The sequence below is a fragment of the Furipterus horrens genome, unplaced genomic scaffold (assembly GCF_987537825.1).
Source record: "Furipterus horrens unplaced genomic scaffold, mFurHor1.1.pri manual_scaffold_2, whole genome shotgun sequence".
NCBI classification, from domain to species: domain Eukaryota; kingdom Metazoa; phylum Chordata; class Mammalia; order Chiroptera; family Furipteridae; genus Furipterus; species Furipterus horrens.
The window spans coordinates 31,720,250-31,829,405 of NW_028327172.1; the positions used below are offsets into that span (position 1 = coordinate 31,720,250).

The 109,156-nt window shown below is 41.8% G+C and overlaps 2 protein-coding genes and 1 pseudogene across 2 annotated transcripts; 1 reads left to right on the top strand and 2 right to left on the bottom strand.

Moving 5' to 3' along the window:
- Positions 1–2,719: 2,719 nt before the first annotated feature.
- On the top strand, positions 2,720–25,440 carry CSRP3 (cysteine and glycine rich protein 3). The gene is made up of 6 exons (XM_090263227.1): positions 2,720–2,802; positions 12,130–12,269; positions 20,306–20,474; positions 22,104–22,236; positions 23,343–23,436; positions 25,110–25,440. Exons 2-6 carry the CDS (start codon positions 12,158–12,160, stop codon positions 25,184–25,186), a joined length of 585 nt encoding a protein of 194 aa, XP_090119353.1. The 5' UTR covers positions 2,720–2,802; positions 12,130–12,157; the 3' UTR covers positions 25,187–25,440.
- Positions 25,441–30,708: 5,268 nt separating this feature from the next.
- Positions 30,709–74,502, bottom strand: ZDHHC13 (zDHHC palmitoyltransferase 13). The gene is made up of 17 exons (XM_090263239.1): positions 74,361–74,502; positions 62,409–62,554; positions 59,645–59,767; positions 58,292–58,369; positions 56,946–57,090; positions 55,261–55,325; positions 52,950–53,112; positions 52,456–52,581; positions 49,106–49,239; positions 45,988–46,090; positions 43,350–43,472; positions 42,413–42,475; positions 41,071–41,164; positions 40,078–40,161; positions 35,904–36,061; positions 33,514–33,611; positions 30,709–31,268 (listed from the first exon to the last, which is right to left on the bottom strand). Exons 1-17 carry the CDS (start codon positions 74,385–74,387, stop codon positions 31,130–31,132), a joined length of 1,869 nt encoding a protein of 622 aa, XP_090119365.1. The 5' UTR covers positions 74,388–74,502; the 3' UTR covers positions 30,709–31,129.
- On the bottom strand, positions 69,434–70,428 carry LOC150018084 (CD2 antigen cytoplasmic tail-binding protein 2 pseudogene; annotated as a pseudogene).
- Positions 74,503–109,156: the final 34,654 nt, after the last annotated feature.

The window sequence follows — 109,156 nt, forward strand, 5'->3', positions numbered from 1 at the left end:
AATATGGCCATTTGCAAGCCAAGGAGAAAGGCCTCAGAAAAAAACAACGCTGCTGACACCTTGATCTTAAACTTCTAGCCTCCAGAACTGTGAGAAAATAAGTTTTTGTCGTTTAAACCATCTAGTGTATGGTGTATGTTACAGCAGTTGTAGCAAACTAATAGAAAGAACTTTTCAATTATGTGAGAAATTTCATTGACAACAGACTCAATGAATTCATCAAGAACGCATTCTCATTCTCTCCCTCCCCCTTTTTTAAATCTCTCTCTCAGGAAACTTAAAGTGTAAGATACAAAACACATAGAAGGAACAGTAGTTGAATGAAGGCGAAAGCAGTTCAAATAGCCACTGATGCATAATAAACAAAATAACTTACAATGTGAAACTAAAATCCCTGATGATGTGCACACGGGGGGTGGTGGGCAGGTGTGTAATCCCAAGGTCAAGATAAAGGAAGAGGGCAACGTGATGATGGTGAACATGTGCTGAGGTTCTTGTAAGTTTCTCATACTATGGTATGGAAGAAACAGAATATAGCTACCAATTAAATCTAGATATCAGTAAAAATATATATTTATTGTAGCATTAGTTTTAAAGTAGAAGAAGAGAATCATTTCCAATTCATAAGAGAAAAACATGGCAGAATAAAAAGGCCAGAAAAGAAAAAAGAAACATTATAAAAATAGAACAAAATTAAATGAAAGGAATGATTCTATATATATCCAAAATCATAATAATGTGAATGCACTAAATCCCCTTTAAAAAGATGATTCAATTTAGTAAAACCCAAAATACTGCCAGTTATTAACTCTGGGAAGGAGAGTAGGATGGTGAGTGGAAACTTTTACACTTTATCCTAAACACATCCTTATTGTTTAGTCTTTTAAAATAAAAATACATTCCTACACTGTATAATTAGAAAACATTTTGTTAAGAGTCAGAGACATTATAGTCAAACCCAGATTTTCTGGCTCCAGAAATAATTCTACTATATACATTGCATCTCCCCTTAAGCAAGTCAGATCCCTTCTTTGGACTTTAATATCTGTATCTATAAAGTGAAAGTGGTGGGACACACTTATCACTTTTAAATTTTGTCCCAGAGAAGTAATTTGGAAGCCATTTTGGGGATTCAGGGAAAGGCTATGTGAATTGGACTATTAGACCACCTATTTATTTAAGGCAGGGAGCTCCCTCTTTTATCTGCTTTATATATTTATGTTCCATTTAATATTATCTATGGAAAAAATATTATCATTCTAAAAAAACATCCCACAAAATGTGAAATCTGCTATTCTAGGAGACTTCTAAAGTCCCTTATAACTTTAACATTCTAGAGTACTCACCATTTCCCTATTTCTACGATGAATAGATTTTTGCATGAAAACATAGACCAAGGATATTTCATAGATTGTGCTGTGTTCATATTTGTGAAATTAACACAAACCTTTTTCAGTGAAATATTCTATCACTCAACCAATTTGTGTGTGTAGAAGCAGGTAACTAAAGGGCTAATTTGGCTGATTTGAAGGCTGGATTTTATACACTCCTCAGTTAGGTACTACCTACACCTAACCTCAACATTCAGGTCAACGCCAGTGGAAAGTACCTTCACCTGAGAGACAAATGACCAGAATTTCTATCTGAAACCTGCCAATGTCTCATTGTTTGACCTTGAGCTTATTAGGTGCCTCAGTTACCTCAGCCATAGCATGAAGAATTAGTCTATTAAATCTCTGAACTTCCTGTCAGCTATCAAATTCCATAATGCATATGAGTCCTTGATGCTTGATCGAAGCCAGAACATGTGCCAACCGGGCAAAAAGAAATTAGACCTTCAAAGAAAAAGTGGTTTTACAGAGACTTATGAAGACTGGTCATAAATATGGCGCACTGTCATGTTACATTCTTAAGTAGAAAAAGCTGATGAGCAAAGTAACTCGAAACATTTGATCCCTGGCTGGTGTGGCTCAGTGGACTGATTGCCGGTCTGCAAACCAAAGAGTTGCTGGTTTGATTCTTAGTCAGGGCACATGCCTGGGTTGCAGGCCAGGTCGGTCCCCAGTTGCGGATGTACAAGAGGCTACTACATGTTGATGTTTCTCTCCCTCTCTCCCTCCCTTCCCCTCTCTCAAAAAATATATAAATAAAATCTCTTAAAATAACTTTTGAGAGAAAACTTTTTTGATAGCATGGTGGGCCATGGAGTGGCAGGAACTTGATGATCACTGACCTTTTTTCCCAAGCTTCTTTGAAGAGCTTATCTAAGTATCGTTTCAGACACCCATCACTCTTATTTTTAGCTCTGAGTTCTCTTCACGAGTGTACTCATCTGTGCCTTGGAGTTCAAGAGGGCTCCCAGATATGGCTCATGATTCATTTTCAGGAAACTTGCATTGATTTCCAGAAAGGTCAGGGGAGTAAGAGTCTGGAAAAAATTATTTTAGACATAAAATCCTTCTTTGCTCTTGTTTCTGTTCTAACCACTCGGTCAGAAATTTAGACTCTACAAGTTGATCCCTCGATGCCATAGGTGATTGGCAATTAAAACAGAGCCCAAAAGATATTGTTCTCCCAGGGCCCCACAGCTGGCATGGGGGGAACAAAGCTCAGGGCTTTGGTCACAGGCTATTTTCAGCCTCTGATAGCAGTTGTGTTACTCATGTCTCATTCCCCTTCTCCCTTCAGCCTCCCTCCTGCCCTTCCCTCTATGGGCCCAGGCTGGTGACGGCCCCCATATATTTAAAGAGGACGATAGCCCCCCCAATTCCTCAGTAGAGCTGACAGAGACCACACAGGCAGGTAAGTGGAGAAAAACAAGTGTCTGGACTGGGAGTGGGCTGCTGGTTTGGTGGCTGGTTGGGACTGTGAAAGGTCCCATAGAGTAAGAATGTGTTTCATGACCCAAGTACTAGCAACTACTCTGGGTCTGTGTGAGGAGACTCCAGTTATGCTGGACTCTGCTGTGGACCTAACAGTTGTTTAGAAAATTCCTAAAAGGGGCGATTAACATTTGGGGGCTTAAGAGAACCTCACAGACAGAGAAATGAGTAAGGTATTATTTTTCGTCTAACACCATTTTCCTGGTGGAATAATGTTTCCTATTGTTCTAGTCCAAAAACCTGAATTCTAGTCCTAGAACCACATAATGAATGAATGTGTGACTTTGAGATGTTCCTACCCTCAGGGTCTTGGTCTCCTCTGCAAGGATCAGTATGGATGTGGTGACATTTTTCTGAACTGTAAAGTACCATACAATTAGAAGGTGGTGTAATAGTTATAATACGGCAGAAGCTAGATTTCCAATGTCAAAATATAAGGAATTGTGCTACATCAAAGTAGGTGAATGACTGCGATTTTTGTATTTCACCATACCCTGTCTTGCATATAGGTAACAGTGACACTTGTGGGTTTAAAACAGATTTTATACCCCAAGGGTGTTTAGCAACAGGCTTGCTTTAAATTTTTTAAAATTAACTAAAAGAGTATCTGAAAAAGACACTGCTATGTTGAAAATACATTAAAAGCTTTATTTAGTAGGAGGACAATTCCTAGCCAGGGGTGAGAAGGTGATTCGATCAAGGATTTTTTCTTTTCTCTTCCCTTCCCTTCTTTTCCCTTCCCTTTCTTTCTTTCCCTTCCCTTTCCTTCCCTTCCCTTCCTTCCTTTTTCTTTTTTTCTTCCTTTTTTTCTTCCTTCCTTCCTTCCTTCCTTCCTTTCTCTTTCTTTCCTTCTTCCTTTCTTTCTTTCTAATTCCAGTGAATGACAGGCATGAGTGTGACTGACAATGAGAAGGGTTTCCAAGCAATGGTCGGCATGGAAGTGCTACCCAAACAACAAAGCTGCTGTCTCCAATTTCTGTTTCCATCCCTGAGCTGGGGCAGTGGCTCCCCTAGGAGGGAATGGTTGGTGAACCAGTTAGGAGAAGCCTTATCTCTCTGCAGTACTGTTCAGTGCTAGTTAATGAGCTTGTATTGACCATGTCTGGTGTCGGAACTGGGGAGGTAGAAGTAGCACTAATGCAGGGAAGGGTGGGCATGAACAGCAGGAAGGTAAGGAAATAGGGAGAGCCTGTGTCCTCAGCTTGCTTTTGGGGCTGAATCTCAGTGTTGGGTACATCCAATTCATCACAATGCATGTAAAACTGCTTTATGACCCAGAAAAAGGGAGAATTCTTCTGGCTTGTCTTTGGTTCCATTATGATCAACTCGGTTATTAACATGGGCCCTGGCTGTTGGCAGAGAGGACAGAACTTCGTTTCCTCTCCAGCTCAGGCAGACAGGTTTGGCTCACATGAATTAGAGGAAAGGGAGGCAGGTCAGAACATCACTCCTCTGAGTTTCCATTTTCTCAGCAGTAAAATTAAGGAAAGGCCATCTTTCTCAAAGGGATTTGTGAAAATCAAATGAGATAGGGTCTAGTAAAGTACTTTGCGAAGCTCAATAAAGCTACATACCTCTGTGAGGCCTTAAAGAAGAGGCACAGGGCCAGACCTGATGGGCCACAGGAGGACTTGCTGCTAAGTACGAGTTCGACGATAGAAGTCCAGAGGTTAGAGTAAGTGACAAGCTGACGAGGAGTTAGAAGATGATTGATTTGTTTTACAAATGGACCCAGACTAGGCATATAGTACACAGGAAATCCAACTCCGGAGGCAGGCAGATTTCCAGCTACAAGTGTACTGCTCAGATATCTGGGAATACTGCACCCAGGGTGGGGCTTCATGGCCAAAGGGAAATGTGATGCCTTCACTGAGAAAAAGTGCAGTTATTCACTGCCATGAAGAAGAGCAGGAAGGCAATGATTGTCTTCAGGGCCATGGAGGATGGAAGACTTTTCTGAGCCTCAAGAAAGTTCTCATCATGGGAAAAGGTTAATCATGATTTGTTGGTTGTTCATTGTCCTGTTTACTGTGAGTGGGGGACAATATTAGCTTATTTAACTGTCACAAAGAGTCCTGCAAGAAGTCATTCTTCAAAGAAGAAACACAAGTTTAAGGAAGCGAAGTGATTACTCAGGGTCACACAGCTAGAAAGTGGCAGAGCCAGTGCAACAGGGTCTTTAAAAACAAATGACAAAGGTCAAAACAGAACCAAGTGAGTTTCTGAGAGCAAACGTTGGCTATACTTCAGAGATAATTTCAGAAAAGATGTAATATGACCTGCATGCTACAGCCTAAGTGTAATGAGCAGGCATGTCTTCCATGTCTAAGTTTTAAAGGGATGCCAGCCAACACTTGGGTTTATTTCTGTGCTTGGAAGAAGTGACTTATGCTTCCCAGGCTTTGTGAAAGGGCCTCTTCAAGGGGAACTTTGTATATCTATCTGTTCAGAAGCTTAGGAGGAAGCTATTGACCTTGAGCATCCTACACATGGGAGCTGAAGGGCACTGTCTCCCTGGGCCACAGGGAGGGACTGTCCAGGTTCGCTGCTTCATTTCAAAGCACAGGTCACCAGAGAGGTCAGCGGGTATTAGGCACCAGAGCTGCCAAAGCAAGGAAGTGGCTGTCCCAGGGCACAGGCTTAGGACCTTGCCTGACATGCTGTCCCTGGCACAAGGCACCCTGGGCCCCCAAGGGGGCTGACTCTCTCCCCGGCTTGGCTGCACCTGTTCCTGGCTGGAGCACACTCTGAAGGCTGAGAAGCAGATTTGGTTCACAATTTGAACCAGAAGGGCCATGGAGCTGAAGCAAGAAGAAATTTGCTTGCTTTAAGAAAACAGATTTAAAAACTAGAGATATAATAATAATAATAATAATAATAATAATAATAATAATGCAACACAAATTATTAAACACCTGCTATGTATTAAGGACCTATACATAGCATCTTTGCTATTATTGTCTTATTTAACCTGAAAACAACCTTCTAAGACAAGGCTTCTCATTTTATCTTTACATGCATGAGGACCCTGGGCTCAGAGATTTTGAGGAACTCACTCAAGGTCCAACAGATAGTGTTTTTTTAAACTCTGGCTTGGTTCTTTCCAACACCTATGTTTTCTCACTGTGCAAAGTCATCTTCCTTACCTTGATTAGGAGAATAGAGAAAAAGCAGTGTTTGAGAGGGGATGCAATTGGACAGTATTTCAGCAAAGTGAGGCTCCAGCCACCGTTCAGATCCCTAAATCTGTCTCAGGGCTTGAAGGACCCTTGAAGGGGCTTTATTACGTTGCAACACTTGGACACCCATACCCAGTCTAGGTAAACTCCATAGTGAGAGAACATCTCTTCAGCCCCAAAGAAGCCCTTTCCATGTTTAAATAGTACTGACTCTTAGTCCTTTATTTTCCTGAATCGAACTTAGTCTCCCTGTAACTCCCACCCACGAGTACCCTGTCCCACTGAGAGACGATGGGTTGATCAGATCCCAATTCCCATCAGCTGGTGGGTGCTGAGCTTTGTCCCCTCTCCAGCATGTTGTTAACAGGGACATGGGATATAGAACCAGCTTAACCAGGGTTTGAATTGCAGCTCTGCCACTTACTAGCTGTGTGACCTCAGACAAGTCACTTAAGCTCTGAGTCGCAGTTTTATTTATCTGCAAGGTGAGGATAACAAAATTAGTTCTGCAGGACTGTACTAAAGATAGTTTATATTAAAGCCACTTATGCATAGTTAACAATAGGTAGTATTTAACATAAGAACACAGCTTTGGGGTCAGAGAGACCCCAGTTTTGATTAGCCATGTTACCTTGGGCAAGGTAATTTCCCTCAGACTGCATTTCCCCATCTCTAAGAAAATTTTACAGTATTACCTGCCTTGAAGGATTGCTGTGAAAATTAAATGAAATATGACACAATATCTGGGCCAAGGGCTGGTATCCAGACACACATTAGCTTCAATAATATTATTATATTAGTAATAATTATCACTTAGATTCCAGATATAAGTTTCTATGACCCAAAATCTTTGTATCAGCCAGTGTAGGCAATTTAACTCACTATAGGATGATCAGGCTACTAATAAGATGATTAAATGAACCAACACTGAATTCAAAATGGCATTTTCGCTGAGGTCTCTGCCTGGTTAGAACCTAAGGTTTCTACCCAGGTACTTTAATGGACAAAGAAGAAACTGAATCACTCAATGCCCATTTTATCCACCCACCCATGTTTCCCTACAGTATCACCTTTCAACTACATAGCTCATAGTTTAAAAATAAAAGAAACAAAGTGTTGGATTAGAAAGAATGTACCTAAGATACACAGCTGGATTTTCTTTTAAAAATTCTCATTGATGCATGACAACTCAGAGTTATTGCAGAACTAATGAGCACTTACATTTTATAATACTCTATAGTTTACAAAGTGGTTTGATGTATAGTTGTGCTGCTATAATCCTGCCGGCAATAGCGAAGGCTGAGGGGCCAATATGCCCATTTTAGGGAGGATATTGAAGTTCAGAGAGCTTGAAGAACTTTCCCAGATCATACAGCTTCAAAGAGACAAGACAGAACTAGGACTCTGGTTCACATTTCATCCAATGCTTTGTTCCCACCCCCACCCTCACCCCCTCCAGTAGCACACTGCCCAGTAGGATTTCTTCCACAGCATTATTCGTTAGGAAGTCTGTACAAGCCGTCTCTCACTGGAACCTGGGTGTCCAAAAATCTGGAGTCCACCGTCTCCCGAGCCGATGTAGCAGGGCCCTGCATTCTTTCTCATCCTCATAAATCTTAGCCTGTCCTCCATTTCAATCCTCAGTAACAACTTTGTGATAATACATCCATTTCCCAAACTGGCCCAGAAAATGTGATGGAGATTGTGACCTAGGGGACAAATGGGGCTGAGTGATAGCCCAGCTTATATTTGGTGTCCCACCTTCAATGATCCTCCCCAGTGCTAGGCAATGCTGGCAAAAAAAAAAAAAAAAGGCCCATCCCTTGGTATCTTGCCAGGGTAAACTCATATTGTGGGTCTGGCTAGGAGAGTGTTGAGACACAGGAATTTCAAAGCAATGTAGGAGACTAAAAAGGTTATGTATGTAAGCCAGGGCCTAAATGTGCTTTCAAATCATAGCGACTTACTGGGCAAATTGGTGCTGTTTGAATACCCTGGTATAAAAGAGGTAATGATGCCTTGCCTTTAAATAGCTTCTCAATAAAGTTGCCCTTACCTGTGGTTCTGTTTTCCATGGTTTCTATTAGGGGTACTCAACCTTGGTCCAAAACTATTCAATGGAAAATCCTAGAAGTAAACAATTTATAAGTTTTAAATTGCAGTGTTTTAACTAGTGCAATAAAATTGTGCAGCTCTGAGTAGTGTGACGAAATCTCACGTGGTCTCACCCATGATGTGAATCTCATATTCATGTGGTATATGCTGTCTGCCAGTTATCCACTTAGGAGCAGAGTTGGTTCTCAGATCAACTGTTGTGCTATCCCAGTGCTTGTGTTCAAATCACCCTTATTTTACATGATAATAGCCCCAAAGTGCAAGAGTAGTAGTACTGGCAAGTTAGATATGCCACAGAGAAGCCGTAAAGCACTTCCTTTAAGTGAAAAGGCATGGATGTATAGCCATACAATGCTTTCTTTAAGTGAAACTGTGTATATAGGGTTCACTACTATGCATGGTTCCAGGTATCCTCTAGGAGTCTTAGAACACATCCCCAGCAGATAAGTGGGGGGCAACTGTACTGCTTTAAATGTCATCGTATTTCCATGACTTTCACAATGGTCCTGTGAAGAAAGTGCAGTAGATAGTAGTATCATTACTTTTCACCCAAGTTCAAGGTCACAAGGTTAAGAGTAGAACCTGTGTCTTTCAATTCAGGATGCTTTACAATACCCTCTGCCTTTTGGCCTTTGAGCATTGGAAGAAAAATTCAAAGATGTTTTTCTGTGTTTGGCCTCCACAGCTACAATTCCATCTTTAGAAACGGAACAGAGCACCTGTTTAACAGAATGCTTACAGATTTCTATTTTGGATTTCAAATTTTATATATCTATAATATTTATGATCATTTAAAAAAACCTGTGCTAGGATATGTTACTTTGTGAAGAAGTTACTATCTATAACCTCATCCTCAGTTTGAAAAGTATCATGTGTAGGCAGCTGTTGAATACACACACACACACACACACACACAAGAGGCATATCTCTCTCCCATTAACTTGCAGGACATGCCAATGAAATCTCCACTGGAGATATGAAATGAGAAATTTGACCTAGGGTTGTTTTTATTGAAAATTTCCACATCATTAATTTCACAAGTGTCACTGTCACATTCCTAGATATATATTACATTTCTTCTCTATTTTATATAATGTTGAAACTCTGGATCAAAATGAACATAAGCAAAATTAGGTGATTCTACTCTTTTCCGGAGACTATATCTTTAATCAGAGAAAGATAGCTCCTAGAAAAGGGAGTTAGCTATGAAAATACTCCTAAATGCTTACTTATGCCTTGCCTTGTTTTAAAATGAGGAGTTTGATCAATCTTCCAAAAATTATAGTTGTCCCAATTTTCCCTCATTGCTCTTCACTGCCCCATCCACTCCCAACTCCTACAGTCACTTCCCACCCTGTTGTTCATATCCATGGGTCCTTTATGCTTGTTCCTTGATTAGACCTTTCCCTTTCTTTCCCCTGTTATCCTCCTCCTCGCTCCCTTCTGGCCGCTGTCAGTTTGTTTCTTATTTCGATGTCACTGGTTCTATTTTGCTCGTTTGTTTTTGTTCATTAGGCTCAGCTTATAGGTGAGATTATATGGTATTTGTCTTTCACTGCCTGGCTTATTTCACTTAGCATAGTACTCTCCAGGTCCATCCATGCTGTTTGTTGCGAAGGGTAAGAATTCCTCCTTTCTTTCAGCTGTGTATATTCCATTGTGTAACTGTGCCACAGTTTTTTGATCCGCTCATTTACTGATGGGCACTTAAGCTGTTTCCAGCACTTGGCTATTGTAAACAGTGCTACTATGAATAACATTGGGGAGCATATGTTCATTTGAATTGGTGTTTCAGAAATTTTAATGGAGTAAAAATAAATAAATAATTTAACCCCTTAGGGAATATTAAGATCTCTCTGACTTTCTCTACGCTCTTTTCTCTGCCTAAAGGGTTCTTCTCATTTTTCTCTATCTGGTGAACTCCCAGTCACCCTTCAAAACCCCTTTTGGATGTGCCACCTTTTGTGATCCTCCAACAACTCCCTGCTTTCATCTCCAATATAAATGTGGGTAGCCATTCCCTCCTTTGAGTTCGCATGCACTTCTCACAGGACTCTTCTCTGGTGCAGAGTATTCTGGTTCCTGGCTATCTTCCTTGGTAGAATGTGGGCTTCTCAATTCTAGAGGACACAAATCACTCATTTTTATGTTTTCCTGCCCTTGATCCCTCACCAGTACCTGGTGCAGTGCTTGACATATGATAGGCAATAAATGCATGGTGAATGAATGGATTAATGGCTGAATGAATGAATGAAGACTTGATCTCAAGGATCTCAACTCAAAATCAATCCATTACTCGTTCCTAATATAATAAACAACTTGACTGCAGAAATAAAAGCACTAGATGTTTCCTTTAAAAAAAGTTATTTTCTAAAATTTTACTGAATTAAAAGAGCCTGCTTCTATGAGAGGAAGAATAGGACGTTCCTGGCTAATCTCACACTGCTTTTGTAAATGGGAAAAGCTCATTGCAGAGACATTCAGAAAGGGATGTTCCCTTTGGTCCTAGTATCAGGTTCAGTGGTCTGTTCACTATTTACCTTCTGTTTCTTAGCAAAAGCTGTCTCTGTTGTGAGGTTGGGATACACAGTCCTGAGCAGTGATCAGGAGGGCTTAGTGGTAATCGCCAACTATTCTAAGAAGGTGAACAGCTTCCCAGAAGGGAAAGAGAAGGTCAGAAGCAGCCACTTGGAATGACCTGATAGTGCTTGGTGTCAATGACAAGATGACACACCAGACTCCTTAGAAACCAAATGATCCCAGTGAAAATTGAGCCCCCTGGGGCTGGTAGGATTGCAGAAATTTCACTGAGTATTGATGACATTTTAGTTTTGCTCTGGGGAAACTGAAAACTGGATTTAGACTTATACACAGACACAGAAAGAAAAAGTTTTTTTGATGCTCTTCCTTGTCTAGTATCTCTTGAACTTAACTCTCTAGTGAGGAGACAATGATGGGCCAGGGCTGTGGGCATCAGCAGCTCCTTGCAGCAGAATGTGCTCAAAGGGGTGGGGAGACACACAGCATCATCACCCGGCTCCTGTGATCACAACTGACACTACGAGCTCTGTCCAGTGCCTTCCTGCACATCACGTCACTTAGTCCTCTAAACAGCACTGGGAAGCAGCAAGGACAAGAATGACTCTTTGTAGTATAGCTGGGAAGGCAGAAGTAAGAGAAGCCACAGAGTTCACCCTGATGCACACAGCAAGTTGTGGGTAGGCCCCAAAGCAGAAGGCAGGTTTCCAGACCACTGATCTGGAGTAGAGCCACTATAGCTTATTGCCTGGGCAATGATATGTCTTAAAAATGAATTAATAAATAGAAGGAATAAATCTGAACTGGATATTTCATATACTATATATTTTTATCAGGAAGATTAGCTAAGGCTTTGCTACCTGAAGGGTGGTCCACTACTAGTAGCATTAGCATTGCCTGGAGTCTGTTAGAAATGCAAAATTTCCTGCCTCTCTCCGGATCAACCAAACCAGAATTCCCATATTATTAGCAAGATCAGAGGTGCATCAATAGCACTGAACTAAATAAGAATGTAAGACCATTTTAATAGGTTATTGCCACTCTGATGGAATAATTTTTAAACCCTTATATGAAAAAATAATAATACTTAATATTTGTATATAATTTTATATACACAAAATTAGCTCATTTATCCTTTTCAAGAACTCTGTGAGGTCCATAGGGGCAGGTGCTTTTGAAATTTAACAGAAGAGGAAACTGAGTACCCAAGTAGTAAAGTGACTTGCTCAGGGCCTTATGCAATGACTTGCAATTTGCACATAGTATTTGCTGAATGAATGAATGAATAAATGAATGAATGGATGACTGGCCAAACAAGCTGGGGCAGGATCCAAGTCTTCAGACCACTGCACTACCAGTAATTGGTTCACTTCTGAGGTTGCCTAAATTGCGGTATTTGCTTTATATCTTTTTAGACTTGACTTTGGTCAGAAAGTCTTCAAGATGCCAAACTGGGGTGGAGGAGCAAAATGTGGAGCCTGCGAAAAGACAGTCTACCACGCGGAAGAAATCCAGTGCAATGGAAGGAGTTTCCACAAGACCTGTTTCCATTGCAGTGAGTTGGGTGAACACCACGAAGGCCCCTTAGCATCTGGAGGGCATCTCAAAGTTCACAGTTAGCCACAGATGCCTCTCTGTCAGTGGTCCTCAGTGTATGGTTCCAGGACCAGCAGCATCAGCATCACCTGGGGATTGGTGGGTCCCACCGTAGCAAGTGAGGGTGCTCTCCTTGCCCAGCTCAGAGGCCATTTTCCTGAAGCTCAAAGTCAGAACGAGCTGGCCCACCACTGATCTCGGTGGTGAAAACTTTAACCTGGTGGCAACATTTACAAAGTGTGACTTGGCAGAGAAAGACAGCCATTACTTATCTGGAACCAGGATGGATTTGGCTCTCGTTGTCTTTCCCACTGGCCAGCTGTCACTGAAGTCAGCTGCAACTGTCTTTTTCCAAAGAAAGAACCTGTGTCAAACAGGGAGATACTGCCAGTTCTGTGTAGGAGTCAGAAAGTGAAGAGGTTCAGGGCCTGGGCACCAGTCACTTAACAAAAGGAATGTTTACCGTCACCTGGCAGATTCACAAATGTTAAAACTGGGGCCATTTTAAGACACTGTAGTTCACCTGGGAGTCTGGCTCTGCCCAACTCATGTGACTTCGGACAAGTTATTTCTCATCTTTGAGCTCAGGTTGCAAGCATCTGTAGTGGAGCCAGAATAGAACCTCTGTCTTCAGACTCCCAGTCTAGTCTCTTTGACATGAGTGCATTCTGGAGTTTCTTAGTAGCCAGCCCTGTTTTGGGAGAACAGTCTATTTTGGCCACTTGCCTTCTTTGCTTCCCTCCAGTAGATCTGGCTTAAGGGTTAGCTTTACTCAACACTTGGCAGAGCCCCTCCCCAGAGAGCCCTCCACCCCACCTCCATGCCTTAGCCTGGCGACCACAAGGCATCACACTGCCCCAAACGGTTTCAAACAGAACTTCAAGGGTTGAGCTCCATCTGTTAGGGCAGGAGGCACTCCATCCTTAAGCTGCCAGAAACAGTAACATTTTATCTGCTGCAGGCGTTTCCATTACCCCTCACCTCCCACAGCCAACATAAATATCATCAAAGAATAGGGGAAACACTGTTCTGAGTGATTGGGTTGGCAGATTTACTAATGCTTTGGGTTTTAATAATGGGTAATTGTTTCTAAGTCACTGGACATATCCATTAGATTCATTATTATTATTATGGTTATCCAGAAGTCATTGCTCAAGAGAGTTTATCCCATAACCCTCTGGCTTTTGTCCAAAAAGAGCTAGTGTTCTTTATGAAGAATGGGAGTGACGAATGTTGGCAAGAACACTGCAATTGGAGTAAAAATGACTAGGGTTTGAGTCTCTGTTCTGCCATAGACTGTGAGACCTTTGGCAGGTCATTTCTCCATCAAGCCTCCCTTTCCCTATTTATAAAATGGAGATAGTTACACCTGCCACACAGGTGGGTATAAGAAGAAAACTGATATTCTTGGTTTGGAAACCCAGCCTTCTAGGTCTTTATTCTCCTTTGATCAACTTTGATACCTGAGTGGGGGCAGAAAATGGTAGTGAAGCTCTCCATGGTTTAAGGGGCGTCTTGTCTTTCCCAGTCAGCAGGAAGATACCCCCTGTTCAATGGTGCCATGGCAGAAGGGGTTTGAGCATTAGGTGGTGCATTCCTTTAACCCTTCTATGTTTTCCTTAGAACTCGTAGGTGGGATGGGGACCTGAGCACTGTTAAGTTTCTAAAGTGGTAGACAGAAAGATCCTAGAGACGAGCACACTTTCTACATTATCATTGCAAGACTTGCCTCTCTATAGGTGGCCCTACAATTGCTGGAAGTGGGGTTCACAGAGACACAGTCTACCTAAGCCTGTCCCTGCCATGTTTGCCTAACTTCTAGACAAATCTTTACCTCCTTACCAGCACACCCAAAAGAAATATAATGCAAGCCACATATGCAAATTTAAATTTTCTAGTAACCATATTTTTTAAAGGTACAAAGAAATGTATGAAGTTAATTTAAAAACATTTTACTTAACCTAATATATAAAAGTTATAATTTTAATATGTAATCAATACACAAATTATTAACAAAACATTTTTATATTCCTATTTTGTTTGGATCAAGTGTTTGAAAATGGTGTGTGTTTTGTGAGCTTCATGTGGCAGGCAAGTGTTTACAGTATTGGGCAGCACAGCCCTACTGCGCCTGCGTATGGGAGCTGGTCAGAGCCTGGGAGTGGCTACGGGACTGGCCAGAGCATGACAGGGCATGAGCAGTCCTGAAGTGACAGGAATGAGCACTGGCATAGGATTCAAAGGCTCTGAGACCAGTCAGGCTCTGCAACTTATTGCTGTATAATCGTGGATGAGCCACTGGTCTTCATTCACACATGTATACGTTCATCCATTCATCCATCCATATATTCATTCGACAAATGTTTACAGAGGACTAATTTTGGGCCAGACTCCATGCTATGTTCTGGGGATATTAAGATAAAAATCTTTCCCTTAAGGAACTCAGAATCTAGAACATCAATACATATTTGAAAGATCGTTTTGAAGATTGGTAACTGAGAGCCACAAGAAGGGCAGAGATAGGTGTATACCTTGTATGTCTAAATATAAAGCATTTCCCCTCCTAAAATCATTCCTCATGAAAATGGTTTCCCTTGTTTTCAAGGCCTTATATACCCTGGCTGGTTTGGCTCAGTGGATTGAGCGTCAGCCTGCGAGCTAAGTGTCGCTGGTTCGATCTTCCAGTCAGGGCACATCAGAGAAGGAAAACTCTGACTCCAAAAAACCTCCGCTGCCTTGCGGCATACCTCTTCAGGGGAAAGGCTAAGGGAGTAAACCCTGACAGAAAATCCGGAGCCGGAGTCCCTAAGGCGGTTTGACGTTGTAGTCAACACCGGCAACTCCTGCGGCGCACCTGAAGCCAAGGTGTATTGACTCTGTCTTTCCCCTTGGATCCTTCAGCTGCGAAGAGAGGGGGGGTCTGCTGCATGGGCAACAGCTGGCCCTCCATATCACCCTGCCCAGGCTTTGTAGCTTCACTGGAGAGGACACTCCAGCGTCATCGCAAGATGTCGACTCAACACGGGAGGAGACAGATACCGGTTATAAGCTCATCCGATTGGCGAAGGAAACGAGCGCCAGGGGTCTCCTCTGACGGTGGGAGAGGTCATCGCACCTCACTGGACAGCTACCGCCCGCCTCAAGCTGGGCAGCCCCCAGCCAATTAGGTGCCGTCTCGCCATGGCTCGCCTGCCCCACTGGGTGCGTGGGGATCAGAGAGGCGTCTCTCGAAAAGTGGGCCACAAAACACTCGCACCAGGCAATTCCAAGCAAAAAACAAGAAAGAAGCCTCCAGCTCTTTGCCTCGCTAGCTGGAATATCAGGACCATGTGTCCCGGACTTACTGCAGACCTTCCGTGGATCAATGATGCCAGGAAAACCGCCGTCATCGACAGGGAACTGGCACGACTAAACATCGACATTGCGGCTCTACAGGAGACCCGGTTGGCCGACAACAGAACTATCAGAGAAACCAACTACACCTTCTACTGGCAAGGGAAGTCTGCGGACCAACCAAGACAGCACGATGTTGGGTTCGCTGTGAAGAACACGCTTGTTAACTCCATAGAGCCACCCACAGGAGGCACAGAGAGATTACTTACCCTCCGATTGTCAACAACTTTCGGCCCAGTCAGCATTCTTAGAGCGTACGCCCCAACCCTCTGCGCCACCACCGAAGAGAAAGAACAGTTCTACCATGCACTGGACGAAGCGTTATCCAAGATTCCCAGAAGTAACGCTCTTTATCTCCTTGGAGACTTCAACGCAAGAGTAGGAGCCGACCACATGGCCTGGCCCACCTGCCTTGGAAACTTTGGGAGAGGAAAGATCAATGAGAATGGTCAGGGACTGCTTGAGCTTTTGTGTCACCACGGCCTGTGCGTGACAAACACATTCTTCAAGTGCAAAGAGATCCACCAGGTGTCATGGAGGCACCCCCGCTCCCACCATTGGCACCAGCTTGACCTCGTCATCACCAGAAGAACAGATATTGGCAGCACCCTCCTCACCCGCAGCTACCACAGTGCAGACTGCGACACGGACCATGCCCTCGTGGTAAGCAAGGTGCGCATAATGCCGAAGAGGTTGCACCACTCCAAGATGAAGGGTCGCCCACGCATCAACACCAGTTGTGCCAGCAACCCAGTTAAGACCCAGCAATTCATCAACAGGATGGAAGATGCACTCGGCGAGGGAATGGCGGCAGATGACATTATCGAATCCAATTGGTCACGTCTCCGCGATGCCATATACAACTCCGCCATTATTGCTTATGGGAAGAAAGAGCGGAAGAACGCTGACTGGTACGAGGCTCACTGGGAAGAAATGGAACCCATGATCGAGGCTAAGAGGAAGGCCCTACTGGCTTACAAGGCCACGCCCACTCCCAGTACACTTCAAGCTCTACGGGCTGCCAGGAACAAAGTCCAGAAGACCGCCCGCCACTGTGCCAACACCTATTGGCTAAACCTGTGCAGAAGCATCCAGGAAGTCACCGATATAGGCAACGCACGAGGAATGTATGAGGGTATCAAGAAGGCAACAGGCCCAATCCCCTCCAAGATCGCCCCCCTTAAGTCCAAGACAGGTGAGGTCATCACTGACCAGGAACAGCAAATGTGGTGGTGGACCGAGCACTACCTCGAGCTGTACGCGATGAGGAACACCGTAACAGACACTGCTCTTAACGCCATCCCAGACCTACCAGTCATGGAGGAGCTAGACACCCCACCTACTGCGGCAGAGCTCGGCAAAGCCATCGACCGCCTCGCTTGCGGGAAAGCACCAGGAAGCGACGGAATCCCTCCAGAAATCCTAAAGAGCGGGAATCCAGTCCTGCTACAGCTGCTCCACCATCTACTCTGTCTCTGCTGGAAGGAGGGTTACATCCCCCAGGATATGAGAGACGCCAACATTATCACCATGTACAAGAACAAAGGAGACCGCAGCGACTGCAACAACTACCGGGGCATCTCTCTCCTCAGCGTCGTCGGCAAAGTATTCGCCCAGGTCGCTCTTGCCCGCCTGCAGACCCTTGCTTCCCGCGTCTACCCAGAGTCCCAGTGTGGCTTCAGAGCTGGCCGCTCAACAGTGGACATGATCTTCTCCCTACGCCAGCTGCAGGAGAAGTGTCACGAGCAGCATAAACCACTCTACCTCGCCTTTATCGACCTCACGAAGGCGTTTGATCTGGTCAGTCGAAGCGGACTCTTCAGCTTGCTACGGAAGATTGTCTGTCTACCACATCTGCTTGCTGTGGTCATGTCCTTTCACGACAACATGCACAGCACGGTGTCCTACAACGGCGCAACCTCTGAGGCCTTCCCAGTCAGCAGCGGAGTAAAGCAGGGCTGCGTCCTCGCACCTACGCTGTTCGGAATCTTCTTCTCCATGCTCCTCCAATACGCCTTTAAGGACTGCAGCGAGGGTGTCTTCATTCACACCAGATCCGATGGCAAGCTCTACAACCTGGCCCGTCTATGAGCCAAGACCAAAGTCAAAGAGGTGCTCATCCGTGAGATGCTCTTCGCCGATGATGCAGCCTTGACATCACACTCCGAAGAGGGACTCCAGCAGCTAGTCACTTGCCTTTCCCACGCATGCAAGGAGTTCGGACTAGCCATCAGCCTGACGAAGACAAACGTTATGGCTCAAGGCACGGGGACTCCCCCATGCATCACCATCGACGGATACACCCTGGAGGTTGTCAACGATTTCACTTACCTCGGGTCCACCATCTCGAGCTCTCTGTCAGTCGACTTGGAGGTCAACCGGAGAATCGCCAGGGCAGCCACAGTTATGGCCAAACTGAACCGGCGAGCGTGGAACAATTCCAGCCTCACTGAGAAAACCAGACTGCACATCTACCAAGCCTGCGTACTCAGCACTCTTCTCTATGGCAGCGAGACGTGGACCACCTACGCAAGGCACGAAAGGAAACTCAACAGCTTCCACATGAGGTGCCTGTGACGCGTCCTGCATGTCGCCTGGCAGGATAAGGTCCCCAACACCGAGGTGCTGAGGCGATCCAACATGAGCAGTTTGCATGCAGTTCTTAGTGAGAGACGCCTCAGGTGGCTCGGCCATGTCAAAAGAATGGATGCAGGCCGTATTCCCAAAGACCTCCTCTATGGCGAGCTAGCAGAAGGCCAGAGGATGACAGGGCGCCCAAAACTGCGGTTCAAAGACATCTGCAAAAAGGACATGACACAATGCTCCATCAATCTCAACACATGGGAAGTTCAAGCAGACGACCGCCTAGCCTGGAGGCTCGCGGTCAGACAAGGTACGTCACGCGCAGAGGCTGCACGCAACGAGGAGGCGGCCCAGAAAAGATCGAGGCGGAAGCAGCGTCAACAGCAGCAACAACAGCCATCTGCCTTCACCTGTAACAAGTGCGGCAGGGATTGTCACTCCCGAGTCGGACTGCACAGCCATTCTCGGCGGTGCAGATAGACTCTCAAGAAGCTACGCCATCGTCTCTCGAGACGGACGGCTGCCGACGACGACGATAGACCCCCATGTTATAAAATCTCTCAATTACTTTATTATTCACTTATTTTATAAAACTTTACAGAATTTTTAATCCCGGTAACACTGACCTGTTTCATGAACTTCCATATGCGTGTTTGCCCGGCCACACAGCCACCAACCTCAGGCCAGTCCTACCTCATAGGCAACCTTATCGTCTAAGCTCCCTCTCATATTCAATTACTTTATTTTTTTTTTTTTTTAGGAGAAAAGACCATTTGAGAAAGGCATATGAGCCTGAAACAAACTTATGCAATGCTGAATTGCTTATAGAGGTCACTTGATGGAACTGGTTAAAATAAAAAGGAAGAAAGCCAATAAATTGAATGCACATGTATTCTTATTCCCGGGGATATGACCTCACTATAATAAGCACTGAGCATCGCTGTGAATAAGCCTTGAAGGATTATTGTTACAAAGCAATTCAGCAAGTTATTAAGTTGTAGAAATCCTACCTATTTTATCATAGCTGCCCTGATATTATGTTAATAGGAACTTCTGGTTGAGATACAATTTCCAAGTGACAGCTTCCTACTCAGGTGCCAACAAGCTGTGACAAGTAGAGACAAACTGCTCTGGAGCTGGGCCAGCTGTCTCAACAAGACACTCTGGTGATGCTGAAGATACAGAGAAAGAATTTGGATACAATTGTTTCCTGAATTTGTGTGTGATTAAGAAAAAAAATAACATCTCCAAATCCATATATGATTTATATTATTAAGTTAAATACCATAAGTAGGGATTTGACACTTTCATTTACATCCTTAAAAGTGTTTCTTTCAAATTGGCAAAATAACTCTTTCTATAAATCTTCTCTTTGGAAAAATGGGGGCTTGTCTTATACACTTTACATTATGGGGGACACTTTACATTAGGTAACATACGGTGACAGGGGGGTTAGAGCCAATATAAGCCTAAGGGTCTCTGAGGCAGGTCACCCTCCTCACCACCTCCTGGCTTCCAGAACTGGATCAGGCTGTGTGGTAACTGTCTCCTTGAATAGCGCAGTGTTCTTCAAAGTCAGAGAAACTGCTCAATCTTGATTCTGATATGATTGAGAAACAAGTACATTCCTCTCCTGCCTCAGCCCCTTACCCTCTACTCACACACTTATTTCCCTGGTGTCATTTAGGGTGAGTCACTCAGGAATTCAGGCTCTTCTGATTCAGAGACAATATTTGTAGCTGGTCCAAGACCACATATCTGGTTCCAATTCCACCTCTTTCTAGTTGGGTACCACTGAACGCATTACTTGCCTTCTTTTGCCCCAGTTTCCTCATCTGTGGAATGAGGATGGCCTTGGAATCTACGACACAGGGCAGACAGAGGCACTGGTCAGGAATCAAAGTTGTGCTTGCCCAAGGGCCCCACTGCTGGGCCTCTAGACCCTGAGTATGGCATTGGAGGGGCAGGGAAGTAGAGAGGAATGTAACCCCAACCTCCTGACCTTCCTTTCTTCGGCAGTGGCCTGCAGGAAGGCTCTGGACAGCACCACGGTCGCAGCTCACGAGTCGGAGATCTATTGTAAGGTCTGCTATGGGCGCAAGTACGGCCCCAAGGGGATTGGGTTTGGACAAGGCGCTGGCTGCCTCAGCACGGACACAGGCGAACACCTGGGCCTCCAGTTCCAAGAGTGAGTTCCTGCCCCCGATTCTCCCAGCCCCGCACAGCCCCAGTTATCAGGACAGTTCATTCTGTTCCCATGGCAACATTTTCTGGAAGTGGAAGAATGGACTTTATTGTTGACCTGCCAACAATGGGAATATTCGGTCTGATCAAGTTTTAACAATGTGTCACCCCTCCAAAGTCTCTCTTTAAATTATCTGCCTTTCTTTTACACCATGGCCCTTGGTTTGCATGTCAGATGAAAGCTCAGAAAGTACAGATGTTCCATTGTCTGACCTTTGCAAAACTATGGAGTCTCATCTCTTCCCTTTGAGCTTTTCTGTGTAAATCACATAAATATGGCAGGGAAATAATGACCATTTGCTTTGTGCTTGTCACTAAAGGATTTCTTCCCTTGGCTTCTAAGATGACTAATGTAGGGGGGGACAGGGAGTGGTTCTGTGGGGATGGGCTGTGTGCCCCAACAGTAAACAATCAATAATAACTGTTCTGTGGGTCTCCCCAGCTACATGTTGCCAATACAGTGCCGAGGTTTCCTAGGGGAGTTGGGATAGCACACTGTACCTCCTACATTCAACAGGCTGTCCTACCAGTCTTGATCATGCTGACATCCAGCCCAGAACTGAGCACAGACTGACAGCCTCTCACCTACAGCTGCTGCCTGGCCAGCTGGGGTCCGGGCTCAGCGCTGCGGTGGGACTAGGCAGAAAGGCCCAACTGAGGCAGTGTCCCCGGGAGGGCCTGCCCCACAGAGCAGTTAGACCATCTGAAGAGTCATCTAGTCCCTCCCAGAGAGAGGAGCCCACAGTAGAGCTTGGAAAAGTGCAAGGATGTGTGATTAGTCATTTTAATTTTTCTTATTATTCAATCCCAGCTGGATCCTCTGTTTAAAGATGATACCAATCGCAGTCTCTGCCATGCAGTACCCAAAGCTCACTCTTCTACGTTAGGGCTCTTGTGATGCTCCACAAAGAGAGGCAGTTTGGAGACCTCGGTTTCATCCTGGCTCCACTGGTTACGAGCTGCCTACTGTGGGCAGTTGCTCCTCCCACCCTCACTTTCCCCCAACTAGCCCTGACTGCTTTAGAGGTTATGGTGGGGTTCAAGCAATAAATGGACAAGAAAACACTAAAAAATGTAGAAACACAGGGGTTGTTACTGTGCCTCTGTCTTGGACATTGCACATATGGGGACAAGGAATGCATCAGCTCTTTGGACTGTGATATGTTTAGTATCACTGTCAAGGTCCCATCTTGTCCTGTAATATTTTCACAACTTATTTTGGAAAGCAGGCCAGTGGCCTGCAACACAGTACAGGAAAACATAAACAGTCACATCAATGATAACAAGCATGACAATAACATAAGCTAACATACATGGAGCATTGGTGCTTTACAGTAGAAAGTAAAGGTTTAAACCTTTCTACATGCCAGGCAGGCACTGCTCTAAATGCTGTACTCATGTCAGCTCAATTAACCCTCTTAACAACTCTGGGAGGAAGGTACCATGATTAGCCCCACTTACCAGCTGAGGAGTCTGAGGCACAGAGAGGTTAAGTAACTTGCTTAAGGTCACACAGCTAGTACTGTCGGCCCAGGAGGTCTGTAGGTTTCATTCATTTGTCTATTTCCATCAGATCCCCAAAGCCAGCACGTTCAGCCTCCACCAGCAACCCTTCCAAGTTCTCTGCGAAGTTCGGAGAGTCCGAGAAGTGCCCTCGATGCGGCAAGTCAGTGTATGCTGCTGAGAAGGTGATGGGAGGTGGCAAGGTAAGGACTTCTACGTGAGCCAAATGGGAGCTTCTTATCTTTACTGGATCAGCTGGGAGGAGTGAGTGAGAGAAGTAGGAACTGGGGGCGGGAGCCAGACCCTTCATTCTCTCTAGCGCTGAGCCACCCATACTCACCCACTTTCCGGGGCTGTGTCCCTGGAAACTAGATCTGGTGAATTTGATGCAACAAGCATTAGCCCACTAGCTTAAGGCACCCAGTAAAAGCTCTGGAGATAAAGATGCACAAGGCTCCTGCCCATCAGAGTCCACAGTCCTTTCAGAAAAGTGTCAGTCCTGAGAGCCTTCCAGAAAAGTGTCACCACTACATAACTCAGTCTGCTGCTGGCATCACCACCGATGGATAGAGCAAACACCTCACAGCAGTAAGAAGCATCCTCACTCACCAATGTCGCGGCAATCGGGAGAGTCCTCAAATGTCTGTGACAGTCATGCGCGCTTGCTCTACAAGCTCCCGCTTCAGGCCTGATGCCAGGGCATTCCCCCAAGGATTTGCGCCTGATGAAAACACAAACCCTACTTACACCAAATGAGGGGCAGAGGGCCATGGAGAGTGGTGACTGACTTCAAATACCAGGGCAGTGACCACCCCAAAATACACGAGAACCCCTGGGCTGTGCCTGGTAGACAGGCAGATGTGCAGAAGGCAGGTGACCTTCTAGATGATCCAAGCCAGGCACTCTTTTCTACTGGAAATATAGAATTAAAATGAGGATAAGCTACCTGGATAATTGCCTTACTCACATTTTTTCTTCTTTAGCTTTATAGTCAGTATAAATGCTACCCAGTGTCCCAAGTCCAAGTTCCCCTCTCCAGTTTATTCCTTGGTCTTCTAGTCTGTTCTGAAGGAAAACATGGAAATCACATCAATGAGTTTATTTTTAGGGGTTCTGAGAATTGCTGGCCAAGTCCATAGTGCCTCATTTTCTTCAGCTCCCTGAGCAAGTTATTCTGAGGGCCGATTAGGCACATGAAGGTTAAGACAATGGCACTCCTTTTTATGCGGCGGGTCAGGGTCGTGACCCCAGAAGTGGAATATGCCCAGCCTGTCAGCTATGTAACTCTCCTGCCCTCTGTGCCCTGTAGCCTTGGCACAAGACCTGTTTTCGCTGCGCCATCTGTGGCAAGAGTCTAGAGTCCACGAATGTCACTGACAAAGATGGAGAACTTTATTGCAAAGGTGAGTGGTTCTGGAATTTCTCTGGAGGTGTTTTGCCTGAGGAGGGTCCTGAGGAGAAGTTGTGTCCCTGTGGAGAGGCCTGTGCCTGCCGGGAGGCACAGCTGCTCAGCCTGGGCATTGTTTGGGCTCTCAGGATGCGGAGCAAAGCATCCTGCCTGACCCAGCTCTGGTCTCCATCAGAGCAAGTGGGGGGACGATGTGGTTTGGGGCAGCTGGGTGCGTGTGGGGAGAGAAGATGAGGAAGTGGTGTTCTGCTTCTGCTTCTGCTTCTGGAAGAGACCACAGGCCTGGACATCAGCATTACACTGTCTTCTGAAAACCCAAAAGGCCTCTGTCCACCTGAGTGGCAGATAGGGGTGCCTAGGGAGGATGAACTCAGTCCGGCCTCTCTAGTTCAAGACATATCCGTCCTCCCTCCCTTCCTTCCTCCTCCCTCCTTCCATTGCTCTCTCTCTCTTCCCTTCCTGGCATTACTGTTGCTGATGTTGCACATCCCTTTACTAATAGAGATAAAACCGAGCAGTAGGTTTTCCTTCTGGTCCTCACAGCCCTGCCCCTAGCTGCCTCTGTGGTCCCTTTGTCTCATGGAGGTAGCAGAGCCTTAGCTCTTTCCCAATGCTACAAAAGAGAAGAGGCGATGCGTCCTCAACCTCAGAGCCTCTCCGAGGCCTATTGTTTCTCAGTGGGGTCCTCCCACCCTCTCACTCAATGATGGTGTCTCAAGATCTCCAAGTGGGTTGAGAGGAACCCTGGTTTGGGGTGGCAGGGGGCAGAGGGAGGACATGACTAACCAAGACTGTAGGTTGCGAAAACTTTTCCCATGAAGAGTGAGACACAGTGGTTGCCTCCTCCTGGCAGTAGAAGACACAAGAGTATCCTCAGCACCCAGAGGCCAGAAACGTCTACAATGTTGCTATAAGCAGCAGGAAGATCAACATGTAGACCAATAACTGCATTTCCAAGTGAAAAAAGGCTCTAGTAGCAGACGGTACACAACGGTACACAAGGCAGTAGCATACAGAGGCAAGTGATCAGCTTGGGGTGTTGGGGAAGACTTCTTAGAGGACAAGCTTCCTCTGGGCCTTGAAGGATGACTGTGGGTTCAGGAGGGGGCGTCCTGAAGAGTGAGTGCAAAGGCCCTGAAACCGAGACATTGTTCTATGTGCCTGGAGAGGCAGGAAGCAGTCGGGAATGAGGCTGGGCAGGCAATCAGGAGCCAGATTATGTCAATTCAAATGAGAAAGTGTCTGTGAACACAGTGAGGTGCAAAGAAGTATACAGTGGTGCCTTGATACTTGTCGTTAATTCACTCCGGAACTTGTGACGAGTACCAAACCATGAAGCATCTTCTATTGTGGGGCGGCGTTGTAACTCATACTAATTCTAGCAAGTGTGACAAGTCCCAAGCAAGCGCCGAGTGCTGAAAACTTTTTTCTTGTCAAAATGCGATGAGTTCAGGGTTTGACAAGTTTTGAAGCCGACAGGTACCAAGGTATGACTGTAAACTACTTTTATACTAAAATAAAGTGTCTGATTTACTTACAAATTTATCTTATAAATACATTTATCAAAAGGATGCTTCTCACAGATGAAAGGACTGTACCCAGACAGAAGGAACTGAAATAATGGTGCTAACCAACCCATTCTCTCTCCCCTCTCGTTTTCATTCACAGTTTGCTACGCCAAAAATTTTGGCCCCACAGGTATTGGGTTTGGAGGTCTTACACAACAAGCAGAAAAGAAAGAGTGAAAAGTGTACCAATTCTCAGATCTCTCATCAGTCTACAACATTTTCCAAGTGATCCTGCCCAGATGGACACCTGTCCCCAAACATGCTCTCGTCGGTAGCTGGACAGTATTTCTCTTCCAAAGTGATCATAGTCCTTACCCAAAGTTAGAAGAGACCTTCGGAAGAAAATTATTAAGAGTTTAATCTGTAACAAGTGTTTTATTATTCACGATACCTGGGATGGGAGAGGCAATAAATGCTTTGTTAGTACCTTGTATGTCTGAGTCTTTTCTTTCAGACACGGAAGTTTTCAAAAATAGAGAGGTAGTTTGAAAAACTAGCTGCAAAGAATATAATTTTTGGTGTCAACTGGGGAAAGAGAGGAGGAAGAAACAAAGGAAAGCAATCTTCCAGAACCTGTCAGCTGAGCAGACAGAAAAACCGGTGTCCCAGAGGAAACAAACAACATGATAGCTAATTTAAAAAGGAAAATCAAAACTAACAAAACTGCTGAAGAGTAGATCCTTTGGTCCTATCATAGGCTTTGCAACATTACACATTTTGTGAAAACTCAGAAAAGGCACTAAAGTGTGGTGATGACGTGTCATAAATGAGAGGAGGATGATTTTCTTTTATTCTGGAAAAATTCCCAAGGGTTTAGCAATTTTCTTAAAATTTCCCTTACATCAAATTGCCAGGCTGGCAAATGAAATGCATTCAATTAAGAATGTCTGTTTGCCTCCCCAGCAAATTCTCTACAACTCAAGTGCATGTGTATTTTCTCTGGCCCCCACTTTTTACCATCACAGCTTTTCTCCCACATGCAATTCTGAATTGTTTGAAGTAAATCAAACCAAATGAAAATGTATTGATAAAAATTATGAAACCTTCCATTAAACCATGGGCTTTTCTAGGCTCCAGGTCCCAAGCACGCTTTCTTTAAAACGAGCATTTATTCAGGGCTGCTTAGATGCTCTCACAGTCAAGGCCCTGCCCTGATTCTATTACTTATTTGTCTATTTATTTTTTGACGTTCAAAATGCAATCACCCCTGATCGTTTTCTTTATTGGATTGGCATTATCAGACTGGTTCAGAAAGAAAAAAAAGGCTAGCAAAGGTTGTGTCCCATTTCGCTTTCGAACAGAAAATGCAGGTGTCTGCTTTACTTATCCAGAGACTCACTGGGGTGATTCAGCCACTGAGTTCCACCACAACAGCCTGAGGATGCACATTTCTATTCTCTGGGGAAGGAAGCCTTGGCTTTGCTCTCTCCCTCACCCTGCCTTGCCTCCCTCTCCAGGCCTCCCTGATTCTGACTCCAAAATGTCTCTAGAACACATCCCTTCTTGTCTCATCTCTGGTAGGTACTTGTGTACTAGTCTGCTAGGGCTTCCATAACAAAGTACCGTGGATTGGGTGACTTATACAACAGAAACAACATGTTTGCAGTTCCAGCAGCTAGAGGTCTGAGAACAAGGTGGCGGCAGAGCTGGTTTCTTCTGAGGCCTCGCTCCTTGGCTAGTAGTTGACCGCCTTCTCCCTGGGTCTTCCTGTAGTCTTCTGTGTGTCTGTGCGTCCTAATAGTTTCTTCTTCTAAGGACACCAATCATGTTGAATTAGGGAGCAGTTGAGTGATGTCATTTTAATCTAATGACTTCTGTGAAGACCCCATTTCCAAACACGGACACATTCTGAGGTCCTATGAGTTAGGACTCCAACATACAAATTTGGGGGAAGGGATACAATTTGGCCCCTAACAACATGTCATATAAGGACTTTCATGAATTGGTCTTGAACTGATCTCTTTAACTTAGTTTTAGACAATCTCTTCCATATGAGCTCCACCTACACTTGTAGACTTGAAGCTTTCCAAATACGCCAAGTACGCTCATGCCGTCATGCTTTTGGCGATGCTACTCTTTTTGCCTGAATATGTCTGGAAGATGGAACCCTTTCTATCTTGACCCTCCCACCCAACTCTTTATTCTGGTGAACTCATATTACAGGTCTAATGCCATTTCCTCTGCAAAATCTTTGCTGAACTACCTGAGAATTAACCCACCTCTTGTGTTCTCACGGCCAGTACGTCATAAAATAGCGCTTGTTGCACTGAAATTGTGAATCCCCCCGCTTCCTTGTTACAACGCAGCACACTTGCCTTCACTGTGCTCAACAAAGAGCAGGCGTTTAACAAACATTTGTTGAGGGAGCAAAGTGGAAGAGAGTGCAGGCAGGGCTAAATGCAAATTCTGCAAGAATTTCAAAGAAGAGTTTATTACCTAGTAGCATGAAGGAGCTTGGAGAGGAACAAACGAAACAAAGAACCTTGATGCGGTTCAATAGTCTTCCTGTTTCTCCTGTTTTGGGTGCACGGCTCCACCCGTCTCCCACGCTCCCCAACCAGACTGGGACACGGACTCCGCTGGCCAGTGGAGGTCTGACCTCCAAGACCTCCGGGAGTGTCCATTCTCTCCACATCTGTGGAGGAAGAAGGCCCAGTGGACACGGAGGCCCTAGGAAATGGTGGAGCCACCAGGTCTGGAAGGAGCTTGGGTCCCTGCATGGAAGAACACCTGCTAATAGCGAAATGGTCTGACAGAAAAGGAGAAACACACCTTATGTTGTGTTAGAGATTTAGGGGATGTGTATTATAGCACTAACTCCCTAGACTAACTCTCACCTGAAACATGGGATGTATTACATCGGAGATATTCCACTTCTCACTGTTTCGTGTCCATCCAGCCCACTGAAATCAAAACTTTGCCCAATATTTGTAAAAATGATTCAGATATGTTATCTCCTATGTGACTATACAGATATTTGGGAAAAGAAATGAAGTTATGGCAAGAGAGCCTAATGGTCACATTCCTCTGGTTCCAAATAACATGATGGAGTTTGTATTAACTTTAAAATAAAATGAAAACAAAACCGTCCTATTCACCCTCAAGCTATGACTCTCTCCTCTCCTTTCAGAGCCAAACTGTATGTAAGACTAGAGTCCACTTATTCCTTAGAATCTCAGCATCTGGCTTCCGAGTCCCCTCCTCGCACCCCCTCCCCCCACCGCCTAATCATAAACTCTCGTCTTTCTTCAACTGGTTTCCTTCCGTCTCCTTTGCTCCTGACCACTGACTGCTTCATTGTTGAAATTAATTCTTCTTGAATTCCACGACACTACACTCTTGATTATCCTCTTACCCAACCTTCTCCCAGTCCTCTCCTCTCCTCCTTCTTCATCAGTTCCCCAAATCCCTATTCCTTCAGCTCACATTCCTCTCTTTTCTTCTCTCTCACCCTAATCTTCACCTGAGGATATGTTCGTTTTTTTTAAAATTTATTTTAGAGAGAGAGGAAAGAAGAGAAACATCGATGTGAGAGAGAAACATTTTGATTGGTTTGTCTTCCTTTCACGCCCTGACCAGGGATCAAATTCACAGCGTAGGTATGTGCCGACTGGGATTCAAACCCACAAACTTGGTGCATGGGAGGACACTCCAACCAACCGAGGCAGCCGGCCAGGACCCTCACACTTCTTTCTGCTGGCACTGTTTTCCACCTTTGGTCTCTTTTCTGAACTGATGTTTTCATTTCAGGAAGGCAACTCCCCTTTTGATTTTCATCTAATTTTTCTACCTCTCTTTGGTGACTATCTCATCCATGTGTGCAGATGACTCTGGACTCTTCCCAGCTGCTTTCTAGACTTTTCCACTGGATAGCTTGCAAGCACCTCAAACAATAGCCCCCAACCACCAAACTCATCACCTAGTCTCTCCACACTGTTTTCCTTCCTCCTCTCCTTCACTGGATTCAATACCTCAGTCATCTTTGATTCTTCCTCCTCTCCCCCCAATTCAATCAGTAATCTGGGCCTGTCGGATCGCTTCTACGCCTTCACTGCTTCTTGCCTGGACCATTATTAAGTTTATCTCTAACATTCTCTCTCTGTTAGGGTCCAGTCAAAAAACACAAAGCACACTGGTTTTTATTTTTTACAGAGGGAAAATGAAAGAGAGAGTTGGCTACACAGCTGCTAATATTTTTGGAAATGTAAAGAACACTCTGACTTAACACAGAGATAACTGCAGGAAGCAGCTACCACCGCTGGGGCGGGGAGACAGCGATCAGATGGAGCTATCCTAACTTGGATCCCTCGAGGAGAGGTCTCCCAGGGACTAGGAACCAGACCTCTGAGGAGAAAGCCCTGCCTGGCTACTGCTGGTGCTTCTACGGGGGCACAATGGAGCTGCTTTGGGGAAAAAGCTAGACACTGACTCCAGCTGTCACTGGCAGGGTGAAGGGCCACTGTTTGAACAACACTGAGAGAAACAGCTGGCAAGTACCATGGAGTAACTCCCTTCCTCCCCTCTTTCTTCCATTCTACTGGCAGAATGTAATAGAAAGTCAGCTGGCAAGGAGATAGTCTTTTTCAGAATCCCGGCCCCAGAACACACAACACAAAGAGGATAGAAGGGTGAATTTGGCACATTTCCCTGCCATTAGCTTCCCTAGCTCTCCTTTTCTGAAGATTTCTGAATAGCCAGTATTTATCAAATACGTACTATGTACCAGTTATAAGTCTAAGTACTTTATATGTAACAACGCTTTTAATCCTCTTAACAACATTTGGAGGTATATACTATTATTATCCACATAATACAAATGAGGAAACCAAGGTACTAGGAAGTTAAGTCATTTGCCCAAAGAGTAAAATTAGCTTGTAGCTGGTAGATCCAGGATTCAAATCTAAGGTGTCTAGCTATAAAACACAGATTCTCAAACTCTTTTCTTTTTTAAACTGTACACCATGTACCTTTGAGAAAAGCCTAAAATATAATGGTGGAGGTAAGATTCCGTAAGTAAAAATAATTCTCAAACTATAGCATGTACATGTAAGAATTACCTGGGGAACCTGAAGAAAATTTGGATTCCAGAACTCATTTCTCAGACACTGATTTAGAAGGTCTGAGATGAGGAATTTAAACTTGAAACCCATGATCCTGGACACTACATACCCACCCCACCCCAGTATGTGATTCTAATGGGAATTGTCTCTGGACCACAAGTTGAAAATACTTACTGGGCAGGAGTCAGTAAGACAGGAAGAGAAGATATAACCTGAAAAAGTCCATCTGCCTCCTCTTCCTCTCAGTTGAGAATTGGTCTTCAAATACAACTCATTATGTCCTGCTTAAAAATCCTTCATTCATTCAACAAACTTATTCCACAGGTGGTCTCAAATACTTATTGAACACTTAAAAGTTCAATTATCATTTCTTCCAGAACAAGGGAAATTAGGAATTATAATCACAACTGTCTAAAATTTTCAGGGATACTAAGAAAAATATTACTTAATCTTTAAGACTTCTTATGTTCAATTTTCTCATTAAGATGGATAACTAAATTAAATCTTGCTTATTGGGTCTTAACAGTGATCTCAACTCATGAATGGAATCATGAATCAGTTTGTCTTATATGTACCCTTTTCTTAATTTAATAGTCTAGAAGTGTTAAGTCTCAGAAACTACAGAACAAGTACAAAACATTTTTTTATTAAGTGTGAAAGCAAAACAGTATATCTATTTAAATATTTTTAACATACTTATAGATAAAAACAAAGACAAATAATTTATCAAAAATTACAAGTTTAAAGAACAGTCCTATTTTGAAACAGCCAATAAAGTATCTGAAAATACCACATTTTATCCATCATTAGTGAATATTATCCCCCCCAAAAAAGTAACTTGTATTTGTAAAAAATATAAATTTTTTTTTAGATGTCTGCCAAGACTGATCTTGCTAAATCTAAAAAAGTATAATGCCTTTATCACGAACTTCTGTTTTCACCAAATGGCTTTAAAAACCACCTGTGCTTTCCTTTGGGCTTAGGTGAACTCTAAATCTTCATTTTTACACCAGGGCGTGAACACAAACACAAACAAATCGGAGCTTCGGGTTGCCCTGCTTCATACTGAGCGGAGAACTTTCTCCTTAGCTGGGTGGAAGACCATGGTGTACTGTGACGTCCAATCTATAGGAGAGGGCTTCACCACGCCGAAGCAGCCACACTGAAAGAAATCTGCGAGGTTCTGTGTGAACCCCAGGCTGCCAAGAAAAGAAAACACGTCTCACCACAGTTTCTGTGTAGCCTGTGACAAACATTCATTCATACCATAAACATTCACTGAGATTCTACAATATATAATGTCCTTTGAAGATCCAACAGGAACTCAGAGGTGAATCGGTTACTGGGTTTACAGGACCTTAAAAAATAAAGTCCAGTCCCACTTCTGGAACTGAATCCCTAATTTTGAGAGTCCTGGGCTTCTGCCCAGCAACTAAATAACTTCATTTTGGCTCTCCCCTTCACTGGAATGTTCACTGCCATCAGTAAGTTTCAGCCTGTGATTAACTCCAAGGCCAGCTAGGCCAGAAAATGATAAAGTTAACAAGATGTGTTTTTTCTAAACTTTTTATGTAGCTCTCTCAATAATGTCCATCTCAATTCACTTCAATTCATCTTACACACTGGAGATTGTCTAGTCCTCCAAAACTCTGATGTATTCATAGCCCTTCACCTCCCAGTCAAAACCCTTTAAAGACACCTTTTGCCTAGTAGCTCAAGTCCAATTCCTCATCATTATATTCCAGGCCCTACCTACACAGTGAAGTCCTCAGGTTCCTCAGGTGTTAGCTCCCCAAACTCTCTTTACAAACCTCCTCCTGCAGCTACTCTGGTTCTATTTTTCCCATGATCATAACTGCGTGGGCCATTCTTCTGCCCTGGAACCCACATGTCACCACCGGTATCACAGGTAACTCCCTGACCCTTTCAAGCCCTACCAGTTCTCAAGGCCCGGGGTCAAGGCCCACTTCCCCTTTGGTGCCTTCCTGCCTCCTAGAGTCTCCAGCATCCCTTCTTCTCCATTAGTTCCTGGATATTATCTATTCCAGTTGAGAGGAACATGGATTTTTATGCATATTCCCTATGTTTCAAGCCTAACCCAACCACCTACACACATCGAAACACACCTGTGCATGAGAATGATTGGTCCCTGTTACTGCTTAGTGACAGGACAGTGGTCAGGAAAGTCCCATCACTACTCAGAAGGCAGCCTGCTAGGAAGAGGGCCGACTACATGGAATGGACGGGTGGAAGTGGAGAGGCACGCTGGGAATTTAGAGGGCCCAGTTAGTTAGTATGAATCATTTAGGGGATGACAAACAAGGCAAATCTTTGCCTTGGGCAGGATTTGGAAGCCAGATTCAAAATGGCTTAGAGGCCTTCGAGTTAGTTCCTCCATCTTATGTTGCCATTACTCAGCTCTTCCCTCGGCCCCTTTATGAGACTCTTCTCCAGGGTGTGGCATGTCCCTCCTTCCATCTCCATCATGCCCATCCGACAACTTTCAAGGCTCAGCTTAAAATTCAGTAAATATTTATTCCTCTGAGAAAGGGGCTTTGTTATTAACACTGCCAGTCTGAAACAGTCATCACATGCTTAACACTGATCTCCACGCTCCATCACTTCAGCCACCTCTTCCTAATTAGGTCATTCTCTTTCCTCTCTAAACACACATCAGAGTCACAGCCCCATCTCTGATTTCCTTGTCTAACAACCTAACAGTTTCATCTTGAACCACAAATCTGCTCTAAAACAGACCGCTCGTGAGACACACAGTGAGCGCTCAAATCCCTGGAGGACTCTGGGTCAGCTCCGCAGCACTCCCAGCCTCCAAGACCCCCGTATATATGATAGGGAGGTAAGCTTCAAAGCCTGATCGTTTATATCATAAGATGACGACCTTCCCACAAACACTCTCATTTTCAACCGAGGACAGGTTTCATACAACCAATGCCCCAGGAAGAACATAGCCCAAACCTGACACAGGTGGGCACATTTAACAGAGGGCTAAAATAATGACTGGTGATAGAAAGCCAGGTTGAAAGTCTTGGCAAAGCTCACAATCTAACGCATTCTACAGAGAGCCGTGTGGCTGGCTTTCTCAGCCACATGCTTAATTATCTCACATTGACTTCATGCCAGCACTATGCAACCTTGTGACCATGTGGCTTGACTGGAGAGATTCCCCATCTTGGCAAAACGTCAAAATCACTTATTATTTGTGCTGAGTCCAGCAGACTAAATCCCAAATTCTTACCACCTTAGGGCTCATGACCTTACCCCTCACCTCCTGTCACTGAGGCTTCCAAGAAATAAGAGGGTCAACTCTACAGATTGCAAATTAGAGGACAGCAGCATGGCCGGGGTGGGGGCCCTGGACTGGGCAGCCAATGGCTCGGCTCACATCTTCCACAGGCATCAGCGGAAAGAATAGACTTCACTTACTTATATGGTGTCCTCCTGAGGGACAACGGCTGTTTCATATGCCTGCTCTGCTTCAGCAGGCTGGTTCTCTCGTGGGAGGTCAGGCCCAGAAAAGCAATCTGAAAAAGGGTGGAGGGGGGGTACATGAAAAATACCACATCAAGGCTACATTACTCTCTTAGCAGTGCATCATGGGACACTGGGAAACATACAGTCCTTCCCCCAAAACAATGTCACCTAGCCTTCTAACCAAGGGTCAGATGAGGGCAAAGATTCAGAGCTCTAAATAGATTCTCTTATGTAAATCTAGTAGCTGGGCAATTTATTTATTTTTGTCTTATTTTATTAACCTTTAAGAAAGCACAGTGCATTGACTTAGTAAGAGTCATAAAATAATTGCTTTAGTAATTCAAGCCATGGCTTATGGCCATGTTTAGGTTCTCAATAAATTCATCATGCAACTTTTAGATAAAACAATAAAGGTAAGTATCAGTGCAATTATCTCAACTTGTGTATTCGTCTTAGTACCTCTTTAAAAACAGTCAAATGGAGAAAAAGTTAATAATCTGAAGTAGAGAACATTTAAATCCACATATTTGAGAAAAGGTAAGAAATAAGGTAACTTAAAAACTCCCATGTCATTAAAAACACAACCATTTATTGACTTATCTCACTTCATCCTCAAAACAACTCAAAACGGATTATCATCTTCATTAGATTGTCTAAGGATTCGAGATAACACATTTAAAGTAGCCAGTGCAGAGGCTTGCAGAGGTGAAGCAACTGGTCCAAGGCCGCACAGCTCAGAAAGTGGCAGAACTGGGACTGACACCTCAGTCTGTGTGAGAACAGAGCCCGTGGTCCTAACCAGCAGTCCATACGCTCAGTTTGATGGGCTATAGTCAAAACCACGGCTGACCAGAGCACCCAGAAAATGAAAGGCTTCAGATAACCGAGTTGCTTTGTTATTTAGGAAAACAACTTTGCTCTGAATCTCTATATTTGAAAACTATCCAAAACTTAAGAGTCTGTTTTCCTGCCTTAAAAAATATAGACAAATTGTTAACCTTTCTTTAAAAGTTGAGAATATTATAGACTCATATACTTGTACTTGTTCTAAGAGTCCCAAAAGGAAGAAAGAGAATAAGAATTGATATTTCAAGTCTTAGGTTCTACACCTATTTCCTACTGGCCCTACGGACACAAACAAGGCACTCAGCATCTCCTAGCTTAGTTCCTCATTCCTTAAATGGAGCAGATACTACTTGGGCACAGTCTACATTTCAAATGTTTGTGAGGAAACAGACAGCAAAGTGCTTTGGAATATGTGAAGCACATATAAATATTAGGTACTATAAACAACAGTAATTACTACTACTAATCACTGATGCTAATATCCATTCTTACTGCCAAGTATGCAGATATCAGAGGGACAGGAATTTAAGATGATGTTCAGAAACCTCAGTTCTGTCCAGTATTATTAGCTTAAATCCTTTCCTTAGGATTTTTCCTTTTTTTAAAGGGACTAAGGGATATTTTTCCTTTAAAAAATTTCTTTATTATTATTATTGTAGAATTGGTTACCTCCCCATAAAAGTGGAACACATCTTGCTTTTGTTGAGCAATGCCCTAATTATCTGAAGTCTTGCAGCAAGTGGTGCAGACTGATCATGGTTGTCCATCCCACATGGGCAGGCCACAGCAACATTGAGAATTAGGTTCTGCTCACAGGGGAAGGCAGGCAGCAGGGAAGGGACAGAAACATCACAGAAAGCTGAAGGTGACTACTGCCCTGGAGCTTGAACTTTCTAATGGCGATGGCCTTCTCTGAAAGTGCAATTACCATGTCCGTTGGTTAGTAACGTGTTTTTCATTTTTTCCCCACTTCTGTCCACTTAAGTATTGCACAAGAATAAGGATAACAAACAGGGTTGAAAACACTGAGGGGAAAAAAATCACCTCACATTTGTATAATGCTTTGCAGTTTAAGTCACGCTTTCATACACCATATAATTTAATTGTATGATGGGAAAAACTCTTAAATGGGACTGCTGGAAGACCTAAGTTTCACGTTCTGGTTTTACCCACTCATTGGGTGACCTTGACCAATTCAATTCACTCTGTACCTCTGTAAAATGAAGAGGTTAGATTAGACAATGCCTAGGGCCAACACAGACAATGTATTGTTCTAACCTTTAAACCCTCCTGTGAGAGTAGAAGGCATTATTATCCCCATTTTACAGACAAGGAAAGTTAAATTCAAGAGTCAAATGACACCTAGACCTACGGAGAAAGTGACAAGAGGGGGAACTAGAAATGAAGTCTTTTGATTTGAAATTAAAAGTCTTTCTACCTTAATACAGGTTATTGGAAAGTATACCCAAAGGCATTACATGAAGAGAAATAAATACCTGAAAGAGCTGATTTAATAATAAAAATATTGACCATGAGAAATGGAAAACTGCTAGCATGAAGATATATAAAACCCAAGGGGAACAAGCCACAATCTGATTGAGGTAGGTCCACAGTCCATCTTCTCTGAAGGTTGTGGCACAATGATTTGACCAATCTGTAAATACACAAACAGGAACCCATTATTTAAAAAGGCAACAAACGAATAACCATTACGCAGAAAGATAAAATCACTGCAGTTCTGTTTGGGGAAAAGAGAATGGAAGACATGATGGCACAGATCAGAACCCAACTTTAAGATTTTATCTTCCAAATGCCAGCTCAACTAACAAAAGTGAAAAAAATTGTACCTTACTGTTAATTAAGGCTATGATAACACTGCATTAGTAGTTGGCAGTGAAGGAATAAAAGCAAAAAAAAAGGTCCATAAAACCATTGCCAAAATTAGCATATTCAGTAGAAAATACACTGGCCAGAGAATTGTCCAAGGATTTGACAACTGAGAATGATTATATTTAATAAATATTTGTCCTGGAAAATTCTCTGTCTTATTCATGTTACAGCAAGACATGGGCCTGTCACAAAACTAAATATAAACTCTTATTTAGGGCTCAGATCTTGTGCCATTGCTGTGGGCACGAGAAATCCTATAAGCACCTAGATACCTCGGGAACACAAGCTAAGAGCGTGCAGTTGCCCCGTAGTTTATTCTGCAGCAGGAGGCCAGGAGAGGGAATTCACGAGAAAGATACTCCAGAAAAAGAATACAGAGCAACATTCATATGATCGTAGCTCAGTTTCTCACCAGGAGAACTTATTTTTTTGTCAATTAAAAGAGAGGACTTCGCTATGGCCTTCGTGACGTTGACCCCTAACCCACGTAGCTAACTAAGAGCAGCAGTAGATGAATACAGGTAGGAAGCAGGAGAAACAGGGAACAGGTTATATAAAGCCAATGATTTTTACAGGCGCCATGACTGCTCATAAAGGGCAAACTGTTTTTGAAATGAGAATTCTGTAGATGTGTACCTCGAGGTTTCGGAAATGCCTCTGACAAGCTGATAAGTAGTTTTAGACATTTTTCCAAAGTTATACTTAAAGAGCTCCTGGGATAGGAAGAAAATGAGTCCGTGACTTTACTATCAACTCTCTTGTCCATTTTTGTCCCAAATATCTGTTTTTTTTTTTTTTTGAGTATCATTTAATTCCCAGCTATCTTCATGAATATATGCCAGAAGCATTCTAACAGCAATTATCACAGAGAAGCAATCAAGGTAACAAGGCAAATTACACTCTTTAGAGCAGTGGTTCTCAACCTGTGGGTCGAGACCCCTTTGGTGGTCGAATGACCCTTTCACAGGGGTCACCTAAGACCATTGGAAAACACATATATAATTACATATTGTTTTTGTGATTAATCACTATGCTTTAATTATGTTCAATTTGTAACAATGAAAATACATCCTGCATATCAGATATTTACATTACCATTCATAACTGTAGCAAAATTACAGTTATGAAGTAGCAATGGAAATAATTTTATGGTTGGGGTCACCACAACATGAGGAACTGTATTAAAGGGTCCCGGCATTGGGAAGGTTGAGAACCACTAATTTAGAGCTTCTCATTAGGACCAAAAAGGAAGCCACATTCCACGCACCTGGTATGACATAAAAGAACATAAATTCCAACAGCAGGCAGAGAAAACAGCTGAATGGGAAAGAATATCTACTTTCTTTCACCTTATGGATTTCTACTGTTCTCTTCTGGGAATCTTTCTAATAAAACAGCATGACCTCAAACTGAAGTTTCCATAGAACTGATTTCACATTTAATATCAAAGATATGGCTATAAATGGCCACATGAATTATCTTATGCAATATAACAATTTAATATGTACTGATACATTCTTATCATGTGGTCATTGGCTAATGACAGAAATCTCCTATTGTTCCAAATCAATTGCTTTCATCTTTAGAGAGCTCCGAGAGTTCCCACGCTCTTTCTAGCAGTGACCTAAGATCTTCCTCACTGTACCTTGTATGATGCTGACCCTCTGAGTTACTTACTGTCCACCCTGAAAACAGACCTCACAAGCCGAAACGGATACTGCCTGTACAGAGCCAGAAGTAACTGTAACTGGATCACAGGAGGGGGGGAGGGTGCACAGCAGGGCTCTAGCAACAGGAGTGTTAATGGTAAACAAAGAAGGGATGACAGGGAGGACTCATTAGAAAAATGGAGCACTTTAAAAGTTCATTTTTTCCTGTCTGTGAAATAATGATGAATGACCCAAAGTCCTCATTTAGTGTAAAAAAATAGTTAAAATATAAATGGAATAAAAGTAAAATACGTTCAGCTAGTCTACACAGTTGTAAATGAATGCAACGGTGGGACTGTTACTAAGAAACAAAACAATGTAAAATTTGGTTCAGAGCCAGAGAATAAAGACAAAGAGGAGGGAGGAACCAATGCATGTAATAAGAAAGCAACTTGGAAAGAATGAATGTGATGGAAAATCACTTCTGTCCTTATCAATACAGTCTTATGCTGGACACAGGCACCAGACAAAGGGGCCTATTTTTAGTGGAGAGAGAGAAGGGGAGAGACAGGAGTGTAAAATCTGGCTCCTTTCCCCCAGGATCAAGTCCAAAGCACAAGCTGGCCCATGGGCCAGCTTAAAAAGGTTTTCCAGGAATATGCTTTAATGTCAGGCCTTCAAAGGACAGCTCTTTCAACAGAAAGAAGCACCATCAAAAAATCTTTTTCTTTCTTTCACCACAGGAGGTTTTAAATTCCAATGCTCAGGATTACTGGTGGCCTTTGACAAGAACTGAGATCAGGGAACGCAGCCTTCTGACTAGCAGATCCATCTGAGATGGTGACAGTTACATTGAGCCACAAAAGCATTCCCTAGTGATCAGACCTGCGAGATGCCAGGCAGGAAAGGGGCTGGCTGGCAAGGTAACTGAAGCTCTCTTCATGCCTAGAGCAGGGCAAAAGGGAAACCATTTCACACAGATACGGGCAATCTCTAAAATGAAACCCCAAACCAAACCAAACTGTAATACTGGGTGTTTCTGGGGATGGAAGGAAGGGGACGTTGTAGAAGGAATTATCTTTCAAAAACTAAACAAATATACTAAAGAGAGCCAGGAAGTCAGGTTGGGGTGGGGGAGAATAGGGAGGGGTGGCGTTTGGGGTGATAAAGGAAGAAGGAAAAAAAGGTAGGAAAAAACTTTCCTAACATCTTCCTGAATCATTCCAGATTTTTGCTTAATCAACAAATCAGTATTTTATTGGCAAAATATAAGACTTCAGCATAAATATAACAGGAGGGGGGATGGAAACAGATCAGCAGTGAAGCCTCTCTCTGCCTCTAGAGCCAAATTCTCCCAAAGTTTTCAAAATAAATAAATCTGAACAGTTAAACAAAGTCAAAATAAACTACAAGCACTATAGGCTTTTCCAGTGAGGTAACCTATTCCAAGGTTTGAAAAGCACAGTCATGCAATTCTTAGGAGCTACCACAATTCTTGTCGCTTCAATGTAAGCCCTAGTCTTCGTTGATCACCTTGAAGGAGCTGGATGTCGCTGCCTACCTGGGACCCCTAGAGGTGGCCTTTACATTGCCACTAAAAATTTCCTTTCCTCGGGGGTGCAGAATAAGCGGTCTAATATTTTCTTCCAAGTTATTATTTCCAACCTTCTAATGGCCATTACAGTTTTTTCCATCAGTTATAAGTTGTGACCTGAGATTTATCAAAGAACATGTGCTTTCAGTTTGTTCCTGAATGACTGTAACAACCTTCCAAGTCCCCTAACCTCCCCGCACCCCCATTGTATTGGCTTATCACTTCCCTTGCTTTGTACCTGAGCAGCTGATTTTTCCTCCTTTCCACACTTGCCTTATATAAGTTTGTATTTTTGACCACTCTTCTACTTTAGCAAGGTCATCTTAGAACAGAATATCTTCAAAGGTACTGACAACTAACCTCTTCTAGCATTTCTTGCAGCTTCCCAATGCCCAGAGTCTTACAGGGATCTGTTTCATTTTTATTAGGGGTATATGTTATAGTTGCCCAGCCAGAATGTAATATACAAGAGCCTACAAGGAAAAGTGCATGTGGGTGTGGATGCAAGAGCTTGCTGTAAGAAAAATTTATACTTACACATGAAAGATTCATATATAATCCAGGTACACACAATGGAAAGGAAAAACAAGAAGAATATGTAATAGCGATGATTGCCGAAACCTACATCAAAAAGAAAATCAACATAGTTCATACTTCCTTACAATGATTTTCCAGATCAAGACCTTATTAACCACTTTCTTGTCCAAAGTCTTCGCCAAAGTAAAGAAATAAGCTGTTGCTTTGCTTTTAAATACCATTAAACCAAAACCAAACAGCTCTGATATGTCATGGTCAATTTTCCATGTTAACTGAACTAATATTTATTCATTACTTATTTAAAAAGAGGTTATTTCACCTATTCTCTAGGAAAAGTAAAGAACGTCAAAACGTACCAGGGAGACCTGACAGAGCTGAGGCAGCATTTTGTTCATCAAGATCATAAAAGCATGTCTTCTCCTAAAGACCCATGCCCAGAGTTCCTAATAATAAAGCCCTGGCTTTTACTGTGATGGCTCAGAGGAAGCCCAGGGCTGCAGATCAGGACAAGAAATGTTCCCTGGGTGGAGGGCAATCCCCAGATCTCTGCCATCTCTGGTTCCAGCTCCTACCCAAGCCTTGAAGAAGGCAAGTGGAGAAAGTGAATGAGGAGCAAGACACAAAACATGGAAAGACCACGGTATTTGGAGGAGAAGACTGATACTACTAACGTGATTTCAAGCAAATAATTTTTTACCTTTTATACTTTTTCAACTCTAAAATGGAGATAATAAAAGCAACCTCATAGGAGTGATATCTAATGATCAAATAGGATACAATATATGAAAGTACATTATAAATGCTAAAATACTATAAAATATCATTATTAACATCAAAAATCAGTCTTCCAAAAGTGTTATACCCTAAAGACGATTCTCTGACAAGGAAGAACTACCGAATGGATTGGTTCCCTTCCACTTCTTCCATGAGTCACACACATAACTAAATCTAAGCTTAACTTCAGAGTGGTAAGTGAAAAACTCAGTCTCTCACCTACGCAGCGCCCAGTCCACAAGCAGTGCTGATCATATCGAGCGACACAGGAGTTGCACACAGGGCAATGGAGTGACCTTAATGGCTTCCTTACCTAAGTGGGCAATTAAGTGAGACTTAAGCACAAATCAGTGTCTCAAAGTGGTAGCAAATCATAGCAAAATCTTATTCTTAAATCATAGAGACACTGGAACAAATAATCCTAAATATCAGATCATCAATTCACAAAGAGGCTCTGGAATGCCTTATTAATACAGACTTACTTCTATATGTGAGCCCTGGCTGGTTTGGCTCAGTGGATTGAGCGTCGGCCTGCGAGCTAAGTGTCGCTGGTTCGATCTTCCAGTCAGGGCACATCAGAGAATGAAAACTCTGACTCCAAAAGACCTCCGCTGCCTTGCGGCATACCTCTTCAGGGGAAAGGCTAAGGGAGTAAACCCCGACAGAAAATCCGGAGCCGGAGTCCCTAAGGCGGTTTGACGTTGTAGTCAACACCGGCAACTCCTGCGGCGCACCTGAAGCCAAGCTGTATTGACTCCGTCTTTCCCTTGGACCCTTCAGCTGCGAAGAGAGGGGGGGTCTGCTGCATGGGCAACAGCAGACCCTCCATATCACCCTGCCCAGGCTCTGTAGCTTCAGCTTCACTGGAGAGGACACTCCAGCGTCATCGCAAGATGTCGATTCAACACGGGAGGAGACAGATACCGTGTCACTCCCGAGTCGGACTGCACAGCCATTCTCGGCGGTGCAGATAGACTCTTAAGAAGCTACACCATCGTCTCTCGAGACGGACGGCTGCCTCCAACTTCTATATGTCTATTTTGTTGAAGCCATCACTAAAGGGGATTTGAATTCCAGGGCCTATTGACACTGACTAATGGGAAGTAAGGCAGTACCATATAGCACAATGAGCACTGGACTGAAAAAAAAAGAAACCTGAGTTACATTTCTGGCTCTGCCAATCTTTTAGGGAAAATTACTTCCTCCCTCTAGGCCACGAGTCCTCAACTGCAAAATGAGAAGTTTCACTAAGTGGTTCCTAGGGTCATCGTAAGTAAGCCTCTGACTCCAAGTGAGTTCTAACATACACTTCGTGGCAGGAAAAAGCAAACAAAACATACAAAACGATTCTTAATCATAGGCAACTTCGAAAGATTATAAACATCATTTTCCCATATGTTCAAGGCAGAAAATTGTTCTGACAGTAATGAAAAATTAGAATCTAGTAGAAATAAAGGTGTATAAATATACCATGAAGATTTAATACATGCTTACACAAGCAATGTAACCAAGAATTTGCTTTTACAATGGGAAAAAAATTATAAAGGAAAGACTCACTCACAAGACACGAAGTACAAAATGTCCTGAAGTCCAGACAGCCAGTCTCTGCGAGAGTGATGATATTCTGAAAGACACGGAGTTTGACCTTACATTTGTGCTATACAGGGGAATGTATAATGCACGGTTCTACACCATGATCATAGCTCTCTCTCCAAACCGAGGCAGCGAAAAAAGCAATTTGTAAGATTTGCCAACAAATCACTCTGTGCCTGAAATAATGTGACTTTTCAAGGCTGCATTTTCAACCTCAGCCAATAAATTAGAATGCACAGAAATTATACCCCCTTCTCTCCATCAATGACAACAATCTCCCAGTTATAATCTGCCAGAGAAGAACAAACACAGGCAGTCCTAAAAAGAAACAAAAGCTACCAGTGTACAACAGAACTGATCGTTGTAAGCGCCAAGGGCTCAGTCTTTGAGGATCACTGGCTTTAGGTAGCAAAGAAGATGACACGCTCCCCAACTTGTAAACACTAAAGAGCAATGGAGGACATGCAGTGTCACCTGACAACTTCACATCTGAGGACAGGAAGGGGCATCTCCTCAATCAATAAGGAGACTCCTTCTCCTGGCTCCTGCCTACTTTGTGTATTAGATGAGGGAATTTAAGCTCTATGATCATTACCTATGTGTCTACTATAAAAAAGTGGAAGACTGTATCTGCTAACAGAAATTACATATGAAAAACTCTTGGTGAGGTGTTACTTTAATAGAAATTTAAAATATTTTTAAAAACTTTCATGTAAACAAGTGAAAAAGTATGACAGTGGAGAAATCTCATTTTGCTGATTTATTCATTTTACATTTATGTTGCACCTATTAGGTGGTGGGCACTAGAGATGCAGTCAGGACAAAAACCAACATGGCTATGATCTGCTGAAGTTTACATACCCTGCTATTAAAAAAACCACAGTAACAGTACAAAGAAAGCTCACCGTTTTCCTTTCTTCTTCACAAGCCTTGGTGAAGCCTGGATCCGTTGCCCAAGTCTTGTAGAAAAAATAGAGGAAACCTATTATGCTGAAAATAAAAGCAAAGTAGAAAGGAGCACCTGCTAGATGTTAAAGCCAGGTTAAGGAACATATCAGACTTCCGTTAAGAATAACATAATTATGACATTAGCAAATTTCATCACTGGTACCTAAGAATCTCTCTTCTGTCCACACTATCCTCACCTTCTCTATCTAACACAAGATCCTTGCCCGCAGACCTAGCCCCATTCTATGTTCTAATCCTATGGACATTTGGTCATAGTTGACAAATTAATCCCTCCTCAATAATTGAAACTCACGTGAAATATTGATAAGGAAGAGTTGCAATATATGAAGAACATCCTGAAAACTAAAAAACATTCAACAGCCAAATAAATTAACCTCTAATGGTATAACGTGGCTCTCCTGAGATCATCCAAAAATATTTTCTGATCATTCTAACAAAATCATTCAAAAACAAAACAAAACAAAAAAACAGGACACTTGGTTCAGAGTCCAACTAAAAATATTTTTTTATATATTAGATAATCGTAAATGATTTAGGCTGTTAATTTAGAAGCAAAAGAAATTGCTCCCCGTGCTAAGTGATTATAAATCCAATACTATTTGGGAAAGGCAGGCATTATAAACTAGGATAAAAAGTGTTTCAAGGTAAAACGATCCCCACTTTGAAATGTTTTTGAACTGATATAAATTCTTTGTTTAAAAAGTTCAATTTTGCTCCAGTAAAATTTTGTGCAGTAATAAACCAATATACCAGTAGTAAGTCAATTTTCCTTGCCCAATTTAAATCATGATTGACACAGTAACTGGATCTGCCTTTCACGGTGTTGCCAAGATGTCTTGTGTCAAACGTCAGCATAGAAAAGGTGGCCATAAAATAAAACACTCTAAACCCTTGCTGTTCAAAGTGTGGTCCATGGACACACAGCAATGGCTTCACCTGGAAGCTTGTGAAAGAGGCAGAACTTCAGACCTCACCCCAGATCTGTAGCCAGAATCTGCTCTAACCCATGAAAACCAGCACAACCACATCTGGTTGAGGGCAGCCCTTCAGTTCATTCCCCGGGCGGTTCAAACAGCATTTCACATTCCACTGGAAATACACAGGATCCAAAGGCGAAGTGTGCCACCTACTGACTGATGTTCCCTCGACAGTGACAGGCTCATATGGGTGCCTAGATCAAATGGCTTTACGCTGTATATGCGAGTAAAATATCCCATCTTGTCAACTCCAACATTTTAAGATTCTGTCTAGCTATGGAAATCAGTTCTTCTGATGTAATGGCATCTTCTCAAATATTGAATACTTTAAGTTGTGCAATGGAGGTTTTCAAACTATGGGTACATTTGAAATAATTCAATATAATAGCTATATCACTTTTCACGCAATATTTGAAATAATGTGGGTTGCTCACATTTAAAAAATTCATCAAGAAACACAATTTTATAACTGTGTTTACTCCACTACCACGTGGAATGGCAAACAAAAACAACGGCCCTCCCTTCTCAGTATCATGTCAATTACCCTCGAATTGACCAGCCTTGGGATCTGCACAGGTGATTTTGAGGTACATCATGCTTTTATTTTATGCATTCATGGTTACTTGTAAATTTATTTATTTTTATAACACATAATGAAATGATTAAAGGTACATTTGTATCCACCATATTCCTTCTTCTCCTACCTATAAGGAAAACAAGTTTATAACAGCTTTCTGGAGTACACAGAAGGTGAAAAGGGAGCCTGGAAAGAGGTGGGAAGATTGAAAATTGGAGAAAATACTTCCCTTCTTTGGGGAGGTATAAATAGATATAAAATAAGAAGTAACCCCTGTCCCCACTTCTAGGTGACTAGATTCAGTCAACCTAAAAGCATAGCACACCTAAGCTGGACTTGGCCTGAGCCCTGCTCTTCTGTTGATAACTCTACTCCTTAGGTGAGTTCTGTTTTGAACCACAAGCTGCCGTCCATTAGCAGGCCACAGAAGAACAATGGGGGTGGTGACCAGCATTTTTCAAAAAAGAAATACAATAGGATAAATTAAAATGTCAGAGAAAAGCACACATTGAGAGCACTATTTTCTGAAATTTTTGCTCCACATGTGTTTTGAGTGGCAATGTAAATTTATCAATATTTTTACTGTGGATTGAGAATCACGCACTGCACTGATCACTGCCGAGGAGGACACGTTTCTCCCAAATCCCTCCCTTGTAGGCCACCCTGGCATCCAGATTTATTAATCAACTATAACTGAAGTTAAAAGAACCATCGAACCTTTAAGAGAAACTCAGGGCAATACAAGAAATGTTTATGGGTTCAAGTAAAACAGTATTTCATTCTACTGTTTCCTTCCAATGAGTAATAAATACCAGACACATACTGTTGCCACTATCTGCTCTGAGAATATTTCCAAAGTTGAGTAGATTTTCGACATTAAACATCTTCAACCAAAATCATTAAATAAATACAAATGTGAGTTGCAGTACCAGGATCTCTTCTAATATCTAAATTTCTAATAATGGCATTACTATGTTTTAAAGGCAAAGAGACAGACATTTAAATTTACACTTGAAGGATATGAGGAAAAAATAAGATGAACCAAGTCACAAACATCCAAAAAACGGAGCTTAGCAGTAAGACCATTGGTAAGTATACAAGGCTCTTATACCCCACCAAGAACCTAAAAGAAAAAAGGATAAACACAAGGTATTAGTGAACACAAGTATGACTCATATTTTAGTTCTAAATTCCCTTCAATAATAATAATAGTAATAAAAATGATTCCCTTAAATACCAACACCAGCTTTCCCTTACTGATGCTTAATATGTGCCACTTCCCACATGAGAAGACTAAAGCACAGGGGCTCTCAAGTGAATGTTCTAGTCCTTACAGCTAATTTATACATTACTTCATCCCAATCACTTTATATTTTCAACGAATCTTTTTTATTTCCATTGAGACATATCGTACTTGTATTTCTTTCTAGGGGACATGTCATATATGTTTAAATACTCCAAAACACAAAACTTTCAATACGTGGAGATTCACCCTCACATCTAACAAGCTTTCTTCTAGAGGCCAGGAGTATATTTTTGAAACACACAGATGCACATGACCTTAAGCCCTTTCGTCCTACAACCAGCTTGAGAAGCAGACCCTGGACATAAAAAGATACGTAACGGCTAAAACTGGCACTAGTCATCAGAACCCTAACCTTCTCACGTGAGTAACAAGAGGCTTAGAAACCCACATATGACTTACTCAAATGTTAATATTGTAGTTTCAAAAGAAAAAAAAAATCTATCTTTCATATTAAATTCTCCATAGAATAAATCTATGCATAAATATAGTTTATCTGGATCTGTTTTAAAATTTATACCAAGGAAAACCAAGATTGATGATGGGCATGAAAAGGGTAAGCTATCAAGATCACTAGCAGATTATGATAAAATATTTGAGAAGAATTAAAATCCCAAACCCAATATGCTGCCAGAATAGGCCATATGGAGCCCATGTAACCTCCAGGGCATGACCTGTCTGAGATCTTGCAGCAAAAACATGTTTGAACTAATTAAGTGGTAGAGTGAACTACCTCATTTATAAGAGACTGTTTACTTCTGACAGGGGTCACACAGCAGCCTGGATCAATAAGCGACTGCCCCTGGAGCCTAATAATAGTAGAAGTTTGCAGCTGCTTACCTCCACGAAATTGGGACTCTTCAGAGGAGTGTGGGAGAAATAAAAGCAGTTTGGATCAAGTTGCTATATGCATGTGTCTCCCATTGGAACTGTGTCCATGTTCCAAGTCTCGCATGTGAAACCCTCAACTCAAGTCATCAAAAACAAAAGCTTTCATATACAGTTTTCATAATGTGGGTTTTTACTAAAATAAACAAAATCTCAAATGCCCCTATCTATGTTTAGTAAATACTACCCTCACTTTTTCTCTGGGGGAGAAAAAAGTGATGACTGTGATTCCTGATAATCTGGCTTAAAATTTATTTGGAGACTGAGTCAATCCAATTAGTGGAAAATGAATGAATGTCTCTTAAGTTATGAGTGTTCTCAATAGCAGACAATTTAGGCACTTTGCTATTTTTCAGAAATTTGAGCTTTTACTTTACACTTAAATTCTAATTCATTTCCAGCCACCTGTCCTGCTCTTGAGTGACTGAATAAATGGTAGGAGTCCTCTAATACTTTGTTCTTTCTTATGACAAAAGTATCACATGCTTATTCCAGAAAATGCTGGCAAACATAAGGAGGGCACAGGAGTCTCATAATCACACCCTAAAGGAGCAACACCATTTCCTTTTAGGTCCCTTTCTATGGCTCATTATTACAGTTTTCTTTCTTTCAGGAGAGAAGTTTCCTGCTTTATTGGCCTTAAGTTCCAGGAAACAGCGATTAGGTGCTACAAAGAAAACAAAACAGGGTGTGAGGAGGTGGTGTAGGAACTCAGGCCTGAACAGAGGCATCTCCAGCTAGGCAACAGTCAGAACACGTCAGATAAAAAGACACAAGCGCAGGCCAAGGGCTTGGGTGGGATGAGCCTGATGTGTTCTAGAAATGAAAGAAGGCTGGAGGACGAGGAAAGAGAAGAAGTCAGAGGGGAAGGAATATGTCACATAATACCTCCTAGGCAAGGAGTCAGCATTTATTCTGAGTACAAGGGAAACCTGCTGGAGGGTTTAAGCAGGAGAAAAAGACAGAAACTGATTTGCCTTTTTAAAAGACCACCCTGACTGCTAAGTGGGGGTGACCTAGAAGGGGACAAGAGCTGGAGTCAGGAGGCCAGTTAGGAGGTGTGGTCCAGGGTGCCAGGCGTGGAGATGGAGAGAGCAGACCCACTGGAGGCTGAGCAAGGACTTGGTCATGAGCTAGATGTGGGAAGAGACGAGAAGGGAGGAATCGAGGAAGACAGTAAAGATGATACTCATTATTCACGTGAGGAACTCGATGCCCTTATACTGAGAAAGGGAGGGAGAGAGTGGGGCCTGACAAGATTATTTATTGTGCGTCAGCTGTGCTTCTAACTGTTGTATGTGTATAAACCATGAGGCAGAGGCATTGTCACAGTTATTAGCCTCCTTTTATTCACGAAGAAACTGAGGCACAGAAAGGCAAACAAGTTATTCAAGGTTGGCCTGCTGTATGGTGTGGTAAAGCCGGACCAGAATTCAGGCAATCTGACTCTTAACCGATGACTATATACAATCATGAATAAACATTTTCCTAAAAAAGAATCATATCATAGTTGCTATTTATAACCTCCTGTGATTTAATTAGGTTGTTTCAACTAAATAACATCAAGAGCAAAAATTACTAGGTTCAAGTGAATTTAGATTTAAAAAAGGAAAAAGCAAAATTTCTGAAAAATGAGCAAAACTGCTTCAAGCTGCAAATTAGTTACAAAAATCTCCCCATTATTCATCAAAATTAACATTTCAAAAACTGAGCTAGGATATTTATTTTCCACCAACTGTCAACTCAATTAAATCATTGGGTTGACCAATGAGCTTTCAGTCCAATTATATGGTACTAAAGCCCTTCCCTCCCAGCAACCCTGAGGATGTTTCTATGTGATAAGTAACACAGTTAAATAAAAAATCTGTGATTCCAGTTAATCAACAATAGAAATAAACAATCAAATTGGAATGCAATAATCAGCCTTGCAAAGACTAATATACACACCTTGGAAATAAAGATGTCAGAAAAAACAATGTTACTAGAAGACATCCTTTTAAAAGCCAAGAATCTGAATTGAAGTCCAGTATGTATCCAACAGCCCACATGGTAATCACAGAAAGCATCAGCAGCAGGAAGAGCTATTAAGAGATTCAGAATTTTAGAACTTTATGGCTTTTACCTCCTCAGTATCTAATAATAATTAGTTCATTAGAAGTACTTCCTAAACATATAACAAGTAATACAACAGAACACAAAGTTTTCCTTCAAAACTGCTGATTGATAAATTTAAAGTTTGAGAAATTACAAATCTTGGAAACAATCTTTTAAGTCTTACATTTTCTAAAATGTTGCTGATACATACTTTGTTTTGCTTTCCTTCCCTCTAAGAAATGGTGGCTGTTTAGAAAAGTGTTAATGATAGCTGACATTTAAAAATAATAATAATAATTTCTTTCAAACAGTATTATATGCCAGAAAGCATAAACCAAGACAAATAGGCCACAAAGAAATCAATACACCCAAGATTTAACGAGGAGAGCATAAGAGTTCCAACCTGGGCACCAGATGGTGCCATCCCCTAATAAAGAGGGTTAGGAGGAGCAAGTTTAGAGAAAAGATGAGTTTAGTTTAGCACATGTGGAAGTTTAGATGCCTATGCACATCTAGAGCAGGGGTCCGCAATCCCCAGGCCTCAAGCAAGCTCACCTGAGCTCTGCCTTCCACCTTCTGTCTCGTGCCCCGCCTGCCCTGCCCCCTCCCCTCCCCGTCTTCCAGGAAACCGGTCCATAGTGCCAAAAAGATTGGGAAACACTGATCTAGAGGATATCCAGGAGGCAGTCAGAAAAGCAGGTCTACCACTTAGGAGAAAACTTGGACTTCATCAGCCTATAGGTTGTAAAGCCATGAATGAACAACATCCCAAGGTACAAAGGGGCAGAATCGTGGCCAACATAAATTTAAGGAGAAATATCTAAGCCCTCAGAGGTAACTAAGAAAGAGTGACTAGTGTGATCAGAAAGGCAGGATGAGAACCAGGAGAAAGAAAGGTTCCACAGAAGCCAGGGAGGAGAGTTTCAAGAAGGGAGTGGTTCTCGGTGTCAATGTCACACAGATGCCGGAGACTGAAACATGTCCTGGCAAAGTAAAAAGAACACAAGTCTGTGAGCCAACAGTGTGACTATCTGCACGGAAGCTGGTCACCACATTTTTACAATGCAGTCCCTTCACTGCCACACACACATATTCTTGGAAGCAAGCAGGGCTTTTTCAATAGCAAAGAAAGAAATTATATTCTGCCCTATCTTCTTCCATTTTTACTTCTCTGAGCCGTATTCTAAGGATGGATTATTTCAAATGGTATCAGTCTTTAAAATCCTTCCAAATTAGATTGCATAACACAAAATGAGCTAGTTTAGATTATTTTTTTTAAAGGTAAACTTAGCATCTACAGCAATGTAATTTCATAACAAATTAAATATGGATCTCAAAATTTTATCTCCAGATATAACACTCATAGACAAGTCACACTATTCACTCATTCAGCTACTCCAGAACATGTACAAGACGGGCCAAAAGTAGGCTTACAGTTGTTCATATGGAAAATAATAAATAAATACATAATAATACAATAAACTCTGTGTTTCACATACTTACACTGTAAACCTACTTTTGCCCCACCCTGCATATGTAGGCACTATTCTAGGCACCTGGGACACATCAATGAATTTCAGGTCTTTCTCTCGTGAAGCTTAAATCCTAGTAGGGGAAGACAGACAAATGTACTAAGTGAATTTTATAGTATATACAAAAGCTGGACCACACAGGGCCCTGTAAGCCATTGTAAGGACTTTGGGTTTTACTCAGGGAGAAGGAGGAAGACACAGGATTCTGAGCAGATGAATGATAAAATCTAACTTATATTTTAAACAATTTGTCTGGCTGCTCTGCTGAAAACAGACTGGAGGTAAGTGGGGGCAGGGAGATGTCAGACAACTGCAGTAAGTCACGTGAAAGATAATGGTGGCTGGACCAAATGCCACTGGTGGCCTGGTGAGAAGGGGCTCATTTCTGGATATATAGTGAGGGCAGAACTAGCTAACGTGTTTTTCTAATGGCCTAGATGCACGGTGAGACTGAGAAAACACACAGATGACAGGAAAGCTGGAGTTGCCACGTACTGATATGTGGAAGGCTATCATGGATTGGCTAGTTAGGGACGTGTTCAGAGAAGATTAGGAGTTCTGGATACATTATATTGGAGATGCCTATCAGACACTGAACTGGGTAAGTCGTACAGGTAACTGGGAGATATGAGTTTGGCAAGGTCTAAACTAGTGACAAATTTGGGAGTTATCAATATATAGATGGCATTTAAAGCCATGGAAGTGCACGAAATCACTTAGAGAATGAAAACATATAAAGAAGTCCAAGGACAAGTCCTGGGGTACCCTACTATATGGGGTGGGAGAGAAGCAGAAGAGTTGGCAAAGGAGATGGAAAAGTAAGCATTATTCTTTTTCTCTCCCTCCAAATACTTCATTGCAAAAGAGGTATAGTATTCATGATGATTCTCTCCATAGAAATCTGGTGTCTGTTGATTTATAATCATTCTGAAAGTATAGTTACTAATTATTATTTGATAGGATGATGCTACCTATCATATATTCCATTAAAAACAATGGAATCAATTCAAAATCCCATTTTAACAATTTGAATTCTATTCACTATTATGACTTAGAGTTTGCTGGCCATTTATAAAAACAAGTTGAACTTCATTTTTCTATTATTCAGTTCACTTTTAAGTTTAGAAGAACACCTCTCAGAAGAAATGCCAAATTTTAAAAAAGGAATAAAATTTGAATTTCATCTCTTGAAATTTCAGATCATTTTTACTTTATGAAGTGACATCATATGCTTGAAGTTTGTTGAAAATCTAACTCCTCATGATTCTAACAAAACATTCTGAATATTACTATTTTCCTTTAGAAAAAAATGTTAATAAGGAACAAGTTCTTTAACAAAAATTTCCATAAAATTTCTTGCAACAAGGTATCTTTCTTTTTGCTTCCAAAAAATCTAAACCATTTGCATTTCAATCATCAGTTAAATAAATGTAGAAGTACACCATGAAGTATGTAACTACAAGGTTAACATGTAGTTTTAGAGCTGTCTAGTTGAGGACAAACAATAAGTTGCCAGAGAAAGTGTCCAATTTCCAACCTTGGGTTATGGGATGCGTGTGCAAGATATAATGTGAAGAAATGCAGCACTCCCTGGTTTCCTGATGCCTTACAAAACAAGAACAAATGGACAAAACAGTTCTTATAGAATAGGGCACATATGAAAGAAAATACCTCGCATTTCTGCAGCCACCTCCAAAGCGTGAATTTTTTGTTGGCTCTCATTTTGGCTTCTGTTTTTAGCATGTGAATAATGAGCTGATTTTTATTTTGTAGAGCCATCTCAAGAGGTGTTTCTCCCTGGAAGGAAGGAAGGAAGGAAGGAAGGAAGGAAGGAAGGAAGGAAGGAAAGAAGGAAGGAAGGAAGGAAGGAAGGAAGGAAGGAAGGAAGGAAGGAAGGAAGGAAGGAAGGAAGAAAAAAAAAGAAAGAAAGAAAAGAAGAAAGAGAAATTTAAATACATTTTTGATATAGTATGGATACTAGACATTTTTTAAAAAACTCACCAGAATCATAGACTCAGCATATTTATTCTGGGGGTAGCCAGCTATTACCGTTTACATCTGTCCTGTGGTAAATGAAGTCATACATATAGCTTACCTTTATGTCAATTTATTAATCCTCTCACTGAAGCTATAATAAACTAAGGGAGATAAATACCTGGTCATACCTTAACATTTTGGATATCCAGGCTAGAACCAGCTTCCAAAAGTTTATCAACTGCAGTAACATTTCCTGCTGCCACTGCCCAGTGAAGTGGGGTGTTTTGGTGAATTTTATCAACTACATTGAGAGAAGGATTAAACTTTAAAAGAAATCCAGTTGGTTCTGGCCTGTTTCAAAAAAAAAGAGAGATGAATGATTTGAGGGGTAAATGTAAATAACCAATCTTTTTAAGCTAATATATTAATTAACAAATCAGTAAGTACAGGTAACCCCATACAACACAGTTGTTAGGTTCCTAACAAATGCGCTGTTTCGCGAATCTGTGTCATACGAAACACAGAAGTAGTAGAAAAAGGGGGACTAGGTTCCAAAAATTAATAAAACATACTATTACATTTTTATAAGTAAGAGAAATATCTTTATTAAAACAATTTTCATCAAAAGTATTACATATTAATATAAATTAAGTAATGTTTTCTTCATCATCACTACTAAGCTCCATTAACCAAATGTTTTTTTCTTTTTGACAAGATATCCTCATCTGAACTTTCTTCAGCATTATCTTGATTTCTATGTTCTACTTTTTGCAAAAAAATGTTATTTTATATTTTATATTGCTTGCTTTTAGCTGAGAGACCTTTATAAATTCCGTTATATGGTGCTAAGCACTTTTGAAGTTCTCTCTTAAACCTTGTGCTCCTTTCAGTGCAAGGATCTTCATTTAGGAAATATGACTGGAACTGTTTGGCTAAGTCTAGGCCTTTCTTTACACTTTTTAGAGTAAACTGTTTAAGTTCTTCGTTTTCATCAGTGCTATCGTTCCCTAAGTTATTTTGGCACATTCCAGATGTCATTTCCACCAAAACTGCTTCATCAGTTTCTTCTTCCACCAGCAATTCTTGGATATCTTCTACAGTTGTATCAACAAAACCTTCCCCTCCTAAAGACTTGGCAAGTTCTACTATTGCATCCACCCTGTTTTCTGCTGGCTCAACTCGATTTTCACTTTGAATTGACTCTGGCCATATATTTTTCCAACAATCATGTTGTGTTATACGGGGGATACCTGTATTCTGTGCAGAGTTCTATTGTGATGCTAACAGGAAAGAGGCACGCCCCCTGCCCTGCCCCAAAATATCTATATATATTATGTGACAGTCTATTATATAGATAAGACAATTTTCACATCAATACTGCTTTTGTTTTTCAAACTTCTACTTTCATGTTTTGTTCTAGTGGTTAACATTTTCTTTTAAATCGTACACTTAACTTTGGCCAATATTAAATTCTATGTTACTTATCTAATTAAAAAAGAAATGTAAAATATATTTGAGGAGATAACCCAAAAGCTAATTCACATTCTCCCTTTAACCTATTATTAAATAAAGCAGGTAGAAATAATATCCTAAAATACATATTTATCTTAGAAAATTATGAATTAGAAGGCAAAATTCAATAAAATATTTTTGCTTTATCATCAATAGCTTCCCTTCCTGCATGACTATTTGAAATTCTTGCAATAAAATAATATTCTACTTTACTTATTCTATCAAGATCTTTAAACACTATACCTGATTTCAGAGTTATTTGCAAAGAAGACAAAACGCTTTCTAGAAAAATTCTACTCCTAACCCTACCACTCCATGAATGAGAAGGAAATGGCATCAGAACTAGCTCAGTTTCCAGGAGAAAATCCCAAAGTAAAAACAGAATCAGAAACTGAGCATAACACTGGAAACAAACTGATAAAGGGAAAATTATGGCATATATATGGCATATGAAGTTGAACTATATGGTGGTCATTAATCACAATACACAGAAAAACTTAAATGTACAAGTACTTGATGTGAACATATAAACTATTTTCACAGAGTAGCTACAATATTTTCAGAGCAGTCAACAATGTCAGAGAACCTCAACATTTATTGTTTTGCGGGAAGCAGACTTATCATCTAGATTTCAAATTATGAAAACATTTAAACTTGTCGCCATTTTTTTGAAAATGTAAACTAAGAAGTGTAAGTCATGTTAATATGTATATGCTATGAAATCTCTACCTAGTTTGTAAGGAAATTATTTTCTTATAGTTTTCAAACTGTTTCCATAAGCTATCAGAAAAGAGAAAATTTATTTCAATGGTGCTTTTCCAAATACAACTACATAAAAAGTCCATATCATAGACATAGGGTGGAAAATCTTATTTCATTTTTCCGAACGTAGTATCATTTCATATAGATTAAGATACTTAAAATTATATATACAAAAAAGAAATTTTCACAGCCACGAATCAGAATAAACCAATTAAACTCACTTACCCAAGTATTTTGTGAGCTGATAACATGAGAGGTGTCTGCCCATTTAAATCTGTCATATTCACACTCTGTTCAAAAAGAAGAGTCAATCAACTTAACTGCAGAACAGTCAAAATTTTCTTTCTTCTCTTAATAGAAACATCTCTTTAACACATTAATATTATCATTGTGTCTACAAAGAGGGTTGAAATATCATTTGAAAAAAGAATGTTCTGCTTCACAGCCATAAAAATCACAGTATAAAAATCCACTGATTTATAAAAATATTTTTACAGGGATTATCTGAATATATGATTTATAGTGTTATATAATGTGAATGGAAGAGAGATAAGGAAAAGAGAAAACTGATAATCACCACCAAATGTAAGAGACTTTAGAAGTAGACACCTTAGAAGTTATCTAGTTCAGACCTTAACTGAGACATTAATTCATACTATCATCTCTTACGCAAAGTCATCCAGTTTCTACTTAAACATTTCTAGTAAGAATAAACTCCCTATCTTCTGAGGCAACGCACCATATTTTTTTGGATTTATCATATTATGTTTTAAAAGGTAACACATGAAAATTTCTTTTCTATTCTTCTAGAATATTAAAAAAAGGAAATTGTATCTCCTTTTAATAAAATGGACCCAAGTTCGAGGAATACAATAATGGTTCCAACAAGATCAAAAAAAGTTCCAATTATTGAAGATTCTTATGGGCCCTGGAGGAATACAACATGGGAAGGAACCCAAAGAGAAGCAGAAAGGATTCTGCCTCGAATATCTTTCCAAAGTGAACCCCAGAAGGTTATAATTATTCTACTTTAATTGGCTGAGTCTGAGAGAAAGTGCTTATTTAAAGAGCACACAATCATTCCAACAGCATTTGTGCAAACATGTTGCCATGCCTGTTACAGGCGAGACTGCTAATATATAAACTACTTTGCTATGAGAAAGCATATCCCAGACAAAGATAGCTGACAGTGAAACTCTCACTGCCAATAACCTATAATTTAACCTGTGCCCTAAATGGATGCCTTTTAAGGCAAGTCATTTTTCATGGAATTACTTTAGAGAACAATGAGAAGCATACAATCAAAGTGGCCTCCCAGTTAAGACTCAAACAATGAAAGCAATGACGAGTTAATTCAGTGATATGACTACTATTTCTGCATTCAACCAGAAGGAAAATACAGGCTTTGAAGTCATGTGTTTGAAAATCTCTGCAAATTACTAAGGTCATAAGGAAAACTATTACAAGCTTACAAGTTTCAGAAACATCTACTAAATGCTACTGAGCTAAATGACCTATCCTGTTTGTTCCAATGAAGCCAGAAAGGAGTACTGAATACATAGACTTACTGAGGGCTAATATTTGAATATCTGGATATCTATAACTTACTACTTGCGGTCAGGGGGAGAAGGGGTAAATAGGGGAAGGGTCTAGTGAAGGAACTAGTATAAATAACCCATGGACATGGACAACGGGGTGGGGTATGACTGTGGGAGAAGGGGTGGGCTGGGTGGGGGGAGAAATGGGAAAATGGGACAACTGTAATAGAACAACAGATAAATTAAATTAAAACCTTAAAAAAATAAAAAATAAAAAATAATAAAAATAAAAATAAGAACAGACTACTAATCATCTTCCCAATCTCTTCAAATCTGCAGTAACTGGAGTGTAAGATACGTTTCAAAATATACCTGTCCCTTTGAGATGAGATACGCTATGATAGGCATGTGTTGAAATAACACTGCCAGGTGGATGCTGCTGAATCCTTCTCCATCGATGAGAGTGGGGTCTGCACCATACTGTAGTAATAATATGACCATAGGTAAATGCCCTTGTCTGTAAACAGAGAATAAAAATTATACTGTATTCTATGGCATGCAGAAAAATAAATAAAATAAGTTAAGGGAGAAATTGATATCCTTAAGACATGAGGGATTTAATTAGATATAAAAAGTATTTCTTAACAGTAAGATTTTTAAAACTCTGGAGATTCTCTAAATGTCTTTTATTTAGATGCTCCAAACTTAAATCTGGACAGTCCTCCTTGAGTGCAGGTAATAACCTTAATAACCTCCTAATCTACCTTAAACCTCATGTTGCTACCATGCACAAATAATAATTTTACATGACTAATGCTAAAAATGTAAACTTTAAAACCACTTAGAACTCACTGTTGCTACTTTAAAATTATCATGAGCCAGACATGCTGCAATATAACATTCAGACTGCAGGTGTACTTTAATAATATTCTTAGGGACTAGATATTAGCACACTTGAATATCACTCATTTTCCACACAAGGCTCTGTACCTCAGTAGCCTAAAAGGGATGAGTTAACCCTAGATCCTTCAAAATTCTTGGCTACTGAGAAAAGATTTAATTCCTTGTGTTAAATAAACAATTATTCACTTTAGTTTCAGGTTCATGTCACCCCACCAATCACAGAGAATGGAGTTAAAATGAAAAATAAAGAAATTGTTAAGTATCAAGACAGGCACTTACTAACTTCAGCTTCAGATGGCTAATACAGACCAGTGAAAAGAACTGACTGAGTTTACAGTTCACTGAACTATCGCTTTTATTCATGTGCTTAAATATAAAAGATATTTATTTTGATTAAAACAAAAAGTATAAGATACATATTTGAGTTTAAGCATCATAGTGAAGCCTTAAGTTGTCTTTGGAAACTCTTTAAAGCTCCATTTATCTATTTATTTATTTAGTGAAGAGGGTAAAAAGGAAAGAAAGACTTTCAAATGATCTGTAACTGCAGTTCACAATATGGTGGCTACTAACCATATATGTCGCTATTTAAATTCAAATTAGTTAAAATTAAATAAAATTTAAAATTCAATTTCTTACTTACATTAGCCCCATTGCACATTTCACGTATGGCTAGCAGTTACCATGTTGGATGGCATAGAATAGAACATTTCCATTATCACAGAAAATTCTATTGGAAAATGCTAGTTAATGTTCAGAAAATAAACTTGTCATTTGACTTTGAATAGCAATTTCAGTGTATAAGAAATCTTTACCTGATGGCCCAGTGAAGAGGAGTTGAATTTAAATCCCCACCCAACTGATCTACCACAGCACCCTTTGAAATATAATACCTGTTAAAAACAGACACAAATAAAAATAAGGTTTAAAATTTAAAACTCACACTGAGAAAGAAAACATTAACTTTTCTTAGTAATAAATGTATTGGAAAACAGAAATTATAATAAGAATACTCCCTAAAAACACTCAGATCTGCAGAAGTCTGAAAAGGTTCACACAACAGCATCAAACAGATCCCTGGTGAACTATTTATAGCATATAAGTAAATACTCCTGCTGTTAAGAGCATTCCATTATAATGTACATACCAAGCATGTGATAACTACTCTGTATATCCTAATTACCACAACACTCTTGAGATGGTTTATATCCAAAAGGTTTAGAATCATACAGATATTCTATTTAACTTGCAAGAAATTATGCCACTTTAAACAGTTTAAAATTAGAATTACTTATATGGAAATAGATTCTAAAAGTAGTAAAAAATGAATTCAAAATCCTTTCAGAAAAGTTAGGCATTTTGAGTGTTTTGCTATCGATTTGGGGGGCACAGATATGATACACTGTATAAGTGAATCTATAAGGTAAAGAGACTTATTTCCCTCTGTGGTTTATAGGAATTAGTCTCATTATTTCAAAGTTGTGCTTCATAATCATATTATTGAAACAATACACCAGTTTATTTTCACAGAAAAGGGGTTTGCCTGTGTGTGTGTTTATTTTAAACTTTAGTATATTTTTATTTTGTTAAACCTCAAGGATTAAAATATGTATAATATAGATCATATATGTGTTCACATACACACATATATTTTATGTGCTAAGGTATAAAACAAAGAAACAAAAACAATGGGCAGGCAGTGGTGCTTTATGAAGAGAAACTATTTTCTACAATCCCATACGTGCCTACTTAAAGATTCCATATTTAGCTTTTAAAAAGGATAATTATTCCTCTACCCAACCATTCCTCCTGTCATTATTACAATGTAAAATATTCCAGTGTTTCTTCTAAACTACATGACTCTTTCTGTTCTAGCCTGAAAAAGTTTATCTTACGATTTTTCTTTTCAAAAATGTTCAATTTCATTGCCTCAACTTTATCTTTATGATTTTCCATTTTGGTCCAATGACAATCCTGGACTGGATGATCTTCAAGGTCCTTTTCAATGCCCTGATAACTGATATGTGTGGCACAAAGATTCAGGTATTCATTTACAACAGAGGACCACAGATGGTTGAACATTCAAAGGTGCACTTGAAGAAAAAGACAAATGAAGGAGAGGTCTAGAAGTATAAATACACTATTACTATACATATAGCCCATCTTACTTTACAAGATCCAGCCTGTTGTTAATAGCAGCCCAATGAAGAAGTGACACATTTTCTTTGTCTGGTTGCCTGACATCATATCCTGCTTCTACCAACTCTTTACATCGTTCAAAAATCCCGTATCTTGAATAAGAAAGAAAAGGACATAGTTGGTACCATTAAAATAATTTCAAATATCAAAATATCTTCCTTTTACCATGTCTTGCTCCAATCTTTCAGTCAACAGGGAAATACATTAACAAAGATATACACAAAGAGGCCATATTGTAAAGCCAAACAACAAAAGTAAACCTGGTTTATTTGACTGATGAGATTAATCTATTTGGGTTGAATTTGGTTTAAACTTTAACATTCACATTTGCCCTCCTTCAATAAATTTCATTTGATCTTCCACTATGTGCCAGGAATGTAGAGTGCTGATTCTTATCCTTGAACCAAACAACACCCCTGCAATGACCTCACAATTAGGGAAAGAGACTAAAACTTGAAATGGGATAAGTTCAATAATAAAATATAAACATAGTATAAGGTATAGCAAAGGAAGAAATGATTAGATGTCCTGAAGGGGATGAAACATGATATATAAACTGTTTTGAAGGCTGAAGGGAGGGCACTTCAGGCACAGGGAATAGCATGTACAAAAGTCAGAGATGTGAAACTGCACAGATGTTCAGAGAAATATAAGCAATTTAACACTGATGAAGGACAAAGCATAAGAAAGAGAAGGGTAAGAGACGAGGCTAGAATAGATAGGCAGAGACTGAATGGGCCTTCTATGCCAGGCTTTGAAGTTTATACTTCATCTATCATTCAAAGGGAAACTACTGAAAGTTTTGAAGAGGAAAGCACCAGGACTCTAACTTTTAAGAAAGATCACATTAGTGGCAGTATGGAAACTAATTTGAAGAGGATGAGGCAGAGACTGAGGGACCAGTATAGAGGCTCTTGCAATAAATACAGGTAAGAGGCAATAGGAAGGGAAAAGTAGGGGTGGACTTGAGAAATAATATATAAGAGACTCATTTAATTGACTATCAGAATGAGAAACAGGAGAGAAACATCTCTATTTAATGCTATAATAACTTTTAAAATAATTCATTAGCAATATTTCTTTTCAATAGAAACTACTAAGTCCCAAAAGACTATTTAACACTTTCTTTGAAACATTTCTATTTAGAGACCTGAAAGCTTCCATAGGGCCTCAAGGGTCAAAATCAAACAAAAGTGTAGAAATATGTTTCCTGTGCAGTAAAATTAAATCATTTCAGTCTCATCAAAAAGCATGTGTGTCCCTGTCTGTCTGTCCGTCTGTATGGCATTCTTAACATAGACATAATTGTCTGACAATGCTAAATGAAAATATTAATAAGAGTAAATTATTGATAATGATATTTTTATATTTTTTATCTTTTAAATGTCAACTTTAACATTTTACTGGAAAAGAAATACTCCCTTTATGTGAGAAATATAAGAGAACACATTAATGAGTATTTGGTTGTTTAGAAAACACACACACACAGCATCCTAGCTCATTTCTGCCTTCCCACATCTACCTAAAGATCTGCCCACAACCACTTAAGAAGGTCTAAAACCTCATAGAAAATTTTAGGAAAGACACAAAATGTAAGTTTTTAATTCCCTGTGAGTGTAGTCTGATTTTTCACACTTATCTTACAGAACTTTACCAGTAGCAGAGAACATTGTAATGTTCCCTTTCTAATTAAAGCAAATATTTGCCTTAACACTCTCATCTTCATATAAATATAATAACATAAACAACATCAAATAATATTCACCTAAAGTAGTGGTTCCCCAAGCCTCTAGAATTCATATAACAATAATCAGAATACTTAAATAACTGTCAATTATTTTTTAACTAAGTAATACATTAGTCTATGTTAAGGCCAACAGGCTAATTGTCACCAATCTTCTTTGCTTTTGACAGAAATTATATCTAGTTAATGTGGTAACATTAGTTTTGTTTGTGCTGATGAGATGCTCTGATGGTCAGATTTACATTTCATTATTAAGAAAATGGATTATGAATCAATGTAGCTTGATATACAAAACATCTCAAAATATATTCAATGGCAAGAGGTAGGTAGCTGTTGATAATCAATGAGATTCATAGGGTAAAAATTTCAGAAATGATTTTATGCAAATATATTTGGAGATCTTAAAGGGAAACTTTCAAAACATACTTTCATTTTCAGTGCAAGCAAAACAACCCACTATATGTTTCAAGTGGTCAGAAAACCTGTTTCTACTTTATGGACTTTCTTCTAGGGCACCCAGGACAACAGGTACGTAGTACTCCATAAGTAAATGTTTAAAACATCCATAAATGTGTGAGCTGGTATTTTTCCATCCCACCTACATATTTAGGTTATAGTACATTTTAAAAGACTCAGATTTGTATTTCAAACTCAGAGTGTAGTTTTAGCGTCACTTAAAATGGGTCATTCACTCAGCAAACATTTACTGGGCATCTAACGCTAGACAGGAACTGTGCAAATGCATGGGGCCTACACAGATGAAAAAGACATGCTTCTGCTAAGAAGCATGCTTCTGCTCACAATCTAATGGAAGAGGCCAGTAACAGACAGCTAAAGTGCCCTGTATGAAGTGCTCTGAGGCTGGTATGACGCACATACTAGCCCTGGAGTATGAAGTGAGTTGGGTATACACTGGCGCCATGAACTGCACGTACATCATTAAAATTCAACAGAACATAAGGATAAAACAAAGAACTGGGAAGACTTACTGAGTAGCTTTCACAATGTCACAGTTACTAGAGTCCTCTATAAGAGGAAGAGCTTCTTTCGCCTTGGCAAGTTCTTTGTTTTCATGTGCACAGACTCCATGTCGACCAAATCCTGAAGGGTGGAGGCCATGGCTGTGATTCCTGCACTGGAGAGTAGGGGTAATTTGACAAAGCACAGTAAGAGAATTGATGTCACATTTAATTACATAACAAAGAATTTACTACTATCAACAATGTCTATGTTATTGAATTAAGATTTTTTTTGAATCTTAAGAGTTGTATCCGAAGGAAGATTTTCATACATTCTCTTCACTAGGATTAGATGCTTAATATTAGAAAATTCCAAATTATACATATGTTTTGTCATAAAACAAAAGTCACCTGTAAAGGCACAAAGAGATCTTGATATTTGTAGTAGGTGGAAAGTGACATTATACATAGGAAGATCACCAGGCCTCTGCTTTGGGAGTTGTAGCAGACACACTAATGATACTGCCCAAATGAATCAAGTTCTTGAATATTTATAACATGAGTTCCAGGAGACGAGGGAGAGATACTTTAAAATATTTGACTAAATAGCCAAAAATCTTCCAAATTTGGAGGAAATTATAAACCCACAGCTTCTAGAAACTCAAAAAAACCAAGCAGGATACATCTCAAATTCTCATACCCACGCATATCATAACCAAATCACTAAAACACAAAAATAAAGAGATAATCTTAAGAGTAGCCTAAGAAAAAAGACACATTATATTAAAAAAACAAAGATAAGAATGAATTCAGACGTCTCATCAGTAAGTGTAAGCCAGAAGACAAAAGCACAATAGTTTTAAAGAGCTGAAGGAAAAATACTGTAAACCTGGAAACACCTGCAAAAATGGGGGTGAAATATAGTGATCCCTTACTTATTGTGGGTATTATGTTCTAGACCCCCCCGCGACAGGTGGAAATCCACAAAGTAGGAACCTTATATTTTATTTTAGTATTTACTGTACAGTACTGCAAAATCCCGCAATACAGCGAAAAATCCGCGATAAATAATTAAATATAATACTTTTAAAAATCCCGTGATACAGTGAGGCCACGATAAGTGAACCACGATATAGAGAGGGACTACTGTACATACTTTTTCAGACAAACAAAAGTTAAGAAAATTGCCAACAAACTTAATACTACAAGAAATGATAAAGGAGATTAGTCCTACTTTGCTTGGAATATGGGAGAACAATGTGGAGTGTAAATGATGTTTTGAGTTGTACACTTGAAACCTGTATATGGTTTTCTGAACCAATGTCACCCTACTAAATTCCATGTAAAAACATACCAGAATAGAAATCTGAATCAATACAAAGGAATAGAGTGCCAGAACTACATGGATAAATATATATAGTTATGTGGGTAAACATAACACTTTTTCTCATTTTTAAATTTTCTTATGATAGTAGAGAAGTGGAATTATACTGTCGTAAGAGATGCTATAATAGTATTTGCAAGTAGACAGTGATAAGTTCAAGTGCATAGTATTAACCCAAGGGCAACCTCTAAATAAATAAAACAAAGACGTACAAGAAATAGGCAGAGCAGAGATAAAATACTTAAAAAGACAGTACTAAAAAAAAAAGTCAGGAAAAGTAGAAAAAAATGAACGAAGAACAAAGAAAAAAAGAAAGACATACCATATATCTTTATAACAGCAAATAGTTTATTAAAAAAATGAAAGAGATTGTTAGATTGGATTTTTATAAAACTACAACTATATGCTGTCTACAATAACCCCACTTTAAATATGTGTGTGGGTGTGTATATATTAAAAGGATAGAAAGGGATATACCATGCAAAATCATTAAGCTTAAGGAATGTAGTAACTATAATTATATAAGACAAAGTAGATACCAGCATAATAAATATTACCAGAGATGAGGAGGAACATTTCATAATATTAAGGAGGCCATCAAGACATAATAAAAAAATGTGCATGTGCCCAAAAGGAACTTAAAAATTCATGAAGCAAAAACTGATGGAACTGAAAAGAAAAACAAAAAAATTCACAATTATAGTTGGATATTTCAATACTTCTTTCAGTAACTGATAGAACAAGTAAACAGAAAACCATATTGGACAGCGAAAGGACAGGAATCAGAAGAGGATAGAGAAGACTTAAAGAACACTATCTACCAACTTGACCTAACTGACATTCTTATAAAACTCCACTAATAATATTTTTCAAGTAACACATGGAATACACACCACAATAGATGATATACTGGGCCATAAAACAAACAATATAATTAAATTAGAAAGCAATAACCTAAGGATATGTGAGATATTCTAAAATATTTAGAAACCAAGCAACACATTTCTAAATAACACATAGGTCACAGAAGTAAACAAAGAAAAATAAGAAAATATTGTGAACTGAATAAAAATAAAAATATATCAAAATGTGCAGGATGCTGCCTAAGTAGTTTTTAGTTTGAATTTTTAGCTTTAAATGCTTATAGTAAGAAAAAAGAAGTTGTAAAATAAATGATCTAAGCTTTCACCTTAAGAATCTAGACGGGCCCTGGCCAGGTGGCTCAGTTGGTTGGAGCATCATCTTGTACACCGAAAAGGTTGCAGGTTTGATCCCCGGTTAGGGCACATACCTAGGTTGCAGGTTTGATCCCCAGTCGGGGCACCTAAGGAAGGCACCTGATTGATGTTTCTCTCTCACGTTTATGTTTCTCTCTCTCTCTCTCTCTCCCTTCCTCTATCTAAAAAAAAGAAAAAATTAATAAACATATCCTTGGGTGAGAATTAAAAACATCTAGAGAGAAAATTAAATCCCAAGTAAAGGGAATGAAGGAAATAATAAAGATAGAAGAAACCAATGAAATATAAAAAGAAAAACAATGCAGAAAATCACTGAAACCAAAAACTGGTTTTGGGGGAAATAATAAGTCAGTAAAACTGGTAAACTTCTAGTCAGAATGATCAAGAAAAAAGAAGTCAATGACAAATACCAGGTTTAAAAAAGGGAACATCAGTACAAGATTCTACACACATTAAAAGAGTAATAAGGGAATACTGTGAACATATTTATGTCAATAAAGTCAACAACTTAGATGAAATACACAAACACCTCAAAAGACACAAGTTATCTAAATGGACTTGAAAAGAAATGAGTAGCTTTGTATCTATTAAAGAAACTGAATTCATAATTTTAAAACTTCCCATTAAAAAAACAAAACAACTTCAAGTCCACATAACTTTTAACTGAGAAACTCTATCACAATACTTAAGGAAGAAATGATATCAACTCCTTCAGAAAACAGAGGGAATACTTTTCAGCTCAGTTAAGGAGGCAACATTTTCCCAATAGTAAAACCAACACATATTACAGGTAAAGAAAACTATAGACCCAATATTCCTCATAAACATATGCAAAAAGCCTAAACAAATAACAAATTACTTGTATTCAGTAATATATAAAAGGATAATATACATTATAACCAAGCAACATTTCAAAATAAATAGATGAAACTTACTATACTAACGGAATAAAGGAAAAAAAATCTAATTTCAGTAGAAAAAAGCATGTGACAAAATTCAACAGCCATCTATGATTAAAAAAACAAACTCTTGGGACACTAGGAAAAGAAGGGAACTTTTTCAATCTCTTAAAAAGCATTTACAAGGCATCTACAGCTACCACACACAATGGTGAGACACTGAACACTTTAACTCTGAAGAGTGAAAACAAAGCAATAATGCCCACTTCCACCACTTCTAATCAAAAATGTACTGAACTCCTAGACAGAGTAATACACTAAGGAAAAAAAATAAAATGCATACAGATTAGAAATGAAACAAATCAATTTTTATTTGCTAACAAATCATTATGTACATAGAACCTAAGAAATCTTTTAAAAAAATTTACAATGGCATCAAAAATTACTTTTAAATACTTAAAGTGATTTTACACTGTATCCCACATTTTTAGTTACATTCAGGGGGAGGTTCACATCAAATATCTAGCAAACCATTCCTAGGAATCAAAACTGGCTTATTTTGTAATCTATCTTGTTCTTTAGCATAAAGTTGTTACTCAGCTTTCACTCATCTCATTCACCAGACCTGTCTCTCTGAACAACTTTCATTGTTTCATTAAAAAAAAAAAAAAAAACCCCCAAAGAAAGAATACCCATTAAAAATAAAAAACTAAAGATATTTGATGTAATGCATCTAAGTCAATTCTGTAGGAGTTCAAAAAGGGTTTAAGAAATTACATTTTTACTAAAATATTCCATTACACCTCAACAGGTTACTGTGACGAGGCAAATGGTTTTTTTTAAGTTAACTTTTTGATATATAGTTCTATGAATTTTAACACATGTATAGAGTTGTGTAACCACCACCCCAATCAGGATACAGACCAGTACCAAAGCCTCAAAAAACTCTCTTGGGATATTCTTTTGTAGTCACACTCTCTCCACACTTCCTGGCAACCACTGATATGTTCTTCATCCCCAGTCTGATATTTCCAGAAAGTCATCTAATGGAATTATGCAGTATACAATGTTCTAAGACTGGCTTCTTTCACTCAGCATAATGCTTTTGAGACTCATCAAGTTGTTACACGTTATTAGTTGTTCCTTCCCTGCTGTATAGTATTCCATCACATGATGCTATCCCAGTTTATCCATTCAAAAAGCTTCTCTTGGCAATCATAAATAGAACTGCTATAAACATTCATGTACATGCTTTTGTGTGAACACATGTTTTTGTTTCTCCAAGAGGGAGACTGCTTGGCCATCTGTTAAGTGTATGTTAAATTTTTAAGAAATTGCGAAACTATTTTCCAGAGTGGCTGTACCAACTTGCATTGCCACTAGTAACATGAGAGTTCCAACGGCTCTGCATCCTCTCTGGCACTTAGTATGTTGGTAGTATAGATGTGTAGTAGTATCTAATCATGGTCTTAATTTGCATATCAACCAATGGCTAATGAGGCTGAGCATCCTTTCATGTGCTTATTTGCCATCTGGTATATCTTTGGTGAGTTTTTAAAGTCTTTTACCCCTTTTTTTTTAATTGGGCTGTTTGTTTTCTTAAAGTTTTGAGAGTTCTTTATATTATATATTCTAGATAAAAGTCTTCTGTCAGATATGTGATTACAAATATTCTCTCCCAGTAGCTTATCCTCTCATTTCTTAAAAGTCTATTTTATAGAGCAAAAATTTTTAATTTTGATGAAGTCCAATTTATCACTTTTTTTCTTTTATGGGTCATCCTTTTGACGTCACATCTAAGAACAACTGTCTTGGGACCAAAACTCCTCTATCCACAGTAGTTGTCCCTCAGAGTTTCAGGTGCCTGTGCTACCAGGAAAACTTTCCTGCTCTTTCAACCTACACTAGAGGTCTTCTCCTGGAGCACTCTCAGCCTACATTGATGTTCCACCTCCAGGGTCCAAGTTCAGGCAGGAAGGAAGGGAAGGGAGGGGAGGGGAGGGGAGGGGAGGGGAGGGGAGGGGAGGGGAGGGGAGAGGAGGAGAGGGGAGGCGCAGAGAGGGGAGGGGAGGGAAGGGGAGGGGAGGGGAGAGGAGGAGAGGGGAGGCGCAGAGAGGGGAGGGGAGGGAAGGGGAGGAAAGGTAGGGGAGGGGATGCAGATGAAAAAAGAAAAGGTAAATTACTTCCTGGTTCAGCGTTTTTTTTGTTGTTGTTGTTGTTTTATAATTCTTGTCTTTTTCCCCAATCTATATGCTACAATTTACTTTTCAGAATCCTCAGAGAGCTGCTACTGGCATTCTCCCCAGTGCTAAGCCCATCTTACCCAGAACCAGAACCAGAAATGCTCTTTTGATCACCTAAGTTCTGATTTATCTGGTAAATTCAACGACAGTACTTGACATTCTTATTTTATATTTGCACACAGCTAAAAGTAAACACATAGGTTGTTGCATTAAGACATGAATAAGAACATTACTTTTGAATTCATCATATTATAGTAATTATAATTATATCCAATTGGAAGACAAGTGGTAAGGAAAAAGTTGAACTATACTCAATTTCTGGAGTGTCAAAAAACAGGTGTGGCTAAAATTGACAGAGAAATCAGCCTATTTTTTATATAAAACCTCATTTTTAAAATTATGATTCACATTCATTTTAAAGATCTAGAAATACAAAAATGAACACTTTCCCTTCCAATCTTATATCATAAAGATACTATTATTAGCAGTTTGGTGTATCCTTCCTCATTGTGCATATACTCTAGCATATATAACATTATACATACAGTATATCTACACATAGGTTTTTATCATTTTCTTCTTACGTTTGTTTTAGAAAAAACAATGGAACCGCATTCATCAGCTTGCTTGTCTCACCTAGCAATGAATCATGTGCTGGTCAGTAATAGTTGAACATGGGGGTGCAAGTTCAAAACTGTTTTACTGATAGGAGTGCATGATCAAAACAGTTTAGAGGCCAAAGCCCTAAGTTATCTCCTTTGCTCTAGATTCACTCCTTCCCAAAATTTCCCACCAGAGCTACAGGTGAGAAAGGAGATGACCTGCTCTGGGAAAGGTTAACTTTGACTGGAGACAGTCCCATAAACATGTTTAAGGAAAACAACCATATATTCTCATCAAAAGATTAAAGCAAAGTTTATGTTGTGATACTAAATCCTTCTTAGACATTACTCTCCAGTTATCAGAAAAATATTTTTATGGTATTCTCTAGTTGTTTCATTCTTACCATTTTGAAATGTAAACTCCTTGAGAGAAAGGCCAAAGTCTCAGCTTTCACGTTGGCTGTGTGATGGTGGTTAATTCTGCCTTACTTATTTTTTCCAAATGGACTATGGAGGTCCCTGGCTTCTGGCCATCAGCACAGCCAAGGACCTACTACTCAAATAAAGGCTTTTATTGGGAAAGAAAAATCAACTGAAAAGTGGCCCCCAATATCCTCACTGCCTGAGGCAGCTGGAGCTCCCTCCAGAGTCCAGGAAAGAAGGGGCCACCAAACTGGCCCTTAGATGGCTCAGGTGAAGAGATCTAAGTCAGTACTTTTGGAGTTGTAGAACTTTCCCCGGGGATCCAGCTTCCGGCAATAAACACCATCAGGCAAGTAGCCTTCATTTCCCCAGGTCTGCACCTGGGTGCTGGTGAAGGGCCCATACAGCTCAGCACAGCCTGCGTTCTCCCACTTACATTCCCACATTGCATCCACCGGACCACCTCCAGTCTCTCTTCTCTGGACAGGGGTTGGGGTCTCCAGCTCTCCTGCTGCCATTTCCTCAGCAAACATGCCCAGAGAAGGTTGGTGCATGGGGTCAGGGGATCCCTAGGTCCGGCACCCCAACCCTTTCAGCTGCATGGCCAACCATTCTCTTGTCTCCCAAAAAACGCCAAGGTTGCCCCGAGCCACCATCTTGTCGGCTAGCCCGGATAGCCGGTCCAAGCACAGGGGGGAACTGGTTGTCCAGGCCCCTTGCTACCCCTTTTGCCTCCTCTGGCTCCCAGATGCCTCAGTGCCCCAGCCACTGTCTCTCTTGGCAACAGAAGCTCCAGAGGCACTCGAGGAGGGTTTGGGCACTCAATGGTGTCTGGCCCAGGCTGTCCTCCTCTGAGCCCAACCCATGAACGCTGACTAGGTGGCTGCTCCCTGATCTTCACCCAGTCAATGTTGTCCAGCCAGCTGTCTCAATCTGAGCACCCCAGTTCAGGAAGTAGTTGCCATCAGCATCAAAGCGGCCTTCTTCCATCTCTTCCTGTGGGTTCAAAGGCAGGATCCGCATACTTCCCTCACTGGGGAGTGAGGCTGCTTCCTGACCTTCCACATCCTCCCAGGCCTGGATGTCACATTTGTAGGACCCCTCCTCCTCCTCACTGTCCAAAAGAGTGTTTGCCTTTGAAATGGCTTCTAGGACCTCCTGCCCCAGCCACAAGGTCCACCATCTTCTTCTTAGGGACACTGATTTCATCCTCATCATCCTCACTTCCCATGCTTTGGAATATCACAATCCTCTTTGGCATGACTAGACAGAAGCATCTTCCCCAACTGAGCTAAGAACCCAGGGAAGGCTGCAAAAGATTATCTGCCCTATTTTTGGCTTCAGTTTCTACATTTTGTAAAATGGAAGGAGCAGGTCAATATAGCTATAAAGTTCCTTCCAACTCCATGCTGTATGCTTCTAAGAGGAACTGTTACAAGATCATTAATGACATGTACACTGATAGAGAGTTCACTGCACAAACACACACCCTTTTTGGCAGTGGAAGCTTAACTGCTACATGGCTACCTACAATGTTAATAAGGTAACAACAGATTAAGCAAATTCTCAGGATGTCAGCAAACTCCTGAGTTTTCATTAATCTTTCATTCAGGGAAATGTAAAGGAGACCTACTATATACCAATCATAGTACTGGGTAACTAGGGATAAAAGATTAATAAGACATGATTCCTACTACAATCTATTCGGTCCTTCATCAGGTATTTACTAAACACCTACTATGTGCCAGGCACTGTTCTAGACACAGGGATATGCAGATAAGATCCACACACACCTAAAAAAAGGAATATCAAGAAAGAAATATGAAGCTAGTTGAATAATCTCCTCCAGAGGATAACAAGATATTATGAAAATTACATGAGAGCTATGGATACATCTGTGGTGATTTTTATAACAAAGCCCCCAACTTCTTAGACACTTCTCCATCAAGAGGAGAGGGTCATTGTCCTTCCTCTCAAATCTGAGCTCTGTGATGCTTCACTACTAAATACTGCAGAAGTGATACTCTGCTAGTTCACAGGCCCGGACCTTAGAAACTGGCAGCTTCTTCTTTCTCTCCCAAGACGTTCGCTCTGAGAACCCAGCCACCATGCCGTGCAGAGGCCCAGGCCACATGTAGGTGTCCCTACTGAAAGTCAGCATTAACTGCCAGACACGTGAGTGAAGACAACACCAGATGATACCAGCCCTAGGTATTGAATCATCCCAGTTTACAAGTCTTTCTAGCAGATGCCTCAGACATGGTGGAGCAGAAACAAACCATCCCTGTTCTGCCCTGTCCAAATTCCTGACACAGAGTCCATGAGCATGGCAATAGCTGGTTTACACCACTATGTTTTAGGGTGACTTGCTACAAAGCAATAGATAAGAGAAACATCTCTAAGATATAAGGGATCATATATTTCTCATGATATCTTCAGTATTTTTAATTTGATTAGTAATCAAATTAGTATTTTTCTAAAAAGTAAATACTTTTAAAGTTACAATGGGTATTATTAAGAGAAAACCAAAATCCACAAAATCATATTCAAACTCTGAGGAGGGTCATCAAATAAAACAAAAAGAGAGACAGATCTGATGAGTAACCTTGAACACTTCTCAAGACATTAACAGAAGTACCAGAGGTCAGTTTCCAAGTTCATTCTTCGGACAATTATTTACAGCATACCCACCAGTGCTAGGCACACAGCAGTGAACATAACAGATAAACATCACTGTCCTCATAGCACCTAATTCAGTGGAGGGAAAGAGGCAAGACAAAGAAGTATGTTTAATGGTATGAAATGCTGAGAAGAAATATAAAGCAAGGAAGGAAACTAAGGAATGTTGCTGGTATTGGTGATAATGGGGAAGGCTTGCCATTTGCGTCATTTGAGGTGACATTTGTGTCAAGACCTTAAAGAGGTGGGGAAATAAGCCATGTGGGTATATGAGGAAAGAGTATTCCAGACAGAGCAAATAGTAAGTACAAAGACCTAGAGGCCAGTATGGCTGGGGTTGAACAAGCAAGAAATAAAACCCTGGCCGGTGGGCTCAGTGGGTTGGATGTTGCCCCATGGACCTAAGGGTCACCGGTTCTATTCCCAGTCAAGGCACATGCCTGGGTTGCTAGCCAGGTCCCCAGTTGGGGTGTGCCAGAGGTAACCGATCGATTATTTTCTCCCTCTCTTTCTCCTTCCCTTCCCCTCTCTCTAAAAAGAAATAAAACATTAAAAAACAAAACAATGCACATACCTTATTTTAAAAATTCTTCATTGCTAACAAATGCTAACCACCGTCTAAGCCTTCAGCAAGTCATAATCTATTTACTGGTGAAGGGTCTTACCTTCAATTTATAAAAAAACAGTATCTGCGAAGCACAATAAAGTGCAATAAAACAAGTTCTGCTGTACTGGCAAATTCCGGAAAAAACCCATCAGCTCTGAAGTTGAAACAAGGAGAGCCAAATTCAACCAGAGCAGGAATGTTTTTGTCTGTTTTGGTCACTGATTTATCTCCAGCACATGTAACAGTGTCTAACACCTAGTAGAATGAATGAAGTCTTGGCTCTGTTACTTAGCAGCTATTAGACTTTTAACAAAAGACTTCAAATTTTTGAGCCTCAGGTCTAATATCTAAAGAGGTAATCCCTCTTACCTCACAGGGTCACAGTGAAGATCAAGAATGGGTAAATATTTTGAAACTGTAGAGCACCATATATAGGTAAGGTCTTTACACTATTGTTGGAATGGCAATTATTATTAACAACAATAATGTCTCTACCTTGCCCCATTAATTTCAACCTGTGAATCATTCTTTCCCTCCATCTGTCACGGAACCGGGGGTAGGGCTATCTTCCCGTCAACATGAGGGAGTCAGCTTTAAGAACCTAAAGGTTTTTTTACATGAGTGGCAGTAATTAAGATATGATAATTACACCTACTATGTTTTCCTTGAAATGCTGAGAAAAAAAGAAAATGAGACATAGTTCCCATGTGAGGATTCTACACCCTTCTGTAAAATCCAGTCAGCTTGCAAACCTTTTTTTTTCTGTCAAAATCCAAGAACACCTAGTAAGAGTGCCTTGACCCCTCCCCACATGTCTTGTTCCCCACTGAAAGCTACATCAGACTGTTGCAAGAAGGGGAAGGGGGAGCATGAGAAACACCCTCAAGATTAGAAAGACTTTTTTTTAGAGGCCAAGTAATCCAATCATCTCAAACTGCCTGAATCCCACTAGCGACAGAAAATCCACTACCTAACTCACTCCAACCGGAGACAGCTTCAGTTTTCTCATCTGTATATAGAGATAATGTCATCTTCTTAAGGATGTTTCCATTCTGGAATAAAATAATGCATATAAAAGCATATGGCACATGCTAAACACTCACTAAAAGTTGGCTGAATCTGGATAGAGTATTTTTCATTTATTCAATAAATATTAAGTGAGCAGCTACAATATGCCACTCTAGGCATTGGGAGAAAGGGCCATTACAAAAGAAAGACAAAAGTCTCATTCTGTTGGAGCAAACATTTATCTTCTGTTAACTTCCCCCCACTAGCCCGTTCTGTTGCTTGGAATTACATCTGGCTTCTGGTAATACCTCCTCTTCAGAACAGAATCCTTCGAGGTTTTGCAGATAGCTATACCCACCCGTACCTCCCACCCCACCTTTCTCCAGCCTAAACAGCTTGAATTCTTTCAAGGAGTAAGCAAGGAGGTGGGAACAAGAGCTAAAACAAGGCTGGGTGGCGCGAAGGCGGGTGCCCAGGCACCTCCGCCGAAAAAGAAATCAATAGAACAGCAGAGACTCCAGCCCAAGGTCAAGACCGGCTGGTCCAACTCAGGTGTGTCACCTGACACCTCTCCTAGGAACCGCCATCCCCGCCTCCTAGGCCTCACAGCGGTCCCGGCCAGCCACAGGGGGAACCGATCCCAGGGGATGACCTGACCCCCGTAAGAAGGCTGGAAGGTTGGAGAAGGCACTCAATCCTCTGCCCAGGCCTCTCCTTCCCGGTCGCCTCAAAGAGAATTCCCAGCATCATTCCCGGTGTTTCCAGGCTTCTTCCTACCCGGCCCAGGCCCCTCCGCCTCCGGAGGCGCCTCTGGGAGCTTCATCAACCCACGCCCTCGTCTCCCTACAGCCGCCACCGCTCTCCAGGCTCCCAGGACAGCAAGAGCCGGCCGCACTCACCTGCGAGCCCAGACCCGGCCCCTCCATCGCCCCAGTGACGGTGGCGACTCGGCCAAGTGGCTGAGGCAGCCCGCTCCCCAGCCCGCTCTCTAGCCAGCCTCCAGCGGCCAGAATCCCACTTCCTGCTGGCGGCCCTGCCTCTGCCGCAGCCTCCACTCGCGCCTTTACCGTCAATCGGCCTTGGAAAAGCCAATCCCTGCTCTCCCCTCGGCTGGGGGGCGGGACTTTCTTGCTACACGGGAGGCTGGCAGGGAACCCCGAGTCTGAGGCCCCGCCCCCAGCGCGTCACCGCGGTCAAGTTCCAGCCTCTGGTCTAGCCTGCATTACTTGCCTAGGTAGGTGTCATGCTGATCTTCATACCCCATCCTGTAAAGCCCCCCAGCCAATGTTTGACATCTAATAAGGAATCAACAAATGTTAACTAATAAAACATTTGCCACCCTCCATTTCTGCCATCTTGGGATAATCAATTCCACGGCTGAGGGGTGCGGAGGGAGGGGGTCTGTTTTCTTCTTACAAAACAGAACATAATGAATTCCACAGCTCAAACTAGAGGAGGATTGGGCAAGAGAACCCCACCTGCACTCTCCACGTCCCTTTAAGGTCTGCTCTGAAGGAGCTGGCATCTAAATTCTGTTCAGCTCAAAAGACAGCAATGAAGATAGGATAAGGTTTCGTCCATGCCCTTGGGGAGCTCCAGTGGGGCAGTGGGGCTCTCCCTACTCAGTCCCCAGAAAATGGGAGCTTTTCTAACCCAGCACTAACACAGTCTTTGTAATTAATTATTCCTTAATATATCTGTTGTCAAGGTGAACCAGATTAAGACCTTCAGAAGTTAAACTGTAAAAGAACTGAAAACATTATGATTACCTTAGTCTATAAAATTAATACTAAATCATAATATGTGTCTAGAAATCTAGCAAAGTACTGGTTTTTCCCATGATAAAAGCTATAATACAGTAAAATTGTTAATAATAATAATACAATAATTATTATTGTTGTAATAATAATTATTATTGTATTATTATTATAGGACTCCTGCCTGTAGAGCACACCAGCCATGAGTTGCCCAAAAGCCCATCACCCCTTGAGGGTGGGAACCACGTCATAGCCACCTCTGAACTCCCAGTGCCCAGCATAGCACAGGGACATGGAAAATGCTCAGTACAATTTTATTGAGTGGATAGAAAAATGGATAGGTGAGTCATCAACTTCTATGATACAAGGAGGAACAAACTGAGTGACAAATAAGTGTAAGCAACTTCCTCAGAGATCCAGAGGAGCAAGACACTTGGTTTGGACAGGCTAGGATGAGACATAGGACAAGGCTTCACAGAGGAGAGAGCCTTTGGGTATGGCCGTTTTGCTTAGCTAATAAGAACTTTGTTTATTGGTCACTTCCTGTGCATTGGCACCTGTGACAGTGTTTTCACATACACTATGTCTAATCTATAAGATACATGTTATTTTTTCCATCTCCCAGAATTTAAAAAAAAACAGGTTCAGGCTGACATCATAAAACGCAAGTCACTCAGGTGGTAAGTGGTGGAGAGAAGATTCAAACCTAGTTATCTAACTGGAAAGTGCTTTGACTGAAGTGGTTTGGTTGTTCACTTTCAAGAACTGAATTAAAAAATGCTTCTGAACTTGAGGGAGGCTTCAAATCTGCTATTTCAATGCTTCTGCATTGATATTCTAACATATCAGAAGATTCTAGAACAAATAAATTCCAACACTTCCCTCCGCTTGTTTAACGCCTCCACCGAGCTACTTCAGATTAGGATAAGTGTATGCAGAACTAAAGGCTACAGAAAAGCAAACCCAGTGAGGCCTGAAGTGCCATTATTACCTCTCATCTTTGAGAATGCCTTTGGCTTGTAGACATACCACAATAGAATAGCATGATAAGTGGAGCATGTTCCTGGAGAAGACTGCATGGGCCTGAATCCCAGCTCTAGCACTGAGTAGCTGTATGTTCCTGGGAAAATTGCTCAGTCTCTTTGTGTTTTAGTGTCCTCATCTATACTTAGGAGAGTGCCTGGTATGTGATAAGCATTATATATGGATTAGCTTTTATCACTGTCATCATCCCATCAGGAGTGAGTGTTGGGGAGAGCACCAAATGGACCAGCTGAGTATGTCATGCAAAGAGCTTAAGATGGAGATTCAGCAGACCTGACTCCTGTCCTAACTTTACCTTCACTTACTGTAAGTATTGGTCTTCTAGGGCTGCCATAACAAAGTACCACAGACTGGGTAGCTTACAACAGAAATTTATTTTCTCACAATTCTGGAATCCAGAGTCCAAGATCATGGTGGTTCCTTCTAAGGCTTCTCTCATTGGCTTATAGGTGTTCATCTTTTCCTTCTACGGATGGTCTTACCTCTATGCATGGCATCTGTGTCCTAATCTCCTCTTCTTATAAGGACACAAATCATAATGGATTAGAACCCTCCAATATGACTTCATTTTAACTTCTTTAAAGAGGCTACTTCCAAATAGTCACATTCTGAGGTACTGGAGGTGTTTCAACATATGAATTTTGGGGAGTAAAATTCAGCTGGTAATACTGTGTGACCCTGGGCAAATCATTTTCTCTCTGTGTGACACTTTCCTCATTTGTAAAATGGGGCTGAGAGTAGCAGCAAAGACACCTGGACGTTCCCTCTTAGCTTCAGTCATGGAATTTGCCCAGATGAGACTAAGCTCTGCTTCTCTAATCCCCATAGTAGTATTTTTTTAAATCTCTTTTCAATGTCACTATTTCCCTCGTTCTGCAAATGTATAGGATTGAGTTCCTACTATGTACCAAGCACCATTCAGCACTGAGGATTCAATACTGAACAAGACAAAAACACCAATTCCCTGGCTTCCTGGGGTTTCTGTCTAGCAGCAAGAGACAGACTTTCATCAAACAGGCTCACCAATACTGACTTCTTAGAGTCAGCCTTGCTGTTCTTGGGTAGATCCTCTTTCCTCTATTTGGCATGGTCTCCTGGCACACATCCATCTCAAGGTCTCTTGCCATGCTTTGCAAAAGATCTGACATTGCTAAAGCCTAAAAGAAGTGCTGTCCAAACAAAGGAACAAATGAATACAGCTAAAGTAATGGTTTACAAAAGGACATCAAAGGCAGTTCAGCTCCGTAAACTACTCTAAGAAGTACTGACTTCACAGTGTTTAACAATTCTTGGCTTTGAAAAAAAAATTCCACATTAGGGTTTGCTCATCCCCACTATCACACTATGGGCGGCAACTGACTTCATTTTGACTGAACTTTTGATTCTAGTCTGGTTTCTTCCACGGCCCTGGAAAGGACAGGTACTTTTTTTTCTTTTTTTTAAACAATGGCTTTGGTTATAATTATTTCAATGTCAGCACCAAAATGACCATTTGAATTGTAAAAAACAAACAAACCACATCTGTCAGCACAGAGTGTCCCACAGACACTGGTTAGGAAATCCCAGTGCTCTGGTACCAAGCCAGCAGGGCTGGAGTGGGCATGAGCAGATAAGTGCTCACTGGGAACACTTTAGGTAACACATGTTTACTGGTCTCTACTATGTGCCAAGCACAGCCTAAAACATGTAAGTATGGTCTCTCCTCTTCTGGAGTTCAGGTCTTTTGCGGAGGGCAAATTCTGACAGAGATAGATAGATTAAAAAAAAAAAGTAGGGACAATGATAAATGCTGACAAGGAAAAGTACCAAGAATATAACACAGGGACTTACACTAGCCTGGGGGTGGATACAATAGGGTAGAGGACCCTTTTCATAATTCATAACACCAGCTCAAAAGGATTTTCCCAATTTCCTCTATAAATGCGGAAACAGGCTGAAGGAGGGAAGTAACTTGTCCAGAATCACCCTGCCAGTTAGTGGTAAAGGTAGGATTAGGACAACTCTTCTGACATGCTCTATGGCTATCTCACCAGCCCTGAAGCAGCGTCAGTTTCTAACTTCTATATAACCACCCTCACAGATTCTCATGGCTGGGGGTTGCAGTACAGGTCAGAAATTGCTTAGAACTCATGTTTTGAGTATCTCTCTTCTTTGTATACCATGAGTGCCAAACCTGGCCCCGTTTCAGACACAGATTAATTCCCAATGCATAGCACCATCTCTTTACCTACTATCTATGGAAAAACTTCACAGTTAAAAAGTGAAAGTGAGTCTTTCCCTTCATTTTATATACAAATCACCAAGATCTGGTAATGAGATACTCTAGGAACCACAGTTAATGTGATCTGGCTGGGGAGATCATGGTGTACACCTCCTTATAGTTTACCTGCCAGATTAACTAGATTCTTAAGAGTGTGTGGGATGGTGGGGAGAGGCAGAAGGAGAGCGAGAGGGAAGATAAAGCAGGAAGTATTCCTACTATTTTTTGCTGGTTGCTATTTTGAGTCTTAGTCATCTGTTTGGAGTCACACATTTCAATACCAACTCCTAGGGAAAATTTTCTGGAAGTGTCCAAATTGTGACAGCAACACCCCAGACTAGGTAAGAAATCTATCTTCACTCTAATATAGGTATCCAAGGCTTCCCACTCTGTCTTCTGTAACCATCTATCATCGTTCTCTATTTATCGGTTTACATGTTCATCTCCCCCTGACTTCTATGCTCCTATAAGACACTTAATTATCACTTCCTCAGCAAACACTTCCTAGACTCCTAAACCAGGTTAGAACCTCCTGTTAAGTGCCCCAATAGCACCTGTAATTCTTCTAACAGCACCATAAAACATTATAGAATTCATATTTTGAGTATCTATCTTCTTTGTATACCATGAGCACCAAACTTGGCCCTGTCTTAGACACAGATTAATTCCCAATGCATAGCCAGCACCTGGCCCATGGAGCCACTCAATATTCAGTTGTTGAATGAATAAACAACCCTCTATTATTCGTTTTTATTTATATCCTTAGTGCCTAGCGCATTTCCCAGCCCAGGTTAAGTGCTCGAAAAAGGTTGACTTGCGTTAAAAAATCTGACCTGTGGCTGTATATAGTTTGCAAAACACTTTCACTTCATTTAAATTGAGATTCACAACATCTTTGTGAAGTAAGCAGAGCATGGATTGGCACCTCACTTTATAGACTGTGGTTCAGGAAAACTTCAGTAGTTGCCCCAGGGCATCAGGCTAGAGAGTGGAAGAGGCCAGACCCAGAATATCTCATGGCAAGGGCAGGACTCTCTCCTGTGTGACAAGGTTGTAGCCTCCCTTGCCAATACCGTCACTGATGAGAATTAAGTTCAGGGCCTGGGAACTAGCTACAGGTTTAAGGCCTTTCGAATTTTCATACAGGTATATTTTCAAAGGTATTTTCAGATTCCTGACTACTTGAGGGAATCAAGGTGGGACATGGGCCTTAGAAGCTCACTTTCTATGTACTCTTAGCAAGAGACCTTACCACTTAGGGTTTGCTAATTCCCACTATCACACTATGGGCAGCAACTGACTTCGTTTTGACTGAACTTTTAGCAAGAGACCTTACCACTTTGAGCCTCCCAGCTCTTATCTATACAATGGGAATAGTAATAGAACCTACTTCATAAAGTAATAGTTGTAAGGATTAGATGAAAGCATGCATCCAATGTGCATACAGTTAGTGCTGTATAAATGCTGGCTGTCACTAGATACAAAGGGAACTGAGAAAAACTGAAAAATATTAGGGGAAACTCAGCCTTCACCTTGATCAGGACCTAACTCTCGAATATTCACGACTTTATAGGAAATATAGTGACCAAGGTTCCACTGGCCAAAATTTATTCCAAGTTTCAGTGAAGACATTGATTTGTGACATTAAATAGGAATTATTGTTCTTCTCTTTCCACCACTCTGCTCTACACACTAAACTCTTTGTGTTGATGAGAAAAGCTGCATGCCCCTCAGCTTTGCCATCACCGGAGGATAAGCCACTGGTTAAATCTGCCTTTAGCTACTGCCTGTCAGGCTCCAGTTATAGTGACAGAGTAGTGTTCGTGGTAACCGGCCAAGCTGGCTCGCTGTGGTGCAAGTTATTCAAGAATATAGAAGAAAGGACCATGGCAGGCCAAATTGGTTAACTGTCATCTCAGTTTCTAAATGAAAGAAATCCACACTGTGCTTTGAATAGATGGTGATTCCAGACAAAATCTGGATTTCCGAAGCTGAAAGCACAGAGGTCATTCCAAGGCCGCTGAGTTCCTAATAAATCTGACTACACTGCAAGTGTAGATTGTCAGCAATGGCAGCAGGTGAAATGACAGGAGAGGCAGAACATTGAATAAAATGATAGAGTGGAAATCTGCCACTGCTTTCAACCTTCTGTGGTTCCCTATTGCCTGCTATAAAGTTCTTTGTGGGACTGGAGTTGAGCACTGAGACACCCTCAAAAGCCAAGGTAGCCATAGTCACTATTTTCTCTCTCTTATCTCTGTGTCTCTGGACATCTGTCCTGTTCTCTCTGTAATGTGGGACTTTCTGCTTACTCACAGTTTCTGCTTACTCACAGCTTCTGTGTGCACATGACATTGACTCCAGCCTTGACTCCATAAGATTTTACAGGCCCAGCACCCACCACCCACTTGTCACTGTTTCTGGGCCTCTTCATTCAGACTATTGAAAGAGAAAAGCCACTTGGTTGTTATTATTTAATGGCTTAGATGGCCCTCAGTCACTTATCTATCCTGACCAGTCATCTATGATGGAGTAGCTTGATTTTGCCATGATCACCAAGGGATTTAGCAAGGACTACATGCATGTGGGGACCTTTCACAGAGAAGGGGACCTACATCACCTGAAATGCCATGAATCAGAGATTCGATTGTCCTTACAAGTAAACACATGTAGCATGATGTATGTTTCCTAGGGCTGCCGTAACAAAATGCCAAGCTGAGTGACTTAACAAAACAAATTTATTCTCCCGCAGTTCTGCACTCTAGAGGTCCTAAATAAAGGTGCTGGCAGGGCCATGCTCTCTCTGAAGGCTCTAGGGGAGGACCCTTCCTTGCTTCTTCCTGGCTTCTGGTGTTTGATGGCAATCCTTGTTGTTCCTTGGTTTGTGTATACATCACTCCAGTCTCTGCCTCCTTCATTGCATTCTCCCTGTGTATCTCTCCCTATGTCAAAATCTCCCTCTTCTTATAAAGACAGTCATTGGATTAGGGCTCACCCTGACCCAATATGCTCTCGACTTAAGGTGATTACATCTTCAAAGACCCTATTTCCAAATAAGGTCACATTTACAGGTGCCAGGGGTTAGGACTTCAACACATCTTTTTGGGGGGACACAATTCAATCCACGACAGAGGTTAAGGACAGCAAGAAGAATTAGTTTAATCCCAGTGCATCTTTTTGAGAGGTCCTAAGAAGACAACTGTTCTGATTTGGAAGTAGGGAGACATGAACTAAAGGCAATTCTGAGACTAGAGGCACTTCCTCTAGGGAGAGGCCAGGGTAGGATGGGCTCATGAGGAACATTGGACGACCAGGAGACAGTGAAGGGAACTGGGTTACTGGGTGGCTGGGAAAAGAAAGCATCAGGAAATGAGAAAAAATAGACTTTACTTATTTCACAAACCATTGCCTAGGACTCACAGGGGGGTGGGAGGGAGAGGTCACAGGAATCCAGAGTCAACTACTCATAACACCTAAGACAGTGTCTGAAAATAATAGGTAGACTATTTTAGTGAGAGACGGGGAGGGGGAAAAGGAAGAAGAGGCTGGGAAAGGAGGAGGAAGAAGAGGAAGAAGAAGACTGATTGTGCTGTGCAAAGCATCCCACAATCCTAGGGCCAGGTGACTGCCGTCCTCTGCATCCACAGCACTCTAGCATGGCGCTTGTCTCACTGTATCGTGACTCCTGTCTACTTGTCCATGTCTGCCTTCCATCTGTGACTCTGAGTCAAGGGTCGGTGTCCTGCATAGTTGAATACACAAAACAGGTGCTTAATTGTTTTTTGGATTTGTTTGGGACAAGAAGTAATGCCTGTTTTATTTCCTCCACCCAAGTTCAGAACACATTATGAGAGACATACAAAAGTCAGACACATAGAGATAAAAATTTCAGCTTTCTTAGCGACAAAAACTAATAGTAGAAAAAGAGGTTTAGGTCTGCTAGCCACTGGGCTTCTAATACATCACCCCCTTAATGAGAGACTTACTCAATTACAATTCCTGGTGGTCCTGGACCACTGCAAGCATTGGAGTGTCTGGGCGCTTAGCATAGAGCAGAAGAGGTGCTGTTTGCAGTAGGCAGATCCGAGAAGGAAGAACAAGAGGCTGAGCTGAGAGTGTAAAGCTTGGTTCCCAAACTCTCTTGTTGGACAAGTTGCTCCTTCTTCCTTTGGGATGGGGGAGGGGAATGGAGAGGAGCCAGAAGTGTTACTCCAGCCTCCCTCCATGTGAAAACACAAGGCAAGGGTAAAGGAGAATATCCAGAAGGATCGGTTAGGTAAATGAATCAACAAATAAATGTTACTAGTGCTGTTTATTCTTCATCTACTGTTTAACCATGTGTTGGGGAGTCTGGAGCTGTTGCAGGGTACAGACCCTCTGCTGTAACTACCCATCATCACCAGGGCTGCCACCAATGTCCAAAGTGCAGAGAGGACAATGGACAACAGTATGCTGATCACTTGCTGAGATGCACCTCAACTGCTGATTTGACTGCAGGAGATCCTTCCTAAGCAGTTTCTCTGTACCCAGCTGGCATGGACTCCACCAGCTATGCCTCCTCAGGACTTATCACACTGAGGATGTAGTCGTCAGTTTGTTCCCCCCCCCCCAAGACTTTGCAGTTGCTAAAATAAGTTACCCAGTCTCAAAAACAGGATACCCACCCTCTTGCTGGATAAAATATTGCATTTGCTCAGGATGGGGGAGTTTGGTGGTGTTGGGCAGTAGTGAAGATGCATCAGCTTAAGTGGAATTCCTTTAGGGTTTCTGTATATAAAGACAGCAGTGATTAGACATAAAGTTAGGCCACAGGTTAGTTAAGCCATGACTCAATGGAAGGGCTACTGAAGGCTCGCTCATTCCCAGCTCTTCTGGTGCCTGAATACAACTGGAACCTTGATTCCCAAGGTTAACTGGTGTAGGGTTTAATGAGCCAGATCAATATGCTCTAAACAGTACTTTTTTCTTACCCAGACAAGTATGAAATGGCCAGAGTCTTAATCCCTCCCAGTAAATGCCTATTAAACATTACCTTGATTCAGCAAGTGCATAAGGCAGGCTGCAGGTGAGACACTCACTGGCTTTGACAAGGAGAGGCGGTATGGTCATGGGAAGGGGCAGAGGCCTAGGAGTCAGGTTTCTACCACACGTTAACTCGCTATAGACCACAGATCTTAAGTTCTCTAGGCCTCAGGCTCCTCATCTGTGAAATGAGATGGACAGAGCCTGGGTTCAATGCCTTCAACCCAAGCAGAGCACCCAGGAGGTACAGCCTGGTGAAAATTTTTTGACAATAATTTTTCTGATTGCTCCGTGTCTTCTGTATCGTCTTGCAGCAAGTGTTCTCTCCTGAGTGCAGCATGTGTAGAATATTAAAAAATAAGTGGCACAGTGACTCACAATTTAATATTTGCATAGTGATTATCTATAACATCCACCTACTGAATCCTCAGATATTAACATTCCAAACCTCTCCCACGTCATATTTCATAACCACCCCAACACACTTCCATCCATGAATAAGATTTCATTATTAAGAATTTCATTTCTCATAATGGGTTTTTTTCCCTAATTTAGACTCCATGAGCAATGCACTGAAGATGATATGATTTATTGCTTTCAGTTTGTTGGTCTTGGATACTAATTCCGCCTGTGTACTAATTTTATGGCAGGCTGAACTTATGCTTCTTTGTCAGTGTCTTCCCAAAGGAGGGAAAAGCTGCAGCCCTAACACCTTCAAAACAAAACAAAACAATAAAATAAAAACTATGTAGAGGCAAACATTTCCTTAGAATGAAAGGGTCAAAATGCTATTATCGCATCAATGGACTACTGAAGATGGACTGAAGAAAACATCAGACAAATAATGTTCTTGTTGGAAATGGAGCAGACTGCTTAATTCTTAATTAGCATCCATGGAGAATAAGCATCCTTGTATAGTAAACATCTAAGCATGGTCTTAATAGGCATTAGATTCTGCTTCAAACATTTCTACTGAGAATGGAGATCTTATTGGCAATGAACTAATATATATGGAAATTATGTATTATTTGTTATATATACATGTGCATGTATATTTTTTCAGAGCTCAAAAAGATTGTGAAGAGAGAGAAAATTAATACTTACTGAGATGATTTATTTCCAGTGGCTTCTATAACAAATTAACACAAACTTGGTGGCTTAAAATAACAGAAATTTATTCTCTCATTGTTCTGGAGGCCAGAAACTCAAAATCAGTGTCATTAGCCTGAAATCAAGGTATTGGCAGAGCTGCACTACCTCCAGAAGCTCTAGGAAAAAATCCATTCCTTGTCACTTTCAACTTCTGCTGGTCATCAGTGTTTCTTGGCTTGTGGACACATCTCTAAATCTCTCTTCTTTATCTTCGTATCACCTTCTGCTCAGCGTGTATGAAATCTTCCTCTGCCTGTTGCCCTGGCCATCATTCCCAGAGTGGGTGGGACTGTGGACATTCTAGGACCATGGGGGCCCTTTAAACAAAACAAGTGGACTCTACTGAGAGACCAGCAGTTTCTTCCTTTGCCCCAACCCCCTCTGGTCTGCACAGTCAGAAGCAATGAGGCTTTATTTTCCCCAGTGTTAGAACCATGAGTTGTGTGGTCTGGTCTGGTCCTGGGAGCGCTCCCCAGGTGTCCCTCCCTACTTTTTAAAATGTGAGATTGCACTTTCTGCCAGCCTGCTGTGGCTGCCGGCTGCTGCTACTACACCATGTCCTCTCCGTCCTGGCTCCACCCCTCCTACCTGTCTGGATGTGTATTTCTTCTTTATATCTTCGTTTGTTGGACTTCCATGCAGCTCGATTTTCTGAAACTTCTGGTTGTCTCTAGTTTTGAGGTAGTTGTATTCCTTCTTTCTTGTGGAGGGAGATGCAGCATGTCTGTGAAGGCCTCCATCTTTGCCAGAAGTCTACACTGTACTATTTCTTAGTGCTGTGCTCAATGAGCAATGTCTGCCCTGAGTTCAGCAAAGGAGTGATGGCACCCCTGCTGCTGAATTAAAGGACTCAGGTTCCTCATTCCAAGCCCAGGGTTTCTTCTACTCCATGTTGCTCATAGAACTTGTGGTAGAAGGTACAGTTATACAGATCTCAGTAGGAAATCAGCAAGGACAGCTTGAAAATAACATCACTAAAGCACATAAATCTAGTGCTAGTGTTTTCTTGGCTTACAATAGCTATCTGGTATGTGTCAACCTAAAATCAGAACTATACACTTTCCAGGTATCCAAGCACCACCAGCTCTGTCTGTTCAAATTATATGAACCCCTCAAGGATTATTGAAAATGTACCCCACCTCCCGAGGAAGACTTCCCTGATATGACAAGAAGTGCTCCTTCCTAACACCTATGCATTTTGTCATATGCATTTGAAGGCTCCCTTGGATAGGGACATAAACAAGTCATCCCCATCTCCACAGAGGTTTCATAGGGTCTTACCAAAAAGCCTTTAAGTGAATTCACTGAACTCCAGCTCCAAGATTTCAAAGTGTCTCTTCTTTTCCTCTTGGTCCCACTTTTGAAGTTAGAGACTACTCCTCAACATTTCAGTTACCCCTTTGGGTGACAGCCTCAGATGGGCTGTGCTTACTGGGATCTGGTTCTAAGCTTGGTTCTGCCACTGACCAGCTGTGTAACCTTGACATGCTCTGAGACTCAGCTGTTCCTCTATAAAATGGGAAAGGGGTTGAATACCTGCCCTCCCTGCCTCTCAGGTTGTTGGCAATGACTAAGATTTTGTTGTCTATAGACTGGTTCAATTCCAAGCTCATTCACATTCTAGCTGTGTGACCTTGGGGAAGCTGCTAAACCTTGCTCAGCCAGTTTTTCCACCTATAAAATGGGAATACTAATGCCTACCTTCTAGGACTGTTAATAGGAATAATATGTGTATAATGCTTAACACAGTAGTGGACATTTAATAAATGCTTATTAGAGTTGTTATTCTTTTTAAAAAAAAGTGCTTTAGTGAAAGAAGTGGAATTGTCACCCTGGGGGAGGTACAGCTAGGCAGAACAGAGGTAGCTGGGACCAGAGAAGAAGCCCAGGAGTAGGCAGGTCCAGGAAGTGGAGGTCTTGCAGTCTAAAGTTCAAGATAAGGCAGGCTGTACTGGAATAATACTAACAACAATAATCAACACACATGATGGAATTGTCCTAAGCAAAATTATTTCACTCCTAAGCAATCCTATTAGTAAGGTATTATTATCTTCCTTTAACAGATGAGGAAAAAGAGGCTCAAAGATATCAAATGACTTGCCAAGGTCACATAAAAGATCAGGGCTTCAAACCCAGGCCTGCCTGTTGTCATAGCCCTTGCTCTGAACTGCAAGGTAAAAATGGCATGTGTAAGGTACCTAGCCAGGCTGGACACAGAACAGGTGATTCCTCTGTCCCTGGGGGAAGAGCAAGAGTATTGCTGGTACCATCCTGGGCAAAGCCACATTCTAACCTCGGGAGGAGATCCTTAGGGAGGTAGACATTTCACAGAACAAGCAGAAGTGAACATTTTAAAAGTGTGATCGCCTGACCCTTTTGAGCAGGAGGGGAAATACAAAGTGAAGCCATTTGAATTTATCTAGAATTAGCTATATTTTAAAACCCTTGCTGAGAATAAAAACCTTCAACTGTCCCATATTCTAAAATTAAAGTCAGCCCTTCTCCACATCCCCAGTGTTGACTGAGAGGAACCAGGCATGCAGAGCCAGCTTCATCTCCTGTCCTGCCAACACCAAGCCCTAACTTGGGCAAGATAAGAGGATGCTTGGGAATAAGGATAGGGTTGGCTTTTGAAGAGTGCAATGTTTGAAAAGAGAAGTTATCCCTTTTGCTCACCTCCCCATGGGGGAGTGGACAGGTCTCTTGATTGGTTTCTCTCTCTGCAGGAGAGTTTGAGTGTATTGGCTGGGAATGCATTTGGATGCACATAACAGAAAATATGATCAAATGCTCAACCATGCCATCAACAACACAGCCTATTTCTTTTTGTTCTGCCATCCATGTGTTGGTTTTCATTCTCTAGCTTGTCACTTTATAGTTGCAAAAAGGCTTTTGCACTTCCATGTTTTCTAGTGTCCAAGGCAGGAAGAAGGAGGAAGGGCAAAGGACACTGTCCTTGCAGGGGCTTGGCCTTCTGTCTCTGCTTCATCAGCCAAATTTGGGACACTTGCCTGCCCTAAACCCCATCATTAGCCAAGGGGCGAGGGAGTACTATGACTGGGTTTGATGAATCAAAATTCATCTCTAATTGCTGGAGAAAGGATCTACCCTCCTGATGACATGGGATCTCTGCCCATTACCTGTGGGAAGTACAGAAAGGGAGGTGGGAGGCTCCTGGGCAGGCAACGGACAGTATGTGCTCCACCTTAAGAGAATCAATAGCACTTTTGGTGTCTACAAAAAGGGGACACTGACACCCCACTCCCTGACTGGACACTTGCCAGGCCCCAGTCTTGCTTGCCTGCCCGAGTGCCATCAGATTTGGACAAAAGGACACAGGACACTGCAGAGACCTGGCTGGGAGGCCGAAAGCAGTCAGGGACCACTCCCTGGGCTTCTGGATTACTGAGAAATGAGGAAGATGACTCCCACCCATGCCAAGTATCACAGGGTCAGGGACCAAAGGGGATGAATGAAATTGGGATGGCGGGCTTGTTGGGATGATCATTGATGCCGCAAAGAGCCAGCTTGCACCCAGGGCATGCAGCACAAATTGAGGCTGCACAGCACAGTCAAAGACGTTACAGTTCGTGGAAGAAGAAGCAATTTTAAAAGGCTCCACCCTCTGTGTCCTTCTGCACAGTTTCATATCATTTCCTTCAGTGACTTGCCCTCACATTTTTTAACAACCAGCACATCAACACAGTACCTTTTTATTCAGGGAGCATCTATCTCTTCCTGTTCCCCTCACCCTCCACTCCAGTCTCTGGCTGCTTCTGGACCCAACTTGACAGGAATTGAGAATATGAGCAATGCGGTTATCAAGTATCCCAACTGTGGTAACAAGCAAGGGCTTGTTCTTAGACATTAACAAGACCCAGGTTATAAACAGAGAAGTCTAAGGTCAGTTCCTTCCCTGCTGAGGCAGCAATTCCCTGCAGAGAGTCAGGCTGCAACATGTCTACCTGTATGTAATGCGAAGCAGAGTGAGATGATAATGCTATTTTATAGGTAAAGAAACTGAGGCTCAGAGAGGTTAAATGACTTGCCTAGAGGCCACAGAACCTGTATAAGTTACAGAGCTATCTACCATGTCCAGGTCTTTTGGGATCTCATCCTTGGCTCTCTCTGCCACACGATGCTGCCCTGAGATTCTGAGGAAGGAAGAGATGGCCCCACTCCCCTCCAGCATTTTCTGTCTCTCATGCATTTACCACTTCGGTACCACTGATCAGCTCACTTGGAATCTCTGTGGGGAAGCCTCAGCTCACTCTTCAAACCTTTGAAAAACTGAGGAGTTATGTTCCTGGGAGTATATAAATTGGTACACATTTTCTGGAGAGTTGGTAGCAATGTATATCAAAAGTCTTAATAATACAGATACAGTTTGATTCAGCAATTCCTACAAGAAATTTATCCTGAGGAAACAATCCAACAAGTATATAAAAATACAACAAAGTACGAAAAGAAAAAAGGAAAACAGAACAAAGTCTAAAAGGTTTTAGTACAAGATTAGGTAAATATAAAAATATCCATGCCATGCAATACCATGGAATCAAAATGATAATGTCAGTCTATATTTATTGTTATATAAATAAACATGATAAACTGATAAACCATAAAATAGGCCATACATATAGTGTGCACAGTATGATCTCACCTTTTGGAAACATATGCTATTGTGTATGTATGTGTGTGTGAACTCTCCTAATTGACACCCAACCACTTAGCTGGCTCACCAGTTGAGTCAGTCCGCCCCTTCCACCTGGAAAACCTCCCGGCCGGTGCTCGCCCACTGAAGGTTCCAGACAGAAGCCTGGGGGCCTTTGCACCCAACCCTTTCTGCTCCCACCAGATAGCTCATGTGCTTAGCAGGATGCAGTTATATAGTTCTCTAACCTTTGATTCCAGTTTACTTGTTACTGTAATTTTGCAGTTGAGTGTCAGCCAAGGAATCACCAGGCACTTGAATATGAGGGACAGTACACTCACTTACAGAGAAGGAAAACTCTGACTCCAAAAAAACCTCCGCTGCCTTGCGGCATACCTCTTCAGGGGAAAGGCTAAGGGAGTAAACCCCGACAGAAAATCCGGAGCCGGAGTCCCTAAGGCGGTTTGATGTTGTAGTCAACACCGGCAACTCCTGCGGCGCACCTGAAGCCAAGCTGTATTGACTCCATCTTTCCCTTGGACCCTTCAGCTGCGAAGAGAGGGGGGGTCTGCTGCATGGGCAACAGCAGACCCTCCATATTACCCTGCCCAGGCTCTGTAGCTTCAGCGTCATCGCAAGATGTCGATTCAACACGGGAGGAGACAGATACCGTGTCACTCCCGAGTCGGACTGCACAACCATTCTCGGCGGTGCAGATAGACTCTTAAGAAGCTACACCATCGTCTCTCGAGGCGGACGGCTGCTGACGACGAATTTTGCAGTTAAATAGCCTATAAATTGAAAATAAATGAGTGAAAATGGGCAAAAGCTACTTTAAAAAACTAAGCAAAATTCTTTGAAGAATTTAACTGCTATTATATTAGGAATAGGTAACATAAATTCATAAAAATTCAAGACTCTCTCTCAGACTGCTTTACAAATCTTTTTAGGTTTTTTCTTCTTCAAAGAAGCCAAAACAAGAATTTGGGGACACAATATTATAGTGTTTCTATAAGAAAGACAAAGCAGAGTGCAGTGACATAAAAGGCTATATTAAAACACTGATATGTTTTAAATTAAAGATTTAAAGTATACATTTATTATTATTTATTACTTCAACTTTTTTTTTCTTAACCCATTAAATACTGGTCTAAATACTGTAATATAAAAAGACTTATGCTACATTTAATCTAGGAAAAAAGGGGTACCCTGATATATCTGGAAGGCTATGGTGAGATTCTGATTGATTTTTACTCTCCTCTTGTACCTTTCTACACTTTTAAAAGTAAGACTGTCTATTACTTTCATAATCAGAAAATACCGCAAAGTTATCATCATTTTGGGACAGGAAAACAGAAAGAGAAACTTCAGGACTGAGGAAATGACATACTGACGATTGTGGGGTGCCCTGGGGCTATCCTGTCTGTCTTCCCCTAATGACTGGAACTGTTTGGATTATGTTTTTATAAATCTTAATAGCGATGATGAGTTTGGCTCCTTGGTTCCACCCCATCCTAAGGGTCAGGTGATGTCAGTTCTCAGACATCTCAACACATGTAATTCCCATGGGAAGAGGGCGCAAGGACTCAGGCAGAGCAGGTCTTGGGGAGGAGAGATGGGCATTCTCCTCTCTTCTCCCCTCCTCTCTTCTTCTTCTTCTCCCCCTCCTCTTGCTCCCCCTATCCCCCTCCCCCTCCTCCTGTTCCCCCCACCCCTCCCCCTTCTTCTCTCTCTCACCCCACCTCACTCTCTCCCCCTCTTCTCTCTCTCTCTCTCTCTCTCTCTCTCTCTCATATTTATACATATACACAAATCAATGTAACCTACAAGACTCAAACAGAAAAAACACATAATTTTTCACATTCTTCTAAATCAACGCAAACCTTGCTCAGCCCTCACCTGCCTGGTGGGCAGGGTCAGGAGATAGTCTTGGTCATTTTGAGGGCTGCTGCCTTCCCTTGTGATTGTACATGAATTTGGACCTTGAGCAGTCCAAAAACTCCAAGGGGAGGTCCTAGGTCCTCAGACAGCCATGCAGATGCTGATGGCCAAGCCAGCTAGTGCCATCCATTTCAGGGTGGTGGTTCCACAGATGGTAATCACACCACCTCAGGTACAATTAATTGGCTTCTGGGCCTTTGTGTGGCTCCAAGGCCATGTGCTTTGTGCCTGGTCCATCACGCACCCCATAGCCCTCCCCTCCCTCCAGAGTTCTTGCTACCTCCAGGGGAGTGGGAAAAGATGGGTGCTGGGGCTTCTCAATCCTCTGTCATCCCAGTTCCCCCAGGCTGGGCTTTGCACTCTTGAAGCCTTTAATTCTTCTCTTATGGACCCATCTACTTTATTCCCCCATTCTGGAGCTAAAACAGAGAAGCCCTCCCCTCCCACAACCAGCCAGGTCAAGGGGAGCCCAGAACTAATAAATGAACACCTGAATGAGCTTCCTGGGAGGAGAAAGGGAAAATTTACCTTTATTTTCTTTTGTTTTTACTTTCTTTCTTCCTCTCTCTGTTCATTATTGAGTCCATAACAACAAACTGATTCTTTTCTCAATAACTCAATGCTTTTTAAAATAAAGAAACCCTGTAGCAAGTCCTATAACACAGCAAAACCAGCCTCTAGAGATGTAATTAATAATCACCTCCCAATAAAATTGCTTTGTAGATAGTTTTATTTTTAAGTGACAAAACCTATAGCATAAACATATGATGGCCACATGGTACTTAAAAAATCCTAGAGGCAACATTGGCTTTGAGGTCAGGGGCCATAAGTTTGAATCCAATTCCATCACTTACCAGTGTGTGATCTTAGGCAAGTTACTTAATTTTTTTGAGCTAATCTGTAAGTATAAAAAAGACAGTAATTGTTCACTTACTTTTCTATTCTTGGGCACAGTGCTTGCTATAGAGAAGGCATTCAATAAATACATTAAATTAATGAGTAAACTAAGGGTACTTGGCACAAACTAGATGTTTAGTAAGCATGAAGTTCCCTTGCCTCCTCCTTCTCTGTCCATTTATTTTTTAACTTTTATTCTGAAATAATGAATAGGCTCAGAAGAAGTTATAAAAATAATATAGAGAGGTCTCATGTACCCACCACCCAGCCATCTACAATGGTGTCATTTACATGCCTATAATCCATTACCGATTGCTTGGCCCAATGCAGTTTTGCCAGTTTCTGCATATGCACTCACTTTTTTGTGTGTCTTCATATGTATAGATGTGTATGACTGCCACCACAATCAAGACACAGAACTGCCCATCATCACTAAGCTGCTGTCTAGTGCTGTCCCTTTAGAGTCCTATCCCTCCTCCCCTTCCGGAGCCCTGGCAACCACTTATCTCTTCTCCACCTCTATAATTTTGTCAACTTGAGAATGTATTATAAGTGAAATCATACAGTAGTTAACATTTTAATATTCACTTTTTTCCAGTGAGCATAATGCCCTTAAGGCACACCCAAGTTGTTGCATGTATCAATAATTCACTCCTATTTACTTCTGGGTAGAGTTCCATGGTATGGGTGTACCATGGTTTGTTTGATCCTCGCCCACTGAAGAACACTTGGTTGTTTCCACTTTGGGGCTACTAAAAATCAAGCTGCTATGAACACATGTGTATAGGACATTTTTGGTGAAGCATTTGCTATGAACATTTTGTGTGAAATAATTTGTGTAGAGAAAACCTGCTGTGAAGATTTTGTGTAAACCTAAGTTTTCACTTCTCTGAAATAAATGCCCAGGATTGAGATTCATGGGTCATAGAGCAAGTGTGTATTTAACTTTTAAAGAAATTGCCAGACAGGTATCCAGAGTGCTTATACCATTTTACATGCACACCAAGAATATATAAAATATCCAGTTTCTCCATATCCTTGCCAGCATTTGTTTTATCAATATTTATTTTAGCCATTTTAATAGGTGTGTAGTGGTATCTCACTGAGGTTTTAATTTGCATTTCTCTGATAACTGCTTTTCAAATATTTGTTTGCCAGCTGCATATCTTCCTTAGCGAAGTGTCTAAGGCTTTTGCTCATTCTCTAATTGGGTTATTTTATTACTATTGAGTTTAGAGGGTTCTTAATTCTGATAACAAGTCTTTTGTCAGATACGTAATTTGCCAATCTTCTTTCCTAGTCCATATTTATCATTTTATCCTCTTAACCAAGTTTTTCACAGAGCAAAACTTTTAATTTAATAAAGTCCAGTTAGTTAATTTTTTATGAACTGTAATTTTGATACCATGTCTAAGAATTCTTTTCCTAATTTTAGATCATGAAGATTTTCTCCTGTGTTCTCTTCCAAAGGTTTTATGGTTTTACATTTACATTTAGAGATCTGATCCATTTTAAATTTATTGTTATATAAGGCAAGAGGTGTATAGGTCAAGTTTCTTTTTATTGGCTATTGATGTCCTGTTCATTTGTTTCTGCCAAGTGAGAGAAGAGCCCCAGGGTCTACAGGAGTCACGGAGCTGAGAGAATATTCAGAGAGGTTGGGTGTCTGAACAGTCCCTTGCAGAAAAGTAATCACCCTTACATATGTATCTAGCATAAGCTTTATGCTATGGAAACCAAACATTTCATCAGGGAGTCTTTTTTCTGCAGTCATATTGGGCAATTAAATACTGTTCATACTGGATCCCTGAGGAGACTCTTGCTGCCTCTTGCATCACAGCCTAGAGTGAATTTCTGTTTGAAGCAGGAAGTGAACATCGGAAATTCCTGTTGCACATGATAACATATCATTTAAGGGCAGGAAAGGTGTGTCTTATAGAAGCATGTCTCAGAGGTGACAAGGGCCCAAACCAGGAACCCCTGTACAGCCTCTTCGCAAAGAAGACCAATCTTTCATTCAGCAAACATATATTGAGCAGCTACTTTGTGTCCGGAACTAGGCAATGAAAGATGTAGTGAACAAAACAAATGTGGTCCCTGCCCTCTGGTGGAGGGAGAGGAGTAGAGTACAGGTACTTATATGGACACACAATACTGTCTGTCAAAAGATAGTGATTAAATACTAAGGGAACATATGGCAAGAACGCCTAGTAGTGCTTCCTAGAAGAAGAGACACTGAACTTGAGACCTAACGGGTGACTAGCCAGGCAGAGTGGAGTGAGTAGGAATAGTAATAAGAAAGAAGAATATTCCAGTGAGGAGGAGGAGCATGTACAAAGACTCAGAGGTAGAGTGCATGTCGTGGGATATGAATCTAAAACATCCGGTATTCATGGGGTGTAATGTCTAAGGGGAAAGGATGATGGATGAGGTGGCCCAGGTCAGACCATGAAGGGTCTTGAAAATCATTGTGGAAATCATGGTGAGAGGAAAATCATGGCCAAGGAATTCAGCCATCTTATGAGGACACCAGGAATCCACTGGAAGGCTCTGAGCAGGAATATAATAGATCCACATTTATAGTTTAGAAATCTCTCTGACAACATCGAGACAGATCGTTGGGAATCTAGGTGGCTGGCAAGGGTGTTGGTTAGCAGATTTTTGCAAGAGATAATGGGACTGAAATAGGGATAGTGGAGAATAGTTGATGCATTTACATTGAAGTAGGATCTGAGGCTTAAGGGGAGAAGATGAGGTTTTAAGATCACTTTGAGAAATGGGGGACAGAGTTGTGTAGAAAAACAGAGTTGAGTTGAAGGATCAGTTGTGTTTGGAGCCACTGCATGGACCCTCCTACTGAGGATGGGATAGCTTATTCCTCCCCCTTGTGACCCTTCCATGTTTGACAGTCCTATTTGGGCAGAATTCTGCTTCCCTATGACTTCCTTGCCTTGGTCCAACTTTGGCCCTGAGGAGCCACACAGTGCTAGGCCACCTCTGCGAGTTCACAGCAGCACCTTGACCATTTTAAAGAATGGGTCAAGTTCTCTCAAATTTCCTTTTCTCCAACTTACTCATTCCTAGTTCCTACCATCACTTCCCATTCGGCATGGTTCTCAACCACTCCTTTTCGGGGTAGTCCTCTCCTCCCATCTTTAATTTAATCACGTGGTGCCCGAAACATGGATAGAGTCTGTTCAGCCAGAGAACAGTAAGCCTCCCCTTCTGGAACCTGGACGTTCTAGCCCTCACACCCCCAACACTTCGGCCCTTATTTGGAAGGTTGCCTCCCTTCCCTGAACATTTGAGCCAACATCCCCCAGTGAGATCTGTGACAGGACTGGGCCCAGAACATCAGCTGGGGAAACAGGTCTGACAAGGGCCTCACTGACTGGCCTCCTACAGTAGACAGGCTGGGTCTGGGAGCACATGAGCCAACCTCAGCTGGAAATGGATTTCCTGCCTTTTTTTCTGCTGAGAACCAAGACACCAGTGACTATTCGCTGACCAATGTGTGTGTGGTTTGTGAGGAAAACAGAGCTGGGGGACACTAGCTCTGTCTTCAGGAATGATGCAGCCTTTTGGGGAGAGAACAGAGCATGGGTGGTCAGAGGAGGCCCTTCACAGAAGAGATGGGGTTGTGGCTAGGCCTTGAAGGACAGGTGAGCAGAGAAAGGTAAGTGCACTAGGGTGGAAGTGGAAAGGTGCGGAGGTCAGAGTATCTAAGGTGGGCTTAGCGAAGGAAAAGAAAAGAAGATACTGCGGTCAGAACAGAGATTCTGTATATGTGAACATTGAGAGAATATGTGGCAAAGGCAGGTTAGAGTATATTATATATTGGGATGCCAGCTATAGAGGCTAGAGCCTCCTCCAGGCAGGAAGTGCAAAGGCTTTTGAACCAGAGAAGAAGATGATTGAAGTGGTGGGTGGTTTGGTTTCTAGGTCTGATGAAGCCAGATGGATGAATCCTACTCTCTATGGTGACCCAGGAGAACAGAGCTCCATGATGTCTGGGGAGGAGACAGCCCTTCAGGAAGTGGTCCGGGGAATTCCGAAAAGCACCTGTAGGTGATCTTTCCTATATCCCTTCCTAGGGGGATAAGGACAGGGAGAAGAGTGAACTCTTCAAATGAGTGACTTGGGAACTGCTTTGAGGGGCAACAACAAAAGTTGTCATCTGGAAACAGAACTGACTACATATTTTGTAGGCCCCTTGTTCACAACTTATTAAGAATTTCAAGATGGAAACATTAAACAAAACATGGAGCCCTTTAAGCACAGAGCCCGTGCCAATGATGCCGGTTCTGTCTTGGGGTAAAGCAGAGGACACACAGCGGGTTTGCAGCGGGCTCCCGCACCCAGGCTTGCAGTCAGTCACTTCCCTCTCTGCCCTGGGCAGGCAATAGCCCAGCATTCCAGCTTAGGTGGTCAGCTAATGGCTCTTGGCTTCATGGAAAGACCAGTAAATTAAGGACAGGAAATCTGAGTTCCACTCCTGGTTTTGCTTCAAAATTGATGTGAGTCACTTAACTTCTTGGGCCTTAATTTTATGGCTCTTACTAAATGTTCAGTAAATATTGTTTCTCTTCCCTTCTATAAAAAAAAAAAAAAAGAGCCTCAATTTAAGGATCTCTACTATCTGGCTTTTTGATAGAGTATTTGAAGGAAAACACAGATTCCAAAGATGGGTCTTTTGTTGTAGAAAGAAGTCTGCAAAATGCATTTGTAACTCAGAGCTAACTCCAAATACTCTGCATCCCAATACCTTTATACTTCACTAGAGAAGTCCTCTCTGGCCATTCCCTGACAAGGATGTATTTGGAGAAACTTAAGGTTTGCTCTTAGCTATTATACCAACTCTCTGTGGGACCACAGGCAACTGACTTCCTTTCCCAATGCCTCAGTTTCCTCTTCTACAAAATGTGAGAAATAGACAAGGTGATCACCAAGCCCCTTGGCAACCCTCAGTTCTGCATTTCCTTGAATGCATGAAGTAACTGGTCTGGCATTTGTCATTACATGTTGTTGAGATGAATTTATTTAGCTCTACCAATGGAAAGTAAACTCACTGAGGTTAAGAATGATGTGATCCATCTCTGCATCTCCAGTTCCTGGCAAAGCACCTTGCACTCAATTAAGTGTTAGATGGACAGAGCCGTCAATGAATGAACCAGGTCTCTGGGGAAGAGACTTAAATGAGCCAAGGAAGTGAAAACAGAGCTATAATTAGACATGAGGCCCAATAAGGAAGAAAGAGAATCTGGGAAACAGCATACCAAGAGAAACTGAGTACTGGGTGATCAACATCTCAATACAAAGGAAACAAGAAAATTGAAGACTTAAAAACAAAACAAAACATATTTCCTAATTAGGAGGTCATTAGTGACTTTTGAAAGAAGTCAGGCTACCAAAAGTTAAGGAATGGATGGATTACGAAGGAGTATGGACAGCAGGCGTAAGTGGGTCAGAAATTTGGTGAAAGAAGAAAGAAAAATGAAGTCAGTCGGCATGTGGCAAAATTGAAAAAAGAATCATTGTGTATCGGTTTTTTTGCTTTAAGAGGAGACTCAAAATATTTGTTACCTAAGAGGAAGAAAGGAGGGAGGAAGACATGGATGATTTTAGGGAGTGGTAGAGGAGGGAACTGATGGATTTATGTCCTGGAGAAGTCAGGAGAAAGAGAGGGTCTTTCCCCCCCGTCTCTGCCACCTGCAAATCTGACAATTGTATCACCAGGTGCTGAGAGGGAATCCAAACATCAGAAGGGGGTTGGGCAAGGTGACTTTTAAGGTTTTCTTCCCTTGATTCTATGACCACTGTGTCCATTCATTCTTAGTGTGCCCACGAGCAAATGATGGCAAACAATGTAAAGAACATCTTTGAAATACAGTCTAGTGCAGCAGCATTCCATCACTTACCAACACCAGTAACTGATGAAAGAGGAAATGAGCCAAACTCTACCCGTTTTGGAATGTGGCCCAAGGAAGAGAGCGGCATAATAAGAAAAGCATCTGACTGGGAGTCAGGGGTCTGGATCTAGTCTTTCCTTGTAACTCTGTGTGCCCTGAGATACATACATCCCTTCTGCTATGTGAATCACAATTTTTATCAGACAAACACAATTTTTCCATGTGCTCTGACTCTTGAGAGTTGCAGAGTCATCCCAAAAGAGCTGGCACTTGCCTCTGTGATTCTTAGGCAGGTCTACACTTAATGTGATTACCACGGTACAAGAGGCAAAACAGGACCCGTAAAGCAAATAAGACCTCCTTGGCAATTCACATTCATGTCACCGCAGAGCTCACAGTATTGGCATCTGCTCCGACAGGAAAACCCACATGCTTGTCAATGACATTCTGGACCCTCCCATTTGGGCTGTGGCACCAGCATGACCAACTGAATCATGTTTGGCAAGGAATGGGTCATGTCTGGCTATGTGCTGATGACACTGATGAAATCCAATACTGCCTTGGGGACTGAATTTTTGACTGAGTTCCAAGTTCTGAGTTTAGAACTTGGTTTGCTCTTCGTTGACCAATCTCCACCAGGATTAAAGGGAGGAAGATTTACCTTTGTCATTAAATATCTCATGACAAATTAATCACTCACTAATTCATTTAAAAATGTGTACTCAGCAACTGCTATCTACACTAAATGTATGTGTATTGAATGGATGGATGGATGGATGGATGGATGATGTTTAAGGAAACCCAGGATCTGTTCACAATACCACTTACCAGCTGGATATTTTCAGTGGCAAATGACAGAAACCTAAGTCTAAGTGGCTAAAGAGGGAGTTGAAAAATGTATTGACATATATTTGAAAAATTATTAAGCTTTTATAAAAGTCCCTTCTTATCTTAGAACATCTGGTTTCTTCTGTGCTAGTTTCATCTTAAAACCGTCTTTCCCCTCTCCAGTGGCCAGGTTCACAGCCTGCAGCTCCCGGCTTACATTCATCCAGCTTTGTAAGCCCAAAGGAAGAAGTGCCTTTCCCCCAGGAGTTCTAGAAAAAGTTGTCAAGAGGGTTCTCATTGGCCCAGCTTGGGTCATGTGCTCATCCCTGGACAAATCCAACGGCCAGGAGGGTGCAGCACTCTGATTGGCTGGGCCCTCTCACACAGTCTAGGCGTAATGTCAGCTCCGATGAACGCTATAGAGTGAGAGTGAGGACCAACCAGGAGGCTGCTTCTCTCTGGTTACTGTAAGGCAGTCTCTTTGCCACTTGCAGCCTCTGCTTCCTCCCCTGGTTGTCCTCACTGCCCTTTAACAAGGTGAGGTTATTCTTCTCACTGGACATTTATTAGCAACACCATGACTCCTCCTCTTTATCAAAGCCCTCCCCAAGTCTTGGCCTCCAGATTCCTCCCTTTCCTGACCTAGGCCACTTAACTTTTCATGCCACCTATCTGATGACTAATCATCAAGTATCTATGGAACAGAAAAAGTGCCTCGACTCTTGTCAGACCCAACAAGAAATACCACAGTGAATAAAACCCTTTCTCAACACAGAAAACTCCCAGTGCAGTCAATGACAAATATTGCATTGTTTTCTCATTGCTTTGTGAGTAAGTCTAATCCCCAAAACAAGCTACCTGTCCCTTTGAAGCCCCATCATTGCAATGGTTGGAAGCCTTTCCCTGTAAGTCCCAACTTTCTTCTTTAAAGGACTCCCATGCTCCCAGAAGCCAGGACAGTCCTCCTCTCCGCTGCCTCACACCATGTACCTTGCTTCCCACACCATCTCATCCTGGGGCCCTCAGTCACCACAACATTGGTACCCTCACCCCAGTGACTTCTATCTTTGGCCTCTGATGTCAGGAGAGTGAACCTCCTCATGCTCCATAGTGATCCCTTTTATTCATTCATTGGATCAGGGATGAAAGGAACCTGGTTCAAGTACCCTGCATGGCTTGGTTGTGGTGCAGGGGAGTGGGGATGGAAGGAAGGGAGTGGCCCTCATGATTAGCAATTAAAAATGGTCCTTCTGTGTCATTTGCCAACCATGTCCCTGGACTTAGCATATGGACTCAAACTCACTCTCTCCACCTTCTGCCAGGGAGGTGCTGGGGCAGCTACTGGCCATAGGCTGGGGCATCTTCACTTTGACTTCAGCCATCCCTTTAAGGCAGCCATTGGGGCTCTCCTGGGAGGTTCCTGTGCTTACACCAACGTGCCCAAATCTGCAGTGGGCAGTCTCTGAAACCTTTGCTTCCTTTACATCCTTCATGTCACATAGCACAGTCCTGTGTGCTGGACACCAGCTCAAAGGACAACTGATGGATAATTCTAAAGTGAAATGAAGCAAGCCAAACTGAATGGCCCTCTCCTAAGCAGTTACAGACAGAAATTGATTTTTTTTTTAAAGGAAGAAAACATTTCCTGATCCATCTGCTCTTCACTTGAACTCCTTCCCAAGCGTACGTCTGCTCTCCTCTCCTTTGGACTCAGAGGTGAAATAACTCCTGGAATCTCAGTCCCCTACTCTCTCCCCGCACCTCTTCTTTCTGACATTAAAATCCATCTCTATCTTTCATATCCATACAGGAGCGGGTGGGGCTCCACTAATGAATGTTTGAGAAACTCTTTGAGATCTTGGATTAAAGGCACCTTATAAAATGCGATTAAAATTAATGGGGTAATTACTAGTTGGGCTAGTCCCTGTAGGATAATTAGAGAGTTTTCCTCCGGCAGATTCTGAATTTGTGCAGAAACACATGGGTTCACACAGCAAAACTGATCTGAGATTTCAGGGGCCGCTGTTATGCTTCCTCCACTCAAGGATCGTGTACTGGATGGAGTCTCCTCTGACATCTGAGGAGCATTGCATCAGGCCATGGATGGCAAGGATTTTTTAGATGATCTGTCCAGGCCCAGAGAGGTGAAGTGACTGGTTCAAAGTTACACAGCAAGTGTGAGAGAGCCACAGCTCTAGAGGTCCAGCCCCATGGACACCCCAATTCGGGGGCTCCTGTAACCACTCCTAATCAATAACACACCCTTTCTAATATCTACAAACTGGTAACCTTCTATGGCACAGTAGAACATTGGAATAAGAGTCAGACAGCTGGCTGGTGTGGCTCAGCTGGAGCATTGTCCCTTGAACCAAAGGTTGCAGGTTCAATTCCTGGTCAGGGCATATGCTTAGGTTGTGAGTTCGGTACCCCTGTTTGGGGTGCACACGGGAGGCAGTCAATCGATGTTTCTCTCTTGTATTGATGTTTCTCTCTCTCCCTAAAGGTAATGAAAAAATGTCCTCAGGTGAGGATTAAAGAAAAATAAGAGAGTCAGACAGGTGAATTCAAATCCCAGCCTGGACATGTATGAAAGGCAGTAGCTGGCAAGCAAGCCTTGTTTCCTCGTATGCAAAAAAATGGGCATAGTAAGACCTGCATTGTAGGGTTGCTGGGTGGAGCCAGTGAGCGATGCACACAGAAGCACCTGGCATGGAACATGTGTTCTTTCAATGCCACTTGAATGAACGCTGCAAGAATGAGTTTCTGCAGTGCGAGGGCCTGACCTACAGTCCTTGTTTTATTTAGCCACATTCAGTCTGTACTTAATGAGCACCTATTATGCGGAGCACTGTGCTAAGCTCTCCAGTACTTTAGCTCCTTCAATCACATCACATCCTCATGAGGTTGGCCATGCAAAATAGAGGTTCAGGGAGGTTAGCTTGTCCAAGGCCACATAGCTAAAGAGGAGGCAAGACACACCCATGCTCTCTGCCACTATGCACACTACCTTCTTCCTTCACGGAAAGAGGCGTGAACTTTGATGTAACCACCATAAAGCCTCCTCAGGGTTTTCTGCTGTGATACAGGAGAGGAGTCATGGAGGGAGCAGGGACCAGTTGTAGCCTAGGATGAGCCACCGAAGCATTTTTGCTTTCGAGGTTATGAAAATCAAACTCTTCTCCTTTTATAAGATTGATTTTATCTCCCCCAAGAAGGGTAGTCAGTAGCAGTCACTGAGTTTGGAATCAAGAAATCTAGATTCAGGTCCTGGATCTGCTCCTTAGAGACCAAGTAGTTTTGCTTAAGTCCCGTAAGCTCTCTGTCTTCCGAGTTTCGTGTTCCTGGTCTGTATAATGGGGTGATACTTCCCACTTTCCCCTTCACAGGGGGACTTCTGGGGATCAAATGGAAACGAACACAGAAGTACTTTGTCAGTTGCAATCTTCTGAGTAAGTGTAAATCTTTACGTTGCTGTTACTGATTAGAAGATTTTCAGTGTGATAAGGGAGGTGGCTGAAGTCCCAGGCTGGCGAACTTCAGGAAGACTGACTCAATGCACATGGTAGGCAGGAGACACTACACACTACTTGTCGTCAGAGAACAGTTCCGAGCATTCATAGCTCTGAGCCCAGACTATTTGGTTGGAAGAGGGCATTTTAGGGGACCGGCCCTTCGCAATTTGATTGTATACATAATAGATTCCCTTAATTTCAGGTTTTAATTTTTTTCCCAGCTGAGACCCAAGATGGAAACCAGCTGAGTCATATTCTCTTCTTCTGTGTGAGTAGAAGAAACCAGGCCCCTGTGACTGGCCCCTGGGTGAGGCCTGAAAGGAGGAAAGAAGCTTCTCCAAGAGTTGTTAATCGCACATCAATTTTCTCATCAATCAAGACTATCCCAAATACCTCCTAGAAACTAGAATAACCAGGACTATTCTTCTGACTACCCTGCTCATAATGGTTGACTCTGAGTCATCCTTTCCAGAGATTTCCAAGGTTGACCAAGAGAATGGCAATGCTTCAGACTATAAACGCCAAAGGAAACTGGCAAGTCGCCCTCTGCCAGCCTTTGGGCCTTCTGGAGGGAGAGTCACCTAACCCTCCTGTGATGGGTACTTCCTCCTTCACTTAGAAGACACTCTTCAGCCACCACCTGCCCCCACGGGATTCTCACAGCCCACTAGGTTGTGCCCCTCAGCCTGGCATTTCTCTGGTTGCCCTGCTCTGATCTAAAGGAAAATGACATTTTTTGAATTGTCATAAGCAATTTAGGAGTTGGTTAGAGTTCAGTGTGTTGGAGAAAAGTTTCAGGAGGAAATGAAAACCTGACAATTCACTTCAAGGTCATGTGTGAGCTCTGTGTTTTTCGCTTCGAAGCACAGTGAGTAATTGTGCCAACTGGGCTCCAGACATTTGGGAGAATTCCTGGAAGACCCGTGTGTCCTGAGGAGGGGGCATGGAAAACCCCCATTCCTACCCCCCCTTTTCCTCCTCTAGAACATTGATGCACCCTGTCTTGTGTGAGGCAGCAGAGCCTTGGGCCAATGGGAGGGTGAGTCAGCAGAGGCCTGGCTCACAGGGTGCCTGGGCACCCTGAGAAGGCTCCCAGATGTGCAGGACATCTTTTATGTCCTATTTCGTACATCCTAGGCTTGCCCTTTTCATCTGGCCATGTGCTGTGCCAACTGGCTGTACTGTAGCTGCACAGAATGCCTCTTGCCTTCTGGTAGCTACTCATTAGCTGTGTGATCTTGGACAAGTTTCTTAACCTCTCTGTGTCTTCGTTTCATCACCTGGAAAAGGGGGATGAGAATGGTACCCAGTTCATATGGTTGTAGTGGAGATGATATGATTTAATAAATGTAAAGAGCTTATAACAGTGCCTGGCACAGAGTAAGTACCAACAAAAAGAGAGACCATGCTATTATTACTATTCCATTATTATTATTATTATCATTATCATTATTACTCTATCTAGGATTTGGTACTAGAGGAGAGATGTCAGACTTCCCAGCTCTGAATCTGCTGAGGTGGAGCTTGACTTGCCATGGATGGGAGTTGACTTCAGCCCTTGGGCCTGTGGGGTAGGAGTGAGGCAGGAAAGACAGGAACCACCATTTATCAAAGGAGCAGAATCACAGAGGATTCTCATCACACCTCAGGGAAAAGATGCTCTTGCTAACTCCTTTTTAGAAATGAAGAAACAAAGGCTTAAAGAGCTTGTGGGACTTGCCCAAGGTCACAGAGCCAGGAATGACTGGCCAAGGCTCCAGCCTGGTCCAGTGAGCTTGGTCCCTGTGGTCCCAATAGGAGGCTGCCAAGGCAGGAAAGGAAAGTGTGTGTCCCTACTGTTACCTGCTCGGTCTTGTCTAGGAAGAAGAGAGAGGTGCCTCCCAGCCTCCTGTACCTGCCCACAAATACTGCAAGGTATCGCCTGTCAGGGCTGTGAGAGAAAGGTGGGCCCTGAGCACTGCTTCCCTGATGTACAACCAGGGGGCCGGGCTCTGGGTCAGAGGAGCAGGACGTAGATGGTTTATTATGAAGAACACACTGGGCCCGGGGTCAGGAGATGGATTTCAGGCCTGGCTCTCTGCACAAATTCTAGCACCCAAACAGCTTGCCAGGCAATGGGTCTCAATCAATATTTGTTTCACAAGTAGATGAATGAACCAGTGAATGGATAACATGGTCCCTGGTCTCAGGGAGTTTCCAACCAGGAGGACAGACCCATAAATACAGGACAGAGTAGCATGTGCTTTGTCAAACCTCTGGGGCAGAGCACAGGGGGTACAACTGAGGAAAGTACCCCTGTAACTGGGATGTATTCCAAACAGGGACTTGATTGGGCCTAGATTCCAAGAAGCAGAGAGGAGGGAAGAGCAGAGAGCATGTGGCCTGTGCACACACAGGATTAGAGGCAGGGGTGGTCTAGCATTTGAGAGGCAGAGAAGAAGGCTGTACTGTATGGATCCTTCAATTCTGGCACATGTTCTGTCCCAGTGAGCCCTTCCCTTTCATTCTCCTAAAACGTAACTCCACACTGTACAGTTACCTGTAAATGGGGCATGAGCCCAACGCTCCAACGCTGGTTTTCTAAAGTCCAGCCCCATACAAGGCACTGGTTCAGCAGAGACCTGTCGGCTCCCAGGCCCCACAGATCTCCTCCACCCAGCAACCACAATGAGGCCTGGGTCCAACAAACCCTCAGGAAGCTGCAGACTAAAGCCAAACCCAGGTCTGGGTCTGGACCTCTGCCTTCCTTCTTGGTTGCTCAACCTGCACCATGGCATTCACATACACCCTCTCCACCCTGCCCTGGCCAAATACCAGCAGAGGAAGCTGGCAAAAACCAGACTGGTGAGCCTCACCAGGTGGCAGCCAGGCCTTAAGGAACGCAGGAGGAGACGGTGACATGGAGGTCACTGGGGCTCCCTGAAACACAAAGACACAGAGAGGAGCTGCTGTCTGCTGGGGCCTGCGGGGCAGTGAGTCCCGCCTCTGCTCCTCCTCAAGTGTCCCTGTGAGACAGAGAGAGTTATACCAAACATAAGGACCCTTTACCTCTTTAGAAGGCTTTGCAGATTACAGTGCATGTTTCCACAGGGTATCTACTCTTAATAGTGACCTGATGACAGACGTGGAAACAGGGGTTCTCCGTCCCACAGCAGCCCTGCCAGAGCTGTATCCAGTGCCCTCCACCCTGCCCCCCGCCTGCCAACACTCCAGTGGCTGACATGTGCCGAGTAGCTTCAGACCCTGCTGGCCTTGGGGTCCTGGATTTCAGGACCAAGCTGCAGAGGCCTTGTGGAAGTCTGGGGAAGGAATAGGATAATAAAGATGGTGATGATGAAGATGACCAGGTTCCTGCCAGTCATAGGATTTTTACCACGCGCTAAGCACTCAGTTGTGTCTAGGAGTGACTTACAACCCTGTAGGCAGACATCATCATTTCACAAATGAGGAAACTGAGGGTTGGTGGCTGAGGGTAAGCAATGTAACTGATAGTAAGATTAAATTAGTTAGTAATCCTGTTAGATCCAGGATTTGAGGCTGAGAATGGTCATTCAGAGGTTAATTCTGTAGACACTGCCCTACACTGGCAGAAATAGCTGTCTTCTCTGCCATCTGGAAAAAAACATGGATTCCCTTCACTGTCCTACTTTAAATTGAACCTTAATTAACGTGGGCCCCCTTCTCCCAGGTCAAGGGTTACACGATCCCTCACAATAATCATTGTCTGCCACCTAGTGGCACCATATGGAACCATCACTTTTTTTCTATTCCTTCATCTCATGTGATACTTGTAACCCAGAAACCAAAATGTTAAAAGCTTGCTCTTTGCTTCTCTTTGCTTCAGCATCGCTAGGAACAAACTATGGGCAGATGTTATTTCTGTTTTATGAATTAAAAATTGGAGACCCGGGAGAGTTAAGCACCTTCTTGATCACATTGCATAGAAATTAAGGGTTGGAATCTTGAGTGTCATACACTGAAAGTGCGATCTTGACTAGACATTTTATTTGCTTTTGCTGACAACTAACCATCTCTGCCACAATAACAACTGTTTCTTGGTTTTATTTGGTGGTAGCTCTACCATATTTTAAGATTTGGTGTTTGCGTGAATCTGTTTCTGAGCTATCTTTTCTAATCTACTGGTAAATAATACAGGTTCATAATAAAGTACAGTTCCTGTCTTCTTATGCTTCTTTTTCAAAAGCATATTATCTATTTTTTATGTTTCTTTTAAAATTTAAAAATTAGCTAATTAAAGATTTAAATAATCCTATTAAAATTTTTATATGAGTTGCATTAAATATACAATGGAGAAATTTAAAAGAATTCATATTTTTACAATGTCAAAAGTTCTTATGGATAACCATGTTCTGTCTCTTCATTTACTTAGGTATCTTTAATGTCATTCAAAAATATTTTAAGTTTCTACACAAAGAACTCTACATATTTTTATAGATTTATTCTTAATTACATTTTTGATATTACAAATGAATCTCTTTAAATTATGTTCTAAATATTTTTCTACTAATATATAAAATGTAATTAACATTTTATAATAATAAAAATAACTTCTGTAGTCATCTTATAATCATTTAATATAACTACTTCATCTATCTTTGGGTTAGTGTATACCTGATGAATCTTTTTTCATTCCTCTACTTTTAGCCTTTTTGTATCTTTATGTTTTATATCTCACATATAATCTATAGTTGGAACTCAATAAATTGCATTCATGGCCTAAGAGAGCCAGTGAGGAAGTATGGGGGTGGGAGTGGGGATTGCTATTCACAGAGGACGGACAGTCTCAAAACAGAAGATCCAGCTCTCGCTAGAATAAATACCCATCCATCATATGAGGGACCTAACCATGCTGAAGGGTGGGCCACAGAGGGGTAAAAATGAGGACAGAGCAAGACGACCATAAAGAGCTGTCCAGATGGCCACCACTGGGAGCTGTGCTGCTCCTCAATGATCAGGCTGAGGCTGGACACACACACACACGCACCATAAACATATGTGCAGAGAAAGCTCCTGCTCTGAGTGCCCAGAAGCAAAGGAGATGTACAGATTTCAGCTGCTCCTGCCCTGGAAGAAAGCCACCAGCAGGGATGAACACACAGCAAGAGTTCTAGGGGTGAGTGACGTGGTTATCAGTGCAGGAAGATGACGCTGAGGCTGCACTTGTTGCTGAGAGACAGCAGGATGCTCAGGTCCAGAGTTAGGGGAAAAAGGCGGCATAGATGACAACATAAGGCACCATGAGAACAGTTTCCATCCAAGAGGTCATGGTTAAATGAAGAACATAATACAAAAAAAGGGGGAATGCTGTCAGTGGAGGATGGAGATGGAGAAGCCCACACTATTTGTCACATGACCACAGAAAGCAATGAGCTGAGTTAGCGAAGTCCAGGCTCATGACCCCTGGAAAATTATCAGAAGGGGTCCACATTACTATAGTGTCAGAGTGGTCAGGGAGTCCAGAGGGGCTGGGTCCATGGTCGGGAACCTTCTGTCTATTCCTGAACATCCCTTAGAACACAAAAGATGTGGAAATGCACCAGAACCTCTTGTACCCATCTCCCACAAAGAGTGTAGAAGTATTTATAAACATAAGACTTACTAACATACTTTGCTCATAAAAGAGGTGACCTTGGCTCAACTCCAAGGATTTCTTCCACCAAAGTCAGCTGGACTACTTTCCCCAATCCTTTTCCTCTTTATCCCCACACTATTGCTACCAAAAAACCAGAGCCTTCACTTCTGCATGCTCAGTTTCCCACTTTGGTCCTGGCACATGGTAGGTGCGCTGTAGTTTGTTTAATTTACGTTGTCCTGAATGTACACATGGAGATGACAGCAAATTCGGGAAGCTGCTTGTCACTCTGTCTCCAGCTCTGGCTCCAGCAGGAACTATCTAGAGACTTCTAATGCCTTACCCCTTCTGCTTCTCTCATGGTACCCACACATACCTGAACCACCCAGATTGAGCTGTTTAAAAATAATTAAGGTCTTAATAAGCCCTCTTTTGAGATAACCCCTCAAACTGTTGAAGGCGATGTGAAGGCTTGGGAGTGGGGCGTAGAGATAGAAGTGACATATGAAGCCAAGGACACAAAGAGGAAAAGCAAAAAAAGAGCCATGCAGAGATACACAGAGAGCAGACAAAGACAGCAAAAAAAAAAAAAAGAGTGAGAGACAAGCAAAAAGAGAAACAGGCAGACAGAGGCACAGAGAGAACCCCATCTGGTGGAGATTGGTGTGGATAGAGAGCCAGCACCTTGATAGTGACAGAAGAGGCTTCTTGGTCATGTGTTCTCTATGGTCAGTCAAAGGAGCAGTCTGGCTGCTACTGGCAGAACTGACCAACCCAGGGGCTGGTCCTCAGCCCCACAGGTCAGCCTCAGCCAGTGCCCCAGCATCCCCTGAAAAACACATTCCTTTTCTGAAAAAGGTGAGATTATTATCAGTGCAGTTCCCACCACAACAAAATCACCCAATGGAGAAGGAAGGGGCAAGGCACACCCAGAGAGGAGCTGAGAGTTATGTTTCCTGTTCCATGTCTGACGGTTATGTGACCTTGACAATGCATGTGCCCTCACTGACTCTAAGATTTTCCATCTGTTATGTGGCGACTAAGGTCCTCTGCACCAGTGAAATCTGGATTTCTATGACCTCTGGAGAGATGCTGATGGAGGGAAAAAACCAATATGGAACAGCACAAG

Excerpts from the sequence above, each read along its gene's own strand:
- CSRP3 (XM_090263227.1), top strand. The coding sequence starts at position 12,158 with ATGCCAAACTGGGGTGGAGGAGCAAAATGTGGAGCCTGCGAAAAGACA. Across the intron at positions 22,237-23,342 it reads AGGTGATGGGAGGTGGCAAG|CCTTGGCACAAGACCTGTTT; the intron begins GTAAGGACTTCT and ends TGTGCCCTGTAG. Across the intron at positions 23,437-25,109 it reads TGGAGAACTTTATTGCAAAG|TTTGCTACGCCAAAAATTTT; the intron begins GTGAGTGGTTCT and ends TTTCATTCACAG.
- ZDHHC13 (XM_090263239.1), bottom strand. The coding sequence starts at position 74,387 with ATGGAGGGGCCGGGTCTGGGCTCGCAG. Across the intron at positions 53,113-55,260 it reads TCAGCTCACAAAATACTTGG|GCCAGAACCAACTGGATTTC; the intron begins GTAAGTGAGTTT and ends TTTTTGAAACAG. Across the intron at positions 43,473-45,987 it reads TCATCTTATTTTTTCCTCAT|CTAGCAGGTGCTCCTTTCTA; the intron begins ATCCTTCAAGTG and ends TGGCTTTAACAT.